The 103,287-nt window shown below is 36.6% G+C and overlaps 2 protein-coding genes and 1 pseudogene across 8 annotated transcripts; 2 read left to right on the forward strand and 1 right to left on the reverse strand.

The window, feature by feature from the left end:
• Positions 1-237: 237 nt before the first annotated feature.
• On the reverse strand, positions 238-40,793 carry Itgb3bp (integrin subunit beta 3 binding protein). Of its 3 annotated transcripts, XM_070004415.1 has the most exons (10): positions 40,441-40,499; positions 34,871-35,010; positions 27,220-27,262; positions 17,351-17,486; positions 14,779-14,848; positions 11,985-12,063; positions 11,236-11,329; positions 10,416-10,472; positions 4,526-4,576; positions 238-631 (listed from the first exon to the last, which is right to left on the reverse strand). In XM_070004415.1, exons 2-10 carry the CDS (start codon positions 34,888-34,890, stop codon positions 624-626), a joined length of 558 nt encoding a protein of 185 aa, XP_069860516.1. In that variant the 5' UTR covers positions 34,891-35,010; positions 40,441-40,499; the 3' UTR covers positions 238-623. The 3 variants fall into 3 exon arrangements, with proteins under 3 accessions (XP_069860516.1, XP_069860518.1, XP_069860517.1); XM_070004416.1 differs by lacking the exon at positions 34,871-35,010 and having other exon boundaries at positions 242-631; positions 40,441-40,789; XM_070004417.1 differs by lacking the exons at positions 27,220-27,262; positions 34,871-35,010 and having other exon boundaries at positions 40,441-40,793.
• Positions 40,794-40,873: 80 nt separating this feature from the next.
• Positions 40,874-80,844, forward strand: Efcab7 (EF-hand calcium binding domain 7). Of its 5 annotated transcripts, none has more exons than XM_070004407.1 (14): positions 40,874-40,981; positions 43,142-43,329; positions 45,097-45,308; positions 45,890-45,976; positions 47,080-47,275; positions 47,708-47,823; positions 61,216-61,357; positions 63,753-63,862; positions 66,179-66,336; positions 67,162-67,295; positions 72,288-72,436; positions 76,338-76,547; positions 78,849-78,956; positions 80,638-80,844. In XM_070004407.1, the coding sequence occupies exons 2-14, from the start codon at positions 43,143-43,145 to the stop codon at positions 80,710-80,712; spliced, it is 1,884 nt and encodes a 627-aa protein (XP_069860508.1). In that variant the 5' UTR covers positions 40,874-40,981; position 43,142; the 3' UTR covers positions 80,713-80,844. The 5 variants fall into 5 exon arrangements, with proteins under 5 accessions (XP_069860508.1, XP_069860509.1, XP_069860512.1 ...); XM_070004408.1 differs by having other exon boundaries at positions 40,874-40,976; XM_070004411.1 differs by having other exon boundaries at positions 40,899-40,976; positions 43,097-43,329.
• Positions 72,614-74,738, forward strand: LOC138815151 (large ribosomal subunit protein uL24m pseudogene; annotated as a pseudogene).
• Positions 80,845-103,287: the final 22,443 nt, after the last annotated feature.

The raw sequence follows: 103,287 nt of genomic DNA on the forward strand, positions 1-103,287 counted from the left end.
TAATTTCACATTTAAATGTCTGTGCTGGAAAATGCATTGTCACATTTCATATGAAGTGTAAAATTTTTTTAAACTTTCAAAATGTTTTTTTCTACGAGCACAGAAAAAAGACTAGCATATATATATAATAAAGATACATTCCTAAGCTAGAGGCTATAGTCTTGTATTTTGCAATACATTTAAAAAAAAAAAGAATCTGTAAATTAATAAGGAACAAGTACTTTTAAATGGGAAAATGGTACCTAATTTCACTTACATTAAATTTTATTCAGTGTTCTAGAAAAAATATAGCTCTGTTCAAAGAGGCACTGTCATACATGTTTTAGAAATTCTATCCACAAGTACTGCAAATATCTAGAAATGTGACACAGAATAGAAGGTCCTCTTATATGTGTTAGCTTGTTACATTAAAGGGTCAAGAAGAAATGTATTATTTACATTGAGATTATCTACTGGTGTGTGTAGAAAGTTTAAATTAGCTGCAAGAAATTTTATCTCGTCTTGCACCTGCCTAGTGCTACGAGCTGGTATTTACTGGGCAGATTAGTTACAAACATTTTTTCTGTTCCTTTAAATATGATCAAGCAGATGCAGAAGTTTTGCTCATAGAAAGTACATTTCTTCTAGGAGCCTGTAAAATATGAAAGATGATTATTACATCATCACAAATCAGTTCTCAGTTTAATGTCTTTCATACATTATATATAAAATGGCTTACTCACTAATCACCCATTATCCTGTTACCTTTTTAATTAGATATCTCTCATTTGCTTTTTTTGGCACTGTTTGAACTTAAGGCCCTGGGCTTGCTAGACAGGTGCTATATTACTTGAGCCTTGGTTCCTATCCTCATTTGCATAGTTTTGAGTTTTAAGTCGGATTCACTTTATAAGCAATTGAATGATTACTCTGACAGCACTGGCTCTTCATCTCAAGTGAAAATACATGAGATACTTTTGAGAGAATTTTAATACTGACATGACCTACTGAAAACACCACATTTACATGCCTTCGTCTGAAAGCTTTAAGGGTCTTTCAAGCAGGTGTTTCCTCCAACAGCTGCCCCCTAAAAGACTTTACTGTGACAGATTCTTTTCCACATTGTATCCCTCTGGGGACTCCTAGCGGTGGTAGAGGTTCTTGTCTTATTTTGACATTAGGAACTTTGTGTGAAAGTGAAGCCTTGGAAGGAGGCAGCTGGTGGCAGTTGAAGGCATATGTGTCCCATAGGGTATGTGGACCTTTCACTCCTTCCTTCCTTATAACAGTTATAAGGAAGTGGGTCCTTATAGTACACTATTCTTAACAGGCCTTCACATGTATTCCTTCTTGTCTTAAGGTTGGTTGTCAGCAACCTACTTTCTCCAACTTTATGTTTCAGTCTAGTCTGTATTCCTATAGACTATGTGCTTTTCACTATTTCCTCAAAGGTTATTCATACACTTGTCATAGTAGATGATATTACAATAAAGGAAAAGAAGTTTTCTGGTCTTGTTTATAATCAAGCCTTAGGGGAAACCATGATCTAGTTTAAGGCCATGTAACTAAAGCAGGTAGAGCTGGTGTTGAATATCTAATCCAAATCTTACTTTTTTTGTAATGTCAGACCCTGCAAAGTTTTCATCAACTGATTATGACTGCTGAGATAACTGTGTTGAAAAAGATTCCAAGACAAATGTAACATCCAGCAAAAAGAAATACTTGGATCAATGTGATATATGCTATAGCACACAGTAGCAGTGTTCATCCCTCATAGCAATTACATTATTCTTTCAGAAACATCTCAAGTTGTTACTTATATAAGTCATCTCTACTGGCCCACTTCTGCTTAATAAATTAAAGATAAATATATTAGCCTAGTTAATTGTAATTGTCAGTGATATGGCCTCTATCTCACTGTCTATCATTCTGCTTTCCTGTACTTTTTGTTCATATTCTCTCTGCCTACTTTGTTTATAAACCTCATTAAAAGTACTGCTTTTTGGGGCAATACATGGTGACATACTATAATTCTAGCATTTGGGAAACTGAAGCAGGAGGATAGACGTAAGCCAGGGCTCATAAAGAGACTGTCTCAAAACCAAACAAAATAGAAAATGACCCCATTTTTCAAACTCCAAATGTCTAGTAAAGTACAACTTTTCAACATGAGGATCTTGATAGCGTTCAAAGATAAGGTAGAGTGGAATAACTAGGACTGTTAGCATTATTATAATTATCTTTTGAAATAGGATTTTGGTATGTAGCGCAAGCTGGCCTTGAACTTGAGACCATCCTGCCTCAGCCTCCCAAGTACTGACCACATTCAGATAAAATTAGTTTTAAAATCATGAATCTTTAACAAGTTACTGAGCTACCTCACCCAAAGGTGATCTGTGCCTGTTGTGAGTTCTGTAGCAAGTCTTATTCTTTATTGGGTATTCATGGTAGAGAAATGTTTACACTCCTCTGTCCCAAAGAAGAGGGAATTTTTGTTATTGTCTCTCTTATACCCAGTGAAAGTATGTCCGAAACATTCATTCCACATTTTACTAATGCCATGCGTTATTAATTTTGCAGACCATTCTTCCCCACTTTACAGTTTCCCTATCAAAAGTCCAATGGGCCTTTGTACTTCCTAAGCTCATTCTCATGCTGACCTGCAACCATGCAGGGTAAGGCAGATCTGAGATCTTCACAAATTTAGAAGCCTGTTGACTTAGGGTCTGCTTCAAGACTGAGCTTCTTAGGTTTGGAAAATCACACAGAATTCAAGATCACTGTGGGCTCCACTTCTGTTTCCTCACCAGCAAGTAAAGGTAATAACTGTAACTACCTTATGTTGTTCTGAAGAATAAATGGATGTGTAGATAGCACTTACAATAGTGCCACATAAAATATGCTCTACAGGTCTTAGCTATTATTATTTATTGTATAAATAGAATGGATATTTCAATGAATGAATGTATACAATATTATAAGATGTCTTTCAAGTATTTTAAGAAAAGCTAGTTTTTTAAGCTAAAAGAAACCACTTCTGACACTATTTCCAAAGGAATTTTCTTTCTTTCTTTCTTTTCTGCTTATATGGTGCTGAGGAATTGAACCCAAGACCTCATGCATGCAAGGCAAGCGTTCTACCACTGAGCCACCTTCCCAGCCCCGGAATTTTCTTAATTGAACATAATTCTTTAATTTTGCTTTATTTTTTCTTCTTCTAGGAGATAGTTGACAATATCTAGTTGGCTTATAAGAATCTTTTAATTTTGATGCCAGGAAGTCTAGGACAGTGTCATTTCCCAGTGTGAACCTAAGTTACAGATACACCAAAACATGACATCATGATGTACTGACTGATTACAGTACATGCTATAATAAGCTATTAGAAAGGTATCTTTGTATTGCTGAACACAAGGGATTTTTATTTTTTGCCAGTTCTCGGGCTTGAACTCTGTGCTTCAGTGCGGTCCCTGGGATCCCTTTTGCTCAAGGCTAGCCCTACTATTTGAGCCACAGTGCTACTTCTGGCTTTTTCTGTGCTTAATTGGAGATAAGAGTCTCATGGACTTTCATGCCTGGGCTGGCCTCAGATCTCAGCCTCCTGAGTAGCTAGGATTACAGGCATGAGCCACCAGTCCAGTGGAACTTTTTTTTTTTTATTACTAATTTACTTAATTATTATAGTGGTCATGTACAAGGGATTACAATTACATGAATCAGGTAATGAGTACATTTCCTTTTGTACAAGTGTCTTCTGTTGTTTCCTTACTCTCTCCCAGTCCCTCCCTCCCATCTCCACCCATGAGTTGTATAAGTCACTTTCATCTGTGTTTAGTGAGCTCCACTGCTGCACTTTTTCACATTTTTTGCCCTTGAATTCTGTACCCTCCCCCCAACCCTGCTGAATATATACACTTGACTACATCATACATAAGGTACAGAAGACAGAATTACAAAAAAGAGCTCTTGTTTCCATATCTTGAGGTTCATTTTGATATGTGCATTATTTTATGTGAATATGAAGAGGCACTTAGGCATTACATCTTCGTGTTTCTCTCCCAAGAGTATACTCTTGATTTCACTGTATGTGAATATCTAGAATCCTGTATAATTTATTATATCCCAGTATATTTCAGATCTAATTTCTGCAAATTAGAGCATGTGCCATTTTGTTTCTCTGAACTTGGCTTTCTTCACTTAACAAGATTTGTTCTGGTTACAAGAAATTATTTTGAGGAAAAGGTATAACTAATATATATTATTTACTTAATTTGCACATTTCCAAATTTTACAGACTTACTCTTTAGCTACTTTTTTTAAACTAAAGACTCTTAATTTCAGGCCCTTTTACTAATGAATCTTAATCTTCCCCCATTGTTTACAAGAATGGATTGAACATAATTTCAACAAAGCTCCAAAGCGCATATGCCTATTTTCTTAGATAAAGACATACCAAATCTGATAATTTAAATAAACAGTTTCTACCTGAACAAAATACAGTGATACTTAAAGAGGTTAAACTAAATTAGAAAATGGAAAACAGTACCTCCGTTTAAAATGGCTCTAAGGAATTCATAACTGTCAAGATGGCATAATTCTGTGTGAAAAAAGATTTTTTTTCAGAAAACAGTTCAAAGTAACTTATCACACTATATGATGCATTATACTGACTCTAGATCAAATTAAAATAAACTTATTTTACATGGTAAACAGAAGTTGATAGACTCCTAGCTAGTTTTATTTTAGAATGTACATTTTAAAGTATAAAAAACAGCCAAAAACATTTATTATAATGTATGCTTACTTATTATACTGTTTTACTAAGGAATGTGAGGAGTACACTAACAGAGTAACTCTTACACTGTGTAATACCACTGTCATTATACTCTGTGCTTTATTGTGATTACTTGTCATTTACACTGGGTTCAAAACTCCTGAGGGCAGGGTTGTCCTGTTTGCCACCACATCCCCAAGGCTAGAACAGTGCTTAGTTTGTAATAGGAAATAAATAAATAATAAATTAATGAAGTGGGTAAAAAGAGCAATTTATAAGTATTTGAAAATATCCTGGTAATTCTTTTAAAAATACTTAGAAAAGACATTCATTCACACATTCACTGTCCTGCATCGAGGACCTTCTGATGGTTCTGTACAGACTAGTCTCCATAGGAGTCCAGAAGGAAATAGAGCTTTATATTTTATTACATCATGATATATTTATAAATATTCAGAAAGTGGAGGAGTCTAGAAGATGGAGCAGCTTTTCTGTTACATAGCAGAGTTTGGGAAGAGTTCCTCAAAGGGTGGGACATCTGAGACTGATCTTCCAGGACAGGCAGGAATTTGCTAGAGAAGAAGGAAGAACAATCTAGTAGAGAGAGGACCAGTAGGGAAACCTAGTCTAACAGAGGCTTTACAGGGCTGAAGTGTATGATGGGAAGTATGAATAAAATGACCAACTCCCTCCTTTCTGAGGTTTGAGAGAGGGTTAATCAGAGAGGGTTAATCACCTACTATTTACTTACTATACAAATTAGGTTCATAGCAATCTAACTAGCTATATTAATACTACTAACATCTGCTTTGCTACATATGTATTTAAAATATGTAAGCCACTTAAAATAATTTATTTGACTTGGGGGGAGGGCTTTTTTTTTTTAAACTCCTCTAAGAGTTAAAAAAAGGAAAAAAATGTTCGACTGTCAGGTGACAGAAAACCAATTTCTATAAATGTGCCAGAATAATTTTTCTCTACCTCAAGAACAGTTCATTCATTCAGTCTATTCATTACAGTCTTTTTATAGTATTTTTATTTAATAAAACCTATTAGGACTACCATACAAATCTCTTTACTTATGCTTTTATCTTTTAACTGATCAATTTTTATATTGCTGACATCCCTTCTTCACCATTTGCTCATTTAAAAATTCATAGTATGTGAGCTATGTCTCAGGGGAAAATGTCTATAAAATTTGTTACAGCTGGCAAATGTGTATGAGTCAGTGATAGCACATGACTAAATGCTTCACAGAAAATAAAATTTGTTTCTGTAGTAAGCAGAACTGTTTAAATGTTATTTATTTTTATGTTTCAAAGAAAATATATTGTGAAGTGCTGCATTGATTTAATACGCAACAATGTCTGTGTACACGCTGTAGAAGGAAAATTTATGAAACCTTTGCACAACTCCTTTAATTGAATTTTCCAAATCTCTCACCACACACAAATAATCAATATCTTCTGCAGAGAAAACCAGTCAGAATTATTACAGTCTTTCTTTTCAATTTTGTTGTCATCAGCACATACAGAGCACCTGGATATTTGTAATGTCTGCTGCTAGCAAGTTATTTACACCTCTTAAACACATAATTGCCACTAAGTGGGTTCAGATACATAGTTTCAACATTATTTTACTGATTTTACTTAAAAGAAAAAATATACTTCTCATAAAAGTATAAAAAATTTAAATCATGGAAGAAAATTACTAAAAAAGCTGTGAAAAGTAATAAACCTTTTTCCTTAAGTCGTAGACAAGTCCCAAGAAGCATTTTTAGCTGTTGAAATGTATTCCCCAAACAATGATGGATGGTGCGTTAACCTTATTAATAGGTCAGGTATGACCCATGGATGATTTAAATGAGAACTGATTCCTTGTAAGAGCTGAGGACTATAGTGTACACTAATGTATATTTGTGCTACTGAAATTAATTATCCGCCTATAAGCTAAGAGGGATTTTTTTTTTGAAGGGGGAAATTTTAAACCTTATCGTGTCTGAACTTCAAACCTTGGTGCTTGTAAAACAGAAGTATCTGCTTGAAAAAAGATATTGTTTAATGCTATGATATGTGGGGGGGGGGGAAGGCTAGTAGTCCTCTGAGAGTAAAATTATTTAGTTGATGTGATGAATACTTTTGCAATACTGAGTGGGGGAAAGGACAACATTTTTATGTTTAAAAAATACTTCAGTTTGTGGTTAGAATGAAAAGGCAGTGTAATCCATTTATAGTCTTAGAAGAGGTTGAAAATTTGTTCTGTACATTTATGATAAACTTAAAATCCTGTAACCTAAATGAATTTTATCATGTAAATTTTATAATGGAAGCTAACTAAAGGACATGTTTTTCTTTTAATACGAGCTAGAAATTCTGAAACATTTTCTATTATAAACAGCTGAAACAATCAACCTCTTTGAACAATATAAAGTTCAGATGGCTGTATTTCATTAAAATATGCATACTGCAACCTACACAATTATTTTCAAAACAGATAAACTATGTTTTGGACTGAAGCTTAGTGTCTACATTATATCTTGGCAACCACTCTGCATTTTGCTTACATTCTTTTCAAAAACATTTTGTTTACTGGAAGTACTAGTCATAGACAAACAATGGTGGCATTTTTCAGAATCTCAAAAAAATGATAGTACCAAATATTACAAAATGCCACTTATTGACTAAGGAATAGCTATATCAGGTTGTTTTAAGTAGAGGTTAGTTATATAAAGCAAATAAATTTCATGCCTTGCCATGTGATGATAATGTGATATTCCATCTGTGTCAGCCCACTGAATGGTTGTCTATTTAAAATCGTAGGCATAATAAATTTAAAATAATTATGAAAATTCACATCCATATCTAGCAGAAAAAGAACTTTTCATTTGATTCTTTTCCTAATAGTCATAAAGCCAATATTATTAAGGACACTGAAGTTGGGCTTCCTTCAGTAAGAAGCCTTCTTTGTTTAAGAAACTTGTACTTAGCAGAGAAGATCTTCTGTTACTATATCAAGGAACCTTGATTTCTAAGGTTCAGTCCTTCTCAAACCTCTGAAACTTTTAGTGCAGCTTCTCTTGTTATGCACGCAAAGAGTGTTTGTAGAGCTGGGTGCTGGTGGCTCACACTTGTAATCCTAGCTACTCAGAAAGCTGAGATCTGAGGATCACAGTTCAAAGCCAGTCTGGGCAGGAAAGTCCATGAGACTCTTATTTCTAATTAACCACCAGAAAATCGGAAGTGGAGCTGTGGCTTAAGTGGTAGAGCTCTAGCTTAGCCTTGAACTGAAGAGCTGAGGGACAGTGCCTAGGCCTAGAGTTCAAGCCCCATGACTGACAAAAAAAAGAATGTTTGTAGAATAAGTTACATGAAGCCTTAAAAAATGTGTACCAGATGTCTACTAAAACATTTGCATTAGCCAGGCACTGATGGCCCACTCCTGTAATTCTAGCTACTCAGGAGGCTAAGATCAGAGGATTGAGAGTGAAAGCTAGACCCAGTGGAAAAAATCTATGAGGCTCTTATTTTCAATTAACCACCAAAAAAGCAGGAAGTGAAGCTGTGACTTAAGTGGTAGAGAAAAAAAAATCTCAGGGATGGTCCCCTGGACCTGAGTATTGATTTTACAATTATACTCTTGTGTAATCAGGGTTGTAAGTGATACTAAGTAAAGGGAACTAGCACTGAAATGAAAATGCTAAAAAAAAAAGTTGGAGTGCTGATGGCACAAATAGTAAAATTTCCCTCCAAATGTCTATTTTAATCCAGGAAAATGTACAAGAATCTAAGGGAATTTGAAAGAAAAAAAGTAAGAAGAGCAGGAAGCGTACTCAAAAGAGACAAGTAAATTCCTATGAAACAATTGTAGTATATAGTATTGGGTTCATTTTTTATTTTATATACTTTTCAGTGTTACAAAGATTCATAAAACATTTTAAAATTTATACTTTTTTTTTGTTCCAGTACTGGAACTTGAACTCAGGGCCTGAACACTATCCCTTAGCTTTTTCACTTAAGACTAGTGCTCTACTACTTGAGCCACACTTTTCTTTTTTGGAAAGAGGAGTCTTATAGACTTCCTGCCTGGACTGGCTTGGAACTATGATGCTCAGTTCTTAGCCTCCTGAGAAGCTAGGATTACAGGTGCAAGCCCATTTAAAATTTTAAAATTAAAACAATTCTGGATAATAGTGTAGTACAGAAAAGGCAATGGAGAAATTTCTATTAAAAGCCAAAAGCCTAATTTCAAATAAGAAACATACAAAATAAATTAGTTTGACTGTCAAAGTCTTCTTTAAATGAATGTATAAACAGATACAGGTTAAGGTTTTTAGCTTAGTAAAAAAATTGTGTTATGTGCTGTTGTGTTTACATCATCTTTAACAACAACAAAAATCCCCTCATTAAAAATATACACAGTAGGAACCAGAGAAAGAGGTGGAAAAGCACTCAGTAAAACTACATAGCTCAAACACAAATTACAAAGAAAATAAGTATTAATGTTTGTGTGTATGTGTGGTATGTGTGTTTGTGTATGTGTGTGCACGCGTGTGTGCTAGTACCAGAACTCCAGAGGCCTCAGACTCAGACTCTACTTTCTTACTCACAGATGGCTAGAGAGCCACTTGAGCCACACATCTAGTTTTGGCTTTTTCCTGGTTAGTCATAAATTAGAATTTCAAGGATTTGTCTCCTTGGGCTAGCTTCAAACTGTGATCCTTAGATCTTAGCCTCCAGAGTAGCTTCAATTAAGGGTGTTAGCCACTAGTATCCAGCTTAGGCATATCAATATACAATATGTAAAGATACTTATATAAAGGTATTGTATTTTTAGGCTTTTAAGACAAATAACCAATGTATTAGAAATGTAAAACATGAATAGGGATAAACTTTCCTCTATGAATATTCAAAACTGGGTTGTATGGGAAAACTTCATAATGGATAAGTCATTCTGCATGAAATAAAAGAAATCAACTCTAAGACTGATCTTGCATAAACACAAAGAACTGAAATAAAATAGATAATAGGAAGGAGATAACAAATGTATCCCCTGGAGGAAAAGAAGGACATATTAATACTTTTGGTACAATTTCTTTATATTCATTTCTTTGAGAATTTTTCTCTTCCTATATTTTCAAATTCTGGTAAATGCCAGCCAAATAGGACCTAGTACTAATTAGTTTTCAGACACTATAGATTTTGATTTTATATTATTGGCATAGTATATATAAAACTAAGCTTTCTTCCACTTAGGAGTTATAGATGTATATTTCCTATAGAAACTTAAAAACTGCTGATGTAGTTTCTCATAGTGTAAAATGTCAGAGGCATGAGTTCACAAACAGATCAAGTATCCAAGGTCATCATTTCCAGGGTACTGGTTACAATAATTTTAAATGCTTTGTATATTCATTCCACTAAAATTATAGTATATTAATACATTGTTGGTCATACTTCTCTGAAGAAAGAAATAGACAAAATTTAAAATTGTATTTCAAAAGATATTTAAACCAATCATCAGGGAAGTTGACTTCATTAGACATGGTCTTCTGTTAAATGCAAATGAGATTATATACGTGAGATACATACACTCATGATGATTGGTCTTATTTGGTCAGATGGGATGAAAGCATCTCTTTATGTAAAGTAAAACATAACTCTACCTTTGTGAGGAAGTACTGAACTCTTCTCAAACAATTTCTGTTTTGTTACTCTTGTCACTAAAAGAAAAAAGAAATCCTATGTTAAGAATTAATATGGAAAAGTTATACATGGTGGTACATACCTATAATCCCAGCTCTTGGGAAGCCGAGGTAGGAGGATGGCAAATTTGAGGCCAGCTTGGGCTACATAGGAAAATACAATGAATTCATATGGAATAATTTTCCATTATGTAGAACAACATAATTTAAAGGGTAATACATGCCATAGCTATCAAATATAAAGTACAAATGTCATATTATATATATTACATAAGTAATAATATGCAATTTCATATTTTAAAAATGATCTCTACATAACAGAAGCCTATTAGAAATTTCCAAGGTATAATCTTTTCCTTACCATTAAAGAGGTATTCACTGGCTGGGAATGTGGCTTAGTGGTAGAGTGCTTGCGTAGCATGCACAAAGCCTTGGGTTCAATTCCTCAGTACCAATTAAACAGAAAAAAAAGCCAGAAGTGGTGCTGTGGCTCAAGTGGTAGAGCACTAGCCTTGAGCACAAAGAGACACAAGGACAGTGCCCAGGCTCTGAGTTCAAGTTCCAGGACCAGCCAAAAAAAAAAAAAAAAAAAAGAGGTATTCTGGTATTCTCCAAGTTACATAGCCTAATAAAAGATACCTGGCTTCTTATTTAAAGAAGAGAAAAGTAGTTCTCTCACATTCCAGTAATGGTGTATACATAGTATTGTCAAATTTAAACTTGAGAAAAATGAAGAAATTTATTTAAATTTACTAATGTTGAAAACATTAAATTTTCTTACTTAGTTCTTTGGTTTTCTTCATTTCTCTTCTTAAGAAACATGGTATATAGAAGGTGCCAATGAGATTTTCAAGCTCTCTGTTTCCCTCCAAAGCCTAAAAGAGAGTTAAGTAAGTATTCTATAACATTACTGACAAGAGAAAATTCTATGTTAGGGAATTTAACTTTTTCAATAATTTGGTTATTGGAAGCTTTCTAATGCCTGACTAAAAACAATGCATTATTATTACTCATAGCTATTCAAGAGGTGATTGGGAGAATCATGAGTCTAGACCAGCCACGGCTAAGCGTCAGAGAGACCACAATCTCAATCTCAATTACAGATGTGGTAGTACTCATCATACATTAGGAGGATCAGAGTTTGATACCAGCCCCAGGAAAAATATGAGGCCCTGTCTGGAAGGAAAACAAACAAACAAACAAAAACCATACATCAAAATGGGTTGTGGCTGTGGCTCAGGATCAAATGGTAGAGTGCCTTCCTAGCAAGCACAAGGCCCTGAGTTGCCCAGAGGCAAAACCAAAGTATTATTAATTAAAAAGATAAAGCATATCTACAAATGTGAAAAGCCAGATATGACTAATATATTATGGTTCAGTAATATTCACATAAGCAAAAACATTCTCATTAAAAGTAAACTAAACATATCACTTGTGAACTCTTGGATTGAATCTCTAATCTGGAACTTATTTCCTATTACTCTTCAAGTGAGTTAGGAAGTATGAAAAACTATACACAAAAAGACAAACCTGTATACTACGTAAATTTTGCATTATTTTCAAGATTTCTTCTGATGATTTTTCAGCTTTAGATAGCAACATCATGAATCTAGGAATGATGGAAAAAAAATAATACTCAGTAGAGTAAATGTTATAAATGTAGCAAGTCACTTTCAGAGCTTTAATTCGACTTTAAGAAACTTTAATTCCATTTTCCACTCCTTTCTTGACATTTTTCAGGGTGATAAAGTATGCAAATCCTCCTCCTTCATTTTCATTGCTTTGCAAACAATATATACGACCAAGCATCTCCGGAAGTCTCACTTCTCTCATTCCCCACTGAGTGAGAAAGAAGACATTGCTGGCTTGTTACTTCTCTATAGCTCCACACCACTGCTCACTTCACTCGAGACTGAGGCAGTGTAACTCAGAGACTCAAAAACCGGACATGGTGCTGTGGCTCAAAGTGGTAGACTACTACCTACCCTTGAGCAAAAGAGCTCAGGGACAGTGCCCAGGCCCTGAGTTCCAGCCCCATGATTAACCAAAAAAAAAAGTCACAGAATATTCAAATAAAAAAACTAAATGATAATGATAATATGCTAATATTTTAAAGCATTTTTTTCACCTAAAGGTACTGTACTTGTTACTTTGCAATCTTTAAATTTTAAAAACAACTTTGTGGTAAAAATCATTTCTATTTTAAGGTGTGGAAACTGAAGACAAAAAAATTATTTCATTATCCAGGACTTGTAACAGTCAAGATGTGAACTTAAATATGTCTGACCTATGTTTTTAAACCATTATACAATATTTACAAAAGTGTAGGAATGGCATCCTTATGAGAGTATAGAAAATACAAGTTACTAGGCTATATCCATGAAAGAGCTATAATATCAGCAATTTCTCTAGACTAGAAATATGTATTTCTGGGTAACTTTCCTATACATCAGAAAACTGGTCATTTAAAAAAAAATCTATAGACAATGTAAAAACACTCCTTGTCCAAAAAATGTCCCCACTGTTTTTAGGTCTATTATATGTTCATGGACTTCCTTGGGTAGGTTTTTGGGGTATCCTTTAATTTTTCAATTTAAAATATTTTTGTGGTTAAGATATAACAAAATTTGTCATTTCAAACATGGTAAGTACATAACCCAGTAGATTGATAATATTGTGCAACCACCACCACAATCTATAGCTAAAACAGAAATTTTAACCATTAAGATTGCTTGATTCCCTGTGCCATAGCCCAACTAGCATCTGAAAAATATATAACCTACTTTTTGTCTCTTTAAATTCACCTCTTCTAGATACTACATATAATTGCAACCTTAGAATACTTGGCCTTATCTGTCTGGCTTGTTTCACTGAGTCCTGTTTTCAAGGTTCATCCAATGTGCAGCATGTATCAAAACTAATTTCCCTTTTATGACAAATAATATTCAGTTTCACGTATATATCACTTTTTGCCTATCCATTCATCTGTGGAGAAACATTTGGGTTGTTTGCACCTATTGGGTATTGTGAAGTATGCTAAAGTGTATACTGGTGTACAAACATCTTTTTGAGTCAGAGAGAGAAGGAGAGAGAGGAAGAGAGGAAGGGAGGAAGGAAAGAAGGAAGGAAGGAAGGAAAGAAGAAAGGGGGGGAGAGAGGGAGAGAGGAAGAGAGACTGATTTACAAGTGGTTTGTTGATGGTATCAGGTTACTTAATCTAATTTTTCTCAATATACTGTGTTCTATGGAAATAAAAATGAGAGAAATAATTCTGTGCTAAGGGGTAGACGAAGGGGTTTAGAAAGTCAAATACGTTAGGCTTATTCTATTTGGGACCTCTCAAAAAGTTAAGTTTCTTTTTATGAAAAGAAGTTTTAGAATAGGCCAATTTATCAATTCTTTTGTAGTCGGTACTTTGCCTACTTCAAGGTCTTAAAAAGCTGTCCTACATTTTCCTCTTAAATTTTTACTCTTTTACTCTCCACATTATAATCTGTCTAGAATTGATTTTTGTGTATAGTGTGAGGCAAGGGTCCAGATCTAATTTCCCCAGCAAGTGACAGTGCTATCATTTATGGAAGGGACAGTTACTTAGGCAGGAATATAGAGAATGTAGAAAAGGGATACCCTACTGTTAACTCAGCTAATTGAAAACATTCTTGAAAACATCATACTCTCTGACTTCTAATTCTTAGATCACTGATTGTCTTTAGTAGTTCTATTTATCTGAACAAATCTGACTTTCAGAAGAGATACTCCAGAAAATTATTGATATCAGGTCACTAATTGATAATTGTGTCAATGGGAACTTCTTCTAGGAACTTTATAAATGAAGTACATCACATCTTTAAGAAAGAATACTTCAGCTGAGCTATAGAATGTTTCTATAAATAGTTAAATTGTCATGTTAACAAATATGAAAACTTTGCTGCAAAATATGTATGTTTTTTTTGCTTTTTCCAATATAAAGTTTGCTGAATGTACAAGAAGAGTTTATCACTTAGGATAGTAATTTTTTTAGGGGTTAGGGGGAGGGACTCTGTCACGAAACCATTAACTATAAACTAAAATGATCTTGGTTTGATCAAAAAAAGAAAACTACTCAAAACTAATACAGAAAAATAAAATGGCTTATTGTTTAAAAAAGTGATAGAAATATATTGCTGACAGGGTATTAGTTAAGCCTATTTTCTACAACTGTAATTGATGAAGACATGGATAAAATTTTCATGTCTCTGTGAAGTCATCTGTAGATGGAGGGAGAAGATAATAAAAATTATTTCTAACCAAGAAAAAAAATGGATGATTTTAAAAATAAACTTACTCATCATTGTCTTCTTTTGTTGATTCCTTTCTTTTAGTCAAATTGAAGTGAATCATTGTTTTTCTCTTTCCTATATATGTAATAAAGCAAAAGAACATATAGTTAAGAGACAATTTGTCAAATTTCAATAGAATTTAGATCTCTAGTTTTAGCTGGATATGGCAGTACATGCCTACAATCCCACCACTTGGAGGCAGTTGCAGAAGGATATTGGCTTACAGGCCAACCTGTGATACAAAGCAAGACCCTGTCTCACAGAAACAAACACTGAAATCCAATGGAAACAGAATAAACTGGGTATCAAGGCTCATGCCCATAGTCCTATCTACTCAGAAATCTGAGAGGCAGAGTTAGTTCAAAGATAGGCTGCCAGAAAATCCCACAAGATGATATCTCCAAAATAATCAGCCAAAAGTAGTGCTGAGGGTATGGCTCAAGCAGTAGCACACTAGCCAAGTAAGTAAGTTCAAGGCACTGAGTTCAAACCTTGTACTGCCAAAAAATGGAAAAGAAAGATTGTCAAATTTTAATGTGAGTTTATTTACTAATTTTTTGTGTCTATCCTGGTGCTTGAACTCAAGGCTTGGGATATTCCTGAGCTTCATTTGCTCAAGAATAATTTTCTACCACTTGAGCCACAACTCTAGTTCTGTGTCAAATTTTAAATAGAAAATAAAAGGATGAAAAAAGGAAGTAGGATTTTTTTCATTAAAAAAGTGATATTATATAGAAAAAACATTTTTTTAAAGATTTGGAGACATGGTTTATGTGATAGGGTACCTGCCTAGCAAATATGAGGCTCTAGGTTCAAACCTTAGTAACACCAAAAATAAAAAGGCAAGAATTATCTTTTGAATAAAAGTTTTGTGATATTTGGAGTACTTAAGTAAATACTAGGGAAATCCAATTTGATGATAATATAATTAGATTAAAATACAATAGTAAATATAGTTAAGTTCTTAGTGATAGCACAGAAAAAAAAATTGATGGTAGGGAAAAAGTACCTATTGTTTATTTAACAAATATATAAAGCATACAACATGATGATCTTCACATGCTTACCATTGTTTTCTGAAAAAAATGTAATATCACCTGTCTTTGCAATTTTCAAATTTTAGTATGGAGATATACAATTAAGTAATTAATTTTAATTAAAAAGATAAAGACCAGGGCTGGGAAGGTGGCTCAGTGGTAGAGCACTTGCCTTGCATGCATGAGGCCCTGGGTTCGATTCCTCAGCACCACATAAGCAAAAAGAAAAAAGCTGGAAGTGGTGCTGTGGCTCAAGTGGTAGAGCACTAGCCTTGAGCTGAAGAGCTGAGGGACAGCGCCCAGGCCCAGAGTTCAAGCCCCACGACCGACCCCCCCCCCCCAAAAAAAAAAAAAAGAAGTTTAAAACAGAATTATAGAACTTGAAAATCCAGAGACATTTATGATCTTGTTAATATGTATACAATATTGATATGTTTCATTTTAACAAATTAGGTAAAATGAGATTTCTTTGTTTACTGTGTAGATTCTAGTATATGTTTAATACACAATAAAAACGTTAAAAATAAAATATGAATTAGGCTAATCATAGCATATCTAGAACATTTTGTTAAATTTGAGCCTATAAAATTCTATATTATAAAAAATGACATGCCAGGGGCTGGGAAGGTGGCTCAGAGGTAGAGCGCTTGCCTTGCATGCATGAGGCCCTGGGTTCGATTCCTCAGCACCACATAAGCAAAAAAGAAAAAAGCTGGAAGTGGCGCTGTGACTCAAGTGGTAGAGTGCTAGCCTTGAGCTGAAGAGCTGAGGGACAGCGCCCAGGCCCAGAGTTCAGGCCTCACGACCAGACCCAAACAAAACAAAACAAAACAAAACAACAAAAAATGACATGCCACTGATTCCTGACCTTACTCAATATTTAAAAAAATTAAACCTAGAAAATTGAAATTTGCGCTTTAAAATAAATATTTTAGCAATAAACTAAAGGAGCACAACATTTATTTATGTTCATAACTCAATTAAAAAACTTAAAAAGATTTCATACTAAAAGTTTTTTTTCCTATGGAAAAATTCTACAATTTAGAAAGGCATTTCAAATAACTAGAAAAAGAAGGGAATAAAGTATGATATAGGCAAACCATATAAAAATTCAGTAAATGTGGATTAAAAATAATGGAAATCAGGAATAAAAACAACATTTAGGAATCTTACTGTTAACCTGTAGTGCAGCAGTACCTGAGTTCTGTGCCTTTAATTTATGCACATGATGGATAGCTTGTTCAGGGGTGTATCTGAAACCACTATAATTGATAGTAGCTGAGGGCTATCAGACCATAATTTCTATTTAATGGCTGGAACAGTACAGGAACAAAGTCTACGGTAGCATTTTAAAATAAGTGACTAGAAAGTTTGCATTTACGTTCAAAGTAATATCTACATTCTAGTCTTTTCTACATTAAATTTTTTGGGAAAAGAGAAAAATCAGATGCAGCAAGATCTACATATTATTAAATCAAAATCTTGAGTTAATCAATACCAGAAAAATCTCACTGTACGTGGAAAGGAAAGTTCAACTTACCATTTGCTGGTCTATTTCTGTGCTCTTGTTCTTCAGATCTTGTGGGAGAGGAAAAAGGGCTCATTTGACAAGTTCCAGTTGTTGGAGAGTAAGTTTCAATGCTTTTCTTCCTTGTGATTTTTGGGGAAGCAAATGACTAGATATAAAAATTTGGAACACAAAGATTTACGTTTAGCTGTAGATCTTTGAAAATGCCTTAAAAATCCAGCAATATTCAAATGTATACTAATTTTCCTGGTCTTTTCAGATTTAAAATATACCCATTTACCACCTTCAGAGCTAACACTATTCTACTTATGCAGCAATTTCAGAACTCTACACGAATTAGGGCATTTCAATTTGATTTTTATGCAACTTTGACATTACAGTGTTACTAACTTATTAGGTGGTAGCTCCCAGCAGGTTTAGCGATATTAGTCTCACAGCATCATACTCATTTTTTGTTTCAATGAATCTGAATTCTCAGAGTTGCTTTTTCCTAAGATCAGCAAGGAAATTCTGGGAAGGAGCAGTGCTCTCTTATATAGTTATTCTGAAATGATTCACAGTTCTCTGAAAGTGTCATAACGTGAAGATTAGATAATGTCCAAACAAAAATAATGTCTAAACAATTGTGAATTTGGTCTAACTACAACTTCTTTTGGTAGCAGTCTCCTTTTATTTCCCTAGGCAATGTGTATTTCTCTTATTGTAGGTAACATACTCTTTTAACGTTTCATTTGTCTACCATATAGAAGTTGTTCCTGAAATTTTTTCTTCATTTTTTACCCTAGAGAACTCAAAAGTGTATAAAGAATGAATGACTTAAAAGGAACCAACCAGCAGATTTGGTTACATCATTCTACTCAGAATATACTCATTAGTTCATTTAACTAACATTCACTGGCACCTGGAATTTCAGATTATCATATAATATCATCTTGGAATGTTTTTTTATTTTCATTTAGGTTTCTAATTCATGACATCCCTTTTTTTGGGGGGGCGGGGGTCCGGTCATGGGGCTTGAACTCTGGGCCTGGGCGCTGTCCCTCAGCTCTTCAGCTCAAGGCTAGCACTCTACCACTTGAGCCACAGCACCACTTCCGGCTTTTTTCTTTTTGCTTATGTGGTGCTGAGGAATCAAACCCAGGGCCTCTTGCATGCAAGGCAAGCGCTCTACCACTGAGCCACCTTCACAGCCCATGACATCCTTTCTTTAAACATTCATTATCTCATTGTTAACTGTTTGCTCTCTTAAATTTTGCTTTCCATTATGCTTCCTGGTCACCTAACAATGCTAACTAATATATATATATATATGTATATATATAAGTATATATATATGTATATGTATAAGTATATATACATATATATATATATGAATTGTCCTGGCCTTAAGGAGCGTCTACCAAGTTAGCCACACCAGAAATGAGGTTTTAAGTGAGTATATATGCTAGAAATTCAGAGGTATATAAAGTGAATATACCATAAAACAGAAAAGTAAAGGAAGAGGATCAAAAGGGGATGAGAATGTTGAAAGGAGTAACAATGATCAAGATGCATTGTATTTGTAAACTGCTTTGTTAAATTCATAATCTCCTTTGTACAACAACTTAAAAGATAATAAAAAATTTTAAAAAAAGAGATGGGAAAACCAATGTGGGTGAAGTAATCTGCTACAGAAGGATAATTGTGAGAGGGATGGCTGATGCTAAGTTAGATAAGTGAATATAAAAAGCATGAAAAGGGGCTGGGAAGGTGGCTCAGTGGTAGAGCGCTTGCCTTGCATGCATGAGGCCCTGGGTTCGATTCCTCAGCACCACATAAGCAAAAAAGAAAAAAAAGCCGGAAGTGGTGCTGTGGCTCAAGTGGTAGAGCGCTAGACTTGAACTGAAGAGCTGAGGGACAGTGCCCAGGCCCTGAGTGCAGGCTCCATGACCGGACCCAAAAAAAAAAAAAAAAAAAGCATGAAAAACCAGAAGTCATGGGCATAACAGATAGCTCAGGATGAATGTGGGGATAAAGTCTCAAGACTCATGTGCTGTTAACACTGTATAACTAAACTTTAGCTTGGTAGCTAAATTCTCTATGGTCAACTATCCTTTATTTTTAAGACACCCAGGACAGAAATAGTGGCTTTGTCACCTTTCTCAAAAATCTTGGTATTCATTCTAACAATATATAGTATCAAAAATTTTATAGTTAAGATTTTAAATGATAAATATTTCTCTGTTTGGGGGAACAAAAAGCATTTATTTTATGTATCTATAGTAGCCACAAATGTAACCAATATCTTAAAAAAAATCAAACCATAATATCAAGTTATAACTAAAGCAATCCTTTTAGTAGGGTAGAATGGTCTTAAGTCTCTTTATCAAGAGTTACTATTACCTCTTCATCTTGGTTTTCACCTGTTTATATATATTCAGTCATAAACTATGACATTTATCCAATCCCTACTCTGCTTTTCCAAGAATTTATTGCCTAGAACTATTTCACTGTGTATGTACAAGAAATGAAAGTCACTACTCTAAAGTACGTTTATGTCAATCTGTTTTCCTATTTTCACCAAAAATTATTTTATCCAATTGCCAGATGTCTAAACATTGCTACTGTAGATAATATATTTCTTCTTAAAAACAATTTTCTAGCTTTCAGAAAAGTCTTGTGTGTGCATGCACGTGGATGTGAGTGTGTGTGGTTTGCCTCACTTTAAAAACATCAAATTTCCTTTTCTTTTTAGTTATTTGTGTTGGTTAAAAGGAAAAATATACAGTAACTACTCTAGATTGACAGAAAACTGAAATCCTACTTTTCCCTATCCTCCCAGTAAATATTCTTCAGTAAACAATTTCTTTCTTTTTTACCTCTTGTTGGTCAGGCCCTGGGCTCTTTCCTGAGCTCTTTGCTCAAGGCTAGTGTTCTACTACTTCAGCCACAACTTCACTTCTGGATTATGTACTTAATTGGAGATAAGAGTCTCTTTTCTGCCTGAGCTGGTTTAAAACTTCAGTCCTCAGATGTCAGCCTCCTGAGTAGCTAGGATTACAGGAATGAGCCACCAGCACCTGGCCCAACAATTTCTTTTAAGATGCTTGCTCTCCTGTATACACAAAGAGAAAACCTTACTTCCCTAAGTTTTCTTTCCTTCAAGATTTTACCCAAGTTTTCTAACTTTTATTTATTCTCTGAAGATGCTAAAGAGTGATTCTATTAGACCCTTCCAAAAAGCTGTAACATTTGGCTAGAAAAGGGGGAAAAATCATGCAAGGAAATAGATGTCACAACCAGTTCTATAATAATTTATATAACTGCTTCAAATAGTTACTGAGTACATAGAGATATTTAGAACAAATTTATCACAGAACAACTAAACAAAAGGCCATGTTTTTTATTTTTTTTATTTTTTTAAGAGGTCAAATCTTGTATAGTAGCAAAACTAAAATTCAGGCATTGATTTTTATGTGTAAGAAGTGATCAATGATCACTCTATAACTTCAAAGAGATATGACATTTTCCTTCAATATCCTTTGCCAATTGTAGCTTGCTTCATCACCTTGTTTAAAGCATTCTACCAAAAAAGATGCCTGCATTTCATTGATTATTTTTTACCCATTATGTATAATCTACAAAGTACTAAGGGTGATTTCATAATGAAATATAGAATATAAAATTATTATTATGAATTACTTGTCTATGCCATCACTGAAATATTTAAAACATAGGTACTTTATAGGTATCTGTATAATCAAAAACAAAAAGGCAGCTAAAGTTGTTGTTTTTTTTTTTAATTTTGAGACAGACCTTTCTGTGTCACAGGCCTGGAATTCACTATGTAGCCCAGACTAGCTTCAAACTTATGATCTTCCTTGCTTCAGTTTCCTCAGTGGGGGAAAATACAGGCATGTAACACCAAGCCCAGCAAGATAATATTTTCTTGGTAGTACTAGGAGTTTGAAAACTCAGGGCCTTGCACTTCTAGGCTGGCATGATACTATTGGGCCATATATACAGCTTGTTTTTCACTGGTTATTTTAGGATAGGGTCTTTCTTCCAGTCCAGATACATGCCTAAGCCTTGACCTGCCAACTCTAGGCTTCCTATCGTAGCTGTGATTATAGGTGCATGATACCTCATCCAGGTTCCCTCAATAGAAACTCATGGATTTTTCTGTCCAGGCTAGCCTGGCTCTATGATCTTCCCAAGCTCAGCATCCATATAATTTGTGATGACATATAGAAGGGTGGAAAAGTCTTATAAACTTTTCTGCCCAGGCTGACCTAGAACCATGAACCACCAATACTCAGCCTCCCACTTAGTTAGGATTACAAATTTGAGTCACTAGTATCTAGCAGAGGAAATTCTTGATAACTTACCACTGATTAATTAGGTTAGTGTAATGTCCCATATAAGATATAATTATTAGGCACTCTTAGTAGTAGTTATAGAATTTATATTAGAGAATTTAAAAATCTAACAGGATTAGGTACTTTTCACATTTTGGGCCTTGAGTTCCTGGAAAAGTAAGAAGGATCAACTAATATCAGCTGCTACAATTACCAGACTTATTGGTTTATAAACACTGGAGTTTTGTTGTTGTTTTTTAAACATAAAACACAAAAGGATTTATACATATCTAGTGATCCTCATGGATAGTAGAGAAAGAAGAGGATCAAGATATCAGATCTTCAATAATGGAAATGTACTACTTCTTGATTGGGTATTTGAAATACAGGGCTATGTATTCATTAAAATTCATCAAAATGTACATTCAAGATCTGTGAATTTAATGATTTATCAATTTAATATTTTAAAAATTTAACAGGAAAAATAAAACTTTAGCTGAAAAAGTTGATATACTGGTTTTTCTATTTGTGCTCATTATTCTTCCATAATTTTATGATACTATAATAATTTTAATGTAAGAAAGTTATGACAGCAGAAAAGGATGTATTATGGTACTCATTTAGTAATCCTCAAGATATTTTCTATGAAGCATTTTCATGGCTGTTTCCCATCATACTTTCATACATCCTCTTATTTTTCCGAATATGAAGCTTATTCCAACCTAGATAGGTTTTTATTTACTGAACTATGGTTTACTGCAATAAAATACACAGATCTAGTTCAACTTGCTGACTTTTGTGAGTTCTCACTGATGAAACCACCAGCTGAGATATACATTTTACTATCCAGATCTTCTTACAGGCTCAGTTGCAACCATTTCCTAATTCCAATAACCACACATAATTTTGGCTATTCTTGAACTTCCTATAAATGAAAGACATAATTTAGGTGTTTGACTTCTTTTGCTTAACATGTTTGCTTTTTTGGTGTGTGTGTGTGTGTGTGTGTGTGTGTGTGTGTGTGTGTGTGTGTGTGTGTGTGTGTGTGTGTGTGTGTGTGTGTGTGTGTGTGTGTGTGTGTGTGTGTGTGTGTGTGTGTGTGTGTGTGTGTGTGTGTGTGTGTGTGTGTGTGTGTGTGTGTGTGTGTGTGTGTGTGTGCGTGTGGTGTGTGTGTGGTGTGTGTGTTGGTCCTGGGGATTGAACTCAGAGCCTTGGTGCTATCCCTGAGCTTCTACTGCTCACATACAACACTCTACAACTGGAGCTACAGCTTTACTCTTGGCTTTTTTTTTGGTAGTTTATTGGAAATAGGATTCTCACAGACTTTGCTGCCTGGGCTAACTTTGAACTGTGTTCCTCAGATCTCAGCCTCCCGAATAGCTAGGATTACAGCTGTCAGCCACCTGGTGCCCAGCTGCTTACCTTGTTTTGAGATCATATGTGTTAGTAGTATGTTCTTTTATTGTTGAGTAGTATTTCTTTCTTAAAATATACCATAATGTGGGCCCTGAGTTTAAGCCCTCTGACCAACAACAACAAAAAAAAGAAAAGAAAAAGGAAAAGAAAAAGAAAAAAAGTGGTATAGGAAATGAGCATGGGCCAGGAAAAGGAAGCGAAGATCAGATGAGGTGTCTACATTTGTAACAAGGATGCCTATTCCAATCCTCTAATCTGAAGGAATGGGATTTGCTCTATACTTGAGTCAGCCTTCAGTGATATTGTTAGGCCTACCATGCACAATGATGTGTGTGTGGATGCATGTGAGTGTATGTACTTGTGTGTATGTGTGTGTGTGTGTGTGTGTGTGTGTGTGTGTGTGTAAAAGTTGGAGTTGGTAAATATAGGTTTTTGGAATGATAGTGGGAGGTACAGAAAGAATTCACTACAGGGCTGGGAATGTAGCTTAGAGGTAGCATGCTTGCCTACCATGCATAAAACCCTGAGTTCGATTCCTCAGTACCATATACACAGAAAAAGCTGGACATGGTTCTGTGGCTCAAGTGGTAGAGTACTAGCCCTGAGCAAAAAAAGCTGAGAGACAGTGCCCAGGCCCTGAGTTCAAATCCCAGGACTGGCAAAACAAAGAATTCACTATAGCAAATCACCCATCAAATAAACACATCTCAATGACAAGAGTCCTTCAAACACCCATCTGTGCTGCTTAAGAATGAATGTATGAAATAAGGGCTGAAATTAACCTTTCAAAATTGTGGGCTTTTGTCTTGGAGAAAGACCTGTTGTGTTTTTTTGTAGTATCTGGAGCCAGTATCCTGCCCTGCTGCAGTAGTGATTGTGATGTCATGGTGGCTAAAGAGAAAAAGGTTTCATTTACATGTTGTAAGACCACTATGAACATGTATCACTGAGCTACAGGGTAAGTACAATGGAACACAATTGGTAGTTTGTATCTCATCCCAGATGGGAGACTAAGAAAGGGAAGAAGAATGTATTCAAGTTACTCAGGAACTTTTATAGAGGTACAAAAATCTTATGTTGAAACGGTCATAGATTTACTAAGATTTACTAATAGGAGGGGGACAAATGTAACTCTCTACTTACTGCTAGACATTCTTGAATCAAACAGCATTTCAGATTTTCAGATTAATGATATTTAACTTGTAGTGACCTTATAGAAATAAGAGATCATAAAGAGATTCTACTTATCATTCGGTCTAACAAATTAAATAATCAAGTCAGGCACCGGTGGCTCACTCCTGTAATCCTAGCTACTCAGGAGGCTGAGATCTGAGGATCATGGTTCAAAGCAAGCCCAAGCAGGAAAAGTCCCTGAGACTCTTATCGCCAATAAACCACTCAGAAAACCAGAAGTGGCACTGGTGGCTCAAGTGGTAGTGCACTCGCCTTGAGCTAAAGAGCTGAGGGACAACGCCCAGGCCCAGAGTTCAAGCTCCATGACCGACAAAAATTAATTAATTATTTAATCATTCTAAAATGGACAAATTCTTAGAAACATTCAACCTGTCAGGACTGAACCATGAAAAGTAGAAAATATGAATAGATGACCAGCAGCAAGTAAAAGCTGAGTTAACATTCAAAGTAACTGGTTTAAAAGTACAGAACTGGCCCAAATATAATAATAATTAGTTTAAAATACAGGCTATTATTAGCAGCACTAGTCTCTTTGCTAGATTCTCATCTGCAGGAAAAAAAAGAATAGAAAGCCCATTGTGATGACAATTGTGCTTCATGAAGAGAATGGATTCTGAAATGGTCATTCTTCCCCATTTAAATAATGTTTCCATCTCCCAAGGAAGAGCTTTAGGGCAGAAAAGAACAGTATTTCATTTCAAGCTGGACTACTCATCTACCAAAATACCATTCTGACCAAAGAAACAGATGCAGAATTACAGTCACAGCTGCATTCTGCACAGAACAAGTTGGATAATGGTACTCTAAATTGCTAATTACACTGTTAATGATTTTTTTTTAGTGTCATTGCAGTATTTTGCCACCTTGGTGTACAATTTTTTTTAAAAAGCACTTAGAAAGTTTTTTAAATGGTAAATATTTCGGTTTTGTTAAATACCAGTATATCTTCCAAAGAGAAACTCCATATAAAATCCATTTCTTAAAATGACATTCTCATGAGATTTTGCAGGAGTACATTATATGTTAAGTATTTTCATTTACTTTCTCATCAGTTTATTTAGACTTGAAATTACCAAAATCATAATTATTTTGGTATTAGCGTTTGTATCTAAATCCACAGTTGATATGATAATAAACTAACATATGTCATGACATGCTGGCACTAGGAATGTGCTATGACTAGAATTACAAAAGTAATAGCAGTACTATTTAATTTTTATTGTGATAACCACGGTGAAATTTATGACATTGTTGGTACTTTGTTGATGGATCTGTGCCAGCATAAAAATAAAAGGACAACAGGAAAATAATTCCATTTTTGATATGAAAATGTTACTAATGTTTTTATTTTAATTAAGAAGATTATAATATGCAGATTAAAGTGTTGCAAGTATGCTGTATTATTTCTTACATTTAAAAGGCATTCTATTTTTTCCTACCAGTAAATTTATTCAAAGCTTCTAAATAATTTGCTTCTAAGTGAATACCTTAAACTGGCCAGAAAATTCCACATATGTGATTTATAAAATATATATTTCATATGCAAGAAACAGTGGGGCTGGGAAGGTGGCTCAGTGGTAGAGTGCTTGCCTTGCATGCACTTGAGGCCCTGGGTTCGATTCCTCAGCACCACATAAGCAGAAGAAAAAAAAAAGCCAGAAGTGGCACTGTGGCTCAAGTGGTAGAGTGTTAGCTTGAGTTGAAGAGCTGAGGGACAGCACCCAGACCCAGAGTTCAGGCCCCATGATTGGACCAGACCTCCTCTTCCCTCCCCCCCCCCCAAAAAAAAAAGGAAGAAAAGAAACAGTGTACCTTACAATTATGTCACTTGTTTTTTTAAACTTTTTTTTTTTTTGGGGGGGGTCCGGTTGTGGGGCCTGAACTCTGGGCCTGGGCACTGTCCCTCAGCTCTTCAGCTCAAGGCTAGTGCTCTACCACTTGAGCCACAGCGCCACTTCCAGCTTTTTTATTTTTGCTTATGTGATGCTGAGGAATCGAACCCAGGGCCTCATGCATGCAAGGCAAGCGCTCTACCACAGAGCCACCTTCCCAGCCCATTTAACGTTTTTATATCTACCAAGGTAAATCAGTAATTGACAGTGAACACAATTGGGCTATGCATGGGCTATGCACTGGTGGCTCATACCTGTAATCCTAGATGCTAAGGAGGCTGAGATAATGAGGACTGTGGTTTGAAGCCAGCCCAAACATGTAAGTGCATACGACTCTCACTTCCAATTAACTACCAAAGAGCTAGAAGTGGAGCTGTATCTCAAGTGGTAGGTAGAGACCTAGCCTTGAGCACAAAAGCTCAGGTACAGCACCTAGGCCCTGAGTTGAAGATCTAAGACTGCACCAAAAAAAAATCCCTAAACAAAGCAAAAAACCATAATTGCTGGGTGCTGGTAGCTCCTGCCTATAATCCTAGCTACTCAGGAAGCTGAGAGCTAATGATCCTAGTTCAAAGCCAGCCTAGGCAGATAAATCCATGAGTTGCTTATCTCCAATTCATCAGCAAAATGCCAGAAGTGAAAGTGTGGCTTAAGAGAGAATCAGATTTAATTGTAAAAGCTAAGCAAGAGTGTGAGATCTTGAGTTCTAGCTCGAGTAATTGCACAAAACAACAACAATAACAAAAAAGAAAACCCAGTCTTATCATGTTATCAATTCTTTTTTCTTGTTGTTGGTCATGGGGCCTGAGCTCTGGGCCTGGGCACTAGCCCTCAGCTCTTCAGTTCAAGGCTAGTGCTCTACCACTTGAGCCACAGCGCCACTTACGGCTTTTTGTGCTTATGTAGTGCTGAGCAATATGGCTTTTTGTGCTTATGTAGTGCTGAGCAATTGAACCCAGGGCCTCATGCATGCAAGGCAAGCACTCTACCACTGAGCCACTTTCCCAGCTCCCATGCTATCGATTCTTAAGCAAGTACTTACATTTTCTTCTAGTGGATCATCCAGTTTCAGTGACCTTTTAACACTGTAAATAAATATTTAAAGAGTTTTAGATTTTCCATGTTTGGTTTTTTTTGTTTGTTTGTTTTGTTTTTTTTTAGGTCATGGGGCTTGAATTGAACTCTGGGCCTAGGCCTGAGCACTGTCCCTCTTCAGCTAAAGGCTAGCACTCTAGCACTCTAGCGCCACTTCTGGTTTTCTAGTGGTTTATTGAAGATAAAAGTTTCATGGACTTCCCTGCCCAATCTGGCTTTGAACCGCGATCCTCAGATCTCAGACTCCTGAGTAGCTAGGATTATAGGTATGAGCCACCAGTGCCCAGCTAGATTTTACATGTTTTAAGTAGGCAAATATTTAAGGGTAAGATATGCAAAAAGTCGGGCTGGGAAGGTGGCTCAGTGGTAGAGTGCTTGCCTTGCATGCATGAGGCCCTGGGTTCGATTCCTCAGCACCACATAAGCAAAAAGAAAATAAAAAGCTGGAAGTGGCACTGTGGCTCAAGTGGTAGAGCGCTATCCTTGAGCTGAAGAGCTGAGGGACAGCGCCCAGGCCCAGAGTTCAGGCCCCACGACTGGACCAAAAAAATAAAAATAAAAATAAAATAAGATATGCAAAAAGTCTAAGCAAATTTTTACTAGTTGAAAGAATTATTTATCTTTTTGTTTGTATTTAATAGCATGCTTTAACTTATGATCATAATCAAATATCTAAATCACTATATATGTATATATAGTGATTTATATATTTATGTATATAAATATATAGATATATATAATATACATAAATATATATTTATGTATTTATATATATTTATTATGTATATATATGTAGCTTTATAAATATGGACCACTGTTTTGGGAAAAAAGATACCTATATAAATTTTTGGATTAGACCATAATAATACACATACCTTCAATAGAGACATTAAAAATGTATTATTTGCAGAACCAGAGTAATAGGTGTTAAACATATTCACAAGGTGAAAAAAGTTTTGCACATTATTGTAGCATTAAACATGATTCAGTGCAATCAGCCTATGACTTAACCAAGGAACAGATGCTCTATGTCTTTATAAGTCCCCAATCCATAAGAAACTATTTTTTGTTTCCTTCACTAAACTGAATCAGGAACATGCCAGGCTCTCCCTGTGCAAAATCTGTTCTGCTAAACTGGATGCCCAGCTGTTGGTGACAATGCTTAGAAAGGAAAGCTGAATATTTATAATACTTTATTTCGTACAGCTGTCTTCTAAAGAGCAGTCATCAACATTTTATTGAATGCAGACTAAATGCTCAAAGGAGAAAAGGTCAATATAAATTAAAACTAGTTTTCCCACTGACAAATGAAGCATTAAAAAGTACCTCCTTGGTCCCAGGGAAACAGATATTAAAATTTAAAGTTTTAGAGAATTAGAGCATTATTTAAAAGACTGCATTATAAAGGTTGCATTAGAGACCCTCTCAAAAATTTTGTGTAGATTGTAGAAATTTACCATTTACAAATAATTACTGATTTATGAACAACAGAAACAAGAAAAAATGGAATAAACGGTCAATCTTTGAAAATTACTTAGTAATTAATATTCAAAAGTTAATGTCTCAAACACTTTAATTTTGCCATTCCTCATTAGTCATTCACAATATTAGTCCTTGAGATTAAATTTGTTTAAATAACTATTTGTAGTTTTCAGAAGTCAATTGAAAATCAAATTAAACTAAATTACTAAATTCTCATGGAAGCAGGAAGAAAATAGAGGTATGAACAAATAAAAATGGCAACTGATACTTAATAGTATTTATATTTAATTACACATTGCTCTATGTAGGTACCTGAGATGTTCTGGTTTTTAAGACAGTTCAAAAGTAGAAATCAAAAGCAAAGTTACACAGTATAGCATCGCTTTTTTGGGTAGTCAATTCTTTTAAGATGTAATGCAGTCTTTCAGTGGGGAACAAACTCAGACTGATTTTAACTGTTCAAAATGTTACTGCTTCATTATCATGGCTAATTCTTCGAAAGTCAGTCAGTGTTTGGAATTAAAAGGTTTCCAGATTAGGTCCTAGGTAGATCTAAGAACAAGGAAATATGAAAAACTAAGAAGTAAGTTCCGTTAAAATAGGTTATTATCTTCCAGTTTATGTATGGCCAGAACCTAAAAATATGCTTAAGGGAAATATAGTAATAAAGCTGGACATATGTATAAGTATCTTAAAAAGATTTAATTTTAAGTCTAGAAGACATCTAAGAAATCACTTAGCTCAGCCTATAGGGAAAAGTTTGTGTGGCTTACTATCATAAATTTTGAGTGAAGGGAAACTCAGATCTCAGATCTTGTTCTTAATAAATCTTAGTTGAACTTAGGGGGAGGGAATTGGAGAGGTAAAGATGAACAAACTTACTAAAATTTATGGTCAGTTCTTACCAATTTATTAGAATGAAACACTGTTGACTTACTTATCAATAGTTAAGTATCTACTATACACAAGACAATTCTCTACCCCTGGACAACTGTAATACAAAAATGATGTGATGCTAAGTAAATCAGGATGATGTCAACAGGATAAAGAAGAGATGGACAAAATCATAGCGAGAGAACAGGCCAAACTCAATTAGCTATGAGACAGATACTTTTTCTAAATTATTATTTACTACAATACTACCAGTATTGCTTAACAAAAGTGATATACTTCTGGAAGTTTCATAAAGTTATAAGAGGTTTCCATGGCTATTAGCTTGGTTAATAAAAAAATGGGCACATAAAATGGGCAAAATACTTGGATGCACACTTCTCCAAAGAAGGCAATTAGGCATATGAAAAGATGTCCAACACCCCTAATCACTAGAAAAATGCAAGTTAAAACCACAATGAGATACCAGGTCCATATCCACTATGATGGCTACTACAGAAAATTGGAAAAAAAAAAACAGTGTTAGTAAGGATGTAAAAAAAAAATCTGAACTCCTTGTGCACAGCTGACTGGGTTGTAAAATGATGCAGCGGTTATATAAAATTTGGCAATTCCTCAAATAACTAAAACTAGAATTACTGATATGATTTACAATTCCACATCTCAAACTAAAAGAGCAGGAATGTTTATGAATATTTGTATAACAAGATTCACAGAAGCACTGTTCATAATAGTAAAAACAAACAAACCAAACATCCACTGTCAGTTTATCCACTGACAGATAAACAGATAAAACAAAATATGGTACACATACAATGGAATATTATATACCCTAAAAAAGGAAGGAAAGTTGACCTATGCTAACCACAAATGAACCCTGAAGACTTACACTAAGTAAAACAAGCCACAAGGACAAACTTTTAGGATTTTACTCACATAAAAGCAATCAGATTCATAGAGAAAAGGTAATAAAATGGTGGTCGCCAAAAGCTAGCAGGAGAGAAGAATGGGAAATTATTGTAGTTTCAGTTTAAAAAGATGAAAAAAATTCTAGAAATGGATAGTGGTGATAGTTGCACAACAGTGTGAATATATCTCCCTCTTGTGGGTAATCGTATAACTTCTGTGAGCAACTTCTCACTTCTGATTTACCCAAATTCCCACATATGCCCATAACTTAAATATTATGGTCTATCTTTAAGTATCTTGAGGTTAGTTTTTGTTTTTCAGTACTGGTGTTTGAACTCAGGGCCTTGCACTTGCCAAGCAGGTGCATGACTGCTGATCAACTTCTTTAGCCCATTTCTGCACTCGTTATTTTTTTGAGACAGTCTAACTTTCTGTCCCAGTGTGTACCTGGACCATGATCTGAACCTATTTTAGGTTCCGATCTAGCTTAGGATAACAGGAGCACACAACCATGCCCAGCATTTATCCACTGAGATGGAATTTTATGGGCTTTTCTGCCCAGGCTAGTTTAGAACGAAGATCCTCCCATGTTGCTTAGGATTAGAGACATGCACCACCTGGCCCAGGTATCAGTTACAAAGGGGACTCGCAAACATTTCTGCCTGGGTTGGCCTCTGATGGCACTCTTCTCATTCTCAGTTTCCCAATTAGCTAGGTTTACAGGATACCTTGGTTAATTAGCTGAATTGGGTCAAGGAGCACTATAGATTAGTAAAGCACATTTCTGAGTATGTCTGGGGCATGGTTCTAGAGAAGAATAAGGGAAGGAAACCAGCCCTGAATGTGGGTAGCACATACCATAGGGTGGGGGAGGGGGTGTCAGAAGGGGATAAAGGAAAAAATGAGAAAGTCCACAGTGTAGGCATTCTCTCTGCTTCCTGGCTGCCAAGTTGTGAGCTGCTCTACTCCACCACACCCTTCATGCCACTTGGACTCGGAACTTTTGAAAGTGAGACTCCCACCCCCACCCCCCCCAAAAAAAGAATCTTTCTTCCTTTATATTGTTTCACTCAAGTATTTAGTCAGGTCACGGTGACAAAAAAATTTAACACAGTTGGGATCAAAATTCTAGTTACTACTAGAATTGCCGTTGCTGGAATTGAAAAGATATTTGATATAAAGAGATAAATTTTGTTTGCAAAATTAGCTGTTATTATCTAAGATAGCCCCATTCTGTTTTACTTAGTAAGTTTTATTATACAATGTTACTAACACCAGTTGCAATATCAAAGAAATTATTGTAGAATAAAGAAGGTGCCAATTGATTCCTAAACAAGAACCAAGGGTAGTACCTCAGAAGCTCACAAAATTATATGATTTGAAGTTCTTTTTTTACAAGATTTAAAACACTAGATTAAATGGCAGGGCTGAGGATGGAAGTAGAGGGTGAAGAATAAACTTAGTAAAGCAGATAAGACTCAAAGAGCTTTGATGCTATGCCAAATTCTTCCCTGAGGTTGGGCAAATCACATAATCTCACTAAGCTCCATAAAGTTGATAATAATACTGGCCTGTAAAGTAGTAAGACATTTCTGAGTAGAAGATAAAAATATCACTTAGGATTTCAGTGCTTCCATTTACTCCATAGGAAAATGGACCCATGCTATTGCCAGTTACCAACTTCACGAGAGTGTTTAGAGGATTAGTGAGTATGCTCATGAGATGCTTAGAGCCTTTGATGAAAGGCAATGGCCAAATTGACAACCCATGTGATCCCTTTAGTGTAAATTAAGATATCTGAAATGATTTCTTTTCCATTCTCTGTATGAGCAAAGGGACAAGAATCTCCTATTTCCTTTCAGCATTCTCTCCATTCAAGCCTATGCTCCCATGTGTTAAAATTTCACACAAATGATATCACAGCGTGGGGGAGTAGGAATACCACCCAGAAGAGCAGACGTATGCTTATGGTGTATAAATACCAAAATAAATAAGTGGTCCTATTATTATTATTATTTTTAATCTGTCATGGGGCTTGAACCTTGAGCCACAGCACTACGTCTGGCTTTTTCTGAGTAGTTTATTGGAGATAGGAGTCTCACAGACTTTTCTGTCCGGTCTGGTTTTGAACCACAGTCCTCAGATCTAAGCCTCCTGAGTAGCTAGGATTACAGGCGTGAACCACTGGTGCCCAGCTTCCTGTTATTCTTAGGCCAAAAATGTTGACCAGTTATTAGGCAACAAATTTTCAAAAGATTAATGACCAGCAAAAGATTTTTTTCAGAAGTCAAATGGATATATTTGAGATTAACTGAAAAGATAGATGGGGGTGCAGTGTTCTTTGGATTCACTAAAAATACTCATTAATAGTACTTTCTGCCAGAAAATCATATACAGTGACAAACATATTTGAATATATATGATACAGGAATACATATAAAGGGAAGACATAATTATGACCTTTAAAATATATCTCTCCTGGGACTGGGAAGGTGACTCAGTGGTAGAGTGCTTGCCTTGCATGCATGAGGCCCTGAGTTCTATTCCTCAGTACCACATAAGCAGAAAAAGCCAGAAGTGGCACTGTGGCTCAAGTGGTAGAGTGTTAGCCTTGAGCTGAAGAGCTGAGGGACAGTGCCCATGCCCAGAGTTCAGGCTTCACAACCGACCAAAACAAATAAATAAATATATATATACTAAAAGGGCTCTAAAAGGTCTATAGAATTTTTAAATGGCAGATGGACTGCTTTATGCATTTTCTATATAAATTGTATTTTGTGACATAAAAATAACTAACATGGATGTCTACTTCTGAGACTTTAGCACAACCGTGTGTAAAATGCTTCCAGCAAGACTGTGAGATTCCTCCAATTAACCAACCAAAAGCCAGAAATGAAGGTGTGGCTCAAATGATAAAGAGTGCTAACTTTGAACAAAAAAGCTCAAGGACAGTTCAAACCCCAGTACCAGCACAAAAAATAAAATAAAAGCTTCTATTAAGGATACTTCCACTCTACTTAGTGGCACTTGTGCATGATGCCCTCACTAAACTTCGTATGTTAATATAATCCTTATATGTTTCTTCTCCAGATATTTATATCATTAACACCTTATCTATTATCTGACAGGTTGTGAATTCTAAAAATACATAGTAGGCTATATCTTCCATTAAACTTGAAACTATTAGATAGTAGCAGTTGAGCTCATATTTGAATCCCAAAGCCTGACAGTGATTGGTACAAAGGTGTTATATAAATTGATGATTGGTTTAATTGCAGGTGTTTTGGGTTTTTTTTTTGGCCAATGCATCATCTTCAAATTAAAGAATTAAATATTCAGCTCCTCCAATTTTCTATAATGCCACAAGTTTCTACCTTCAATGTCTATTTTAAAAATAGATATATTACAATTTCATATTGACATCTCTAATACCAAACGAGTATATAATATTTAAAATTCCTTTAATCAGGCTAGGCTTGGTGGTTTTTGCTTGCAATCCCAGCTACCCAGGAGGTAGAGACTCAGAATATCAAGGTTCATATCAATCCAGGGCAAAGGTCATGATACATCATCTCAATAAACTGGGTATAGTAGTGTATGCTTGTGATCTCGGGTTGGAGGCTAAACATAAAAAGGCTGCTAGCTGAGGCCTGCCCCCAAGCAAAACACAAGACCCTATAAGCAAAAAAGGGCCAACAAACTGACATGAACATATAAGGGGGACTACTACTAGGTGGGGAAAATAAAAGAGGGTAAGAGGAGACGAAGTACATTTATGCAGGTATGAAAAACTCATAATGAAACCTGTTAAAATCTGCAAGAAAGCTTAAAAAAGGTGAAGATATTTTGAACAATTAATTTAATTATGAAACTAAAACATGTCTTGGCAGGAGGAAAGGTGGGGGGCAAAAGGACAGGAGTGGAAGATTAGAAAGAGGAATGAAAAGTGGGCAAATACAGACATAATGCAACATAAAGAAAATGGAAGTAGGGAAAGAAGGTGATGGAGTTGGAGTAGAAGGGAGAGTAGAATGATGGAAGAGGTGACTGATCAAGATGCATGTATACATAAATGGGTATGTTAAGTTGAACCATCTTGCACTACTTGAAGATAATAAGAAAGAGGGGCCTTGGGGGGGATGGTGATACGAAAGTAATAGAGGGATTATGGCATCAAGGGGTATATGGAAATATAGCAACAAAACCCTTTGAGCAATTAAGATATACTAATAGTAATTAAAAATAATTTCCTCTATTGAATTTTACTGACTCTTGCAAGCAAGCAACTTCCTTTTCTTTCTCTTGGTCTTGCTCACCTTGCTTGCTCTGTTGACATTCTATCACTTGACTCATGTCCCAAGTCCTTCTCTTTGCTTGTTATTTTGGAGGAGGTATCTATGGACTTTTCTTCTTGGGCTGGCTTCAAACTTTGATCTTCCAGATCTCAGCCTCTTGACTAAATAAATAAAATTGTAGGTGTGGGACACTAGCCTCCCACAAAACTTCCTAATTAGGACTACTTACATTAAGTACTACCAATTTTGTCAACTTTAAAGTTGTAGGATAAAAGCATCCTGTAAGGAATTATGTAACTCTGAATATCCATTATGATTCAAAGGATGTTTATTAAATAATTCACTTTTATTCAGCCTGACACATCATTTTGCTTACCTGCATTTTTTTTTTTTTTGGTGTTCACAGGGCTTGAACTCTGGACCTGGGTGCTGTCCCTGAGCTCTTCAGCTCAAGGCAAGCACCCTACCACTTGAGCCACAGCACCAATTCTGGTTTTCTGGTGGTTAATTGGAGATAAGAGTCTCAGACTTTTCTGTCTGGGCTGGCTTTGAACTGCAATCCTCAGATCTCAGCCTCCTGAGTAGCAAGGATTATAGGTGTGAGCCACTGGTGCCTGGCTTGCTTACCTGTTTTTTAAATAAGAGGTCCATACAATAAAAACCATTACACTGGACATTAGCAGTAGTATGACTAAACTCAAATGGGTATGATAAAATAGTAAAGCAAATCTGTACTTATGGCTCGTGCATTTTATTTTATCAAGCAAAAATAGAACATTTTAAATTTCTCTCAGAAAACTCTCAGCATGGGCCCTATTCTGAGAAAGAATGTTATAACTGTCTCCAACACTAATGCTGTTCTAGTTTTCTAGTTCAGTTATAGCTTACAAAAGAATTATGTTAACTCCCATGGAAATTGTTGCTCAATGGCTAAATGTGCATGATAATAAACACTACTTATTACTAAAATAATAGACTAAGCAAACAGTGCTGGGAAGCTTTAAAAAGGAAAAGATGAAAGATGAAGAAAAAAGCACTAGAATTGGATATTTATAGCAAAAATGATCATATTTGACTGTAGTAGTATATAAACATAATGGAGTGAAACATGTTCATATAGAATAAAATCTACTCCAAAAAGCAACTTTACCCTTCAATTAATATTTAATTAGCAACTACTTAACCAATTACACATTTATTAACTTAAGTTTAGCTCACAGATCTGGCTAACAGAACTAAGATTCAAATTTTTCTCCAAAGTCTATAATTTTTCTACTTTAAGTCTAAAGCCAGTCAAGATATCAGCCTAGCTAGAGAAATTATACATTGCCTTCAGTTTTATAATGTACAGAGAAAGAGTAATTTTTGAAGATTTCTCTAAACTACGAGAAGCAATTATACATCTTTTTCAGTTCCAACACATTTCCAAAGGACCAAAGAGATGAGAATACTTATTAAGACCTTAATATAATCTCTAAAGAAAGGGGCTCTGTGGCTCAAATGAAGAGTGCTCACCTTGAGCTGAAGAGCTGAGGGACAATGCCCAAGCCCAGCGTTCAAGCCCCACTACTGACAAAACAAAACAAAACAAAACCTCTAAATTCTTTCAAAAACATTTAGTTTGTGATGCACACTACAAATAAATAGCTGTGTACATTATGAAACATGAAAACATTAACACCCCAAAACATGACTACATAATTCAGTAACTAGATTATTGCCTTTAGGATTGTGTATGCCTACTTCTCCCAAAAGGCAACCATTGAATTTTGTTAACTGTCACTATCCTGCCTTTTTTCCACAATGACTATAGGAAATACATTTATACTTAACCCCATGTAACATTATTTGATTATCCTTAAGCTTTATAAAGTCAATATATTATATGTAGTCTTCCACAGATTGGTTCTTCTATTCATGACTTTAAGATTCATCCATCTTGTCTGTTGTCATTGGATATTTACTCTTTCCCATTTATATTCATGTAGGCAACACATATTTCTCCCTTATTTTAGTATTTTCTTGCCAAGTTTCAAGGAAATTAGAAAGGATCCAAATCACCCTTTCCTATTAGTTAAATTATATATTTAGCCTCAAAAGTATATATCCAGACAGGTGTGGTGGCTCATGCTTATAATCCTAGCTACTCAGGAAGCTGAGATTTCAGGATCAAAGTTCAAAGCCAGCCTGGGCAGGAAAGGCCAGAAGACTCTTATCTCCAATAAACCACTCAGAAAAACGGAAGTGGCACTGTGGCTCAAGTGGTCGAGCACTAGTCTTGAACTGAAGAGCTGAGGGACAGCGCCCAGGTCTGACAAAACAAAAAAGCAAAAAACAAAAGCAGCAACAACAACAACAAAACTACATACCCAATATCACTTAAAAGTGACCCTAAATTCACACATAACTTGTCAACATGACAATTTGTGCTACTTCATTTATGATCTCACTGCTTACCACATTTTAAGACTATTATCAATAATGAAGATCCACTATTAAAATGGCCATTATGCTTCATGCATTAACAAACTGTTCTTAAATCACTTTGCTAAAATTATTAATTTAACAAAGTTAAAGATTAATGTCCACCTCAAATTGTTTTCATTTTTCTTTTTTTCTTTTTTCTGCTTCTATGGTGCTGAGAAATGGAACCTAGGGCCTCATGCATGCAAGTCCAGCACTCTACCACTGAGCCACCTTCCCAGCCTGTTTTCATTTTTCTTGTTGGAATATATTTGTTTTAAATTCCCCTAATATACATCTACTGATATGTTAAGAAATTAGTTACCCCAAACTTCAATTTTCAATAGTTTTTTGTTTCTCTAAAAGAACATTAATTCAGCTGTTTGTTAAGAAAATACACACCAGTTTTTCTTTTTTTTCTTTTTTGTCGGTCGTGGGGCTTGAACTCTGGGCCTTGGCGCTGTCCCTCAGCTCTTCAGCTGAAGGCGAGTCTTTTTAATTCTGGGGGATGAAAACCTTACTCAAAACTTAAGTGTTGAAAGTATTAAAATATATTTATTGACACCTTTAGATAAGACATCATCTTAGGTGAAAACTTTCTTTAATTATAAAATAAGTATAATAGCAGTTCTTACATTCTAAACTCCTTTTTCTAGTATTAAATGAGAAAATGTTGGTACATTGCTAAACAGAGTAACCATGACAAAGTAAGATGACAAAGATTCAATAGACATAGTCACTGTTATTATTTTTATTTTTATGCCAGTTCTTGTCTGATTCAAGTATTTTCCCTGCTGTTTACTTCATATTTTACTCAACCCTACAAATATTGAAGGAATAGCTACGTTAGAAGCAGTACCTAAGTTAGCCTTAGGACAAAAGGCCAGGGAGGAGGTTCACATGTTAGCTATCCCCAGTCCTAAATTTTGTCGGTCGTGGGGGTTGGACTCTGGGCCTGGTTGCTGTCCCTTAGCTCTTCAGCACATACCACTTGAGCCACAGCAACACTTCTGGCTTTCTGGTGGTTTATTGGAAATAAGAGTCTCATGGACTTTTCTGCCTGGGCTGGTTTTGAACCACCATTCTGAGAACCCAGCCTCCTAAGTAGCTAGGATTACAGGCGTGAGCCACTGATGCCTGGTTTCCCAGACCTAAATTCTTTAGTGATTTTCTTTTTTAAAGTTTCTTTAGGGCTGCCTAATACAGACATTTCCCCCCTCTCTCTGAATATACAATGGATGGTCAGAATTAAAAAAAAAAAGAACAGTATCTAGCACAATATTAATACACTACTAACAATTGGTTATTCACAATAACCAGATTATTGGGGTTGGATGGGAATTTAAACATCATAAGAAAACCAAGTTTCTAAGCACTTGAAAAATGAATTCTAATTGCAGCCTAGGAACTGAGAACTAGTCCACAAACTCTGTCACAAGTTTATGTGAACTTGTGAGTGGGTCCAGGTGAGGCTTTGTGAAGTTTCCATCTAGAAGTAGAGACTCCTTACTTAGGAATCTTGACTTCAATTGCAGAATAAGAATTTCTGGCTGGGTGCTGGTGGTTCACTGCACGTAATCCTAGCTACTTCTAAGGAGGCTGAGATCTGAGAATCGAGGTTCAAAGTCAGCCCAGGCAGAAAAGTTGATGAGACTCTTATCTCCAATAAAAACCGAAAGTCACACTGTAGCTCAAAGTGGAAGAGCACTAGCCTTGAGCAATAAAAGCACAGGGACAGTGCTCAGGCCCTGAGTTCAAGCCTTGTGACAAAAACAACAAAAAAGAATTTCTGGGCAAGTCATGATGGTAAGAAAACTCGGCAGACCTTTATTGAGTAAGCATATAAGAAGACAAGCAGGCAAGCAGAAAGGACTCCCATGGGAGCTCCAAGGGAGTCACAGAGCTTTTTGGTATCAGGGGTATGGGCTCAGGGTTTCCCCAGTTGCCCTGTACTTTAAACTTGTGACCATTATGTTTGGACATCCCTTTCAAGAAAGAATGCATTCTGCCATAAAACAGATTTTATCCTTGAGATAAAGAATATATCCTGACACATCTTTTATCTTTGAGAGAATGCATCCTGTCACAAATATTTATCCTTTGAGTTAGGCACTTTTTGTCAGGAGAAGCCATCTCCCAAGTATATATGTCTTTATTTTTTTTTTTTTTTTGCCAGTTGTGAGGCTTGAACTCAGGGCCTGGGCACTGCCTAAGCCTCCTTTTGCTCAAGGTTAGTGCTCTACCACTTGAGCCACAACACCACTTCCGGTTTCGGGGATTTAACTAGAAATGAGTCCCATGGGGACTTTCCTGCTGGGGCTGGCTTCAAACCTCAATCCTTAGATTTCAGCTTCCTGAGTAGCTAGGATTACAGGCATGAGCCACCAGCGCCCTGATCATGTCTTTTTAAAAAATGATATCCTTCCTTGGTTTTTAGGACACACTAATATTTTTGGGGAGAGGGGCATTAGGCAAGGTGAGATGAAGGTTGTTCTTGCTCTTTTCTTTTTCCTTGTGCTAATAGTGCAATATGTAGGAATGCATGGGGTAAAAACAAAGAAGGGGCTGGGAAGGTGGCTCAGTGGTAGAGCTCTTGCCTTGCATGCTCGAGGTCCTGAGTTCGATTCCTCAGCACCACATAAGCAAAAAGAAAAAAGCCGGAAGTGGCGCTGTGGCTCAAGTGGTAGAGCGCTAGCCTTGAGCTAAATTGCTGAGGGACAGCGCCCAGGCCCAGAGTTCAGGCCCCACGACCGGACCCCCTCCCAAAAAAAAAAGAAAAAAAGAAAAAAGAAAAAAGAAAAGGTATTACAAATTGTACGAGACATGTTTTAATTTCCTCCAGTCCCATCCTCGGTGTATTAGCCTTATTTGAATTATTTCAATTGAGACTACCTAAATATAGTCAGCAGGCTCTAAACTGTCAGAAGGTGTGGAGAAACAGAATTAAAGTGAACAAGAGCTGGAAGAGGGTAGAAAGGTGGGCTGAGGGCAATCACTGGGAACTGTCAACTGAGATGTTTCTAGGAAAAAACAAAACAGGAAAACGAAAAAGGCTACTGGTTCACTTTTTTGCTCCAAGCCACTCCATTCCCCTCCCCAACAACAATATCTGTAGAGGTGATACCTACGGCATTTCGGGGCTCAGACACACACCACCACCGCAGCTGCATAAAACGAACTAATCGACATCTCCTGAGAACTGAGACTCCGCCAAAGCAGAACACCAAACCTGAAAAAGCGCGGGCGAATCCACCCTGGCCACGGTGTGACCCCTAACACTGCACCCCTGGAAACTACATCCGCGCGAGCCAGGCACGGAGTAGGTGTGAACAAAGGGGTGTATAGGCCTAGAATCACATCCGTCGCTCCTTGCCGAGAGAAATGCCAGATCCTCACTCAGTGCTGACTCGGCGCCCAACAACCACCTCAGACTTCAGTCGTCGGAATACAAGCAACTGAGTGCACGCGCTCTGGATCAATGCTCCCTACATTTCTACCCGGACCGTTTAGGGGTAGTGCGCTGCGTGTTACTTCCGGTGGTGGCGCGCTGGGAGGAGTGGAGCGCCGTTTCCATGGTAACGGGGTACGGCCTCTGCGTGTCCGGCTGCGGTGTGACCCTCGCGGAGTCGCCGCGGAGGATCGGTTTCGCGGCGTGGTTTGTGAGGTGGAGTTAGGTAGCCGACGGCTTGGCGTCTCGTTCTGTCCCCCCCTGCCCCGGAGGGTCCCTCCTCGCGCAGCTTCCTCCCCCTCACTTCTTTAACTTCCCTGGCCTACTAACCCTTGGTCCACGCAAGCCTCGCGGCCCGGGGACCGCAGCGGAGGCCGCGCCGCCCCGGACGCGCTGCGGCCGCGCCTCCCCGCGCGCGCACTGCCCCGCGCGCGCACCGCGGCTCCTGGCGCGGTGTTCGCTTGGCTTGTTGTCAGCCGTAGGCGCTTGTTAAGTTTATTTTTCCTGCTATTGTGGGCCCGGTTATTTATGGAGCCGTTTGCTGCCGTGTACTCTCTAGGCCCCTGTCTGGGTCTCGGGCTGGAGTTTTAAAATAAAGGAGGCTTTCTCAGCCTGAGGGGATGCAATAACACATTTATTTAAGCTTCAGTTTAGTCTCTCTTCGTAGGAAAGAGAAAGACTAGAATTCTGGAACATTTCTGCCCTGGGGATTTCTTATTAAGAATCACTTGGTTTGGGAAGGAGTGTTTGAAGTTTTTTTTTTTTTAAACCCCAAATCCCAAAACGTTTACATTTAAAAAAAAAATTGCTCACTATAATGTGGATTTTATTCTTTCATATTGGAACAGTTGCCTTTCACATTGGGGAAGAGATTGCTTTGCACGCATTTGTGTTTAAAACTGATGCTTAATTATAGTGACACCAATTTGTAGTAACCAGACTGTGACACCACATCCCTGTAGGGTCCTTCTAAATCTGGTGTAATATGGAAGTGTCAGCCAGGCGGTCTGTGTATTATAAATAGGGTACTTCATCCATGATAAGCGATTATTATCTTTCTTTCCCAAGTGTAAAAGACATATATGTAATTCAAGAAGGTGCCAGTGATTTAGGCCTCTTGAGTAAGAATCCAATGAGTCCTGAAGGGGACTCTACCTATGTCATCTTATTGTTGAACTTGAAGCATTCAATTTCTTAGGTTGAAATGTGTTCTGTGAAGTCAGAGCAGAATAAAATAATGTTGGAAGCCGTGAGACCACTTGCACAATTTCGTACCTCATAGTAATCATTGTTCAGTAAACCTTCATCCGCATTAACAAGGAAGAAACTGAACTGAAAATTTCTGCCTCTCACCATTTACTACTAGTTAGGTGACATCTTGGGCTCTCAATTTCTTTATCTGTAGACAAAAAGTACCTGACCACTGGGATAAAACAAGATGGATGGCAGTTCATTAAGGTCTTATGAGTGTTAATGGGTTATATGAACCCCAAGTTTTATTTGTGGAAATGGGACTTTAAAAATCCAATTATTTGCCAGGCACCGGTGGCTCACACCTGTAATCCTAGCTACTCAGGAGGATGAGATCTGAGGCTCCAGTTTCAAAGTCAGCCCAGATAGGAAAGTCTGTGAGACTCTTATCTCCAATAAACCATCAGAAAACTGGAAGTGGAGCTGTGGCTCAAGTGGTAGAGCACTAGCCTTGAGCTGAAGAGCTGAGGGACAGCGCCCAGGCCCAGAGTTCAAACCCCACAACCCACACACACACACAAATCAATTATTTGAAATGTGACATCACTTATTAAGATGTTTATGAAATGATTTCGTTGATCCTGCTGTAGAAGATGGATGCCATCTGCAATTGATTTACACAAATATTCTTGGAGTATCTCACTATAGTTTATTTAGCACCTGTTAGGTATCAGGCAGTGTTCTACATGCTTCACATATACGATCTGGTTTAATTTTCAACTCTGTGAAGGGCCTCATTCGACTGTCCTGTGATTTTGGGAAAGCAGATGTATGTGTTCCCCTTGTTCTGATTCTTATTTTCTATTATGTTACATCTTTATTCTTTTGGCTACTGTTACACATTTCAAGAAAAATGATATGCATGCATATTATATATGTTTTATGTATGTATATTTTATGTATGTTATGTATGTACTATGTACTAATTAGAATTAGTAGCCAAAGATCGATTCTCTTTAGCATATGTTAAATTTATATTGATTCTATAACATCCATCTTTTTTTTGACATATAGGAACATTAATATCTTGGTCTCATTTTAAAATCTTCACTCATTTGAAAGGCACAATGACCTTTGCATTTTAGGTGATTATCATCGACTAAAACAATACTGAAACTGTTTTCTAATAGAATGGCCATCAGTCCAGGAGGAGATACATCTTTTTCCAGTCAGAAACCAATAATTTCGGAGAGTCTTAGAACCAAGAAGTCTTTACTAACTGAAGAAGAGATATTTTATATGAATTGTAGGGCTGCCTATTTAACTGTGTTCAAAAGCAGCTTGGAAAACATTGTTTCAAAGGATCAACTTTACCTAGGTAAATTCCATAAAACAAATATTTCATCTTATTTGTTCAAAGTGAATAGATAAGAAAAATGGGAATTAGAGTTATATCATTCAATCATCACTATTTCATAGTGAAACTTTAAAAAATGAAATTACAGTATGGCATACCCCTTTTGTAGAGTTTTTCTATTCTAGGAACTTTCAGGTGTAAATTTCAATTTTTAGACAATTTAGATTCATGTAATGTATATTTTTATGTACATTACATGGTGTAGGCAAAAATCCGATTAAAATTTCAATTTGCTGTGATTCCTAAAATATCCAAGTGTATTCTTTTGCAAATGGGCAGAGATCATGAATCTGGTAAGTTTAAAGTTTAACATGGCCTTCCACTGCTATGGCACTTATAAAATCAATCAATATATACTTATAAATCAACCAATGTGTACTAATAACGTTCTATCCATCTAAAGCCAGGTGCTTGTGGCTCATGCCTGTAATCTTAGCTACTCAGGACCTAAGGATCGCAGTTTATAGCCAGCCCAGGCAGGGAAGTTCTTGAGACCCTTATTTCCAGTTAACCACCAGAAAACCAGAAGTGGCACTGTTACTCGTACTAGCCTTGAGCAGAAGAACTCATGGACAGGACCCAGGCCATGAATTCAAGCCCCATGACCCTCCCACTCCTAATCCCCCCCAAAAGGTTCTGTTAGTCTAATAAAATTACCTGGGAAGATACCAATTCAGTGTTTGTCTTTCAGTGCTGTATACACCTTTGATTTTTATGGTGGAATATTTTGTGTAAAACTTGGGTTTCAGATAACCTAGTTTTTAAAAAAAGGACTAATGTATACCAATGGTGTCTCTTTCTTACTACAGTGTTTCATTTGTATCCTTTCCTTAGGCACCTAACATAGACTCTGACATTTCCATTTCAAAGTCAGAGCAGCATCATTACCCGAGCTTTAGAGTATCTTTTTTTGTTGTTAACTATAAATAATATAAGTATCATATATACATGTCCAAGTTCAAAGGAAATCCTGGCAAAAGATCAGTATCTTTGTGCCAACCTTGAAAACATTTACAGTTATGTTTTCACTATCACTAAATTTAATTAACTTCAACTCATCTTGAACCTTAAGATTAGTTATTAATAACTAGATCATATCAATATTTTAGATATAGAGATGTTTACTTACTGAATACATATTGAATACATAATTTTTCACAGTTTTTTTTAATAATTATAATGCAGTATTTACAAAACAGTGTTTTCTGGCTGGAATTGTGTCATAGTGGTATAGTGCTTGCCTAGCATGCATGAATCTCTGGGTTCAATTCCTTAGTACCACATAAACAGAAAAAGCCAGAAGTGGCGCTGTGGCTCAAGTGGTAGAGTGATAGCCTTGAGCCAAAAAGAAGCTCAAGGATAGTGCCCAGGCTCTGAGTTCAACCCCTAGGACTGGCAAAAAAAGAAAACAGTGTTTTCTTTGTTACTGAACATAGCAACAAGCTACTCTGACCTGCTACATACCCGTTTTCCCAACACTTGACAGAAAATATTTTAATGTTGACTTTCAAATTATAGCTTCATATAGGTTCTACTTGTATTCCAAACTCTTAAAGGGTTAGAGGTGGCTGATGTGCCAAGCATATATTGATATAACCAGATTGTCAGCGCCAAAGCACTAAATATATGGGATTCACATAATATAATGGTATATAATGATTTAAAAGAGTATGCTTAAATGCTAATTCCAAACACTACAATAACAAATAATTCTTGTTTTATGGGCAGCTCTTCAGCATGCAGGAAGAAATCCATCCCAACAGACCATTAATAAATATTGGACTCCTCAAACTGCTAAACTGAACTATGATGATTTTTGTGTAATTTTAAGGAAGGAGAAACCTACTTCAAAATCAGAACTGCTAAAATCATTTAAGCAATTAGATGTAAATGATGATGGCTCTATTTTACACACGGACCTTTATAAATTTCTAACAAAGGTAAGATCTGTGAAACTATAATGTGTGTATTTGTGAAACAACTTGGAATCTAGCTTTGGTTAACAAAGGTCACATAAAAAGTATTTCATTGATAGATTAAACAAATCACCTACATTTTATTTATAAAGTACTTAAATGTTCTTATGGATGAAATGTGCTTTGTAAACAAAAATACAAAACTGAGTCTGCATTGTAAATCACCTTATGCAATTTTTCTCCGGACTTTTTGAAAGTTACTGATAGGTCCTTATGTGATAAGGAAAAGGAAAGTATAAATGGGGTTACAAGTCCAATCTCTTTTTCAGCACAATGTTAGAAAATACCATTATTGTAAATTCAGTAGCAGTTATTACTATTCCATGATATGCAATTGTTAAATTTTAGTAAATTGAAATTCAGCACATTTTCTCAAAAATGTAACAAGATTATCATTGTTGCTCCATGTAGTTCTCACTCTGGTTTATAACGACACCATATATTCAAACTTACCTGAAGAAGAAATTTAAATGTATTTTTACTGTCCCCATAAGTAAGGAAGTAGTAATTATGTTGTTTTAAAATACATATTTTTGAAATTTTAGAGAGGCGAGAAGATGACTCAGGAAGAAGTAAATGCCATAATAAATTTGGCTGATGTAAATGCTGATGGCAGATTTGACTACATTAAGGTACATAAGCTCTAGTATTATAAGTTTCCATACTGTACAAGAATTTTAAAATTTTACTTTTTCTAGGTTTATTAAGGTACAATCAGTACAAACTATATTTTTAGTGTACATATAATGTTTTGTTGTGCACATAGGTTGTGGAATAATTAAATGAAGCTAATTAACATGAGAAAAAAGGTTTAGTTTTATGTGTTCTTGATACTGGGGATTGAATCCAGGGTTTCTTGCATGCAAATCACATGTTCTACCACTGAGCTACGCCTCCAGCCCTTATTTTTAAAATGGGCACTTCCTTTTTATATTGATGAGGACATAGTTGTATACTGTGTACACATTATCTTTTATTGTATGCTTGTCAGTCCCATAATTGTGATCAGATGACCACATTAAAAATTACACAAGATGAGCATCCTCTAATCTGAAAGTCTATCAGAATTCTTCTAAATCCAAAGTTTTGAAACTTTCTGAGTGTAGACATGCCATAAAAGTAGAATATTCCTATGTCCTCATGTGACTGATACAATCAAAGTACAGGAATACTAAAAATATTATATGAAACACCTTCAGGACTTGTGTATAAGGTATATATGAAACAAGTGAATTTTGCATCTATATCTGGCCATATCTTACTACATATTTGCAAATACTCCAAATTTAAATACAGTTCTCCAACACTTTTAGTCTTAACATTTCAGCTAAAGGCTGTTTAACCTATACAAGTTAAAAATACATATGTCCTTAAACACAGCTTTTTAAACAAATACAGACACTCTCCTCAATAATGTTCCTTTCCTGTGTAGAAGAATCATATAAATTATTTAGAACAACTCAAGTCTACATGTCCTCTAAATAAATCACCTCTCCTTGTCTAGCATTTTATTTTCACTCAGAGTATGACCTCCTCATTGAATCATGGCTGCGTTTCACTAGGTCACTTGAGGCTGGTCAATCTGACTCAAGAAAATAAAATGAGTAACCAAGTTCAATAAGAAATATATTCCATCTGTCAGTCTGTCCCTTGCCTACTAATATGCATTTGCCTTCCCCTCCCAAAGGTATGACTGAACGTTTTACCTAGTGGACTACTTTTTTATTTTCTATAGTTTTGTAAATTGTATATGACAACCAGTGAGCAATGTCTCAAGAATACACTAGAAAAACTGGAGGTTGACAGTAAACTGAGGCGTCAGCAGTTTGGAAGCCACAATGAAGGGGCCCCTGAGAAGGACCCATCACCAGTACCAAAACCATCACCTAGAATCATAGGAAAAAGTGACCAGGAAACATTATCAAATAAAGGTATTTACTTTCAAAGCCAAGACTTTTTTGATCAGAAGTGAAGAGGTATAATCAGAATTTTTCTTTCTTCTCAGTTGTCAATGACAAAACAAATTTGAAACCTAACTTTTGTTAGATTCCATTTCTAGACTCTTAGCTGTAAAACTCTATTGTAAGATTTTATTATGGAACTTGATTTGTCTATACCCATTATGTTTTATTAAAGCTAAAAATTCAGACTAAAAGGGGACATATTGAAACAAGGAATGTTATTAGTATCATATAAATTAGGGGCTCTGAAAGTCTGATAAATAAAAATAATGTCTTTATTCAATAGGAATAACAGAGAATAAGATGAATGCAACAAATCTTTTATACTATACCATGTTTAGAAACAAACTCCTGTTGACAACCTTTCAGAATGTGAGACCAAATAACTATTGCCTGTTACAGATGATACAAGTTCATTACTCTCGACATCTAGAAAGTTCAAAACATCTGTTTCCTTCACAATTACCATGGGCACCAGTAGCAACCAAAACTCAAAGTTAACTGAGCCAAACTTAAAGGTATAGTAAGTATTTTTAATTAACTTTTTTCTGAAAATATTTGACATTAAGTTTGTTAATAAGTATTCAGCATGAATACTTCACAATGCAATAATTTGTGAAGTAATTCTTAGGTTCTTCCTGTGAAATGCATGTATCTGCCTACAAGCCAGTTGTCATGTTTTTAACTTACAAATCATAAGATTAATATTGTAAGGCCTTTAGTTTGAGAATGAATAACTTGATAGATTTTCTAATTCTATACTTTGGCAACCAATTTTTGTTGTTGTTTGGCAAATGCGTAGGCGTTTTATATAAATTAGTCATCCATTCTACTAGTTCCTGTGAGAGAAAGACAACTAAGTTACTTTGCTAAGTCAATATTTGTAGAGTATTAATATTGATCTTCTTCCTTTGTTTTCCCTTTCTAGACTCAACCTTTACTAGTTTTCTTTCAACAGAAAATAATAGCTACAGAAACATAAAACATTAACTGGAAACTGCTAGGATACATTAAAAATGTGCACCTGGAGACCTCTGTAAAAGGGGGGAAAATGGTTATGACCACATCCTATCACTGCTGCTAGAAAACTGAACTGATTGTTCTCAAGAGCTACATTTTTGTTTCAAATAACAACTCTGTATTTGTTATTGAACTCTGAAGTCCCTTATATCTTTAAATTGCTAGACAGTGACATTTGTTCTATATTAAAATTTTAAAACATTATCTCCAAGGAATTTTGTTCAGACTGCTTAGGAATCTATACACCCTAAGCAATTTGGTGTGCGTGGCCAGCACGTTCATACCATATTTACTGTTCCAACAATATTATTTTTCACTGATGGAACCTTTCTATGTTTTACAGCTAAGTTGAATGCTAAAAAATTAACTTAGTTAAATAGTTATAGGTAACCTATAATTATTCAAAAGTATAAATAAACCCAGTTTTACCCAACATAAAGACATATATCTAAATATTAATATAGACTATATTAATTCATAATAAGACCTTTTCTCTATTTGCTTAAATGAACTTCTACCAATAACAGTGTCTTTAAATTTAGTTAACATATAAGTCAATAAATGACCTTTAGCAAGGTAGTGTATGCCAGCTTGTTTAGTGTTAATTGTGGCCCTTGAATTAAAAAAATAGTTTTCCTTTGATGGCTAATACCAATGGAGTATTGCATAATATTTCATTTATTCAAATATTGAGTGATTAACTACTCTGTTCAAGGCAGTGTTCTAAGTATTAATGAAGAGCTTTGGGTAAATACAGACTTGAATTTGATTCCTAGCTTTTTGCCTTAATCACTGTGCAAACTCAGTTTATCAGTCTCCCTTCTGAGATTCAGTTTCTTTATCTATATATTGGGAATAATGTTACCTTAATGTGTTTGAAAGATTTAAGTCATTGAACATATGTAAAGCATTTAGCACCAAGAAAACACACACACACACACACACACACACACACACACACACACACACTCAGTTAAATGAAAATTAGTGCTAAACCTATTATAAACAAAGAAGTAACTGTAGGTCTTTATATGGGTATGATCTGATGAAAGTGCAGTTTAAGTTAACTAGTATTGTATTTGGAGACTTCAAATTAGACTTCAAACTAGCTGAGAGACTGACAGCTATCCAGATATGAAGTAACAATAGGTTGGCCTATGATACTACTTGTGTTTTCTAAGGTCAAAGGAATGTCAAAATTATTTGTAGGCCACAGCAGTTGTATAACAAGAGTCCACTTAGGTTTTGTATCTCAGCAATCATAAACAGGAATGGTGGTGATGACAACTGGAAAAATATGTCAACCTTTTAATTCTGTGAATTTCATCTAAAACTTAAAATCTTTTGGAAATGTTTATATTTCTTACCTTTTTATATCCTGTTTCTGATCTTGATCTTTCAGGATTGTTTACTGTTATTTATTGAATGAACTGAAGTAATTTTTAAGAAATCTGTGACTCTATTGTTATTTAGCAGGTTTCTGTTCTTTATTTTGAAGCAACTTTAATTTCATAAATTTTATGTATTTCTGAGGTTTTAAAGCTATTCTGGTAAGAATTTCACTGTGAGTAGTTGGGACTAAAGGCATTTACCACCATGCCCACAGCCAGACTTTAAAACATAGTCCCCTTCACTTGATAAAAGACTTGAATTACAGGGAAAAGCAAGAATTTTACAGTGACTATATATGTATCATGTTCTTCTTCCCATAATTAGGTATTAGATTACTACTCTATTCTTTAATCCTGAGCTCTTTCCATTTGCTTAGGTTCTGTAATGTTTGAGGAATGTCAGGTATTTTCCTTTGAGAAGGGAATAGCTTCAGATTCCATGATAAAGCCAGTCATGACTAAAATTAGAGTAGGCCACAAACCATCAGTGTAAACTGCAGAGATACAATAACTTCCTATATTGATGCCTAATTAGAAACTGCCTAAATATATTCTACGCATGTATATTGTATAATATATACACACAGCACATAGAAATGTTGTGTAGCTTATATATGATACACACCCATGCATTGTATGGTGTACATCCTGTACTATCTTAGATGTATGTATGAATGTTTTGCATTCCATATAGATACTTTCTATATGTCCTTCTATGACAACACAAATACATAAACATTTCAAACTCATGTTTTATGTTTTATGGTTCATGTCTTAATTTTTGTTTATTGTTTTTTGTTTTTTTGGGGGTCCTGTCGTGGGGCCTGAACTCTGGGCCTGGATGCTGTCCCTCAGCTCTTCAGCTCAAGGCTAGCGCTCTGCCACTTGAGCCACAGCGCCACTTCCGGCTTTTTTCTTTTTACTTATGTGGTGCTGAGGAATCGAACCCAGGGCCTCATGTATGCAAGGCAAGCGCTCTACCACTGAGCCACCTTCCTAGCCTCATGTCTTAATTTTTGTGAAAGTTCAAAATAGTTTTGTGACAGTTTCTTACTTTTACACAATGTTAATTATTCAATCTTTCAATTAGGAGACAACTCACGCCAATTTTTCCCTAAGTCATCTATTTAACCTTTTGTTTGGAATATTCTTTTTTTTTTTTAAAACTCTTTAAACTTCTTTATTGAGATAGAGCCCACCTTTTTTCTTTTTTCTTTTTTTTGGGGGGGGTCCGGTCGTGGGGCCTGAACTCTGGGCCTGGGCGCTGTCCCTCAGCTCTTCAGCTCAAGGCTAACACTCTACCACTTGAGCCACAGCACCACTTCCGGCTTTTTTCTTTTTGCTTATGTGGTGCTGAGGAATTGAACCCAGGGCCTCATGCATGCAAGGCAAGCACTCTACCACTGAGCCACCTTCCCAGCCCTGGGATATTCTTATTGGTAACTTCATGTATTTCTCTTAATACACTGACAGCAAATAGTGTTCCATTAAGGATATATAAAATGATGAGGGTGATGTAAGTTCCTCCTCTGACCACATCTATTCCAGATCTACTACTAATTGTAGTTAGCCTAAAATTTAAAAAATAATGCATACTTTGTATGTCAAGTATTTATTAGAGTGGCCCAAAGGAAAAAGATGTAACGTTACTAATAAATGTGTTTTGACAGACATTTTCTGCTTTACTATTTGCAGTTTTGCCTTTAAATATTTCCTTATACATCAGGAATGAAAATCAGTTAAATTTGCATATGATCAATCTGTTTATGTTTGTATGCATTTACTTAAATTGGTAGAATGTAGCACCACCTTATGTCCAATATAAGAATTACAAGCTATTATGTTATTTCTGCTTTTATAGTGTCAAAAATTGTATCATACATGGCATTTCTTACTCTATCATCCTAAAATTTTTTAACCTCCTTCCATTTTTCTCATAATTCTCAAACTGCCAACTTAATCTATAACCCTTTCAAGTTGATTTATTTCAACAAGCCCACTGATTTATCAGTACTTTTTCCTTTTAATTCATAGCATTTTAGTCTGGATGTGAGAGAAAAAGCTTTGTGTGATTGAAAGCATATTTATTTTAAAAGAAAATTTAAGTTTAACAAGCATCATGCGTTTAACAATCGACAGTCTTGAGAAATTTTTCTTTTTAAACAATGGAGATTCAATTTCCTATTAAGAATAATGTGGGGGCTGGGAAAGTGGCTCAGTGGTAGAGTGCTTGCCTTGCATGCATGAGGCCCTGGGTTCGATTCCTCAGCACCACATAAGCAGAAAAAACTGGAAGTGGTGCTGTGGCTCAAAGTGGTAGAGTACTAGCCTTGAGCTGAAGAGCTGAGGGACAGCACCCAGGCCCAGAGTTCAGGCCACATGACCAGCAAAAAAAAAAAAAAAAAAGAATAATGTGAGTGGGCTGGGAAGGTGGCTCAGTGGTAGAGCGCTTGCCTTGCATGCATGAGGTCCTGGGTTCAATTCCTCAGCACCACATAAGCAAAAAGAAAAAAGCCAGAAGTGGCACTGTGGCTCAAATGGTAGAGCGCTAGCCTTGAGCTGAAGAGCTGAGGGACAGTGCCCAGGCCCAGAGTTCAGGCCCCACGACTGGACACCCCCCCCCCAAAAAAAAGAATAATGTGAGTATCACACTGCAGGTGTGGTTGGTGTCAGTCGTGTGCATTGTCTTACTTCTAGATTAGGTGTTCTACATTTCCAGCCCTTCTCACTTATATATAGTGGAGTGATGTATAGTTTGGCAATCTTTCCATAGAAACTCAAATTCTCATCTACTATAGCATTATTTTCTAGAATGGAACTTAGGAAAGATCTTCTAATAAAAATGTTTAAGTCTCCCCTGCTAGATTTCATAAAGCTATCTCTTGTTAACCCATAGTACTATCCCCAGAAGAAGCATTTAGCCTTGGAAAAATCTTTCATCATTGAGTTTCCCAAATGGCACAAATTGTTCACTATCAGTATACCAAGCAAAGTGCATTACTTTTTACAATTTTACTTAAACAATGGGGAGCTGCTACACTCATAGTCATAAATACAAGTAATGCTATAACTACTGAAATCAACATTGTTTTAGTAAGAAACCAAAAAATCACATTTACTTAACATTTGTTTAATGATAATGCTTCAGTATGCTTGATTAATAACATAAACAATTTTCTTTAGAAAGCTGGCTTTAAAGATAATCATAGCAAGATTGGGTGTTGGTGGCTCATGCCTATAATACTAGCTATTCAGGAGTCTAAGACCTGAAAATCATGTTTTAAAGCCAGCTCAGGCAGGAAAATCCATTGGATCTTCAATTAACTACCTCAAAAAGCCAGAAGTGAGGCTGTGGCTCCAGTGGTAGAATGCTAGCCTTGATTACAAAAAGCACAGACAGTGCCCAGGCCCTCAGTTCAAGCCCCAGGACTCCTGGCACACGCATACATACAAAAATCATAGCAGAATGCAGGTGTGGCACATGCTTATAATCTCAGTACGCAACCGAGAATTGTGAGTTTGAGAGCAGCTTGAGCTACCTAGCAAGAGACTGTCTTTAAAAAAAAAAATCATGCCTGGAGCTGGTATCACTCATCTGAAAGCCTCGCTACTTGCAAAGCTAAGAATGAGGATTGAGATTTAAGGTCATGGTGGCCAGGAAAGTTTAGGACACCCCTTAACCAGAGTGTCTGACATCCAAGTCTACATTGGAGGTTGAGATTGGGAGCATCATGGTGCGAGGCCAGCCCAGGCAGAAAAGTCTGAGAGATTCAATGTAATGTAAAAATATTAGTCCAGAGTTATAGATTCTAGGATTATTATTTATATGAACTCTGAGCCCATATAATTATTGGCTATCCAATGTCTCTGTTTATTAAAATGACTAATTTTATTGTCAGGTGCTGGTGGCTCATGCCTGTAATCCTAGCTACTTAGGTGGCTAAGATCTGAGGATCATGGCTCAAAGCCAGCCTGGCAAGAAAGTCGATAAGACTCTTATCTGGAATTAATTACCAAAAAACTTCAAGTAGAGTTGTGGCTCAAATGGTAGAGCACTAGTTTTGAGTAAAACAGCTCAGGAATAGTGGCCAGGCCCTGAGTTCAAACCCCAGGACCAACACACACACACACTCACACACACAACACACACACACACACACACACACACACACACACACACACACACACACACACACACACACGTAAAAAGACTTAATTTTATCTAGTCCATATTGCATTGTAGAGGTACTGTTGAAGTCTTATATGTAATGACTTGTTTCTGTCATTGGCAATATATTTAAGGAGGTTAAGATCAATTCCAAATTGAAGCTACATCATAACTTCTCAGAATTAAAAAACTATATATCTTTGATACCTACATATCTTTGTGACAGAACATATGATTAATGAATTGCTGAAAACTTGAGTAATAGTAAAACAGTAATGATAAAATGTTAGAAATCAGGCTAAGAAGAAATCTCAAAAGAAAAGGTAAAAATAAAAAAAATGGAAAGCTTATACAAGTTGAGAAATAACCAAAAGTAAAACAAGAGGAAAACATGCAGGGCTAGGAAGTTGGCTCAGTGGTAGAGTGCTTACCTTGCATGCATGAAGCCCTGGGTTTGAATCCTCAGCACCACAGAAGCAGTAAAAGCCAGAAGTGCCACTGTGGCTCAAATGGTAGAGTGCTAGCCTTGAGCTGAAGAGCTGAGGGACAGTGCCCAGGCCCAGAGTTCGGGCCTAAGACCGACAAAAAAAAAACAAAAAAAAACCCCCAAAAACATGCTGCAAACCCTACAACATGTAGTTAATATCTAAAATAGGCAAAATAATTTATTAAAATATATAAGAAAAATACCAAGTCTTCAGTACAGCTGTGTGACTACAAGATGAATAGGAATTTTACATAAAGGGTTAAGGGTTAAAGCTGAGAGTCAGTGGCTCACATCTGTAATCTGAGCTACTTAGGAGGCTAAGAACTGAGAACTGTGGTTCAAAGCCAGCTCAGACAGCAAAGTTAGTGAGACTCCTGTCCAATTAATTACCAGAAAGCTGGAAGTGGAGCTGTGGGCTCTAGTGATAGAGTGTTAACTTTGAGCACAAAAGCTCAGGGACAGCACCTGGGCTCTGAGTTCAGGCCCCAAGATTAGAAAGAAGAAGGGGAAAAAAAAGGAAAGGAAAGAAAGAAGAAAGAGAAAAGAAAGAAAAAAGGAAGGAAGGGAGGATATGGAACATTAATATAGGAATACATGTCAGTAGCCTTTAAAATGCACATAATTTTTTTCTAACATTTTTCACAGAAAAATTGTTCTCAGAAGAGTTATTCTTCAAGTGGAAAACATTTAGAGAAAGTAATATTCACTTTGGCATTATCCGTACTGCAGAGCAATTGGAAATGATCTATATGGCCAACACTTTAGGAACAAGTGATAGTATACCAACTCAGTTTTTACTTTTTGACAATACTGAAAGTTGAATTCAGGGCCCCATACTTTGTAAGCACTTGCTCTATTACCTGAGTTAGGCACCTAGTCCTTCTGCTTTTAATTTTTTTTTTTTGTGGTATTTTCTTCAACTTTTGTCCGTACAGCCTAATATCATTAGCCCCCTACCTCCCTAGCTGGGATTATGTGTTTGTACCTATTACTGATCAACTTTTGTGTGTTTGTGTGTATAGGTTTTAGGGCACCAACTCAGGGCCTAGGCACTGTCCCTGAGCTTTTTGCTTAAGACTGACACTCTACCACTTAAGCCACAGCTCCACTTTTGCCTTTTAGTAGTTAATTGGAAATAAGAGTCTTACAGACATTCCTGCCCTGGCTAGATTCAAATCCTGATGCTCAGATCTGAGCCTCTTGAGTAGCTAGAACTGCAGGCTTGAACTACCAGTGTCTAGCTCCAATTCAATTTTTAATCATAAAACTAGTTAATTGAAATTTTGAATACTGTATAACAATGGCTTTGTGGTGCTGGGGTCTACTACTTTAGCCCTGATGTTCCCTTATTTTAGAAATGGACTCTCCTTTTTTGCCAGTGCTTGTTCCTATGTGAGATGCACCTATGTTGGGCTTCCTGGAAGGTAGGATAATAGATGTATACCACCACATCCAGCAGTTCCATGAGAAAGTGTCTCATGGACATTTCTTTTACCCATTCTGGCTTAGAACCATAATCCCAACAATCTCAGCCTCCCAAGAAGCTAGGATTACAATGAATAAGACACTGATACCTGGCTATAAAATGGCTTTTCAGATAGTAAAATATATACATTTGATTTTTTTGACAGTACTAGGTTTTAAGTGTAAGGTCTCTCACTTGGCATGCACTCTATCACTTGAGCCACCAGTCTTGTCTTTGTTGGTTATTTTGGAAATGGAATCTAGCAAAACTAGCAAAAACTAGCAAATCCAGCAAAATCTGGGCTGCTTCAAACCACAACCCTTTGAATTTTAGGCTCCTGAGAGTATTAGAGGAGTGAACCAATGGTACCCAGCCATTTGATGTATTTTTAAGAATACAATTCTGGGGCATTAAATACATCCACACTGTTCATCCATCACTACTATTCATCTACAGAACTTTGTTATCTGCAACTCAACCCACTAAAACCTAACTCACTATTTCTTCTTTCTTTCAATCCCTGGAATTACTGTTCTACTTAGTGAATTTGATCATTCTGTGTTTCTATAAATGGAATCATATATTTGTTCTATTGTGTCTGGCTTATTTCTTTAGCTTGATGTCTGTTAAACCCGTATGTAGAATGTGTCAGAATGTCACTTTTTAAAGTCTGAATTATAACCCAATTGTATAGAAATGACACATTTGTCTATCTGTTAATTCACCAATGGGCATTAGGGTAGTTTCTATCCTTTGCTGATCAAGGCTGCTATGAAAACTGATGTACAAATTCTTATTTGAGTCCCTGTTTTCAATTTTTGGGTATGTAGACTGAAATTGAATTACTGAATCATAGGGAATTCTGTTTTCTTGGTTTTTTTTGTTGTTGTTGTTTTATTTTTTTATTGTGAGAATACCGTACTGAGGAGTTACAATTACATGGGCAAGATAATGAGTACATTTCTTATCAAGCATTGTTGCCTCCTCTTTGTTTCCCCTTCCCACCCCTTCCCATCCTCTCCCCATCCCCCTTGTTTTGTTTTTTTGGTTGGTTGTGAGGCTTGAACTCTAGCCCTGGGCACTGTCCCTGAACTCTTCAGCTTAAGGCTGGTGCTCTGCCACAGTGCCACTTCTGACCTTTTCTGTTTATGTAGTGCTAAGAAATCGAAACCAGGGCCTTATGCATGTGAGGCAAGCACTCTACCCCTGAGCCACCTTCACCTTTCCCTCACCTCTCTTCCCCTTCCCTTTCCCTCTCTCCCTCTCTCTTCTAATGGGTGTGAAGTTGTATCATATTGGGTATTGACTTTCATTTTCATAATGATTAGTGATGGATTAGCATCTTCTCATGTGTTTATTGGTCATCTATGTTATCTTCTCTGAAGAAAGAGTAACTCAATGTTTCTACCTATTTTTAGCCTGAATACTTTCTTCTTAATATACATACTTAAAATTTGGCTATATTAACTAATTATTTATGGGATATAGTATGAGATTTCAATACAGGTGCATAATGTGTAATAATCTGATAAGGATGTGTGGCATGTTCAGTTATTGCTGATTTCTTCTTCATTATGTATTCTGGATACTAATCCCTTTCAGATACATGATCTGCAAATTGTTTTTCCTGTCCCAATGGGTTATCTCTTTATTCTTGGTAATGTCCACTAATATACAAAAATTTACAATTTTGGAAAAGTCAGATTTTTCTAATTTTCCTTCTTCTATTGCCTGTGCTTTTGGTGTCACATCCAAGAAGTCTTTGGTAAATTCATTGCCAGCTTTCCTTTATGTTTTTCCTTGAAGTTTTACAGTTTTAGCACTTAAGTTTAGGTAATCAGGTCACTTTGAGTTAATTTTTGTATATTGAGTAAATTTATATGTGCATGGATTTCCAGTTTCCCTAGCCTCATTTAATAAGAAAAAGACTGTCTTTTCCTCAATGAATGGTCCTGGCACTCTTTTTTTGAAAGCCATTTGATCGTGTATATGAAGGTTTATTTCTAGCCTATGCATTCTATTTCTGTTGGTGTCCATGATGTCTGCATTTGTGCCATTCTGTACTCTTTTGATTATTGTGGCTTTGTAGTACATTTTAAAATCAGAAAATGTGATTCCTCCAACTTTGTTTTTCAACAATCAAACCTTTTGGACATAGATTAAATTTAGGGAAGAAAACAAAATGGTATTTACTGGAATATGAAAAATAGATTTCTGTATATGACAGTATTAGAAAGGATTATATAAAAATCAGAAAATGGTGGTAGGTAGCTATTCAATCATTTGAATTTTCTATTTCCTCCCTTTTTTCCCTCTTTCCTTACTTACTTCTTTTCTTTCTCCCTTCTCCCTCCTTCCCTGCTTCCCTCCTTTCTCTCTCTTCCCTCCCTCTTTCCTTCTTTCTTTATATATTTTTATTGTAAAGATACTGTACAGAGAGGTTACAGTTACATGAGCAAAGTCTCTTTCCTTCTTTCTGTCCACCCACCCACCCTCCTTCCTTCCTTCCCTCCCTCTCTTCCTCCCTCACATCTTCCCTCCTTTTCTTCCCTTTCTCCTTCCCTCCCTTCTCCCTTCCTTCCCTCCTTTTCTTCCTTTGGATTTTTCTATTTTAAATTTCTATTTTAGCTGGGCACTGGTGGCTCATACCTGTGATCCTAACTGCTCCAGAAGCTAAGATCCAGAGCATTGCATTTTGAAGCCAGCAGGGACAGAAAAGTTGGCTATGTCTTATCTCCAGAATAACCAAGAAAAAGCTGGTCTAGAGGTTTAGTGTGCTAGAACACCATCCATGTAAGTAAGCCAAACAAGCTTTTAAGGCCTTGAGTTCAAACCCCAGTACAAAAAACTAACTGTATTAAAAATTAAAATAATTATGACTTTTATAATAGAAAAATATTATGTAAGTATATGTTAGGCTAATTCAGCCTTTTATAAAAGAAAGTGAGGGGCTGGGGGTTTAGTTTAGCCTAGCAGAAGGGCGCCTGCCCGGCGCACGCAAGGCCCTGGGTTCGGTCCTAGCCCTGGAAAAATAAAATAAAATAAAAAATAAAAGAAAGTGAATCAGAAATCAACTTCAAGGGCTGGGAATGTGGCTTAGTGGTAGTGTGCTTGCCTAGCATGCATGAAGCCCTGGGTTTGATTCCTCAGTACCACATAAATAGAAAAAGCCAGAAGGTGCTGTGGTTCAAGTGGTAGAGTTCTAGCCTTGAGCTGACGGACTGAGGGACAGTGCCCAGGTCCTGAGTTCAAGGCTTCAGGACTGGCAAAATAAAGAAGAAAAAAGAAATAAATTGAAAAAAAAACTTCAACATAAAATAATTTTGCTCTGGTTTTTTTCCATGTCACAGTGAATTAAAAATATTCATGATGTGAATGTTATAAAGCTTAATGAATACTTTTTGAGTGGTTACCAATATTATTAAAGCCTTGAATTTAATATCTAAATATCCTTACAGATATTTTAAAAATTTATGAAATCTTGCAACAATGAGAAGTACAAGTTGTCATGTCCAAAACGAGCTTTACAACGTCGGTGCGGGGGGGGGGGGGGGGAATGGGGGGGAAGGAGAAGGATTGGGATTGGGGGGGAGGGGGGAGGCTGGGAAGGAATGTGAAGGGTAAACAAAAGGAGGAGGCTGCAATGCTTGGTAAGAAATGTACGCATTATCCTGCACATGTAATTGTAACCCCTCTGTACAGTATGTTCACAAATAAAATAAAATAAAAAAAGAAAGTGCAAAGACTATGGAATATAATGTTCCATGCCTGAAAAGATTAAAAAAAATTTATGAAATCATATCAAGAGCTCATTGATACTTTATTTTTGAAAACTATTAAGAATAGAACAGAAATATGCTTACATTACAGGTGGGCAATGATAAAGTGAGAAGCATTTTGCATATAACTATAATATTGGTACATTTCTCATAATGTCAGCAAAGAATGCATCAATTACTTTTTGTGCAGTGTACCATTTAAAATCTTTACTTGATTCTTTTTTTGGGGGGGGGGTCTGGTCGTGGGGCCTGAACTCTGGGCCTGGGCACTGTCCCTCAGCTCTTCAGCTCAAGGCTAGCGCTCTACCACTTGAGCAACAGTGCCACTTCTGGCTTTTTTCTTTTTGCTTATGTGGTGCTGAGGAGGAATTGAACCCAGGGCCTCAGGCATGCAAGGCAAGCGCTCTACCACTGAGCCACCTTCCCAGCCCCTTTACTTGATTCTTATTATGAGACCCTACATATATGTATTGTCAGTACTGAGGCTTGAACTTGAAGTCTTGCACTCTTCCTTGGTCTTTTCTCTTAATGCTGATGTTCTTCCAGTTGAGCCACACCTCTACTTCTGACTTTTTCCTCATTAACTGGAGCTAAAAGTCTTACTCATTTGTCTGCCTAGGCTGGCTTTGAACAGGATCCTCAGATGCAGCCTCCTAAGTAGCTAGGATTATAGGTGTGGGCCACCAGCACCCAGTCATAGACATTTTAATTCAGACTAAGAGAAAGGATTTGGAGCTGGGAGCTGATGGCTCACACCTGTAATCCTAGCTACTCAGGAGGCTGAGATCTGAGGATTGTGGTTCAAAGCCAGCCTAGGCTGAGACTCTTATCTCCAATTAACCACCAGAAAACTGGAAGTGGTGCTGTGGCTTAAGTGGTAGAAACACTCGCCTTGAGTTGAAGAATTGAGGGACAGCACCCAGGCCCAGGATTCAAGCCCTACAACTGGAAAGAAAAAAAAAGAGATTTGGCTACACCAAGAAACAGCCAATCCAGAAAGGTCCTTCCCCAAACTTATATTTCTTATATATCAGCATATTTTCTTTTCTTTTTTCTTTCTTTTCTTCTTTTCCTCCCTCCATACCTTCCTCCCTTTTTCCTTATCACTTTTTCTTTGAATGTATTCATTTTAGCAGTCTTTTCTTGCTATGCTCCCAACACTAATTTAATCCAAATTATTATGACAATGTATTTATTACTTTGCCTCAGTTCTTGCTTTTTGGGCTTTGTGTTCTTATTTTCTTGTGGATTTTCCTAACTTTTCATAATTTAGATGACATTGAGTAATGGTGTAGATCACTAGCCACTCATTTTATACCTAGTTTGCCTGTAAATCAGACGATAAACATCTGTCGAACACTTACAATACGCTAAACCCTGTTTTAGACACTTCAAATTTTAGGATTCTTTTGTATATAGAATTAGTCTCAGTTACCAATTGTAACTTATTTCTGACACATATTCTTCTTATGCTGAACATTTCTGGAGAACAGTGACTATATTTTGACATCTTTTATATCCTTGGGTTGTTTTCTCATACTAATGCATGTTGGAAACATGTAACAATCACAATTTGAAAAAAATTCTATCTTCATTTCAGGACTGGCAGTGTGTACAATCAAAAGGCTGCTTCTTTTTAGAAGAAGATGGTGAAATTATTAGTCATCAGTACAAGATGCAAATAACTGAAAAGTCCATGGTTTATCTAACAATTAAGCCATTAAACCTGAGTCAAGTTGAAGGCAAGTTAAAATTTTCTGTTTATTTTTCAAATAGCAATTTGTGCCCTTTTTGGAAAATAACAGTTCCAGTAACTAACCTAAGAAATGTATGGTTACCTTTCAAGAAAGAAAAATATTATTTCATATATTGACTGTGTTATACAAAACAAAAGAATTGCTTTGTATATCCATTTAAAGCATTTTTATTAAAAACATAGGAAAATGGGGCTGGGAAGATGATTCAGTGGTAGAGTGCTTGCCTTGATGCATGAAGCCCTAGGTTCAATTCCTCAGCACAGTGTAACCAGAAAAAGCCAGAAGTGGAGCTGTGTCTCAAGTGGTAGAGTGCTAGCCTTGAGCAAAAGAAGCTCAGGGACAGTGCCCAGAGTTCAGGCCCCATGACTGACAAAAAAAAAAAAGGAAAATGTTGCCTGGATTCTAGGGACTCCTGGTAACTTTTTATTTTCCAATTAATTTTAGCTTTTTCCATTTATCAGGTTTTGTTTTTGTTTTTATTTTTGTTTTTGTTTATTTCTTGCCAGTCCTGGAGCTTGATTGAACTCAGGGCCTGGGTACTGCCCCTAAGCTTCTTTTGCTCAAGGCTAACACTCTATCACTTGAGCCACAGAGCCACCTCTGGCTTTATCTGTTTATGTGGTACTAAGGAATTAAACCCAGGGCTTCATGCATGCTAAGCAAGCACACTACCAATAAGCTATATTCCCAGCCCAATTTATCAGTTTTTAAATTAAAATTTCTAAGGAAAAAATGTATAGAAGCATAGTTCGAGATGCATCTTTAACTCTTTCAAAATTTATGTTTATAATTGAGGCAGTATTAATAATTATAAGCCAGGCACTGGTGGCTCATGCCTGTAATCTTAGCTATTCAGGAGGCTGAGACCTGAGATCCATAGATCATAATTCAAAGCCAGCCTAAGCAGGAAAATCTATGAGACTCTTACCTCCAGTTAACCACCAGAAAACCAGAAGTAGTGCTATGGCTCCAAGTGGTAGAGTGCTAACCTTGAGTGAAAAAGTTCAGGGACAGCATCCAGGCCCTGAATTCAAGTCCCATGACCAACAATATTAATAATAGTAGTAGTAATAATAACAACAATAATAAATATTATTATTAATAATATAGTAATTATATCTACATAAAAATGAGTTTCCTATTGTCCAAAATGGTTGTCCTTTTTAATCAGCAACAGATGTCTATGAGGTGTTTTCCCAAGATATTATTTTGTTAATTGTTTCAAATCAATATTTATTTTTGTTTTGTAATTTTTTATGGGAACATTTTCTTGCTACCAGAATCTTCCCTAACCCTCTGAAGTAGTCATTTTCAAAATGTAGACCAAGCCAGGCACCAATGGCTCATGCCTGTAATCCTAGCTACTCAGGAGGCTAAGATCTGAGGATTGCAGTTCAAAGCCAGCCCAGGCAGGAAAGTCCATGAAACTCATGTCCAATAAACCACCAGAAAACTGGAAGTGGCACTGTGGCTCAAGTAGTAGAGTGCTTGCCTAGAGCTGAAGATCTGAGAGACAGTGCCCAGGCCCAGAGTTCAAGCCCCATGACTGACAAAATAAATAAATATATGTGTGTATACACACACACACACACACACACACACACACACACACACACACACACACACACACACACACACACACACACACACACACACACACACACACACACACACACACACACACACACACGGATAATAGAGATTCTGATTATATTTTAAAAGTATAACAATAGGACTTCCTGAGGATTAATTTTGATAGGTGCAAGTTAAAAGATGATTCCAAGATTTTGGAGCCAAGGAGTTAAAACAGAGAAGAGTATACATGGTTAGCTTTTCTTAAGAGACTGGGAAAAGTCAGGAGTCCTATTTTTTGGAAAGAGAAATGGAAGTGGAAATGTCAAAAAGACAGTTGGTTATATGAGACTAACATTCAGAGAAAGATCTTAGATGAAGATCTGATTGTTGAGTTTATGAGCACCTAGATGTTTTTCCTCCTGTCCCTTAAAAAGTCTGTTTTCCCTTGAATTTCAAGCTACTCAGTTGTATCCTTCAACTCTGGGGGGGGTTTTTTGTTGTTTGTTTTGTTTTTGTTGTTTGTTTGTTTTTGTTGAGTGCTGGCATTCAACTAAGGTCTCACATCTGCTAGGCAAGCCCTCTACCCATTGTGTCAAATGCCCACCTCTTAGAACTCAGCTTTTGATAAAGAGTTCAAGAATAGGAGTTTTAGAGAGTGTATAGAGAATGTTCCTCATAATGTTGTATATAACGTATGATCTATTGCACATATTAAAATGTTTCCATATAAAATTACATGTATATTTCTTTTTAAATTGCTGAGGCAAGAAACTTGCTTAAAGTGTTGGATGTTTTTTGAATATAGGAAAACTGTCTTCTTGGCTGTCTGTTGATACTACCTTATATATTCTTAAGGAAAATGAGAGTCGAGCAAATCTACAACTAATATGTTTTACTGAACTACGAAACAGAGAAGTATACAAATTTATTTTCTAATGTTTAATTAAAAATATTGTGTGAATTCAAGTTTGAGGAATTTTCATATTTGTTTCATTTTATTCTTTAAACAGTCTCCCAATTAAGATATATGCATTACTTAAACATCATAGATATTATATATGTTTTATTAATTGTAAAGGAGTTTTTCTTTGCTGACATTTATTAAAGATTGAGGATTGATAGACAGCTCTGGCTTGCCAGTTCTTCTTCAACATTGTACTTTACTTTCTTCTTCTCTAAAAGCTCTAGTGCCTCACATGTGAGCATTTTCTGTTATACTCAGTAACAAAGACTGATGCCAGTAGATATTCCCACTTCACCCCACCCCACCCTCAGTAGAACCAATTCCAAACTCTGGAAAAGTTTGTTCTAGATATTTGTCTTATATTATTCTTACTGCAGAATAGGAAAGCTTCAAGATTATTGTCCTCAAACTTAACTCATATTATAGATTTCAAAATAGACTGATATGAAGAAATGCTTTTAAATGGTTTTAGATGTTGCCCTTGAGGCTGTTCTGATCTTTTCTAATTATGTATTTACTCAGAGGCCAAATATGTGAAGCAGATTCATAAACGTGGCTATTCATTTTATGAGGACTACAAAATACATCTGCTACATAACAGAAATAATACTATTCAAGGTTTACTGCAATATTATATTTAATCTTTATATAGTTCCAACATTTCCCTGATGGAATGTTATATAAAAGTCTTTATTGTAGGCTTCATAACAGACAACCATAGTTATAGGCAAGAAACGAATAAGGTGGCATAAGTTAATGTTTTGACTAAACTTGTCTCCAGAAGTGACTACAAAGTTCAAGATAAAGCATTATCTAAAACAATAGCTTTTCCCATTTGGTTTTGGGTAAAATTACTTTCTTATGAGATTGCATGTGGAAGAAAAGTTAGTATATAGCAAGCCTATAATAAAGTTTGAATGAGTTTCTATTTAACTCTTTACTGTGTAGGCTTCTGTTTTTCTGAAATATGTCATATTTACAAAGGATTTTTATTTGTATTTTTAGTTTCACAATTACTGTGAGAAAACTGTTTTGCCCCTGAAGAACTAACCCATTTACTATCCACAGTTATATGTGAAGACTAATGGAGGTTCATAGGATCATATATTTACATATATTAAGAAGCAACAAAATCTGTTTTTTAAAAATTTCTGGCTATCCATCTATATCTGGCCAATCTAAAAGACTGTGGTTTCAAAGCATGATTTTGTAGTTTAGTCTTTAAATGACCCTTGGTTATATTGGATTGTTCTTGTATCAAAATAGGACTTAGTGACCTTAAGATGATCATGATTCCTCTGACCAATCAGGGAATTCAGAAGAGCAGCCTTGTTCCATATATGAATCTTCATGTACCTGGGTTTTAGAAGGGATATTTGTATACAATACTTGACTGAATTCTCTTGAGCTGATCTACAATGAAGGGCAAGTAACTGTGCTTAGTCATTTTACACAACTAGAAAAATATATAAATTTAATAATTTGAAAGAAAACCTCTAGTTCATATGTCTATAGAGCCCCCATATATATAATTTTGGGACTCTAGAAGCTCCTAGGAAGTTACCTGGAAGGTCAACTACTTAGAAGGAAGCTCCTGGAAAGTTACCATTTGCTTTATTTTATAGAACAGGAAAATAAAATATTTTCCATATAAATATCCTGATATCATAAATATTCAACATTTAATTAGAAACATAATTTTATATAAGGCAGGTTTACTTAGAATTCTACATTTTGTTTCATAGTCCATATTACATAAAGATTAGTAAAATTTTTAATCCACAATACTAAGCTCTTACAAATATTTAACTCATGAAAATAATAAAGTCTAAAAAATTTAAATTTTATTTTTGTGTCATTGATTTACAAATCACATATTTCAATCATAATAAGAAACATAACATGGAATATTATTACTTTTCTTTAAGGAGCTCAGTATTTACTGAAAATGCATCCTAAAATTAATCTCTTTGTTTCCTATTAAAGATATTTATATATTTTTGAAGATTGTTGGAGACAAATTATATGATATGTAATGTTTTGTCCATTTTTTAAAGATAGTTTAAAAACTATACAAGAGACTATATCTTACAGTCTTATGTTGTGGTTACAGTTAAGATTTGATACCTATAACACATTGATAGAACTCTAATAGAACTGGTGACTGTCTATTTCAAAATCATTTCTAATGCTTTTCCTTCTAAAGAATGATCAAAAATCACTGAGATGCATGATGGCTTTGTTTTGTTTAATTGTTTTGAGAAAAGGTGTTTGGATGGACTGGCGAACTAGGACCTGGAACTTACTGGTTAATTCCTTCCACAACTGGCTGTCGGATGAGGAAAGAAATAAAACCAATAACAGAAGAAGCCCAACTTGTGTATAGAGATGAAACAGGGAAATTATTTCTTACAAAGGAATTCAAGTAAGTATTTGTTAAATTGTTAAAAATAAGTTAAATATTTTAAAATTAAAAATTAAAGTAAAATAATAAATTTAAAAATAAGGAAATTTAAAAATTAAAATAATAAATTAAAAATTAAAATAATAAATTAAAAATTGTTAAATACCCTATCTACTCTCATTTCCTTTGGCCAGCTCCTACCTTCATATTCATATTTTAATTCAGCACCTCAACTTTTGTGACAACATGGATGAACCTGGAGGTTGTTACCCTAAAAACAATAAATAAACCAAATTTGCAAACACAAATAACTACTGATCGAATACCTATGGCATCTGTAAAGGACAGACTTATATGTGCAGAGAGTCGAATGGTGGTTACTAGGAGCTGGGGGGTATAAGAAAATTGGGGAGATGTGAAAAATTTTTAATTAGTGTATAAGTTTGTAAGTGTTTAGTTAGGCAGCAGGAAAAAGTTCAGGCCATCTATTGTATGATACGGTGTTTGTAGTTAATGGCTATGTATTATAAAAATGTATTAGGATACATTATAGTTCACAGAAACTGTTTTTGGTTTTTTCTTTGTTTTTGTATTGATACTAGGGTTTGAATTTAGGGCCTGGGTGTTGTCCCTTTGCTTTTTTGTTCAAGGCTAGTGTTCTACCACTTGCCTGCTCAAGCTGGCTTTGAACTTGAATCCTCAGATTCAGCCTCTTGAGTAGCTATGATTAGAAGCATGAGCCACTGGCACGTGGAACAGAAATTGATTAATGCGGTATTACTTCCTTTGAACGTTAGGCTTAGAAAGAGCTGTTTTAAAGAAAATGTTCTACTTTTATTACTTTAGATCAACTTTATCAGATATATTTGAAATAATTGATTTGGATGGAAATGGTCTTCTTAGCCTTGAGGAATATAATTTTTTTGAATTGAGAACAAGTGGTGAGAAATGTGACGAAGATGCATGGGCTATCTGCAGAGGTGAGCACTTTTTTCTCCCTTGATGGAGATGTAGGCTGTATCAGACATCCTTTTATTACAAAGAAGTAAGACCCAAATCTCTCCTCCATGCATTGTTATTATAGCATTTAGGTGCTGGTAACTCACACTTGTAATCCTAGCTACTTGGGAGACTGAGACCTAGAGGATTAAAGTTCAAAACCAGCCAAGGCAGAAAAGTCTGAGAGAGTTTCTATCCAATTAATCAGCAAAAAGCTGGGCTAGAGCCTTGTTCAAGTGGTAGAGAACCAACCAAACCAAGTGAGTGAGTGCATTAGGCCCTGAGTTGAAGCCACAATACTCTCTCTCTTGCTCTCTCTCTCTCTTTCTCTCTTGCTCTCTGTCTCTGTCTCTCTCTCTCTCTCTCTCTCTCTCTCTCTCTCTCTCTCACACACACACACACACACACACAAACACACACGTAGTAGCATTGTTTGTAGATCCAAGACACTTAAACATTTTATGTCCCTTAAATCAATAATGTATTACTAATATTTAAAAAAGGAATTATGGGGTCTGGGAAGGTGGCTCAGTGGTAGAGTGCTTGCCTTGCAAGCATGAGACCCTGGGCTTGATTCCTCAGTACCACATAAGCAGAAAAAGTGGAAGTGGGGCTGAGGCTCAAGTGGTAGAGCGCTAGTCTACAGCTGAAGAGCTCAGGGACAGCGCCCAGGCCCAGAGTTCAGGCCCCACGACCGACACACACACACACACACACACACAAAAGGAATTATGTAGTCATGATTTCAGCTTTCAGTCTATAGTCTTGCCAGCTTATAAAAAATGCTGTACTAGCCCTTGGTATCACTGAGCTACACACTATGCTCAAGGACAGTAAAGAATTAATAAACAGTTTTACTAAAACATTAAGTAGCTTCCAAGAAGTTTTTTTGTTTATACATATTAAGAGTTCTTTAGTCAGACATCAGTGACTCACACTTGCAATCCTAGTTACTCAAGAAGTTGAGATTTGAGGATCATGGTTCTAAGCAAGCCTGGGCAAGAAAGACTGTGAGACTTTTCAATTAACCACCGAAAAGGCAAGAAGTAGAGTTGTGGTTCTAGTGATAGAGCACTAGCCTTGAGCACAAAAGCTCAGGGACAATACCCAGTCCTGAGTTCTAGCCGTAGGATCAGCGCGCGGCACACACACACACACACACACACACACACACACTGTAATATTTTTTGTATTTGAGTAGGCACACACACACACACTGTAATATTTTTTGTATTTGAGTCGGCACACACACACACACACACACACACACACACACACACACACACACACACACACACACACACACACACACACACACACACACACACACACACACACACACACACACACACACACACACACACACACACACACACACACACACACACACACACACTCTCTCTCTCTCTCTCTCTGTAATATTTTTTGTATTTGAGTTAAATAGAAATGGAGATACTAAACCCCAGGATGTCAAGATGGTTGGAGAACCTCATTGAGAATGAGCCAGTATCTTGTCACTTAGGAGGAATCTGGGATAAGAGTATCGCCTGTGTATTTAAGGATTAAAAGGTTAAAGGAAAAAAATCCAAAACACCATAGCTAACTGTAGATAACAGAATAAATATGAGGATGCCAGAATATAGTCCAAAGATAGATTAATTCACTTATGCTGTCACTGGGATAAGAATGTATGTTTCTCAAAATGGTCTGAGCTTGGCAGTCAGTAAGTCAGGTGGGAGTCCAATAAATCTGTTAGCCAAACAAGTAGGGTAAAACTACAACATTAATACAGAGATTTTTTTTAGTATATTTCTTTGTAACCTCTTAAGTAATATAACTAATAATAAGTGCTATGTATTGATTTATAACATTAAACTTTAATAATGCTGGTAATATATGTAACAGTATTATCTCTAAGATGTAATTATCATAGAACCTTTTTTTGTGGTTCTGGAGATTGAACTCAGCTTTGTGCCCGGTGCTCTACCACTTGAGCATGCCTCCAGCCCCTTCTTGCTTTGGTTAATTTTGGTGACTCTCTTTATATTCCACCCCCCTACCCAGGCCAGTCTGGGTTGTGATGCTTCTACTTGTGTCTCCCTGATGTACACTTTGCCCAGCAAATGTGCTTCCCCCACAGCTGGAATAATAGGCACAGACTACCACATCTAGCCATCTATTTTGATGGAGTCCTGCAAACTTCTTTTTGCCCTGCCTGGCTTTGGACCACAATCCCCCATCTCTGCCTCCCAAGTAGGATTATAGCCTTGAGCTATCATGCTTGGCAAATAATATAATCTTTCACTTCTCAATTTATTGTCATTACAGCATAATCCATAACAATGAATCAAAATTAGGATTTTCTTACAGTAAAATTAGTGATAAAATTCTAGTTTAATAATTTAAACTTTCAGAGTTGGTATGTTTTGTTGTTGATAGTGGTGTTTTGTTTTTTTGTTTGTTTGTTTCTTGCCATTCCCGGGGCTTGAACTCTGGGTGCACTGCCCCTGAGCTTTCGTGCTCAAGGCTAGCACTTTACCACTTGAGCCACAGCTCTATTTCTGGCTTTTCAGTTGTTAATTGAAGCTAAGAATCTCATGGACTTTCCTGCCTAGGCTGGCTTTGAACCTCAATCCTCAGATCTCAGCCTTCTAGTAGCTAAGGATTACAGACATGAGCCACTGGTGCCCAGCAGTTATTTTTATCTTTTTGAGAACCTATCACAGACCACGTGCTAATCTAAACTTCTACACTTCTACATACATGTGAGCTCTGGAGGTAGTGTTATTGTTTTCATTTACAAATAAGGATATAGAATCAAAGAGGCTAGGTAGCCTGACCAATAATATTACACAAGGTTCACAGCTGTGTCTCAACCTCAAGTGCTCTATGGTTTCAGAACCCAAACTATAATTTTTTTAATGATTGACTTAAAATGGAAAGAAATATGTGCTTTTTGGTTCTGAAATGTTTATCTTTCTCATCATATAAAGATGTTACTTATAATAAAAATATTACTGAGCATATTATTTCAATAAACTTTTTAAAGACTTAGAGGTGCTTTTATTTCTATTAATAGATTTCACTTTTCAAGAAATTTTAGATTTACAGGACAACTGAATAGAAAAATCCAAAGTATCACCTAAGTTTCCCTCTTATTAACATATTCATTTATTATGGTACATTTGCTACAATTAATGAGTCAATATTGATACATTATTACTAATTAAGTCCACAGTTTACATTAGGGTTCACTCTTACGTTATATAGTTCTATAGGTTTTGACAAATATATTTTGACAAATATATAATGGTATATATTAGAATCACATGCAGTGTTATGTCCTAAAAATCACATATCTATTTTTTTTTTTTTGGGTCCGGTCATGGGGCCTGAACTCTGGGCTTGGGCACTGTCCCTCAGCTCTTCAGCTCAAAGCTAGTGCTCTACCACTTGAGCCACAGCGCCACTTCCGGATTTTTTCTTTTTGCTTATGTGGTGCTGAGGAATCGAACCCAGGGCCTCAGGCATGCAAGGCAAGCGCTTTAACCACTGAGCCACCTTCCCAGCCCAAAAATCACATATCTATTTGTTCCCTCAAACCTGGAATGGCTACTCAACTTTTTAACTCTGTAGGTTTGCTGTTTTTATTAGGTTATAGAATTGTATTCACATATTTTTTAAATGGTTTCTCCACATTTATTCACATCTATCTATTCTTTTTCTCTCCCTCCTACCTTTCCTCCCTGAATGCCTCCCTCCTTTCTTCTCTCCTTCCCTCCATCCCAGAGATTGAACTCAGTGCCTCACACTTCTTAGGCAGGTGTTCTAGCATTTGAGTCTTTTTTGCACTGATTATTTTCAAGGCAGGCTATCACTTTATACCTGGACCAGCTTGAGCTGTCTGTGACCTGCCTATTTGTACTTCCCCTAATCTAATAGGCATGTGCTACTGTGCCCAGTGATTGTGCTTCCTCTGTAGCTGGGATAACAGGTGCCACTGGTTAAGGTAGAGTCTCATGAACTTTTATGCACAGGAGGCCCTCAAACCATGTTCCCTAATCCCAAGTAGCTAGGATTACAGGCTTTCACCACCATGCCAATTCTCCTTATTTGTTGAATAATATTTCACCGTGTAGACAGACATACCACATTTTGTGTTTATTTTCTTCCATTTGTGTATCGTATTTGATGAGATGTTGCTTAGATATTTTGTCCATTTTTAACTATTACTTTCTTATTGATAACTTCTAAGAGTTTTTATATTTTGAACACAAATCCTTTATTAGATGTATATTTTCCAAGCATTTTTTTCTGTGTCTTGTCAGGACAAACATGACATCGACAAGTAGCCATTTTATAGACAAATTCAGAAATTATGTATGTCTGGATACATTTAGGTGACTTTTAATTTTGCTTACGAATGTTGTTAAAATGGGTGTACTTAGAATTGCCTGGGAAAATATAGTTTCTTATTGTCTTTCAAGGACTAAAGGAAAATTCAGTTAAAATCAAAGAAATAGACAAGTAGCAGTGTCAAATCCAGCACCATCCATATCTTCTTTTTTTTAAATTCTAGTAGTTTAGAGGAACTTAGACTTAGTTCAGATTCATCCGGGCTCTGCTGGGTTTAGGGAAAAAATATATATGAAGCATTATATTTGTTTTGCAATATCAGCCTAAACTCTAAATGAATTTACATTGGAATTTATCAGGCTGGAATTTACCCAGAAAGATCATAATTGCCTCTAATTTTGGAATGAATTTACACTATTTAAAACTAAAAGATTTGTTGAATCATGAGACTTAAAAACATAGATCTCAATCATATATTGAGACATTCTCATTCCACTTATAAACTGCTATTCGATTTGGAAGGCTTTATTAAGATAAATGTTTATGAACAGTAACAGACATATTATTAAATGTATGAGTTTTCAAAATCTATATGGAAGAAACTTTTTTCTTAACAGAGAATTTTGATACAAAAAAGAATGAATTAACAAGGCAAGGATTTATGGATTTAAATCTGATGGAAGCTAATGATCGAGAAGGAGATCCTACTGACCTCTGGGTGACTCTACATTCGATGGGCTACAATAAAGCCCTGGAGCTGGAAGAGGTAAGGCGCTCCTAGTTTTCCCAGGGGGCTTAGTCTTACTATTTTACCCCCTTGAACATTTTCCTGACACATGATTTTCAAATTGGGTATTTATTTTAGGGCTTGGGAAAGGCATGAAGTTCAGGGATTGGCTGGTTTGTGGAGACATAAATGAGTTGACAGTATCTAAGTAAAAATATGGTTGTTCAGGTGAAGTTGATTGGTTGGCACTTAATAGTAGACTTACTAGTGTAAATCTATCTCTTACTGCCTGAGTTTCAAAAATAAGGAACAGATACTGGTTGCCTTACAGAAGTGTGTTTACTGAGTTGGAGTTGTTTCTGATTAATTGAACAGTAAGTTTTAACAGCAGTTCCATGGCTAGTTAACATGACAACAAGACAATCAGTTTGCCAAAGTTTGTGAAAACTTTTTTTAATTCTTAGTTTCTCCTTCTATAATTATACCTAAAATCCATCACAAATTCATCCAATTGTTATTGTTGATTCTCTTTTTTTGTAGAGATTTGATTTCAGTTTGTGCATTGATTATTATTTCATTCCATGAAGAATCAACCTAAAAGGCTCTACAATAGTCAAAACAAAAACCCTCAGAAAGCTAGGTATGGTAGCAATGCCTGTAATTCCTGCACTTAAAAGGTTGAGGCAGGAGAACTGTTTTCCTGAGCTATCTAGTAAGTTCATATACAGCCATTAAGTAAAAATACAAGTGTTAGTAGAAATGACTTAAGGGCAACCCAAAATCATGACCCTGGATTTCAGTTGTCACCAAGGAAACAAGTTCCACTTTGAATTTCCCTTATATAACCTTTTAGAATTACCTCTTTTAATTATTGTAGATTAACTTGCTTGTACTGTTAAGCCAGGTACAACTTGAAGTGTTAGCTTTGTTGCTCAAAAGAAAATCCCTAGTTGCTCAAAAGGAAATCCAAGTCTTAATTAAATTGTCTGGATTAAAGAATTTAAAATGACTTGTATCACCTGAGAGTAGGCTATATTAATTACTATATCAGTCAATATAAGGGAATAGTTTTTTCAATGAACACTTAGAATGGTATAACTCCTATGGATGGATCGCTGTCTTCAGGAGTCTTTTCCAAAAGAGCTTATAGTAGATTCTCCCCTTATTCAAGGTTGTAGTTATCTTCAGTCAACTGCAATCCAAAAATACCAGATGGAAAATTCCAGAAATAAGTAATTTGTAGGTGCTATTCTAAGTAGCATGATGGAATCTCACAAAGTCCTCCTGTTTTCTATGTAGGATATGAATTATCCCTTTGAACAGAGTATTTATGCTGAATATTTTACTAGCTCATTACATACTTAGTAATCATTACTTAGGAACCATCTCAATTAAAGACAGACTATCCTAGTATGCAACAGTGCTATGTTCATATTATCCTATGTGAAATTGTCTGCATAATTCACCACACTTCATCTTATCAAGTAAATATTATATCTTCCTACTTCATCACAAAAAGATAAATATAGAACCATAAGAAACTATATTGGAAGTTACGCACGGCAGCTCAGCCGCACAGAAACAGGGAGAGCTGACAAAGAAAATTTGAGTCTTCCACTCTTAGGTGATTTCTCACAGCCTCCAACCATGCGTCTCTGTTGTGCTGGCCCTGGCATCCAAGGTTACGCTACCCCCTCACTACCGATATGGGATGAACCGTCCAGGCTCCCTGGCAGACAAGAGGAAGAACCCTCCATGGAGGCGGCGGTGTCCAGTGCCGGTGGAACCCATCACTGATGAGGACTGGCATCTGTTCTGTGGGGATACAGTGGAAGTCTTAAAAGGCAAAGATGCTGGGAAACAGGGCAGAGTGATTCAAGTAATCCGGCAGCGAAACTGAGTGGTTCTCGAGGGACTAAACACACATTACCGCTACATTGGCAAGACTCTGGATCATCCAGGAACCATGATCCCTAGTGAAGCACCATTACTCCACAATGAGGTCAAGCTAGTAGATCCCATGGACAGGAAACCTACCGAGATCGAGTGGAGATTTACTGAGTCTCCACAAGATCAGGAACACCTGACTTTCCCAGATCTGATGGCATTGTCCCTGAAACCTGGATTGATGGCCCCAAGGACACATCGGTAGAAGACGCTCTAGAAAGAACTTACATTCCTCGTCTAAAGACACTAGAGGAGGAGGTGATGGAAGCAATGGGGATCCAGGAAACTCGAAGATATAAGAAAGTCTATTGGTATTGAGCCAAGAAGAGCAGCTTTCTTCTGCTATCTTTATTTTGAAGGCTAAGGCAACTCTTCCTCAGATACCAATAAAGAGACCTGAACCCCCCCCCAAAAAAAGAAACTATATTCACTTAATTCCCATTCTAGTAGACAACTTGAACAACTCAAATTCGAAAATGCTCCAAGATCTGGAACTTTTAAAAAATGCTATCATGATGCCACAAGTGGGAACTTCTACACTATGAAACTTCTTTTCAAGCACAAAATTATTAAACTTTTGGATATTAGTGACAAGGGTATAGCTCTGTGGTAGAATATGTATTAACATGCACAAGGCCCTCAGCTCAGCCCAAAGAAACAAACAAACAAAAAAAACAAAAAACAACCAGGGCTGTTTTTCACTAGTGACAGAGATGTGTACATGTAGCAACATTAGATTTAAAGGATTTGAATAAGATCTGAAGGTATTTTAATTGATTTTGTTGGTACTTATACTGAATGAGGAAGCTACTTGAGCTATTAAATATGAAACTAAGATCTAGGTTATGATAAGGAGTCTTTAATGGGTGCCATGCTACTCAGTATGTATACAAATAGCCTAACATTTTCATGCCTTTTTTTTTTTTTTTTTTTGCCAGGGCCTTGAACTCAGGGCCTGGGTGCTATCCACGAGCCTTTGTGCTTAAGGCTAGCACTCTACCACTTGATCCACAGCACCACTTCCAGCTTTTCTGAGCAGTTTATTGTAGATAAGAGTCTTACAGACTTTTCTGCCTGGGCTGGTTTCTAACCACAATCGTCAGATCTTAGCCTCCTGAGTAGCTAGGATTACAGGCTAAGCTACTAGCACCTGGCCATATTTTTTAATAAGGGAAAAGCTAGTGATAATCTAGGAAGAATATACATGTAATCTTAAATTCTGTTCTAATTGGTCTGTATGTTCTGTGCAGTCTTGTGCTCATACAGATTTGGAATAGTTATTTCCATGGTGATTTCTTGAATGATATATGGCACAAGTAATCTAATATCTACATGAGCCATAATTTGATCATGTGTAGGAATTGTAGTAAATCTTGTCTGAAAGTAGTTTCTATTAAATTGGGAGGTATTGCTGGGCCTTGGTAGCTTATACCTATAATCCTGGCTACTCAGGAGGCTGAGATCTGAGGATGGAAATTTGAAGCCAGCTCAGGCATGAAAGTCCTGAGACTCTTATCTCCAATTAAGTACAAAATCCAGAAGTGGAGCTGTGGTTGAAGTAGTAGAGCACCAGCCTTGAGAAAGAAAGCTGAGGGACAGTGACCAGGCCTTGAATTCAAGCCCCAGGAACAGCAAAACAAACAAACAACAACAAAGTCCCGAAGAATAAATGAATCAATAATAGGTTTGGAAATAATCTGGGGTTCTAAATATCATCATTTGAGAGGGTCTTCATGAGTCAAGATAAATATAATTTTAAGCTTTCTATAATTTGCTTTATACTTTAATTTTTCTGTTTCTATGAACCCCAAAGTCTCATACATTTTTATTACTCAGTTCATATTTCTAAAAGTTTAAACATTCAAGCCTTTATCTGAAAGACAAACTACAATGTTTAGTAAATCATATGACAAACATATTAACAGTAAATTGAATAATTTATTTAAAATTCTACCAAAGGCTAAAACCAAGACTTTTTGTTCTTCCATGTCAGGCATGTCCATTTATCATTGATATCTGTGCAGAAAACTGCAAGCCAAGAATTAAAGCTGTCCATATGGAAGCATGCAGTGGGCAACTTGAAAAGGCCATTTGTAAATCTGTGCTTAGCAGGAGTGATGCTAAAGTAATGGATGGCTACGAAAATATAATTGTACATACATACAATTGTGATACCTGGATAACATCAGTTATTGAAAATAAGGTATGAATTATTGAGTTGTTGTCCCTAGTTTTACTAAAATGTTTATTAATAGGTTATCTTCTTTCTTATACTTTTCACACAGTAATTAAATATCCCATTATATTAATAATGCTTATAATGGACAATTATTCTATCTGCTTGTTTGTAAATCAATTGGGGTACAAGAGTACCTACATGATTTTTATTTATTTATTTATTTTTGGTTGATTATCTGGGTGCTGTCCCTCAGCTCTTCAGCCCAAGGATAGAGCTCTACCTCTTGAGCCACAGTGCCACTTTCGGCTTTTTCTGCTTATGTTGTACTAAGGAATTGAACCCTGGGCCTCATCCAGGCTAGGCAAGCACTCTACTACTGAGCCACCTTCCCAGCCCCTACATGATTTTTAAAGGCTTGAAGTGTTTTTATTATTATTATTATTGCCAATTCTAGGGCTTGAACTCAAGGCCTGGGCACTGCCCCTGAGCTTCTTTTGCTCAAGGGTAGCACTCTACCACATGAGCTACAATGCCACTTCTGGCTTCTTCAGTTTATGTGTTTCTAAGGAATCGAGCAGTCTACCAGTAAGCCACGTTCCCAGCCTGCTTTTATTTTAAAATATTAGAATTAACTATTTTAACTATTTGGGCATCAATGAAGATAATCTTTGTGCAAACTGCTTAATTTGTTATCCAACAGGGGCTACCAGAAAGTGTAAGACATAGTCTTTGCTTTCAAGACATTTATGAGCTAGTCAGAAAGACAAAGTGAATACTCCCAAAAGAGATCAGAGAAAAAGTGAATGCTAAATTATATAGTACTGTTCATATATGCATTAGTTTTATTTTATTATTATCTCTTGTAGTTGTCACTCATTTGGAGCAAAGAAGTTGAATAAGGAATAAGTTAAGAGGAATGTGGCGTAACATTTTAGCATTGGTGGATGACTAGGATTCAGATACTTTGAGAGTCTTTAGAAGCAAGGCAGATAGTGAAAGGAGAAACATGGGGAAAGGATAGTATGAAATATGGAGGAAACAGAGTCACTGATTTGCAGAAGCAGGAAGCTAATGGAAGGGAATCACTACCTTATCCCAGCCCTGTGCTATATTACCTACCATTTCACAACTCTGCCTCCTTTTGCCTTAGGGAAAATAAATTTCTCTGTCAAAATGTGGAAGTCTTGGGCTGGGAAGGTGGCTCAGTGGTAGAGTGCTTGCCTTGCATGCATTAGGCCCTGGGTTCGATTCCTCAGCACCACATAAACAGAAAAAGCCAGAAGTAGCACTGTGGCTCAAGCGGTAGAGCGCTTGCCTTGAGCTGAAGAGCTGAGAGACAGCGTCTAGGCCCAGAGTTCAGGTCCACGACTGGCGAAAAATAAAATAAAAAATAATTTTAAAAAATGTGGAAGTCTTAGTAACAGTTGAGAGGTTACTACATGTACCAGACATTTGCCTATATTAACACATTTACTTTTCATAATGTTCTCTAAGGTAAGTTCTATCCCTGTTGAACACATAAGAAATTGAAGCACAAGGCAATTCACAGGAGAAAAGGGGTAGCAAATTGTACTCAGAGGGTCAACACTAAGCTAGTCCTTTGTAGTCAGTCTAGCAGGGAAGAATTCCAGCTCTGCACTTCTGTCAGTTTTTTTCTGCCTTTTTGCTTTCTATCTGGCCTAGGAACCATTATTTGTTAACTCAGTTGTCACCACTATGAAATTCTCCTTGAAACTTCAGCATGAGTTAATGTTTCTCTGTGCTTCTATAGATCCCTATTAATAGCTCTTTTACATGACTTAGCAAAGAATTTTACAATTGTCATTTTGTCTGTCTTCTCTAGACTGTACACTAGCTTGGAGTTATTAGTTGTATTTTTTATTCTCACACTAGAACTTAGAACAAATGTTTGACATCCATTAAGCATATGTTTATTGAATGAGTGAATGAGGGAATAAAACAAAGGATATTCAGGCATTTTAGTGGGAAAGTAGTATCAGAGTAAATGGAAGGTGGAAAAAAAACACACAACTGGAGATAAAAGAGATACTGATTATTGCCAAGGATGAGATAAGGTGGCTTTAGTATCCACCATGACCTAGGAATGAAGATTAAGGGGTAAAGCCAAGTCAAATGTAGAAGAAAAACTTCCTGCAGTTTGTAATAGATTAGAATAAGAGTGGAGAAAAGGTCATGGCACAAAGTTGACCCAAATGAGAGATGTATGGACTATATTAAAACAGAATTTCAAGACTTATTTTAGGTTTTATATTTGCCTCTGTACTCATTAAAGAAAGAACTAATAACTTACGGAATTTTTTATAGTCAGATGACAAAGTGATTATTCATATCAACAATGAGTTGAGCAAAAACTGCGTAAACAACAGAGGACTCAGCATTTTTGCAGTTGAAGTGGCACCAAAATCTACAATGGTAATGCTTAATTTTCTAATTTAACTCTTTTGTCTTATCTCTTTGAAAAGAAAACTGTACTATGAATAAATATGTAGATATGAAATGAGGTAGAAAATTATTTGAAGTGTGATATTCACATCCATATCATTCTATACCTTGACACAGAAGCTTAATCTAGTCTGTCATAATTTTGTTGACAATGGGAAGTTCACTTAAATGTGTGCTCATTTTTTCTAAAGATAAAATTAAGATAGCAAAACTAGTTAGGTAGTACACAAGGAAAATACAAACATAAAAATTAAAATTATATCTCCTTGACAACTTACATATGGTAGTTGAGTTTTTTTTTAAATAAAAAGCAATAGTTTGGCTGGGTACTGGTGCTCATTCCTGTAATTTTAGCTACTCAGGAGGCTGAGATCTGAGAGTAGTGGTTTGAAGCAGGAGAGTCCAAGAGATTCTTATCTCCAATTAACCACTACAAAATTGGAAGTGGAGTTTTGTGACTCAAAGTGGTAGAATGCTAGCCTTGAGCAGAAAAGCTCAGGGACAGCACTCATGTCCTGAGTTCAAGTCCTATAACTGACAACAACAATAATAATTTGATCCACCTTATTCAATCCAGGCAGATGTATTTCCTAACCAAGATTAGCCAACCCTAAATAATGACAAAAGTAGAGATTCTACAACATGCATGCTTAAAGTAGCACTGTTGGAAGAAACCCTTTTGTATATATTGGTTAATTCTTAGTTGTAATCTGAGATTATCTACTTTCATTAAAATGATATGTGAATCAATACCTATCATGTTTGATAACAACTGGGTAATGGGTATTGTGCATTTATTATATCATCTTCTCTATTTGTTTATTCTATTTGTATATGTTCAAAAAATTTTTTTTGGTCAGTCATGGGGCTTGAACTCTGGGCCTGGGCACTGTCCCTCAGCTCTTCAGCTCAAGGCGAGTGCTGTACCTCTTGAGCCACAGGGCAACTTCTGGTTTTCTAGTGGTTTATTGGAGATAAGAGTCTCATGGACTTTCCTTGTCCTGGCTGGCTTTGAACTGTGATCCTCAACTCTCAGCCTCCTGAGTAGCTAGGATTACAGGCATGAGCCACTGGCACCCGGCTTGTTCAAACATTTTGATAGAAAACTAAAAAAGAATACAACTTTCCTCCTAATTAGGAAATTTAGTAATGCTGACCATTTTGTTATAAAACAGAAAAACTTTGAGCATCATATAGAGAAAAGTACACAGTATGAGTTACACAGTGTGAGTTAATAATAGGAATTTTAATGACACCAAATATTCATATTAACAATAAGATTTTCTATAATTATGTAAGACACAAAAAAGATCTCTGAGTTTTAGATAAGACTACTAAGAGCAAAAAACCGCTATAGTTTTTCCTTCTTTCCTTCCTTCCTTTCCTTCTTTCTTCCTTCCTTCCTTGCTTTCTTTCTTCCTTTCCTTTCCTTTCCTTTCCTTTCCTTTTTGAGACAAGCTCTACCATGTTGCTCAAGCTAGTCTTGAATTCATGGTCTCTGCTTCAGATTCCCAAATACATGAGGCTATAAGAATATGCCACTGTACCCAGCATCACAGAGACATCTCTCTTACAAGTCTAGAAATGTTGTCCTATTGAAAATTAGCCAATTGATTAAAAGGAAGTAAAAGTTATTTGTTTTTATATGCAGGTTTGTCAACATGTAATGCCCTTGAATGAGCAACAGGAATGGATATATTATTGTGTGTACTCCCTTATATCTTAAATAATTCTACTTGGAGCCATCAAATAAAGAATTATTTTAGATTTATTATGTTGTTTGTTACTGAATGAAATGCTATTCAATTTAACTGATGTACCTAATTAGTAATAATTAAATTATGTACCCTTATATTTTGTGTCCATGTTATATACTTTATTATTAAAATATAAATAATGCTTTAAATATGTGGCCTTCTTGTTAATTTAATAGAAAACCTAAGTGCATTTTGCTTAGGAATAGTAAAAAGTTACAGATAATCTTTTAAAAATAAATTATTAAATTCTTCAAAATTCTATATATTTTTAGTATATTACAAAATGAAAGAATATAAATATAAAAAATAAATGTGCCGGGCGCTGGTGGCTCATGCCTGTAATCCTAGCTACTCAGGAGGCTGAGATCTGAGGATCGCGGTTCAAAGCCAGCCCGGGCAGGAGAGACTGTGAGACTCCTATCTCCAATAAAGCACCAGAAAACCGGAAGTGGCGCTGTAGCTCAAGTGGTAGAGCGCTCGCCTTGAGCTGAAGAGCTGAGGGACAGCGCCCAGGCCCAGAGTTCAAGCCCCACGGCCGACAAAAAAAAAAAAAAAAAAAAAAAATGTAAGCTTCTAATCATAAAAAAGAATTTTTTTATGTTAAGGTAACAGGAGGAATAGTTTGTTTTAACAGTAAAGTTATGTTAAGGTAACAGGAGGAATAGTTTGTTTTAACAGTAAAGTTTCTATTAATTTACTTATGGTTTGTTAGGCATACTCTGAAATAATAGGAATGAAATATAGCAGTTAGTAGAATAGTACATGGTATGAAAAATGATACTAAGCAATTAAGAACTGTATGCCAATATCAGTGACAGAATGTGTGACTAGTAAATGTCAACGTTTGAAATATGAATGCCATATGGCAGATATTATGTTTGTACCTAGTGCATACTAGCACATAATTCAAATATCATTGGTTGTTTTGCCCTTGTTTTAGGTATCTATAAAGTGTACTGTCATTACTTAGCAGTTTGAAGTTTTCAGATGATGTGTCTTAAAAGTAGTGACATAGGAAAACATTTTATTAATTGCCAAATGCTTTACAAATCCAAAAAATATCCTATTTCACCTAGTATTTTTTCTGGGGGGGGGTCCGTTTGTGGGGCCTGAACTCTGGGCCTGGGCGCTGTCCCTCAGCTCTTCAGCTCAAGGCTAGCTCTCTACCACTTGAGCTACAGCGCCACTTCCGGCTTTTTTTCTTTTTGCTTATGTGGTGCTGAGGAATCGAACCCAGGGCCTCATGCATGCAAAGCAAGCTCTCTACCACTGAGCCACCTTCCCAGCCCCTGGGAGTAATTTTACATTGCTATTTTCAAAGGTTACTTCGAATGTAGTTTAATTTGAAAGGCATAGTATGGACTGGAGTGTAGAGCTCTTACAGACCATGGACAAGGCCCCAGAGCCACAAAATAACAGTAAATAAAGAAACAAATAGCAGAAGGATCCAGCTTACTAAGAAGGCATTCAGATGCTCCTGGTCTCTCCTATGATATGGATTCCATCTCTGCCTATCTCTTCAGTATCATATGAGTTCTCTCTGGGAACATTATTTACACATGTTCTATACTCTTAGCAGCTTTCACACCCCATCATTAGTATCTTATTTCTAACCTCTGTTTCCTTATGAAAGAAGTTAAAAGAATTATCCACATTTAGATTTCATCTAGTAGGACATCAGTAACTTCCTTGTTATCAGATCCAATGAAGATTTTGAAGTCTGCACTTGATCTTGGATACTGGATCTTCTGAGACACAGTATTTTTCAGATTTTCTTCTCACCTCTGATCATTTCTTTTAAAAGTTTCTTTCCACCTATACTTCTGTACTTCTCCCAGTTTTAACACCCTTCTTAACCTCAGGCCGTCCAGAATGTTTCCTCCTTGTATATAGAATAATTCTTCCCTCCCCTCTCCCTCTTCTTAGCAGCCATACCATTTCTTCCAAGAATTCTTTCTTGACTGTTCCCCTGATCAAGACTTTTCCCCCCTATTCCTTGCTGTGCTGGTGTTGAACTGGTGATCCTCCTGCCTCTGCCTACCAAATAGTTGGGAATACAGGCAGGGGCCACCACATCCAGCTAATTAAAGACTGCTTTTTGGCCCTTACACTTTGTGGACACTGTTTGTTGTAGCACTCATTGTACTACATGTAGTTTGCTATTTATTATCTGTACTTTAGGTTGAAATCTGAGACACTTAGAACCCCAGCATTAGCCTCAGAAACTATTATCAGTATATAATAAGTATTCATTGGTAGGATGGTTGGAAATTAAAACTTAAATGTATCAAGACTTTTAAAAATAAGGCTATTTATGAATATGATTACAAAGCCTCATTGCTATTTAGTTTTATGAATTCTGAATTCGTATTTCATTTTATTAAGATGAAGAAATAATGGCGGCTGTTTTTTCAATGACTAACAAGCAATTTTAGATAAGAGAACAGATCACATGATCACTATAACTCCTTTTAACTTCACAGTTCTATCGTTTTAATACTTAAAACTATTTTTAATAATTAAAACTAATTTCAGTGTAAGTATCACACAAAGGCAAGTCCTAAACTACCATATTAAATCATTGTGTGCATTTTTTATTAGGTATTGGAGACTAGGTGTTTTTTTTAAGCTAATGGCCTTCTTTTAGATCTATTTTTGGTTTAGGTTAAATATGAAGTCGAAACTTAATATGCCACACTAATCATGTTTTGGATTTAATCCAAGAGAATGGATATGTATTTCTGATTTTGGCCACCAGAGGGTGAGCATATTATTTTCAGAGAGAGAAAGATTTTTCAGGACAGTGTCAGTCCTTTATAACTGCTTAGGTGAACTGTATTTGACAATAGTTCTATAGGCATTATCCAGGCATATGTATCCCTTTTTTAATTGAAAATGTGATTTCTAACATAAAATGGGCCCTAAATTTTCTGTTCTTCAAAAGTACTGACTTTGGGGCTGGGAAGGTGGCTCAGTGGTAGAGCGCTTGCCTTGCATGCATGAGGCGCTGGGTTCAATTCCTCAGCACCACATAAACAAAAAGAAAAAACCCGGAAGTGGCGCTGTGGCTCAAGTGGTAGAACGCTAGCCTTGAGTTGAAGAGCTGAGGGACAGCGCCCAGACCCAGACTTCAGGCCCCACGACCGGACCCCAAAACAAAAACAAAGTACTGACTTTTCCTCATATTTCCTAGGGAATATAGACATGGCCCTGCCAGCTTTGCATGGCATAACATAACATGTATGAGGCCTTGAGTTTGTGTCCCCAATGCTGACAATAAAATGAAAAATAGTCACTGCTATTTTTTACATATTTCTGAAAATAAATATGAATATTTAAAATAGACATTCACAGACTAGGAGTGTAACTCAGTGATAGAGCACTTGTCTAGAATCCACTGGTCCTTGATTCAATCCCTAGCACTACAAACAGAAAAAAGGCACACCTATGATAAAACGGTTAGAGTATGAGTTCATTCCTGAAAATTAAATACTTTCCAGTTTCTTTCAGATATAGCATAAACATCCACTATTCTATACATATTTATAATTTTATTTTTACATAATTATATTATTTTATTTTCCTGGATACAAATCAACCAAGTGAAATTCAGTCTTATAGTTGAGTCTAATAGTCATAATAGAAATGTAATAGTGCCAGTTAGAAAATGCCAACATTGTGAACTTTCTGACTACTTCAGATATGAATAAGCAACATTGCTAAAAGGTACATGTTTTGGGTCTATCACAAAATTGTATTTGCCTTTCAAAAGAAAAACTTTTTTTAGTAGGAAAGTGAAAAGGCATAAATTCTCTGGAGGATGTACCCAGTATCATCCAACTCTCGAGTATCAGTTACCTATTACATTAGTTATAATAATGAAGAAGAAGTACGTTCTCTGTCCTGAGGAGAAGGAAGGCCAGGGAAATGGGTCACGTGTTGGCCTATTACAGAATGATATTAAATCTGAATTAGGTAACATCAATCATTATGTATTAAAAACTATAGAAGGGAACTAGGAGAGAACAAGGGAAGGGATGACATTGTCCCAAAAGAAATCTGTACATCACCTTATAATAACAGTAAAAAGGTTTTTAAAAAGAACTAGTAGAGGAGTGATGGGAGAAGATGAGAGTCTTGCAGGATTGAAGGTTTGGAGAAACTAACTTAAAACTACGTAGTGTTTTAATTATTGTCCTGAATGTATTTTAAGCATTAAATAATATAGAAGGGACACTTTTTTTTTTTTTTTGTCGGTGGTGGGGCCTGAACTCTAGGCCTGGGCCCTTATCCCTCAGCTCTTCAACTCGGCTAGCACCCTACCACTTGAGCCACAGCTTTTTTTCTGCTTACATGATGCTGAGGAATCAAACCCAGGGCCTTGCACACGTGCTGGAGCCTGACAAGGACTTGCAGCGCCTGCAGCTGTCCCACCAGCAGCTCCGGTTCACAGGGGATGCCGGCGAGAGCACCAGCAACATCATCTTCAGGCGGGTCAAGGACGGCATGGGGCAGGACGAGGCAAAGTTCAGTGTGGAGATGCAAGGCCTACCTGTGGGCTGACAAGTACTGGCCACGCAAGCCGCACTTCTCCAATAAAGGACACATTTTAATGGCTATCATAGGAAACAAATCAGACTTGAAGTGCTGAGAGCCACTACACTAACGTTTTAGACTCATTTGCTAGAACAAACAACAGATGAGTGTGGGCTGGAAGAGCTCAGCAGGGGCTGAGCTAGACTGTCAGCTGACTTTGAAAAGAAGATGACAGGAACTTAGAAAGGGGGACAGAAATCTAAGATATTATCTCTCACTTTTCATTTTTCCATAGAATTCCCTGCTGTTGTATTTCTGCCTATTAATATCATAGGAAATAGGTCAATTAATTGTGTATCTCTTGGTTGCCTAATATGTGCAGAGAACTACTTTAGATCTTGATTATGCAGAACTGAACAAGCCAGCAGTATTCCTGCCCTCATTAGTTTATCAGAGAAGATACATCATGACTATTATAGGCTGTACCTCTAACATACATTTTTTAAATGCCTCATTCTTTATGAAACCTTTAATCCTTTCCTTAACCCAGAAGAAATGACCACATCTTGAGCTTCTAATCTAAAATGAGTTCCTTTTTTCTTGTGGAGTTTTAGTTTCAGACTTAAAACAAATTATATAGTAAATTTTATCCTTCTGAGAGAGATACACAGTTCTGTTAAGACACATAAAGAGTCATATAACCACCATTACAATTGGGATACGAACAGTTCTTTATATTGTAAAGGTGATAGACAGAGGGCTTACAGTTACATAAGTCAGATATTGAGTACATTTCTTTTGAACAGTGTCACTCCTTCCCTTATTTTCTCCCTTTCAATCTCCCTCCCCCGCCAAGTTCATTTCCAACATAGTATCTAGTGAGTATCACTGCTCAATTAGTTCACCCTTTGTCCCACCAATTCTGTACTTCCCTTCCCTTCCCAAATCAGATAAACTTACATACAAGACAAAAAGTACTTATGTGCAAGCCAAAAGGTACAGAAATGAAATACAGGGACAAAAGGGGAAAGAAATAGAAAGGAGGAAGAGAAAGAGGAGTACTGCAAAAAGTAAAAAACAAACAAAAAAACTTCTTGTTTCTACTTTTTTTTTTTTTTGGGGGGGCCAGTCCTGGGGCTTGAACTCAAGGCCTTGGCACTATCCTTTGTTCAAGGCTAGCACTCTACCACTTGAGCCACAGTGCCAGTTCTGCCATTTTCTGTGTATGTGGTACTGAGGAATAAAACCCAGGGCTTCCTGCATGCTAGACAAGCACTCTACCACTAAGCCACATTGCCAGCCCATTGTTTCTACTTCTTGGAGTTCATTTCAATATGCATCATTTTATATGATCATTTGCTTGTAGCTATTGAGCCCTTGTGATCCTCTCCTAAGAATATCCTCCTTGGCCTCACTGTGTGAATGTTTACAGTCCTGTTATTTTTAAATTTTAGGTCTTACTCTTTTACAGAACAGTTCTCTAACCAAAAAAAACTCTCATGCAATCCCTTATATGCACACTCCCATCACACACAAACATACTCTTAGCCCTGGCTGCTGTTCTTCAGTACTATAGTTTTAGAATGTTACATATAAAAAAATAGATAGAATGTTACATATAAAAGTGATCATGCAGTATGTAACCTTTTTTCTTTTTTGTCAGTTGTGGGGCTTGAACTGTGGGCCTAGGCGCTGTCCCTGCACTCTTCAGCTCAAGGTGAGTGAGTGCTCTACCACTTGAGCCACAGCACCACTTCCAGTTTTCTAGTGGTTTATTGGAGATAAGAGTCTTACGGACTTTTCCTGCTGGCTTTGAACCATGATCCTCAGATCTCAGCCTCCTGAATAGCTAGGATTATAGGCGTGAGCCACCAGTGCCCAGCATTCAGTATGTAACCTGTTAAGACTGATTTTTTTCACTTAGCATAATGCCTTTAAGAATTATACAAATTGCATGTATCAATAGTTTGTTCTCTTTATTGCTCAGTAGTTTTTATTGTATGGTTGAGTCAGTTTGCTCATCCATTCACCTACAAGTTGCTTCCAGGTTTTTTTGGGTTTTTTTGGTCGGTCCTAGGGCTTGAACTCTGGCTCTTCAGCTCAAGGTCCTAGGGCTTGAACTCTGGCTCTTCAGCTCAAGGCTAGCGCTCTACCACTTGAGCCATAGTGCCACTTCCAGCTCTTTGTCTTTTCATGTGGTGCATGTGAGGCAAACACTACCACTGAGCCACCTTCCCAGCCCCATGCTTCCGGTTTTTAACAAATGAAATAAACATTCATATGCTGATTTTTATGTAAACATAGTTTTTATGTCTGTCTAGGTACCCAGACAGGATTTTGCTGGATCATATTGGAAATACATATCTTTTTAAGGCTGCCAAATTGTTTTCTAGAGTGGTTGCCCTATTTTGCACTTTGAGGTTTTTGTCATATGAAAATTACAGTTCCATATCCTTGTCAGCATTTGATATTGTCCTTGGTTTTTTCTTTAGACACTCTAGTTTATATTTCTTGGATGGCTAATGATGTTGAACAACTTTTCCTGTGCTTCTTTGACATTAATATATGTTATGGTTGTTGAGATTTTCCTTGAAGTCTTTTGCCCATTTTATAATAGAATTATTTTCTTACCATTAAATTCTGAGGATCCTTTCAAATTCTGATATCTTTTGGAGTATCTATGATATGAAAATGTTTACTCCTAGTCTTTCACTTCTCTTTCATTCTATTTACTGGATCATATGAAAAGTGAACATTTTTAGTTTTGATAAAGTTCAGTTTATCAGTTTTTCCTCTTAGGAATTATATTTTGATATTGAGTTTAGAATACTTGGTAACCTCAGGTTAAAAGGATTTTTGTAGGTTTTTATGTATGCCAACAATGAGAAAAGCACGGCTGAAATCAGGAAAGCAACTCCATTCATAATAGCCCCACAAAATAAAATACCTAGGAATTAACCAAAAAAGTGAAGGACCTCTATGATGAAAACTTTAAAAACCTGAAAAAGGAAATCAAATCAAAACCTCCCATGCTCCTGGAATGGAAGGATCAACATTATGAAAATGGTAATACTTCCCAAGGCTATCTACAAATTCAATGAGATACCTATCAATATTCCAAACTCATTCTTCAAAGAAATAGAAGAGGCAATCCAAAAATTCATATGAAACAATAAAAGACCCCAAATAGCAAAAACGATCCTTAACAGAAAGAACAGTGCTGGAGGAATATCAATACCAAATTTCAAACTCTATTACAAAACAATAGTAATTAAAACAGCTCAGTACTGGCACAAGAACAGACCTCAGGACCAATGGAATAGAATTGAAAACCCAGAAATGAACCCACAGACCTATAGCCATCTAATCTTCGATAAGGGAGCTAAAAAATAGAATGGAAGAAAGACAGCCTCTTCAGTGCTGGCAAAACTGGTTAATCACTTACGGTAGAAAACTAAAGCTAGATCCTTATATCTCACTCTGCACCAGAATCAACTCCAAATGGATCAAAGACCTAGGGGTCAAAGCAGACACTCTGAAAACATTTCAGGATGGAATAGGAGAAACCCTAGGTCTCCTTGGCACAGGCCGAAATTTTCTTTTTTTTTGCCTGTCATGGGGTCTGAACTCTGGGTCTGAGCGCTGTTTCTCAGCACTTCAGCTCAAGCCTAGCACTCTAACACTGGAGCCACAGTACCACTTCCGGCTTTTTCTGTTTATGTGATGCTGAGGAATCGAACCCAGGGCCTCATGCTTGCAAGGCATGCACTCTACCGCTGAGCTACCTTCCCAGCCCCCAAAATTTTCTTAATAGAGACCCAAAAACACAACAAATCAAAGAAAGGTTGGACAAATGGGATTGCATGAAATTGCTGAGCATGGCAAAGGACATAGCTAGCAAGATCAATAGAAAGCCCACGGATTGGGAGAAGATCTTCACTAGCCATACAATGGACAAGGATCTCATATCTAAAATATACCTGGAACTCAAAAAAGTAAATCCCCCAACAACAAATCCTCAAAGAAACATCTGCCCAATAAATAAGTGGGCTAAAGACTTAAGGAGAAACTTCTCTGAAGAGGAAAGAAGGATGGCCAAATGCTCAACCTCCCTAGCCATAAAAGAAATGCAAATCAAAACAACATTGAGATACCACCTCACCCCAGTTAGAATGGCTATAATCAAGAACTCTAACAACAGATGCTGGAGGGGATATGGACAGAAGGGAACCCTACTGCATTGTTGGTGGGAGTGTAAACTTGTTCAACCACTTTGGAAAGTAGTAGAGCTCCCCTATGACCCAGCAATCCCACTTTGGGGCATTTACTCAAATGATCACAATCACAAACAAGACTATACTAAAGCTACCAGCACAACTATGTTTATTGCAGCATTATTTACCATAGCTAAGATATGGAACCAACCCAGATGCCCCTCACTAGATGAATGGATCAAGAAAATGTGGTATATATACACAATGGAAGTCTATGTCTCCATCAGAAAGAATGACATTGCCTTATTTGTTAGGAAATGGAAAGACTTGGAAAAAACTATATTAAGTGAAGTAAGCTAGGCCCAAAGAAACATAGGTCCCATGGTTTCCCTTATTTGCAATAACTAGTATATGTCTGAGACAAGCAGAAACAGATAAGTTGATGTTAGGTGAAATGAACCCCAGGGTAAGGACTCAAATGTTTTTTTTTCTTTCTGGCTATTGTTTCTAACATATTTATAAGATGATTTCTTTGTTGCTTTGTATGTCCCTCCTCCACAGTATAACCCCTGTTTTCACTGTATTTGATGTTGGAATAATTTGTGGAGGGGAAGGGAAAAAACAAATTGTTTAAATAAGGACACAGGTGGACTCATTGCAACAATGAGATGTACAAGCTGCTATGTCGAAAAACGAACTTTACAACTTTGGCGCCGGGTGGGAGGGGGAAGGGAGGGAGGCAGAGTGGGGAGGAAGGGGGGGAAGGGATGGGAAGGGGAAATAAAGGAGGAGGCAACAATGCTTGATAAGAAATGTACTCATTATCTTGCCCATGTAATTGTAACCCCTCTGTACAGTATTTTCACAATAAAAAAAATGTGCTCATTACCTTGCTCATGTAATTGTAAACCCACTTATGGTATTTTCACAATTAAAAAAAAGATTTTATACTGCTTCTTCAAAAAGTATTCTAGTTTTATTTTTAGCATCTGTATCTTGGTTGAAATGTCAACTTGTCATATAAACCCATATACTTCTATGAGTTGATTTCTGGATTATATTCTATTGATGATTTAGGCACCTTTCCCTTCACTAATACTACACTGCCCCGATTACAGTATATCTTACAATCAAGAAAAGATTGCTTCATATTTTTGGTACTTTTTCAGGATTGTTTAAACTAGTTTTTTTCCCAGGACACATACATTTTAGAAATAGCCTGATTATAACCACAAAGAATTATGCTGCAACTTTAATTCCCACTGTAGCTTAGTATCATTGAATTTACTTAATCTTGGTTGAATATTTGTAATTTGTGGCTCTAGAGAAAGTGATTGATTTTATCCATAGAAATTGTCAAATTTCTATACATTGACTTTTAAAAATTATCTATAGAGTCTAATGTAACATTCCTTTTTTTGTTCCTGATATTAATAAAATATGCCTTTTTCTTTGTCAGTCTTGTTGAGGTTTACCCATTTTATTGATTTTTCAAGGAATATAGTTTTTATTTACTCAGTTTTTCTGTTTTAACTTTTTTGTTTCCAGTTTTATTTCTATGCTCATCTCATCTTCTTTCTGATTGCCATGAATTTTTTTTGATCTTTTTCTGATTTCTGATAGAAGCTTAGATGATTAATTTTAGAACTTTTCGTTTAATGTTTTGTTTTTTGTTTTTTTTTTCAATTTTATTTTTATTTTATTTTTGTTGGTTGTGGGGCCTAAACTCTGGGCCTGGGCTCTTCAGCTCAAGGCTAGTGCTGTACCATTTGAGCCAGCTTTTTCTGCTTATGTGGTGCTAAGGAATCGAACCCGGGGTCTCATGCATGTAAGGCAAGCACCCTGCCACTGAGCCACCTTCCCAGCCCTAATATTCTTTTTAAAATCAGTACCTTCTTGTGACTTAAACTGTACATAATGTTTTTTGTTTTTATGTCTGGATTTTACTTTAAACTCCTTGAATACAAAGTTCTTATTTTAGGTGACTAAACTGAGGTCTGAGGGTCTTGTTTGGTGTGTTTAGTATGGATAGTTTGAATGACAACATAAATCAAAGGAAAATAAATGAAAGCAATGAGTATAAACTTTTCAAAGGCGTATTCAACTTAGGAAGATATTTTACAGAATCTAAAAGTTATGAATAGCAAGGGAGAAAAAGTAATTACGTATTTCATGGAGAGAAATTGCTGACAGCAGCTATAAACTCTGTTAGGCAGTGTTCAGAATCTAAGGTGGTATGCAGAACACTCAGTACACTGCAGCCAATTAGTGGATAAATAGAAAACCTCTTTGTTCAGGCAAGAATGTGTGTTTGACCTTATTCTAAAAGTTGAGGCAAGATAATTTGGAACTAATTACCTCTATGATTTTCTTGTTTCCATTCTTTTGGAACACCCATTATCCATTTCTCTATGTTAACTTGTTGGTAAATCTTAGGGTAGCTTTTGGTGGTGGAGATGGTGGTGGTGTTCTGTCACTGGCTGGCCACATGAAGTCACACTTTAGGCCTCCAGAGAATGAGGCTATGTTTCCTGTCTCATATTCTGCAAAACTAAATCATCTTTATTAGTTTTCCTTGGCTACTGTAACAAATTATCACAAGTGCTGTGATGTAAAAACAAGTTGAAAGTGTTTTCCTCACTGTCTAGAGGCTGAAATCAAGACACTGGGAAAATACCTAAAGGACTACAAGGCTGTGCTCCCTTTGGAAGTTCTAGCGAACACTGCACTCTTGCCGTATCCAAGTTCTGTGGCTGTCAGCAAGACATGGTTTCTGACCTTATCACTTTAATCTCTGCCTGCAGGGTCACGTAGTCATATCACTCCAAGACATCTGTCTTCAAAGGACATTATATTTAGAGCCCACATCCTAATCCCTTTTAGGAATGGGGAGTTGGACGATCTCCCTAAATCCTTAAACATATATGCCAAATCATTTTTGCCATGGAAATTCACATCAAGGTTTGAGGGATAGTACACGGAGATCTTTTGGAGAGGCATTATTTAATCTACCACAGCACCTAACAGGAATTGAGAACATAGATGAAATGAAATAATGAGGATATCCATTATCTCTTGAAAAATGTCTTTTACAATCTGTATTTTTAAAAATCTTATCTTTTCTCATTTAAAATATTAATATTTTCATATAAAATATTCATATATATTAATTCAGAGTGATATCCTTTATAGAATATTCCAAAAATGAATTCTGGGGGAAAAGCCCAATTTATCATATATCATTCTTTTCACATATAGCTTCATGATCAAAACTTGACACTGAAATATGAGTTCAAAAACTTACTATTTTAGCATGGGAACAAACTAAATTTCAGAATCATATTCTCCAAATATCCAGTCTTACTCAAAGGTTTTACATGTATGAATAACTTACTAGCATCAGTAACAATGTCAACACTGAATGTCACTAGTTCCATAGGCAGTTCCATATGAACTAGTCATTTTAGCAAATCTCAAATAGATCAGAAGTAATTGAGAAAAAGCATATAATTTAGGTCTAACAAATGGACTGAGCTGACATTTGCAATATTTCAGCAGTAATTTGGGTTTAGAATAAAATCACCAATTATTTGTCAGCTATAAATTATTGAAAACTTTTTCATTGCTAATCTTCCATTTATCTCTTCACAATTTATTCTTGTCACTGTTCTTAAATATTTATTTTATTAGCATATGTTAATTGCACAAAGGGAGTTATATCCATACTTGCATAAGATATACTTTAAAATCATCCCATTACTTCTTGTATCCCTATCCCATATTTTGTTTTTACAGTTTTAATAAATTTCATTCTCTTGTTTTCATACATACAGTGTACTTAGATCAAACTGACCCTATCATGAGCTTCTGTTTACGAGGTCCTCTCTCTCCTCCCTTCTTTCACATTGATGTTAGTTGTTGGAAGTTCTGGAGGAATTTAGCAATGAGTTCATCTGGTCCTGAGCTATTCTTTGTAGGGAGACTCTTTATTACTGCTTCAATTTCATTGCTCATTGTTAGGCCAAGTATTTTATATCTTCTTGGTTCAATTTTGGCAGGCCATATGAGGTGTAGAAATTTATGCATTCCATCTAGATTTCCCAGTTCATTATACATTTTCACAATGTTCTCTAAATCTGTACTTCATTGGTAATTGTGGTTATATCTCTTTTCATCTCTGATTTTATTAATTTGGGCCCTTTCTCATGTTTGGTTAGTTTGGCTAAGGATTTGTCAATCTTGTTTATCTTTTCAAAGGACCAACTTCTTTGACTCATTGATTCATTATATAGTTTTTTAGTTTCTGTTTCATTAATTTCTGCTCTTTTTTTTCTTCCATTTAGTTCTTTTAGTTGTTCTTATTTTCTAGGAGATTGAGGTACACCATTAAGTTATTTATTTGAGATCTCTCTGATTTTTTTTTTGTGATAGATTGTAAAGCTTGAACTCTGGGCTTGGACACTGTCCCTGTGCTCTTCAGCTCAAGGTGAGGGCTCTCTACTGCTTGAGCCACAGCACCACTTCCAGTTTTCTAATGGTTTATTGGAGATAGGAGTCTCATGGACTTTCCTGCCTGGGCTGGCTTTGAACTGTGATCCTCAGATCTCAGCCTCCTGAATAGCTAGGATTACAGGCATGAGCCACCAGCGCCCAGCTAGAGATCTCTCTGATTTTTTAATTTAAGCACTCATAGCTGTAAGCTTTCCTTTTAACAATGTGTTTGCTGTGTCCAAAAGATATTGGTAAAATGTTTCATTTTCATTCGATTATAGGAACTTTGTTATTGTCACCAGAATTTTTTTTTGGTCGGTCGTGGGGTTTGAACTCTGGGCCTGGGCACTGTCCCTCAGCTCTTCAGCTCATGGCTAGCTACCACCTGATCCACCGCACCACTTCTGGCTTTTTCTGCTTATGTGGTGCTGAGGAATCGAACCCAGAGCCTCATGCATGCGAGGCAAGCACTCTACCACTGAGCCACCTTCCCAGCAAACCCTCCAGCTTCATTTGAGTTTTAGGTTCTTGCTTTTTTTGGTCAGTTATGAGGCCTGGGCGCTGTCTATCAGCATTTCAGCTCAAGGCTAGCACTCTACAACTTGAGCCACAGCGCCACTTCCAGCTTCAGACTTCTTTAATTACTCACTGATTATTCAAAATGTCTTGTTCAGTATCCATACATTTAATGTTTTCTGTGGTTTCTTTTGCTATCCACTTCTAGTTTATTCCACTGTAGCCAAATACAATAAGGAAGTTATTTAATTTTCTTATATTTGTTAAGGCTTGTATTTCCTAAAATTTGTTTTCTTTTGGAGAAAGTTCATGGGCTGCAGAGAGTATATTCTGTGCTCTGATGGAATATTCTGTAAATGTCTGTTAAATCCACTTGATAGTGTCATTTAATCTTGAAATTTCTGCATTGATTTTTTTTTGTCTCAGTGACCTATGTATTGATGAGAGTAGTAATAAAGCCACCCACTGTTATTCCATTGGGATCAATCTATACTCTTATTTTCAATAGTTTGTGTTATATGAACTGACCAATGTTCAGTTCATTGACTACAAATGTTGCATGCTCTTAGTGGATTGTTTCCTTTATCAGTATATGAAGTGGCCCTTTTTGTTTTTGTCAGCCATGGGGCTTGAACTCTGGGCCTGGGCGCTGTCCCTCAGCTCTTCAGCTCAAGGCGAGTGCTCTACCACTTGAGCTACAGCGCCATGAAGTGGCCCTTTTTGTGTCTCCCAAGTTTTGTTTGTAGATAGCTTTGCTAGATAGGAGTACGTGCCAAGCTTGTTTTCTGACTCCATTTGTTCGAAAAATCTTTTTCCATCCTTTGATCTTAGGCCTGTGAGTTGCATTTCTAGTACATAACAAATGGTTGGGTCTTGTTTTTTCAGTTCATTCTGTCAGTGTCTTTTGATTTTAGTAAATTGGGATTGTTATCATTTAGTTTTTATTGGAAGTTATGTTACAATTTGTATCATTTGTTTTGGCAGTGTTTGATTCTTCATTTATCTCCCATTTGCTTATCTATCTATCTATCTATCCATCTATCTATCTATCATCTATCTATCTATCTATCTATCTATCTATCTATCTATCTATATGAGATGTGATTTTTTTTTCATGATTGCATTTATCTCCCTCTTCTCTGTGTAACATTACTTTAAATATCTCCTGGTCATTAAATTTTTTTCAGATTTTATCATGTCAGGTTTGCTTTTTTTTCTGTGCTGGGGCTTCTGCCCTGGGGCTTGAACTCTGGGCCTGGACACTGTCCCTCATCCTATTTGCTCAAGGCTAGTACTTTACCACTTGGACCATAGCTTCACTTCCAGCTTTTCTGGTGGTTAATTGGAGTTACAAGTGTCATGAGCTTTTCTGCCTGGGCTGGCTTTGAACTGTGACCCTCAGCTCTCAGCCTCCTAAGTAGCTAGGATTACAGGCGTGAGCCACCAGTGCCAGAATCATGTAAGTTTTTTTTTTTTTTTTAATTTGCCTTCAAATATTGAAGGTTAGCTTTGTCTGGGAACAGTAATCTATCTTGGCAGTTATTTTCTTTTTTAAAAAAATTATTTTCTTAGCCGGGTGCCAGTGGCTCACACCTGTAATCCTAGCTACTCAGGTGGCTGAGATCTGAGGATCGTGGCTCAAAGCCAGCTAGGGCAGGAAAGTCCATGAGACTCTTATCTCCAATAAACCACTAGAAAAAACAGAGGTGACGCTGTGGCTCAAGCGGTAGAACACTAGCCTTGAGCTGAAGAGTGCAGGGACAGCACCCAGGCCTAGAGTTCAAGCCCGATGACAGACAAAAAAAAATTTTTTTTTCTTGTAAAGATGCTGTACAAGGAGGTTCCAGTTACATCAGTAAGGTAATGAGTACATTTCTTGTCAGGCATTGTTACCTCCTCCTTTGTTTTCTCCCACTATCCCTTCTCTCCCCTATTTCCCCCACACCTAACCCCCCAAAGTTGTAAGGTTCATTTCCAACATAGTGTCTTGTATCATTGTTGCAATGGGTCATCCTATGACCTTGTTTCGGCATTTTGTTATTCCCCTTCCCCTCCCCAAATTAGATAAATGTATATATACAAGATATAAAGTACCAAAATCAAATACAGTGACAACAGGAATATAGCATAGGAGGAAGAACATACAAAAGAAACAAAGAAAAAAATCTCATAGTACATTAAAAACAACAACAAAGAAACCTCTTGTGTCCACATCTTGTGGCTCATTTTTCACTTAGCATTTTTCATTATATGGTTATATGTACATAGCTTTTGAGCTTTTCTGTTCATCTGATAAGATTATCCTAGATATATACTAATTATTGCAAATAAGGGAAACTATGGGACATATTTTTTTTGGGTCTGACTTACTTCACTTAATATGATTTTTTCCAAATCTTTCCATTTCCTAACAAATGGGGCAATGTCATTCTTTCTGATGGAGGCATACAATTCCATTGTGTGTGTGTGTGTGTGTGTATACACACACACACACACACACACACACACACACACACACACACCCCACATTTTCTCGATCCATTCATTTACTGAGGGACAACTGGGTTGGTTCCACAGTTATGAATAATGCTGTGATAAACATAGTTGTGTTGGTAGCTTTAGTATGGCTTTGTTTGTGATCATTGGGTAAATGCCCAGAAGTGGGATTGCTGGGTCATAGGGGAACTCTATGTGTAGTCTTTTGAGGAACCTCCATAGTTCTTTCCAGAGTGGTTGAACAAGTTTACACTCCCACAAAAAGTGCAGTAGGGTTCCCTTTTAGCCATATCTCCTCCAGCATCTGTTGTTATTAGATTTCTTGATTATAGCCATTCTAAATGGGGTGAGGGGAATCTCAATGTTGTTTTGATTTGCATTTCTTCATGTGTCTATTGGCCATTCTTATTTCTTTTTCAGAGAAGTCTCTTTAAGTCTTTTTTGTTTTAGTATGTTTTTTATTGTGAAAATACTGTACAGAGGAGTTACAGTTACACAAGTAAGGTAATGAGTACATTTCTTATCAAGCATTGTTGCCTCCTCCTTTATTTTTCCCCTACCATCTCTTCCCTCCCACCTCTACAACTACATTCCCTCCCGCCTCCCCAACCCCCCACTCCCCATCTTTGTCTTTAGCCCACTTACTAATGGGGCAGTTGTTTCTTTGAGGATTTGTTTTTGGTGGATTTAATGTTTTCAGTTCTAAGTATATTTTAGGTATAAGGCCCTTGTCTGTTGTATGGCTAGCAGAAGATCTTCTTCCAGTCTGTGGGCTTTTTATCTTACTAGCTACATCTTTTGCCATGCGAAGCTCTGCAGTTTAATGCAATCCCATTTGTCCAATCTATCTTTGACTTGTGCTTCTGGGTCTTCATTATTTTCTTTAGAAATTTTTATTATTATCTTTAGTTGTACAAAGGAGTTTAACAAAGCAGGTTATAAATTCAATACATCTTGATCATTGTCACCCCTTTCAACATTCTCTCCCATCCCTCCCCTACCCACCACGTCTCTCTTCTTATTTTTGTAGGATATACATTAGATTCTTATCCACATTTCCCTCTCTTCTCTTCATTTGTCTACCTTTCCCCCTTGATCTACTTCACCTCTTTTGAGTATTTGCTTCATAGTATTTTATTTTGCTGAACTATGATTTTGGTTTTCTAAGGAATTACCTATTTGAGATCTCCTTTGAATCTACCATATTTAACTTAATACATTTGTATACACTTGCATACCACTCAACATATTTACTTGTTTGTAAAACTAAATCTAGCTTCCACATAAAAGGGAAAACATGGATCCTCTGTCTTTCTGAGCCTGACTTACTTATTAACATCATTTTTTCCAAGTCTTGGCAGTTATTTTCTTTTAAGCCTTTCAATACATTATTTTGTGCCCTCTCTGCTTTTAGAATTTTTCTTGGTACATCTCTCATTTTTGTGATTTTTCCTTTTTTTTGGGGGGGGGGGTCAGTCGTGGGGCTTGAACTTTGGGCCTGAGTGTGATTTTTCCATTGTATGTAATTCGATTCTTCTCCCTTGGAGTTTTCAATATTTTCTTGTTTTGTATAGTTAGTACTTAAGGTCTTGTAAATATTCTTTTCTGGTCTTGTCTGTTTAATACCCTAAAAGCCGCCTGTATTTAGATGACCATCTCTTTCTCAAATTTTGCTATTACATTTTGCTATTATTTTATTGAATGTTTTCTTTGCCTTTAGCTTGCACATCCTTTTCTATGCCTGTGATGTCCAGCTTTGGTCTTGTAATGGTGTTCTGAGAGGGCTTGCCTTTTCCATTCCTGTTCTCCTAATTAAAAAAAACTGTATCTCAGTTTTCTAATTCATTTATGTTGTCCCCAGACCCTGAAATCTTCAACCTGATCCAGTCTGCTGGAGGGGCTTTAAAGTGAGTTTTTAAAATTTTTTAAATTATATTTATTGAGCCTTTTATTTCCAGAATTTAAATTTGATTGAAGATATATCATTATTGATTTTTCTCTTTTAAGAATTTTGTAATTTGACTTAGCAAAATTTATAGCAGTTTCCTACCTGCCTACTTAGTTTCATTGATTCCATTTTTTTTTTCTTATCTATCCACAAGATGTTTGAAAAATGCTGGAACAACCACAGTACTTCTCTGTTTTCTATTGTTTCATTATAATACAGGATGAACTTTCAGACACAAAAAGGACAAATATAGTACGATTTCACGAATGTGAGAACAGAATGGTCAAATTCATAGAGAAGGTAGAATTTATCTTGATTATGTAGAAAAGAGACTGTGTTTATTATTATGCTTATCCAGGTGATATTGTGCTTTCTTTTACAAACTTGCTTATATGAATTTAACCTGTTATAAGAATACAATACATAACTGGCAAAGTAACAATACAATAAAGGAGAATATTATTTTTGTAAAAAAATAATCTTAATACCTATTTGGCTGATAGCCCATCTTAGACTATGATTAAATAGTTATATATTATATAGTGCCAAAACATTAGAAAAGAAGAATATTGGGCTGGGAAGGTGGCTCAGTGGTAGAGTGCTTGCCTTGCATGCATGAGGCCCTCGGTTTGATTCCTCACCACCACATAAACAGAAAAATCCAGATATGTGGTTTGTCTCTGATCCAAAAAAGCCCACACAATATCTACCTACCTTTTTTTCTTTAAAAAAAAAAAAAGGACATTTTGTTTTGGATACACAGTGTTTGTGCAGACATAGAGTCAGCCTGCTTTGTTTTTAGTCACTGGTCCACACTGCCAAGAAATTCTCTCATATCTGCCTGCAATGGTTGCAATGAAGTCCAATGGCTTCTTTCCCAACTTCAGTGTCACATGGGAAAACAGTAATCATTCTGCATTCTGTTCCCTTTTTCCTTGAAACTAGAACTTGGGACATTTCTTTGAGGTAGTTTTGGAGTAAGGAGGATAGTTTGGGAGTGTTGATAGGATGGGATTAGCACTTCCATGAACATGGTAAATTACATGGCAAAGGGGAGACTGTTCAGGTAAAATCTAATCGTGTATGTGTGTGTGTGTGTGTGTGTGTGTGTATGCGCGCGCACGCACGTGTGCAGGCCAGTCTTGGGGCTTGAACTCAAAGCCTGATGCTGTCCTTTAGCTGTCAAAGGTACTCACAACTTCACTTCTGGCCTTTTGGTGGTTAACTGGAGATAAGAATCTCATGGACTTTCCTTTCTGTGCTGACTTTGAACTATGGACCTCAGATCTCAGCCTCCTAAGTAGCTATGGTTATAGGAGTGAGCCACTAACACCAGGCAACCAACATATCTATTTAACATGTTTCTCTGGCTGATGCCAGAAGCGGGAGTTTTCAATCCTGAGGTCTCAATGCATGACAAATTCTAGCCAATAGCTAGCAAATAAATGGGGAAATCAATCCTGCCAATGACATAAATAAATTATCAAAAAATAAATAAAAGTAGCTTAGACTTTTTTTAGTTGGTCATGGGGCTTGAACTCTGGGCCTGGGCATTGTCTCTGAGCTTTTCAGTTCAAGTGCTCTACCACTTGAGCCACAGCACCATAAGAGTCTCATGGACTTTCCTGTTCGGGCTGCCCTTGAACCATGATCCTCAGATCTCAGCCTCCTCAGTAGCTAGGATTACAGGCATGAGGCACTGGTGCCCAGTCAAACTTTTAAAAATAATTTAAAGTGCATGCAAAGGAGAGTTCACAAACTGAGAGCATTATAATCACAAGTTAGAAGTTCAGATTAGAGCAGCTACAGTACACTTATAAAGCATAAGTAGCTGTTAACCATTAACATTTCCTTGCAGGCAAGCAGAGTTGTTTAAGCTGATTTGTCTCTAGCTGGTCAATTTAATTTTATTGCATCACCATGATTGGGATACAATGTGTTTTGTTTATGACTAAGCTAACAGTGTTTGAGGCAAGTGGGATGAATTAAGTTATAGCTACATGGCTATACTCAACTGAGCTTTCAATGTTAAAACTGTGGCCTCGGGCTGGGATGTAGCTCAGTGGCAAAGCGCTTGCCTAGCAAGTGCAACGTCCTGGGTTCGATCCCCAGTACCAAAAAAGAAAAGACAAAAAAAAATACAGTTAACCCAAACAACAACAACAAGAAAACTGTGGCCTCTACCTCTACCTGTCTTTAACATTTGGAAGCAAATTCTTCCCAGAGTCACCAGATAAGAACCCTGCCTGGTCAACACTCTGATTTAGTCTTGCTACAGACCTTCAACATTGAACCTAACAAAAACTGCCCAGATTTCTGATTAATAAATAGATGTTTTCAACCACTATATTTGTGGAACTTTGATGACGTGGCAGAAACTAATATCAAGGGGGTTATAATACAGAAGCATAATTACCAGGAGGCAAGAACTATGCTGACCACTTTGAGTTTGTCACTGGAGTCTTGCCAAAACTAGCAAAATGGCCCAGTTAACTCCTGGCATAGGAGCAAAAATAAACAGTGGTTGTTTGAAGCCCCTAAGATTTAGACTGATTTGTTAAGCAGTGGAGAATAAGTGTGAGAAGTGCAAAGCCAGTCCTCTGAAGCAAAAAGTCCCATCATACTTCCAAAGATAGTGAATGGAAGGAACATGGGATCTAAAACATGGGATCTAAATTTAAGTCCACTACTTATGAAGTAGCATTTGTTGAATGTGTGTGTGCACACACACGCATGTGTGTACGCATGTGCATGTGTGTGCTGCTCTCAAATTCATAATCCTTCTGCCTCTATTTCCTAAATGTTGGGATTACAGGAATGTGCCACTATACCTTCTGTATAATGTACACTCTATTGCTCTATTAAGCAAACAGATATTCCTAAAACTATATATTTTATGCTATATTTTGACTTAAAAAAACTAAGGTATATTCAATTCACAAGATGAGCTTTTTTTGTTGTTGTTGGTCATGGGGCTTGAACTCTGGGCTTAGACACTGTCCCTGACTTCTTCAGCTCAAGGTGAGTGCTCTACCACTTGAGCCACAGCGCCACTTCCGGTTTTCTAGTGGTTTATTGGAGATAAGAGTCTTACAGGGTTTCCTGCCTGGGCTGGGTTTGAACCGAGATCCTCAGATCTCAGCCTCCTGAGTAGCTAGGATTATAGGCATGAGCCACTGTTGCCTGGCTAAGATTAGCTATTAACTGTGAATTTCTGTGAATAAGAAATAATAAATTTCTAGTAAATACTAGAAATTATGAAGAGTACCAGTTCAAAATTCAGTTTGCACAGAAGCACACAGTGGTGACATCAACACACTACATATGTGCAAAACATACTATTTCATCATGCGTATCAACACTTGGCTTCTGAGAGACATAACTCACATGAGCCCATCAGCTTTCTTACCTGATAGCCAGATGACCACTAAAAGAAGCATGAACAGAAGCTACTTGACAGGTTATCATTAGGAAGAGCTAATATTGCCAGGGTTTTTGTTTCCTGCTAGATGGCTGGCTTACATCAGTTGATTATGAGGAAGGTACCTGGGCTAAAGCCCCCCGGGTAGTTTCAAAAGAATCCCCAGGCAATTCTACTGTGTCTCTCTGACTGAAGATTACCAACAGGTTGAACCCCATTAATTCTTTCAGAAATCCTTTGAGACTGTTCATGTTTGTGCTTAGCAAACTTCCCCAAGGTCACACATCCTGTAAAAGCAAGCTTTATTACAACTTCACCAAAAGGACACATAGCTCAACAGAGGGGACATTCACTCCATGTCACTTTATATTTGTACTTGTGTTGATCAAGGCCACGCTGAACATTTCCTAGTCTCCAAACCTGATGACTGACTGGTAGATCATAGTGCTCTAGATTTGGGGTGAAATCCACTTGGGTACACACTGGAAATACTGATATGAAGCATTTTATACTTCTAAAATTTAGTTTTGAGCTAGGCACCAGTGGCTCATGCCTGTAATCCTAGCTACTCAGGAGGCTGCGATCTGAGGATCATGGTTCTAAGCCAGCCAGGCAGGATAGTCCGTGAAACTCTGTCCCTTAACTTTCCTGCCCCAAGGCCAGCGCTCTACACCACTTGGGCCGCAGCTCCACTTCTGGCTTTCTGCCGATTAGAACCTTGAACCTCAGATCTCAGCCTCCTGGTGAACTAGGATTAGAGGCGTGAGCCATCAGCTCTCAGCCAAACATTCCGTACTTTTAGAACCATTACAACCTAGTGAATCAATACACACCTTGACCAACCTAAGCAGAGTGCAGTCTATCCCAAACCCAGGGAAAGCGGTGAGTGGAATTAGACCTTTGGAGGTGATCTGTTTTCCAA

The sequence above is a fragment of the Dipodomys merriami genome, unplaced genomic scaffold (genome assembly GCF_024711535.1).
Source record: "Dipodomys merriami isolate MVZ:Mamm:240054 unplaced genomic scaffold, mDipMer1.0.p SCAF_627, whole genome shotgun sequence".
Taxonomy (NCBI): domain Eukaryota; kingdom Metazoa; phylum Chordata; class Mammalia; order Rodentia; family Heteromyidae; genus Dipodomys; species Dipodomys merriami.

Bases quoted from the DNA above. Each gene is read 5' to 3' on its own strand.
- Itgb3bp (XM_070004415.1), bottom strand. From the start codon at position 34,890: ATGTCAACAGAGCAAGCAAG. The intron at 27,263-34,870 runs GTGAGCAAGACC...ATTTATTTACAG, and splicing joins ATGTCAACAGAGCAAGCAAG to TGTTAAAAGGTCACTGAAAC. The intron at 4,577-10,415 runs GTAGAGTTATGT...TTTTTCACACAG, and splicing joins TTCAGTACTTCCTCACAAAG to AATTATGCCATCTTGACAGT.
- Efcab7 (XM_070004408.1), top strand. From the start codon at position 40,885: ATGGTAACGGGGTACGGCCTCTGCGTGTCCGGCTGCGGTGTGACCCTC. The intron at 63,863-66,178 runs GTATACAAATTT...TTTTGAGAAAAG, and splicing joins CTGAACTACGAAACAGAGAA to GTGTTTGGATGGACTGGCGA. The intron at 67,296-72,287 runs GTGAGCACTTTT...TTTTCTTAACAG, and splicing joins TGCATGGGCTATCTGCAGAG to AGAATTTTGATACAAAAAAG.